The 144,179-nt window shown below is 39.5% G+C and overlaps 6 protein-coding genes across 7 annotated transcripts; 3 read left to right on the plus strand and 3 right to left on the minus strand.

The window, feature by feature from the left end:
- The first annotated feature begins 25,292 nt into the window (after nucleotides 1–25,292).
- Nucleotides 25,293–33,157, plus strand: LOC139742679 (small ribosomal subunit protein uS7). 2 transcript variants are annotated; one of them, XM_071653218.1, is made up of 6 exons: nucleotides 25,293–25,311; nucleotides 27,202–27,348; nucleotides 27,767–27,976; nucleotides 30,326–30,454; nucleotides 31,328–31,426; nucleotides 32,948–33,157. In XM_071653218.1, the coding sequence occupies exons 2-6, from the start codon at nucleotides 27,214–27,216 to the stop codon at nucleotides 33,014–33,016; spliced, it is 642 nt and encodes a 213-aa protein (XP_071509319.1). In that variant the 5' UTR covers nucleotides 25,293–25,311; nucleotides 27,202–27,213; the 3' UTR covers nucleotides 33,017–33,157. The 2 variants fall into 2 exon arrangements, with proteins under 2 accessions (XP_071509319.1, XP_071509313.1); XM_071653212.1 differs by having other exon boundaries at nucleotides 25,304–25,311; nucleotides 27,206–27,348.
- Nucleotides 33,158–38,310: 5,153 nt separating this feature from the next.
- On the minus strand, nucleotides 38,311–44,670 carry LOC139742695 (prefoldin subunit 6-like). Its single transcript, XM_071653227.1, has 4 exons — nucleotides 44,604–44,670; nucleotides 40,508–40,578; nucleotides 39,201–39,325; nucleotides 38,311–38,750 (listed from the first exon to the last, which is right to left on the minus strand). The coding sequence occupies exons 1-4, from the start codon at nucleotides 44,668–44,670 to the stop codon at nucleotides 38,630–38,632; spliced, it is 384 nt and encodes a 127-aa protein (XP_071509328.1). The 3' UTR covers nucleotides 38,311–38,629.
- Nucleotides 44,671–48,688: 4,018 nt separating this feature from the next.
- Nucleotides 48,689–57,602, plus strand: LOC139743059 (uncharacterized). The gene is made up of 6 exons (XM_071653570.1): nucleotides 48,689–48,803; nucleotides 50,157–50,245; nucleotides 51,159–51,472; nucleotides 55,658–55,759; nucleotides 56,398–56,538; nucleotides 56,999–57,602. Exons 1-6 carry the CDS (start codon nucleotides 48,722–48,724, stop codon nucleotides 57,600–57,602), a joined length of 1,332 nt encoding a protein of 443 aa, XP_071509671.1. The 5' UTR covers nucleotides 48,689–48,721.
- Nucleotides 57,603–62,982: 5,380 nt separating this feature from the next.
- Nucleotides 62,983–96,451, plus strand: LOC139743070 (general transcription factor 3C polypeptide 5-like). The gene is made up of 7 exons (XM_071653581.1): nucleotides 62,983–63,172; nucleotides 65,265–65,502; nucleotides 66,303–66,688; nucleotides 84,779–84,986; nucleotides 92,558–92,703; nucleotides 95,286–95,526; nucleotides 96,240–96,451. Exons 1-7 carry the CDS (start codon nucleotides 62,999–63,001, stop codon nucleotides 96,449–96,451), a joined length of 1,605 nt encoding a protein of 534 aa, XP_071509682.1. The 5' UTR covers nucleotides 62,983–62,998.
- LOC139743292 (aquaporin-12-like) lies at nucleotides 77,586–79,559 on the minus strand. The gene is made up of 2 exons (XM_071653789.1): nucleotides 78,740–79,559; nucleotides 77,586–77,839 (listed from the first exon to the last, which is right to left on the minus strand). The coding sequence occupies exons 1-2, from the start codon at nucleotides 79,347–79,349 to the stop codon at nucleotides 77,649–77,651; spliced, it is 801 nt and encodes a 266-aa protein (XP_071509890.1). The 5' UTR covers nucleotides 79,350–79,559; the 3' UTR covers nucleotides 77,586–77,648.
- A 25,288-nt stretch (nucleotides 96,452–121,739) lies between the features above and the next one.
- Nucleotides 121,740–139,418, minus strand: LOC139743081 (ATP-binding cassette sub-family C member 5-like). The gene is made up of 11 exons (XM_071653592.1): nucleotides 139,308–139,418; nucleotides 135,820–135,999; nucleotides 134,652–135,105; nucleotides 133,491–133,766; nucleotides 130,316–130,447; nucleotides 128,942–129,092; nucleotides 126,678–126,826; nucleotides 125,989–126,261; nucleotides 125,611–125,706; nucleotides 124,483–124,962; nucleotides 121,740–123,803 (listed from the first exon to the last, which is right to left on the minus strand). The coding sequence occupies exons 2-11, from the start codon at nucleotides 135,972–135,974 to the stop codon at nucleotides 121,740–121,742; spliced, it is 4,230 nt and encodes a 1,409-aa protein (XP_071509693.1). The 5' UTR covers nucleotides 135,975–135,999; nucleotides 139,308–139,418.
- Nucleotides 139,419–144,179: the final 4,761 nt, after the last annotated feature.

Consider the following 144,179-nt stretch of genomic DNA (forward strand, 5'->3'; position numbering starts at 1 on the left):
ACCCGGGGAGACATATCGGAATTCTGGAAACACCGCTAGAGTGGCTGAATAAGTGATGGGCGCTGGAATAATGCACCCTGCCTCATACCAATAAAAGAGTGATGATGCTTTTAATATGCCCACTGGTCGGTGGCACCATTAATTATACACACTTGGCCTCATTTTCCCCTTATATCTACCTCCTTTAAGTTTTTATTTGTTTTCGTCTGTCTTTCTTTCTTTTTTTATACTCTTTACTTCTTCCTTTTTTCCTCCATCGCACCACTTCCTTGAGGCGAGGTAATGATGAGGCTAGCGATACTCACCACCTCCGGCGAGGGGGATGACGGGGATAATGAATATGACCACCTAGGAGGATGGGTGCAGGGAATTGTCAGCACTGCATACCAAAATCATGAGCTTTCAATCATACGACTGAGAGCTATACATATGACCTATGTCTCTTTTGAGTGTTATTTTGTTGTTTTTTTTTGTTTTGTTTAATTGGACTAATACATCTCTTTTCCTTTTAAAAGCCAGTTCAGGGTTCCACTCTGCGCATGAGCCGAAAAGGTCATTTGTACCAAAAGGGCATGTTGGTTTTTAAATTAACTGAAATATTCAACATTTGTGATTTAATGATTATTCCAGTAATCTTTTACATTAATACTTCTTGCCAGCACATCCACCTGACAGCAAAAGTGGTATTTAGCAATATCAATATTAGGAAAAAGATTGCTAAAACATTCAATGCGAAATAATAAAACGGATGCTTTCCCAACTGTTCAAAATTACTGATCACTCTGGTAACCTGGTCTACACGTATGCAAGTTCATCTTTTGTTTGAACATGATTAATGAATTCCTTACATACTACTTCACACAAGCCTATGTTTCTTTGAAAATGAGTAGAGTGCCTAACCAACTGCACAAAATCAAAGATCATTTGTATCAATGTGCACATGTGCAAAAAGTCCAAACTGGCTTATTCAGGTATACTTTATTATTATTTTGTTGAATCAAGATTCAACTGTAGATCAAGCTCTTCAAAAAAACAACACAATGTTGGCTCAGGACAGCGCACAAGTGAGATTCAATGGTTTTCAATGGAAGACGTGGTTGGGCTATCCATCCTATCAGCCGACCCGGTGTTTTCTTAATATTTGGACAGTTATCTTCCAACACCAATTTCTCCCAACCATTGTACTAATTTGCATTGATGATTCTGTCACCATTGACACCTACCTCCTCTGCGCTCTCTTCCATACACATACTTATACACACACAACATACACAGAATCCCCAAAGCAGCTCTTTGGCATGTTTCCCTGCGTCTCTTGTGTTGACATAAGAATACAGTGTTGTCTTTTGATTCCAGATTTTATTTTTAGACACTGTTTATCCCTCTGAGTTCCCTCACAGTCAACTCAGTGTGATTTAAAATGTGCCACGCTGAACCCCTTCTTCATCACCAGCACTTCCGCCATCAATTTCATATCTGAAAAGAGATGGCTATAGAGGATCAATATATGTGGCTAAGTGCCAATTTGTGGAAGCTCAAAAGGGGGAATATGACACAAATGGCCCACTTCATGGAAGTATCTTACAATCCATTAAAACATCATTCTCCAGCAATGAAAGAGAACATAGCGATCTTTAACACCCCATGTTTGCCTCAGAAATCCAAACAGACACAGCATGAAGTAAAAAGCATGGGTCTGAAGTAGTAAAGTCTGAGGAAAATGGCATAACATTGTACTAGATGCTCCAGCACAAGTCTGGGATGACCTTTGGAGGTTGTACCGTGTTTACCCAACAAAAGGGAGCTCTGAACAGTCACAGGGTGAATACAAAACACACTTCCAGTGACCTTTGCATTTAACCCCTAAACTGCTATAAAAGGGTATTCAAAGCATTTCTGGTTTGGGGGCCACTCAAACTTTTGGAAATTACTCAAAAATATTTGTTTAAAAAAAGCCATTTCAAAACCAATTTTCATCAAATAAACTTTGAATTCCTCTAAAAATTGCATGCTCTTTTATATTTCATAAGTAGTTTCTGATAACTCATAAAAACTTAAAAACCTGTAGCCCCATCTCAACCAAAACTATAGCATCCCTTCAAAGTTGTATTTTTAAAGTCTTTAAAGGGAACTAAATCACATCTTTTGTCAGTTTGTCATGGAAAAAAATGGTAATGAGAGATGGTATGAGTAGAGTAGGTCAGTGTTAACCCTGACTTAAGCCTTCAGGATATGTGTCTGTCCAATACAAACCAGGTGCTTGCAACTTTTCAAAACTAATGAATTTTTGCATTGAGTTGTTTTTATTGTGACCCATCGACAAACTGCCCTTCATCGACATGAAATAGTAAATCACCGATTAAATAGTAAATCACCGATAATGATGGCTACTTTAGTAGCTATCATATTAAAAAAAAAATCATGGGCATACACTCGGGTAAGACTTGAGCCAGTTTAGTGGATACAACCCCGTCTAGTTATTAATGAGGAGATCATTGGTTCAAATCCAACCCAAGTTACGTGTAGTTTACGTTGATGAAGTGCTTGCAACCAGGCACGCCGGAAGCAGTTTTGGATTGGGGGGGCAAACATTGGAGGGGGCTCAAGATTAGACCATGCATATGTTACACAATATACACATACACACACACACACATCTATTATATATATATATATATATATATATGTGTGTGTGTGTGTGTGTAAAGTGGCGTACGGTGGGTCGAAACATGGGGGGAACCATAAAGTAATTTTGACGGTCTGTATGCTTGTGCGTGTGTGCGTGAGCAATAATGGGACTACAATACATTACGGAATGTGATACAGTGTACATTCAACAACGCAGTCTTTGAGGAACATTGTAAGTTTTCATTACATGGATTATGGAATGACGGTGTGAAACGATCGACAAATCATATACTGTCAGCAACATAAGGTGAATGGCATAACAATAAAATGCGAGCGAGCGAAGCGAGCAAGCTTGAAAATTTTGACGTTCTACAGTCCCCAAACTGGTGTTTGTAGCTTTATCTTTCACTTTGGAAATTAATGGGGCGGCGCATCGGGCGCAACTACTGGCAATTACTGGCAGCAACATTAGGAGAATGGCATAACGATTCAATGCAAGCGAGCAAACCGAGCGAGCTTGAGAATTTTGACATTTTACAGTCCAAAACTCCCGTTTGTAGCTATATCTTTCGCTTTGGAAATTAAGGGGGGCATCGGACGCAACTGCTGGCAATTACTGGCAGCAACATTAGGAGAGTGGCATAACGATTCAATGCGAGCGAGCGAAGCGAGCGAGCTTGAAAATTTTGACATTTTACAGTCCCAAAACTCCCGTTTGTAGCTATATTTATCTTTCGCTTTGGAAATTAAGGGGTGGGGGCATCGGGCCCAACTACTGGCAATTACTGTCAGCAACATTAGGAGAATGGCATAACGATTCAATGCGAGCGAGCGAGCTTGAAAATTTTGACATTCTAGCCGTCGTAGCTATGTTTTTCGCTTTAGAAATTAAGGGGGAGGCGCACCGGGCTCAACTGCTGAATGCGAGCGAGCGAAGCGAGTGAGCTTGAAAATTTTGACATTTTATAGTCCAAAAGCTGCCGTTTATAGCCATATTTTTTCCCTTATATACATATTTATTTTATTTTCTTTGTTTATTAATTTATTCTTATTATCATTATTTTTTTTTTTTTTGGGGGGGGGGCTTTTTTTGGGGGGGGGGCAAAAATGCGTTTTGCCCCCCCCCCCCCCACTTTTTGGATTGGGGGGGGGGGCGGCCGCCCCCCCTGCCCCCCCACTTCCGGCGCCTATGCTTGCAACTTTGTTGTATCAACCCTCTCATCAGTGTCTATCCACATCTAGAGGTAGAAAAAATGAAAACGATGAAGTGACTCGAGTACTGATTACATAACAAGAGTGGTCACAAATTTATTTCTTCCATGGTGTGTGCAAACTGTATGTATGCCTTCGCATGCAAGTGTATCAAAAGTTGTGATTACGATCGACAAGAGCATGATGCATTTGAGAATCTTACTTTTACAGATCCTTGTATATTGTATGGACTCTCGTCTGCAGTTTAAGGGGTCAGCATTGTTTTGTGATTCTAAACGTGTAGAAGTTTACACACATCAGATAGACGATTGCAAATACATGTATCCTAAACATTTATCACGTTTTGATTCTAAAATAAAAACACTTCCATAATTTGAAGACTAGAGAGATACTTTTATCTGGGCAAGGTGTAGCTACCCATGACATGCTGTTTTTACTCTACAGTGTAGACTCAATCCTCCCATTTGCTTTCTATTTTACAGAATAGATTTTGTGCTATTCATTATGCAATTCTGTATTCTGCAGCTGCTTTGTAAGCTATCTATCCTTCAGGCTGCAATGGTTTGCCTTCATCTGCTTAAATCCCATTTCCTATATGAAATGGGATTAAATTTAATCCCATTTCATCTGCCTCCCCCCATATATTCTAAATGTCCTCTTGTCCACCAACTTTGAACTAAAGCTCCATTTGACAATGGCTGAGCCTAATCCTCCTACATAGGTCAGCCCCCATAAACTCAATCCCCAGTCCCTAGTACAAACTATGATATTCTTGGCTGGATTGACTATTCCTAAAATAAGAACAAGAGGAGAATTATCTATTAACCAAATTGCAAAAAGGCCATACTATAAAATATGGGGATTTTAATACTGGATGGGGAAAGCTAGCTAAATGAAGCTGTGTATAGGAAATTCTCCTTCAGTACACTACTACAGGTAGCTATCCTGTATATTTGTGCATACAAGGCATGAGTTAGATATGACCCTGGTACAATATGTGTCCTTTTTAATAGAAATCACCAAAATGTAAAGACAAGCATGCAAAGATATGAGTCTGCGTGTATGATATTCAAGTTTTTCTTGATCTATTCTGTGGAGATTCTACGCCTTTTGATTTCCAAGGATTAAATGCATTCCTTCCCCAGCTTAACCATTGTGACTGTCTAATCTTGGATGTTTTTGATAGCATTTGCTTGATGCAACAATTATACTAATATTGACTGGCTTTGAGGGAGATACCAGAAAATATTGCCCAAACTGAAAGAATATTTGCCCGTGTCGAAGACGAGGGCAATATGGTTTGAGGTGTGGGCAATATTTTCTGGGATCTCCCAAAAGAAAGGGCAGTCAATATCATAATTATTACCTCTCCCCCTGGTAAATTAGGCAAATAGGCCAAGGCCTACTGTATGTGAACACACTACGGATCTAACTACATCTGACTTAGGCCTACCTGTAAATCATCACCAACATGTGACTACAAAGTGTGCCTCATCTTTCACCGAGTGCAAAATCTTGTTCCATTGCACGAGTATAAAAGACCATACACCATTTGTTTAAGTGGTCCACACAGATTCCTGAATTTAGCACAGAAATGGCAACCGTTTTCTGTGAAAGACGAATGAGAAGCCGCACAGTCACAGTCAGTCATCATGTGGATACTACATATATATGTAGCGAAACCGATCGGTTGAAGATGATGTTCACAAAAAAATTATTGACAAAAGTATGCGCTTGTAAGTGCGCTTGTAATGGTTCAGTGGGCGCGGCATATGAAGTGCGTACATGTATTTCCTCTTGCCGATTGACCGGAGTGTTTACATGCAAAAGGTAATGGCGAAACCTGGAAGAAGAAAAATTATAGTCACTAATATTGCCCGCTGGAAACTGGTGGTTTCCCGACGAATTAAAATACCACCTACAATTGCCCAGCAAAACTATTAGGTAATTATCTCTATTATGCCCCATATCATTTCCTCTTACTGCCGTCCCCCCTTCCTTCCCTACCCCTGCATCCCCCCCCCCCCCCCCCAATGTAATGATTTTTTTTTTTCAAATTTAACCCACTACCACAGAACAGTACAGCAATCCAAGGCGCTTCCACCTCAGGGTGCATTATCAACTCACTTCTGGGGCGGAATTAAGGTTTCCGCGCAATTTTCAGAGTTTTGGGCAGTTGATACATGCAAAGCTGTTTTAATTATGGGGCTAAAAATGAAAAAAAGTGTGATTGCAAACGCGTTTGAGCCAGAAATGCACTTCTGTAGAGTTGATAATCTTGCCAAGTTGTTTTGAAATACAGCTTGCACTTAAGCCCACGCCAACCACTACCAACTACACTTCTCTGCTCCTTGGGTCAAACTGCGCAGGGGGAGCTGCGCAGCGGCAGGGCCTCAATTGGATCCCAATCAACTCACGACAGATGTATCAGAAAGCAAAGAGACTTCCTAATAAAAGGCGGGACCCACCTATTATTAGGACCTCTTTGCTTTACTTATATCTCAGCCATTTCAAAACCGATTTTTATAAAATAAACTTTGAATTCCTCTTAGAATTGTACACTCTTTCATATTTCATACGTAGTTTCTAATTATCTCACAGAAAAGTTAAAGACTTCAAGCCCCATCTTAACCAAGACTAAACTTAATACAAGTCACCTACATCAGATCATTATGTGTGGTCAAAATAAATAATAAAACTTCACTTTGTTATGTTTTTATGTCACTTCAGGAGTTTGTCTCATCGGCAATGGACTGCTCTCATCAAAGCGCAATACTCAATTCATTATCATAATCTTTAACATTCCAAGCCAGTGTCCTGACTTGCACTTATCGGCGAAGGTCGTGGGGTTCACAATTTGAAATGTAATCCACGCAACTGACATGTACCATATGCCATGCAAATGCTGACTCCTTGGAATATCCTTGGCATAAGCACCTTCCCTGTGGCATTCCAAAAACATCCCTAGCATCTGGGTCCAAAGATTGCCCTTTCTGCCAGACTAATTGCACTTTGCACTGCTCATGCATACACACCGTTGTATCGTTTACTAGTCATAAACACAACACAAGGTGCCTTGCAGCTGGTTATCCCGTGCGTTCAATACACATCCACTCACTTTGAAATTCCTTGTTATTTCCACAGCTGACGGGACTTGACTGCACGGAGTTGAAATTGGAATGAAGAAAAAAAACAACCAGCCATTCAATTGAATTAATGCACATTAAAACATGCCTGGCTGCATCTTGTAACACTTCAAGTACATGACAATATAGCACTTTTACAAGGTTATCTCTTCAACATTTCGTGAACCGCATACTGAAAACGCATGTTTACCGTGATACCCCTTGTTAGAGCGAAATGGCAATTGTCAAAGCGAGGTACGCTGAATCGCTCTTGTACATATCCAACCCATGGTGGGACATGTTTCATTGCCCGTTTTTGTCTCTTTGGCATAAAGAGCAAATATCTAAAGCCAAAATGTACTTCATGATTACTTCAGAAGTTGCATATGGGATGGCTTTTGGGTGGAGGGAGTAATACTTCAGAGGAGTTGCAAGTACTATTTTTCCTATTCTACCAATTGAAGAGTAAAAAATATCACCCCAACTGTCAAGAATATTTAGGGAGGAATACTATGCAGAAATTTGAAGGACATTTTGGGAGGAATACTCCAGTCTACAAACTCTCACTGCATTCAAATTAATGAGTTATTTTATTTTGCAATCCTGATCACGACCCAAATTTTGAAATTTTACAGTATGAAATGAAATGGTGACTATCAAAAAGATGCATTGTAGATATGGTCTCCTATAAAGCTTGCCTGTGTAATGCTTCACTACACAATCCTGCTGCAGCCTCTACAAAGAGAGAAAAAGGATAAAGGGAAGAGAAACCTGACAACTGTTCACAAAGATTTAGGTGAGTCTAAAGCTGGTATACAAAGTCAGTGGCACGGGTGTCTGCCATGCAGCGGTCCCTCGTTTGAGACTCGGGGAGCACCAGCAGCCGACAAATTGTTGCACGCTATCGTGCCACCCCCACTCCAGGCGAGACCACCCCTCTCTCCCTCGGATAGAACATGACACAGAGGTCCCTAGTGAGAGCGAGTTACAATTAAAACGTGTCCACATGATAAATATAACTCATGTAACATACAGCTGTACATGCAGGGCTCAACATCATCAGTGGGCCGGTGGCCTGGGGCCACTAAAAATTGATGGCAGGACACCAAACTTAAAGAAGGTTGGTTATCTTTTGTTGGCCCAATCAGGCAACTAAGATTCAAAATGGATTCTCATGTTTCCTTTTATTTTCGAACTATACATTTCTGTGTTGGGGCAACCAAGATTTCTAATTCAAAGATTTTAGTGACCCCAAAAGGCCATCAGAGAAAAATGTCAGGGTTAATTTTAGATCCCTGTACATGTAGATATGATGTGCAAAAGACCCCACTGCACAGCGCATGAAGAAGAGCCACATGAAACCACGAGTGGAGTGGTTTGCTATTTCACACACTGACTAGGATGAAAGCATCGTGATTGATACCGACCCTTTTCCCTTCACCCCAGGTGACTACAAGTAGTCAGCGAACGAGAGTCACAGCGCTACGTCATGACAATGCAAAAGAACAGGAAAGGCAAGATGGGGATATCCATCAATAATCTGCATCATGTCCTGCCCTCAGGAATACTACCCCTTGCAATGGTTCCATACACAGCAATACTACTATTATGTGACCACTCAGCTCAAAACCCACAAAAAGTGTCGCAGATTAGGATCCTCTGGAAATTCATACCAAAATGTTGTTTGGGCTGAACAACTCAAATTTTTCAAGCTTCAAGTCTTACCTGGGAGAGTAATCTTCTATCAACCTACTGTCAAAATTTGGTGGCTTAAAGCAAAATCATAACTGACAAAATAAGCAGTTTTTCTGGACTATGTTTTCTTTTTTTTTCTGACAGGCGCTGCTGTCACTGAGAAAATATTTTCATTGAATAGATGCTTTGGCACAACATGGCTGAGTGACCCTAATCCTGAAGTCCTCTTTTCTCCCCTTTCTATAAAAACTGCACCTCAACTCTTTCTTACTTTAAAGGACAAGTTAACCTTCATAGACATGTGGGTTGAGTGAATGCAGCAATATTAGTAGAACACATCAGTGAGAGTTTGAGCAAAATCGGACAATCCATTAAAAAGTTATGAATTTTTGAAGTTTCTGCTCAGTCACGGCTGGATGAAAAGACTACTACAGCTTGTGATGTCACATGAGTACAACGATACAAAGAAAGAATAAAGAAAATTCAACATATTTCCATTTTTCTCGCATAACAAAAGAACACTTGACTTCTCTCTTTCAGGAGGCAGGGGGAATAATATTACCCTTAACATATGTCAGTAGCAAGTCGAAGAACTGTGCACTTTATTCAAAAAGTAAAGTTTTGGTAAATTCTCTTTTTATTTTCCTTATAGTTGTACTCATGTGACATCATACACTGTAGTAGTCTTCTCTTCCAGCAGTGACTGCACAGATACTTAAAATATTCGTAACTTTTGAATGGATTGTCCGATTTTCCCCAAATTTTCACTGATGTGTTCTACTAATATTGCTGCATATTCTCAATCCTTATGTATATGAAGGTGAACTTGTCCTTTAATTTTTGATTAATTTTCACCCAGTATAAAGATACCAGTTTAATGCAATTTCAAGAAAGAAATGGATTTGGGAAAGACATGATTCAAGTGTACATAATGTACATGCAGACTTGCAACAATACATTGTATGTCCTACAACTATGTATTATAAAGTGGCGTGAAACATGTTTCTAAAACATATACTTGCAAACAAATTTTTCTGCCAATCTGAAAGGGCTTCAAGTAAATAGCTTCCCCCCCCCCCCCCCCCCCACCATCCATCCAAGCATAATTGATTCTTTCCTACAGGCAAAGCCTCCAATAATTGTAATATGCAGTATCAGGTTCTTCTAAAAGCGATGCTCAGCTTATAGCAAGATATCAAATATCACAGACAGTAGTCTCACCACACATATCATCTGAATCATACAGTGCTTAATATAAGAGCAGGTTCAATGATTGAAAATACACTTTACTGTGGTTGCATTTATCAACATGTTTGGAATGAATTTCAATAACCACTATCAAAGCGCATATAAGCAAAATATGCCTTTTAGTTCTATTTCTTGAGCTACTTCATTCAACAAGGCCTTGCCACTGCACAGCTCCATTGCACAGTTTGACCACAGGACGGGAGATGTGTAGTTGGCAGTGGTTGGCGTGGGCAGGTCCCAGCTATAAATGAGTTTCAAAACAACATTGCATTTAACTCTCAGATACGGAAATACATTGTATGTTTCTGGCTCAAACGTGATCTCCCTCAATGCTGGCCTTCATTCTACACTAGAAGAGAGTTGATAAATGCAGGCTGTGTTGATCACATTATGAATGATTAGTACTAACTTGTACTGGCTTATTTATAAAAGGCAATACCATCTTACACAGTTGGCAATGTACAAATCAAAGAACTGTTGTCTATCAGTAATGGAGTTCAGAACATCACTACAAATACTACTCAAATAGACATTTATAACTACAAAACAATCTTCAATATGCATAATTTCTACCAATTATCTGAGCACATAGAGATTATACTCAATATTTTAACAACACAAATTTGTGCTTCTATGCGCAATCAAGCACATAGTTTGTGCCTCAAAGATAGGATGAGAATGAAGTGTGCCTCTTTGACCTTTCAAAGAAAAAAAAATCTTGCTATGAAAATGACATGGGTTTTTCATATCAGTCGATTATCATTAACACAGTATAAGGGCTATACAAGTAGATGGCATCTTTTTAGTTGCAAATACATGTTCTGTTCATTGTACTGTAGTGTAGTTGCAAAAACTCACTTTGGTACAACAATTTAGACTGTACATCAATCAATATGACATTGCATGCATATTTTTACAGGTGAGAAACCTACACAAGGATTTGTTTTTCTTTCATCTAAACTGTACAACAAAAAATCAATGCTGAGCAGGTTTTACTGATTGCGACAAATCAGTTTCTATGGCGCATGACAATTTTTGCAGCCTCGCCGCCGCACTACAAACTTGTCATGGCCATGTTGTGTGGTAACTAGTCATGCACACAATACAGATCACGAGCACAGGTTGCTCCAAAGTAATATAATGTCAGTATAAACATACGGAGGTACATGTATAATACACCTCCTTGGTTTAACACAAGTTGTGCAGAATGCCGTTTTGCCCTTTTCTCGATTCCATTCCAACTGTTTCCAACTCTCAGATGATCGCGACACTTTTGATACCGAGGTATACCTCCTTTTATAATACTTGCATGCTTCATTACCACTGGAAAGCTTGTTTATATGCTGCATCCACCGCATGTTTAGACTGGTGGTTTCTGGGAGGGGAAAGGTGCACTTCCATCATCCCTCAGGCCTCCAGTTATGGCTGGCTGTCAACCAAAGGAGAGGGCACCGTCCCCCCATTCAATCCAATCTGGCAAAGAAAAACACACTCCCTCCGACGCCTATCTATTTTCACTGAATAGAGAACCAGCCCCAGGCATGCTCAATCTTTTTCATCACACAGCATGCTGGCAATAATTATTTTTCCTTTTTTCTTTTTCAAAGCGTAAGAAAACAGCACGCAAGAAGAGGGCAAAACAATTCCAGTCCTTACAGAAAAAGATTCTCCATTGAGGCACGGAGCAGCACCTCATGCACAAATAGGTAAAAACAGAGCCAGAGCCAGTGGAGGAGAACAGAACGACTTGGTGATTGATGTTTTTGTCTATCACCTGTAATAAGTGGGCCTCTCTTTGGCCTGGGATATATCATGTCACCTCGCACAGCCAGAAGCACATAAATAATGCCATGCTACCTGTGTGATGATCACACACCCTTGCTGTACAGGTAACTACACTGTACAATACACACGATACCAATATGATCAAGGAGCTTCAAACACACTGAAGCTCCTTGATATGATCTGGTGTACATTGTATACTGTAGTAGTAATGTTGACTTTCATGTGACCCAGCAAACTGCCAATGATTGCTCGGGATCTTCTTTTCCCTTCCAGTATTCATGTACGTTTGTACAAGAATATGGCAATCAACAATTTTCTGCTCCGATGTTTAGTAAAACAAATTGCCCTTCGTCGACATACAATTTGTAAATGACCACATCAGTTTATTCAATGTTTGTGAGTAATATCATGGGCGGGTGACACTCAGTTGGGGGTTGAATCCACAACCTCCTGATTGCATGCTAGACGGGCGTGAAATCCACTCTGCCTAACATTCAGTGCTGGTTCTGATTCCAAAATAGCAACTCAACAGAAGGATAATTAATTTGAGCTAGGATGCATTTTATCTGCTGCTGAAAGGGATGAGAACTACACGGTTGTATCACTACCTATTGGGCAAAAGCTCAGTGGTCTAGTGGATAGGACGCCTGTCTAGCAATCACAGGGTCATCGGTTCAAATCCCATCGAAAACACTGATGTTATTTACACGAGGACGAAGGGCAATATGTCAATTTGTTGCAATAAAAACAAGGAAAAGTAGAAATTACGCGGTGCGTAATATATGTCCCCGCCGGAAGTAGCATTTTGTAGCAAAATGTACAATATAGGTATTTTGTAGGCAATGTACAATATAGGTCAAAAATCAAGGTCAAAGGTCAAAGAAGTCAAAGGTCAAAATTCTGTGTACAAGTTTTGAAACCCTCACCTAGTGCCCTCACATAAAGCAAACGGAATCGAAATCGGGTTAGAAATGGCGAAGGAGTAGCATTTGGTAGCAAAATGTACAAAACAGGTCAAAAATCAAGGTCAGAGGTCAAAGAAGTCAAAGGTCAAAATTCTGTGTAGAAGTTTTGAAGCCCTCACCTAGTGCCATCACTTAAAGCAAACGGAATTGAAATCGGGTTACAAATGGCGAAGGAGTAGCATTTTGTAGCAAAATGTACAATATAGGTAAACTAGAAATGTCGCTATGGCGACTGGTATGCCTCCGCCATAATGCATGATTCTCCTAATAGGTCTATAGTACATTGTGTGACAATGTGTGATTACATTTTCACAAAATTGGCAAAATATTAAAATGACATGTTTGTCACAAATGTATCAAATGTTCACCTTCCTTGACCTATGTTTAATTGGATGAATAGGAGAGCATGTATTTGGGGATTTAAGAACTTTAACTTCGACTTTGACCCTTTCATAAGTTTACGCACTTGAGTAATTGTCAAGGTATGGAGAAAAAGTGCAATTTCTGTATTGAACAGTAAATTGTAATCATTTTCATCTGGCCTTTGATTTATAAGAGAATCAATGTCAGGCAGAACATACATAAATATGAACTAAGTTTAAAGATAACTTGAGCCACTTCAGAGATATGGAGAAAGAAGTAAGTTCAGCACTTTCACTTAATCTTTGACCTTTTGACCTTTGACCTTCTTGGCAAAAAAAAAAAATCCCAGACAATCTCTAGTGGGTTATACATGCATACATCAAGTTTTAAAAAAATAATCCTGCTGGCATTGCATAAATACAAGGAAAATGGTAAAATTTTGAAGTATTGCCCTTGACCTTTGACCCCTGACCTTTGACCACATGAACCCCAAATTCCCTAGATAACCACTGCCAGTCAGTACATGCATATATACTTTGTTCCATAGATACCTTGAACAATTTCCAAGATACAGAGAAAAAAGTGAAATTTTAACATTTTACTTAACCTTTTGACCTTTGACCTTTGACCTCATGACCCCAAACTTTCACCAGAGAATCTTACTTGGTAATACATGTCTACACTTAGTTTCAAGAAAATATCTTCAGGTATTGCATAGATACGGGGGAAATAGTGAAATTTTAAGCATTTGACCTTGACCTTTTGACCTTTGACCTTGAGCATGTGCACCCAAAAGTTGATAGGCACAACTTCACCCCCTGATACACATACATGCCAAGTTTCATTAGGATACCTCAAAAGGTTTTGATAGTTACCCTGTCCACAAAATTCATTACGGACGGACGGAAGGACGGACGGACGGACGGACGGACGGACGGACAACCCGAAAACATAATGCCTCCGGCACCACTTCGTGGCGGAGGCATAAAAATCAAGGTCAAAGGTCAAAGAAGTCAAAGGTCATAATTCTGTGTAGAAGTTTTGAAGCCCTCACCTAGTGCCATCACATAAAGCAAACGGAATCGAAATCGGGTTAGAAATGGCGAAGGAGTAGCATTTTGTAGCCAATGTACAATATAGGTCAAAAATCAAGGTCAAAGGTCAAAGAAGTCAAAGGTCAAAATTCTGTGTAGAAGTTTTGAAGCCCTCACCTAGTGCCATCACATAAAGCAAACGGAATCGAAATCGGGTGAGAAATGGCGAAGGAGTAGCATTTTGAAGCAAAATGTACAATATAGGTCAAAGGTCAAGGTCAAAGGTCACAACTGAAATTCTGTGTAGAAGTTTCAAAGCTCCCATGTAGTGCTATCATATAAAGCAAACAGAATCAAAATCGGGTTAGAAATGGCGAAGGAGTAGCAAATTGAACATTTTGATCACACACGGACGCACGGACGGACAGAGACACACGGACACACGGACACACAGACACACACACGTACGGAGCCCGTTTCATAGTCCCCTGCTCGAACTCGTTCGGCAGGGACAACAACTCGTTGCAAATCATATCATCAATTGAAATAAAATTACACTCAATATCATCTGAGAAAGCGAAAAGATTACAAGTAGGGAACACCATAAATGTCCATGTGTAATGCAAGCAAAGAATACAGTGTGCTAGTGGCAGTACTGCATGTGCACACCATTATAAACTCTTCCTCTGTGTATACTGTATACGCTATATATTTCGCGGGGGTTTTATTTTCGCAAATTTCGCGAGTCGGGAGCTATTTGCGAAATTAACAACACGCGAAAATATTACCTTCCAAAATGAATCCCTTGCCTTGATGATACGAACATTTCAGTACTAGTATACCATGTCATGGCTTACCGAACAGACCATACTGGCTAAGCTTGTTTACATACAAATAGCACGTCCACGTCTACACTACTTACGAATACTGTAGAGAGCCAATCCATTATCGCAAGGGGACCACTCTTCAGAAATCTAGCGCAATGGACTTAACCACTTCAAAAATGTTGAATTCTAACTTACTAGTTCGCAGAGTTTGGTAAGTTTTTTTCATGCAGTGTATAACTAGTATCATTCTCATTTGCTAGTAAGTTCAAAAATTCACACTTTCTTCGCTACTTCATATTTTCTCTGGTCCCCCAATCGCGAATTTAACCACTCGCGAAAATGTGTGACAGCGGCAATTCGCGAAAATCTATGTACGCGAAAATTATAGCGTATACAGTATATCGTAACACATTTAAACACAAACTGAATTTCCTCAATTAAAGGTTTTTTAATACCCTGCAATGAGGTAAAGACGAAACTATGACATAAGTTCCACAACAGGAAGTACATTGTACATGAGTCTCCATCTAAGGCTTTGGAATGAACAGTAGCTCTAACTAATAATGGACAAAGAATCAAAACTAAAAGTACACTTTGTAAATCAAATTTAGCACCTTAGATGGTGATCTATTTCAATTGCTACCATCCATACAAACAAGAATAGTCTTTTAAACAGTGATCCCTGGCCTGGCCTGTTTTCTCAGAACATTGTTGTATTTTCTTCATGATGGTTTCGAAGACTGTCCTACTGTAGTTTTGAGACCCATATTTCATGTACATTGTAGTGACAAAGCAGCCAAGTACAGTACCTCTGCATGGTACGTCCTTTCAGCTCTTGAATGAATTCCATGAGCATACTTCCCATTCTAAAAATGCTCTCTAACAATGATATCAAAATGTTCAAACTTTTTAACACCAGCTACAGCATACCATTCTAAAGATCTTCAACAACCTGCAATGTATCATTCTAAAGGTCTAATATTATGGGTTTTATCTGTCATTATCTCATCATAGATTGGAACTGTGAACTGAGTTTACTTCAAGGATTTTTAGACACTAACAATTTCAAATATGAATGCCAGCTTCTTTTTTTATTGTGAGCCAAACCCTTAAAAATTTGACCGGTGAACAAACATGACCTTGCACTATAAAGCCTATTTAAAGGCATTATTTACCATTTGCAGCTGAAACAAAAACCCAGCTTTAGTGCTTCAAAATAGTTCTAAAATGTGAGTTAGGGATAGAAACAACCAGTGTAAAAAGGTTAATCAGTATAATCAATGTTATACAATAATGTGAACAATAGCTACAATAAAATTGTCTCTCGAGACTAAACAGTATACAGCTTTATAGTTTAGTGAGAAATATAGTGATATCTCCTTAAATATTAATGGCTTTATTGGAAAATGTTTATGGGAAGATGTTTTGTGATACAATCGACCAAATGTGATAACTCAAACATTTTTTAAATCCTTATTCTCAATGGTAAACAGTACCTTTAAAGTTGCTCAGGCTAATTTCCATCATGCCTGAATATTTTGGGTCAACAAGGCTGAGTTTGATTACAATGTGAAGTATTATGAGGAACTTATACAGCTTTGGTGACTGCAGAAACATCCAGAACACATACTGTAGAGAATCTGTGAAACTAGAGGAAACTTCCCCAATGGACAATCAGGTTTAAAAATTATGGATCATACATACTCTATTTAAAGTTTTGGCAAAACCCATGTGCAATCAATACTAGTTAAAGAAGGCTACCATTTGTGATGTCACAGCATTGGCATGAATGACACAAGGAAAGCAGAGCTTACAACATGTAGGAGAATTTACATTTAATTTCATTCCTCGAGCATATCAATGAAAGAGCACTTGACAAATACCTGCAAAAGGCATTGGATTGATATTGCCCTTTAAATACAGTGTATGTTGGCAACAAGCTGAGGTAATGTAAATTACTTTTCATTTTAAAAACAAAGGAAATTTTGGGCAATCCTCACAATCATACAAGTTCCCACTTTGGGAAATTGTTATTATATCCAGAATCTCTGTGTCTGTTGTACATTGTACAAAGAATAAAGTTATAACTTTTGTGCTATTATAGTTTTTCACTGCTAAAATAATTCTAGAGGCTCAGTTTTTTCACGATCACTACTTGGTTGATAAACTACACCTGTAATACTACTATGTACAGCATCGCGTCATCATGCAGGGATATACTGTAAGAGTTTACTTTCAAAGAAAGATATAAAAAAATGTTTCTTCTTAGGAATGACAAGATACAACAACAACAACAACAACAACAAGGAAATTTTGGGCAATCCTCACAATCATACAAGTTCCCACTTTGGGAAATTGTTATTATATCCAGAATCTCTGTGTCTGTTGTACAAAGAATAAAGTTATAACTTTTGTGCTATTATAGTTTTTCACTGCTAAAATAATTCTAGAGGCTCAGTTTTTTCACGATCACTACTTGGTTGATAAACTACACCTGTAATACTACTACGTACAGCATCGCGTCATCATGCAGGGATTGTAAGAGTTTACTTTCAAAGAAAGATATAAAAAAGAATGTTTCTTCTTAGGAATGACAAGATACAACAACAACAACAACAACACAACAGACGGAAACTCCCACTTTAGCATTTTTCTCAATTTTGGTTTAAAAATAATAACAGAAACAAAGTGATTAACATGCAAATAATGACAGTATATAATCCCTTAACATATCAAACAGATACCATGGTAAGATATTGCCATGGCAACAGGAATGAATGCAACGAGTTTCCTTAGAGGGACTTTTCAGCCACTACTGTTTAGTGTACGATAAACTGCCTCAAGTTGTGACTGTAATATGGTCATTGAACACGGTTGTTATATTAATTGATTACAATATTCCTCTCTTCCTAATTCATTCCAAAATTTTGATTTTTTTTCTGCAAATCTTTTCTTAAATTTTATGCTGTTTTTTCTTGACCTCTCCTTCTCTTTTTTTCTGACACATTTTAACCCATTGAGGACGGTTTGATTTTGCTGCAACACGTATTTCCCATAGACGCTTGCCCGAGTATACTCGGGACTCATCCTCAACGGGTTAATACAGTAAAGGTCGCATCAATTGTTTCTTCCTTTTCTTCTAACATTTCTCATACAATGACAATCATTTATAACCAATGAACTTTTCTAGATCTATTCCTTATTAACGACCAATAACCATTTTGTTTGTCTTGATAGACCATTTTTCATAGGTCTATTTTATTATCATTATTTTCATTATTGATATGATTTGCTCCTCTCTCACCCTCTAGTGGTGGGGTGAAATTTCAAATCTCTGCCACAAAGATAGCAAATGATTTCAAATCTCTGGCGGTAGCAATTTATGGTTATTAGACCTGTTGCATGAGGCAACATAAGGATATACAGAGTATGTTTATATTATGTTCGACCGTGCAGCGCAGTGTGCCTGGCTTAAAACCGGCAATTGTGCTATATGCAGGGCGATGATCAGGGCGCCGATGACCGGTGGGCCGGTGCGTGGCACGCACGCCGCGTGCGCGCGCCCACACACACACCTGGGGCGTGCGGAGCGTGCCGGCCCCCGCACGGGCCCCGCGCGGGCGGCCTGTCCCCCGTTGAGGGCGGCTGTCGGCGCGGGCTACTTCAACCTGTGCCTCCCTATATAAGGGAGACCAAGGTCTGAAGACGAGAGAGACAAGGAACAAGAAAAGGAACCAGAAACAGCGAACCAAGGAACCAGCGACCTAGCGACACAGCGTATACTAGCGACACAGCGACCAGCGACACAGCGTATACCAGCGTATGCCAGCCAGGGACTAGAACGACCTGGCATCCGCGCCTACCTGTCTCTCCGGTGATCCTGCGCTGTAACGCAGGATTACCAAGCAAGTAAGTTCCCTTACCTCACTTTCTAGAAGTGAATTAAACATTTATTTAATCACCATGTTGTGCGAGGCGTCGCGACCGAGTACTTTATACGAACCATCACAGCAGCGTTTTGGTTGCAGCGCGCCGCACAACAGACCTAATACTAGTAATGAATAGTAATACGTACACAAAGATAGTGAGGAAGTGAATATTAACTATTTTGTATCCCACAGCTCCAGTTTACAAGACAGTTCTTTACCTTAATCCTAGGGAATATGACAATGAGGACAGTCTAGGTAGTCACATGTCATCTTATTCGTGTGCATGCATTTACAAGCGCAAACTTCGACCTACGAGTATCGGACTCAATATCCAAATTCTCAGAAAAGTAAAAATAGGAAATTCAGAAAACGTCTCAACACCAAGTCTCTGCAGCTAGAGCGACAGCTGATATGTACATGTAGCTGTAGCCATGGATGTGATATATGAATAAATTTGCTAATTCAGATCCTGAGCCTTGAGGTGTGAGCAAAGATACAATCCAAGCCAAAAGTTTGCCAAGGTGGCCGAAACTCACTCCAGCATAAAATTACCCGCACTTGCTCCCATCCAATATCTTACAAGTGATTTTGGTGCAATAAGGTTGAGTTTCTGGAATTTGAGATATCTTCATGCATACAAAAGCACATTAGCCTAGACGTACGCCCTACTAATAATTAATGAAATCTAGCAATGTCGATAAGATCTGCCCTATCTACATTGTAGACCAAATGTCTGGTCAAGTAATAAATTTATATTTTAAAGGGTGTGTACAGTTCTGGTCGAGGTGAGGATTTAGCTTTTAACATTTTGTGAGATATTCAGAAACCACTCTATGAGATGTCAGAGAGCATGCAATTCTAAGGGGTATCAAAAGTTTATTTGATGAAAATCGGTTTTGAAATGGCTGAGATATCCAAAAAACAAGGTGAAACAAAGAATCCTGTATGGCTGTAAGGAGTGGCCTGTCACCTTTTATCATTATCACTTTCTTGGCTATCTCAGCCATTTGAAAACCAATTTTCATCAAATAAACATTGAATCCTTCTTTAAATTACATGCTCCTTCCTATTTCAGGGCTGCCAACTCTCACTCATTGTGAGTGACCAGTTTCACTTCATCATCCAACTTTGATATTTTGTGACCAAAATCGTGCAAGGACCCATGCCCAGGCGCAGGCCGAGACTGCAAGAGCAAGACTGCAAGAGCTTTTGAGGGAAACTTAGGAATAATAAGAAGTTGTTGACCATGAGTTATCTAACAGTTAAACTCTTCTGCCTAAGTTAATTACGATATTGCCCAACTAAAACCCAAAGGCAAAGCTAATTCGTGGCGTGGACACCCGCGGCCGGCCGGCATCCAGTGCAGTGGAATTGATTACGCCGACGGTCCCGGCTTTACTTACCGCGGGGATTCGAGCTGCCGCTGTTTAACCGTGTCAGTCAGATCAAGAACTGTGTCTGTTGATAATAACACTGATGCTGTGCTGCAGTTGATTTTTCGTAACCGTCGGATTTAATCCTACCTCTGTATGGATGGATTTAGGATCAGGGAGTGTCTTACCTGGTCAATCCGCCAAGTCAATGTGAAGTGATAGCCTATCTACAGTTGCAACAAATTGTTAGGAGTTTCCCTGGACTCTCGACTGAACATTGTTGGCAGTGCCAGTAGAGCAGTGTTGATATGAAATCTGCCTTTGATATGTGCATAGTCTTCACCAAGTACCATTCGTCAAAATACATGTACGTTCGAGCACAGTCTCACAAACTACCATACGAGGAAACCACTGGAAACATGGTGGTACATGGTACATGACACTACAACAGAATAAAGGCTGGAATAAGAGACTACTTTACTGCAATTTTTAATCATACACAATCTAGAGGAAATCGCTATGGTAAGCTTAGTGAGGGCCGTCGACTGCAATAGTGTCATCATTGTTGCATTAAATGTCATTATCAACACATTAGTAATAATGAGTAGTATACAGTCGGGATATGGAGGGTACAGACAAAACCATAATCATATACAGCAATACATGTAAAATAAAATGACATAAGACGCATGAATATTATATTTCGGCATAATCAGCATAAAAAAAACACACACACACAAATGCTAATAGAACATGATAGTACAAGTTGGAAATGTTGTTAATACGATTACAGTACAATCATGTTACAAACATACAGATAATGGTGTCATTAAAAGCTATAGAACATGTTTACGAATTCAAGCTACTACGAATAGAGCTAAAAGGTTATCTATTATGCACACAATTTATAATACGTAAATGATAGTAGGACTTATAATGATTTATTTACACGTTAAGTCGTAAAGGTGGCCTAACTGTTCTGCAGCTAAGTGACGCTGCTTCCTTGCATTGTGTGAAACACAACGTTTGAAACTATGCACTTGTGCAATTAGGTTTTCATTTTACAAGTTTTAAAACGAATTTCCCTCTGAGATATTTCATAGATGTTTTGGTCACTTTTGTTCTAGACCTACATTTTACAGGTTGGTCATTATAATTATGGTATATGAACGACTAATTTCAGTGAAAATTATATTCCTAATACCGTAAGTAGTCGTTATGAAATATTTCATTTCCACTTTCAACATCATTCAATAGATTGCGTTACAACCTATTTTATTGTGATTTCACGATATATTGACATTTTTAGAATATATAAATCATTGAAATTGAAGCGTCAAAGTTTGATGTTCTCAACCCTCCCCCCCCCCCCCCCCCCCGAAAAAAAAATTATGCGAGTCTCAATCAGGATGCAAGTCAGATAAAAGTGACCATGAAGTATACGTTCCTCGCTAGAATCCTTTGTTATTGTTGTTGTTGTTGTTTTTGCTACCGTTTGTTTGTTTCTTTGTTTGCACTTCCTATAGCAAGAAAAAGGAGAAAAAGCAATAACGTATAGACCTATACTGCATGCTCATCCAGCTATGGATACATCGTAAATTTTTAAGACATAATTTATACATCATCAAGATGTTTGAATTTGCGTTCAAAAGAAAATTGTAAAAGCTGATGCAATGACGTCATCGACAGTGGCGGATCCAGGGAGGACCGCAACCGGCGCACGCCCCCCCCCCCTTTATCTTTTTGTTGAAACAAAAGAAATAAAAAGAAAAAATGGGGCGAGGCCGTGCGTGCGCCCCCCCTTTAATTTTGTAAACGCGCCCCCTCTTTACGGAATTCCTGGATCCGCCCCTGATCGACTTGTCAAATCTGCACAAATGAATATTGACAAGTCATTGCGGCTTTGTGAAAGCACTTTAAAGTTCCCCAACTTCCTCTTTCTGTCTTTCTTTCTTCCTTTCTTTCTTTCTTTCTTTTTTCATTCTTTGTGAAGTTGTGATCAATCTCTCAAGTTATTGTGCATTATTTTTTGTTTCACTTTACTCATCATGTCACCCTGATTATTTAGAGTCGAGTTGCTCTCTGGGTAATTTTGCCACAGAATATATGAAGAGCTTGCTTCCAAAAGGCGCTAAATTCATTGAAAAATGATGGATTTAGCGCCTTTTGGAAGCAAGCTCTTCATATATTGTGATATCATGACATGGGTATCTCTGAATTTCACTGCATCTTTATTGGACAATTTTATTATTGAAATGTAACAAAAACTATATACACAGACTACAGTACAGCACACCGATCTCTTCATACTAACGAGATCACTGGAACACCATATCCAATTACATGTAATTGACAACGATCATAAACAAAAGCATAATTTCTTTTCACTTTAAATGAGTGTCAAACCTCATTTTGTTAGAGACCATAAGTGTCCTCTCTTGTATTTCAAACAAAATTAGTTGAAAGTGTATAAAAATACAGTAGATATATACACAGCACGTAAGGAACTGCACTACGAAAGAGTGCCGACTCTGAGAGAGAAACAGGAACATTAATTTTCTCAAATGTCTATTGCTAATGTGAGGATCGCTTATACGAATTTCGGCAATCAAGAGGCTTTTGAGAAAAAAAAAAACCTCCAAACAAAATCAGCAATCTATTACGGAAAAGATGATCAATCTATTAATGAAAGGACAGTTTTGACTCTACCATATATAGAGGATTTACAATGAAGTGTTTACATTACGAAATAAATGCAGTCAAATCTATCTATAGCGGCCACCCAAGGGAGACGAAATAAAATTGGCTGCTATAGACAGGTGGCAGGTAAGAAAGTTTTTTTTCTCTCTCTCTCGGGGAAGGGCAATTGTTTCCAGTGGCGGTGGCAGATGGCCGCTATAGCCACAAAAATTTGATTTCAAGTACATAATGGGTTTAACCAAAAAGACTATTAACTCACAAAATTCGAGAGGGAAGTATGAATGCCATAGCAATCAGCATTGATTCCAATTGTTTGCAGTTTTGTTTTTTTTTTTTACTTTTAAGTAATCTAAATTTTATGTGAACAAGTGTCTGGATGGATATTATACTTTATATACGTACAGACAGATTGACATAATAGATAAATGTATGCACTTGTAACTGATTGATTGGTTGATCGATTGAATGACTGATTGATTGATTGATAGATTGATTGAGATAGAACAATATATATGATTTTTAAGAGCTCTCACGATCTATTGTTTTTAATCTATTATGTTAATGACATCATTTAAATAGTTCTAATATTCTTAAATTCTCATAAGAATGCACAAACGATGATAATCATGGTTAAGTGAAAACTAACAGCTTAGTTTCAAAGTATTAAGTTGCTTCTTAATCAATTCAAAACAAACTACATTCTCCCAAGGAATATGAGGGTTCAAAAGATATCTATAGACCTATGTATCAATGAATCATTCCTCCAACGTGTTCGGTCATTATCATTTTCTTGGCGTTATAGAAATGATACTCTCAGTAGGAAAACCAACATCAACAGTGTGTCACTGAAAATAATACTATCAGAAGCATTGGGGTACTTTCAAAAATTAGACATGGTATTACTGACAATGTGTTATCAACGCTTCTATTCATACTGCCACACTTGTCCCTTGTCTTATTGCACTATTAATAAGAAAATTCATATTCAGGCCACCAAAATTCAATTAAATTGGTGCAAATTAGGGATATTCTTACCATCCCATATTCTAAATATAATTGTCCAAGTATAAAGGTCCTATAGATCGTTGTTCATTATGACAAAGATTCTACCAATCCATGCAGTAATTAATCAACCTGCTCTGAATATTCTAGTTTATTATGATTTCCATACAATGACCTCCTTAATACATCTAGTGTTTGTAAAAAACAAACAAACGAAGCAAAACAAAAACAAAAAATACTGTTCTATTTATTCTACGTATTACACATACTCTTTATTCATTACGAAGTGTCGGAATTATACAAAATGTAACAATTTAAGCATTAATGCAACGTCAATAGTATAACATTATCAAAATTCAAAAAAATCTTGCAAATAGGGGTCTAACTTTTAGTAGTTTTGCTATAAACCTGTGGGGATCTCATGAGAGGGAATTCCATTTTATAGAAATAATAAGATTTTTTTTTTATAACAGAAAGAGATGAAATAAATGAAAAGAGCTGGTGTCTACATTGCGTTATCTATTAAAACGTAATTTTCGTGTTGCGAGTCTTTTTCTTTAGTATTCTGCGTGTGAGTCATGAGTGCGACTAAATTGTTTTGTAATACTAGTAATATTATCATATATGTTAATGGACCCGTGCAATGATGGAGTAATCATGCTGTGCTTCTCAGGGTCCATGACCATCATTTACTATATTATTGTCATTAACATGCCTGAATTACAATTAATTATCACTTCAAATTATAATTCAGTATTGTTCGTGATTGTTATTTTGAATAAAAGCAGAGACTCCAACCCCAAGCACCTTCTGATCTGGAGATTCTCCCGCCTGAAACCTCTAGCAAACGGGAGACTCCAACTTGCGCATATCACGAGCGCAAAGTCCCTTGCGGTGCAGGGTTCTGGTAGACAGAAAGATCCGTCTGTCCGGAGGAGTCTTTTATATTTTTGACGTTATCGCTCTCCTGGGGATCCGTGAAGCCAGACGCAGTCTCCGCGGAACATTCCCCGACGACCAGACACAGACCGATCTTTCGGTCAAGGGTTCTGGGTATGCTCTCTCGTGCTATTTAAGGCTTATTTTTCAACATACAATGAAATTAAGAAATCATTTCAAACGGGAGAAATTACTGAGTACCGGTAGATCTCAAGCGGGAGAACGGGAGATTCCGCAAAAATGGGCTTTCGGCGGGAGATCTCCCGTTGAAAGCGGGAGAGTTGGAGTCTCTGCAAAAGATTGAAATTGAGATTGAATTAAACTGTAAACGTACCATTATGTTGCAATAATTTTTTCTTTACGCTAGTGGCTTGCCATAGTTTGCAGAAACGAATTCTGGTGTACTACGAAAACTTGCCACCCCTCGAGATTGCCCGATATCTACCGTACGATGGCGCTTTCTTTTCCACTCGCACGTTCCGAGAAGTAAGGCATGAGTTATCAACGTTAGATTATTTTAATGAAATCACAGTTTTATTTCGCATAAAAAACTATATTTTATTGGAAATTTATGAATGCGAATGTAGCGCTATATGAGTGCTATGTGAAGGAGATGTTTATGCATGATAACGTGGGTTATTCTTGAAGGATCGAGAGTGCCTGTGTGCGAGCTGTGATCGAGAAGCTGCAGTAGATCTAACGTGTTACACCACTGCGGCACTAAATTGCACGTAAAGAACCACAATAGGGCCTGCATGTGTTGTTGGACACCAAACTTGGCCAATGTGTTGACATGGTTGGTACACACACGTACAAATGCACACACGACATACAAATTACGATGTACAATGTATGTCTTTGGTACCACTGAGCCCGTCGCTGGTATGAAGAAAATAGATCTTGTTTGCATTTGATTTATGCAGTCGCGAAGGATAGTACAAGCATGACCACTGTTTGTGCAAAAACCCAAACTCGTCCTGAAAATTAAATTTACTTCTTGGTACTAATGTTAGTCGGGGCCCGCCGTTACGTCTTTTAAAATGAGGGGGCCCAGTTTATGGGAATGGGGACATCCATTCATTTTTTGAGCTGAGGGTGGTGCACAAAAAAAAATAAATAAAAAGATAAAAAAAATAAAAAAATAATAATAATATGGCTTAGTTCTGCCCTAACAGTTTCTAGTTCCACTTCTGGTTCTGGGGTTAATCAACTTGACAAGGAGAAAAAAAAAAAAAGGGGGGGGGGGGGGGACACTTGGATTGCATTTCCCTCCCAAAATCGGCTGACAAGCTTCATAGTTTTTTATGCCACTCCTCTAACAACATTCATGGCTGCTGACAAGCAAAGATAAATGACAAAAAGTCAAACCCTAGATCTCTATTTTCTCACCAGTATCTGTTTTTTTTTTGTTCTTTCTTTCTTTTTTGCACGCAGATATTGGCACAGTACTGTAAGTGCTATAGAAATCTGTGTGGTGCTGCTCTCTTGCTATCTGAAGAATTTAAACTTTTTTTTTACTTCATGCACACACTTGAAAATGACTTTAAAAGCATCTTGTACATTATTTCATGGTTGAGGGGCTTTAATTGATCAAAATTCCCAAGTCAAAATTCTTTTACACCTTATAGTACCACCTTTACTTTGATTAAGTCACTTAATTGCCAAAACACTAGCTTTGATTTATTTTGTGCCAAATAAATTGAATTGAATTGAATTGAATCGAATAGTACCACCTTTACTTTGATTAAGTCACTTAATTGCCAAAACACTAGTTCTGAATTATGTATGGCGCAAAGATGAAAGAGTTCTACCAATTTACTCGGCTGATCAAGAAGTTTGTCAAATAGTGACATGGAACATGGACAGCAATCAAGCTCATGCTAAAGTCTTATCATACAATTTGGGAGGGAGATTTGCCACATTCACCCAGCACATCCATTGGCAGTGATTGGCAGAATGGGCCATGATCTATTTGTAGACCCTATCTTAGACCCTTATCAGCTACAAATCTTGTGATAGGCTGTCTCATTCACAGCAAAACTTCATTTACCTCAGTTATGAGTAAACTCGGCCACTTGTAATGAGGGTGCTAGTGGCAGAGTTTACCCGTTAGGCCGAGTTTACCCATAGATATGGTAGTCTTTCCATTGAATTTTCTTCAAAGCAGTGGTATGTGTCTTTTCTTGCACATGTACATGTATCAAGGTGTGATATCAAAACTCGGTCAAACTCTTTGTGGGTTTGAGACAATAGTTAGTCCTCTATGCTTGTATGTTCTTGAGAAGATTAAAAGAAAGACTTACAAGTATATCTTTGTTACTTTTTCTAATAGATGATAATGCCTTGTCATATCTCTCTTCTCCCCCTCGCCCCAAGAAAGACGCCACAATGTCTGAAGATTGGGGAGCAGAGGCTGATGCTGCGACTGTGCCGGCACCAGCGCCGGTTGCCGAGATGCCGGAGGTCATGCTCTTTGGCCGATGGAGCTGTGACGAGGTCCAAGTCAGCGACATCAGCTTGACTGTGAGTACAGACCACTGGCACCATTTATTCTGGCAAGCACTTTTGCAAAACTGCATACAGATGGCCTTTTCTTTAATTTTGCCAGAGAGAGTCCTTTGTGAGGTCAACAGATAAATCAATGGAGGAGTGCATGAATGCAGAGATAGCGAGTTGAATTAATTGAAAAGGGAAATTATAAATTCATAAAAAGTGGTTCTTTGACTTTAAATTATTATGACGGGAACATGTTTCTGTTTCAGAAGTTCCACAAATGTACCTTATCCTGTAGTCTTCCATTTCCAAATAGAATTATTTGTAACTTGAGAAAATGTTTCACCGAAACTTGGGACTGCAAATTAAAAGAACCAAAAAACACCCTTCATCTGAACTCTCTCATGCTGTGACTAAAATCAAAATCACTTTTTGTTTCTTTTCTTAGGACTACATCCCTGTCAAGGAGAAGTACGCCAAGTACCTCCCCCACAGCTCCGGCCGCTACCAGGTGAAGCGCTTCCGCAAGGCCCAGTGCCCCATCGTCGAGCGCATCACCAACTCCATGATGATGCACGGCAGGAACAACGGCAAGAAGCTGCTGACGATGAGGATCATCAAGCACGCCTTCGAGATCATCCACCTCCTGACAGGAGAGGTGAGGGGGAAGGGGAGAGGGAAGGGGAAGGGGGAAGAGACAGTCTCCCCACCCCACCAGGGCAGGGGTGCAGCTTTTTAAAACTATTGCCCATCCAGGTGACTCCTGTCATGAAGTCCTTGCGACTGGCAGTTTTCTTTAATTTTATCAAACTTTTTCTAAACGTAAAGTCAATTTTGCACCATATACTTTACTGATGACAATTTTGGGACCTCAATTTCTACTTGATTGTATTGTCACGAAATTTTGTTATAACAGTGGGGGTTTTTTTAGCAGGAGCTCCTGGCATATATCTCTTACCCTTTTGTTAGGAGGTTTTTCAGTAACTTGCAGTGATTGCAGTTGACAATCATATAATGATAAAAGTAGCTCTTCTAACCTGTTCATGAGATTTAAACATGTCAAGACCTCAAATTGGTCATATTTTGATATAGATATTGTCAATCACTTCACGCAAGAAAGAACAATTAACCAATGAGAGATACAAAGAAAAAAAACAACAACCCCCACAGACATTTGGCTATAGCTGTACCATACACTCCGATCAAACTCATACCATTCATTTGTTATTTAATAGCCACTGGAAATAGTGAGTGATTTGTTTGATTAGCATTTTTATGCCTCCGCCACGAAGTGGTGCCGGAGGCATTATGTTTTCGGGTTGTCCGTCCGTCCGTCCGTCCGTCCGTCCGTCCGTCCTTCCGTCCGTCCGTAATGAATTTTGTGGACAGGGTAACTACCAAAACCTTTTGAGGTATCCTAATGAAACTTGGCATGTATGTGTATTAGGGGGTGAAGTTGTGCCTATCAACTTTTGGGTGCACATGCTCAAGGTCAAAGGTCAAAAGGTCAAGGTCAAATGCTTAAAATTTTACCATTGCCCCCATATCTATGCAATGCCTGAAGATATTTTCTTGAAACTTAGTGTATACATGTACTACCCAATTAAAATTCTCTGGTGAAAGTTTGGGGTCATGAGGTCAAAAGGTCAAAGGTCAAAAGGTCAAGTAAAATTTTAAATTTTCACCTTTTTCTCTGTATCTTGGAAATTGTTCAAGGTATCTTCATGGAACATAGTATATATATGCATCTACTGACTGGCAGTGGTTATCTAGGGAATTGAAGGTTCATGGGGTCAAAGGTCAGGGGTCAAAGGTCAAGGGCAATACTTCAAAATTTTACTATTTTCCTTATATTTATGCAATGCCAGCAGGACTTTTTTTTTTTTTTAAATTTGATGTATGCATGTATAACCCAATAGAGATTCTCTGGGATTTTTTTTTTGCCAAGAAGGTCAAAGGTCAAAAGGTCAAAGATCAAGTGAAAGTGCTGAACTTAATTCTTTCTCCATATCTCGGAAGTGGCTCAAGTTATCTTGAAACTTAGAACATGCTGAATTTATGTATGTTCTGCCTGACAGTGATTCTCTTATAAATCAAAGGCCAGATGAAAATGATTTAACAATTTACTGTTCAATACAGAAATTGCGCTTTTTCTCCATACCTTGAAAATTACTCCCTGCATAAACTTATGAAATGGTCAAAGTCAAGTTAAAGTTCTTAAATCCCCAAATACATGCTCTCCTATTCATCCAATTAAACATAGGTCAAGGAAGGTAAACATTCAGTACATTTGTGACAAACATGTCATTTTAATATTTTGCCAATTTTGTGAAAATGTAATCACACATTGTCCACATGTACTATAGACCTATTAGGAGAATCATGCATTATGGCGGAGGCATACCAGTCGCCATAGCGACATTTCTAGTTCTTAATAGTATGTGTCTGTTTCCCCAAGTATTACAGGGTTGTCTGTGTAGCTTGTGCATTATCCATAAAAATGGCTAGGGGTACTGCAGTGACGTTTGGTGGTGTGACCAACCAAAGAGTAATGTGTGAGATAGCAGGGTCAATATCACATTCTAGAAAATTTTAATTAAGAAGTATTCTTTCACTGACCTTCAATGATATGCCGCGTACAATAACACAGAACTTCACAATCATTTGAATAGGAACAGATTTAGGATGTCAGAAATCAAGATGAAATTTTGAAATGCCAGTGGACACCAAAACTCAAACAGTACAATTGGGTGTAACTCGTAGTCATCAAACCTAGCATGAGTGTCAGTGACCTTCTGTGTTTTAGGCAAACTTTTTTTATGGTTAGTGTGAGTGTGATGCACACACAGATACAGATTGGTGTTGGGGTCCATGTCCATTTGGTTATTTTGAATTCTTTTCTTAACAGCCTCAGATAAAGCATGTCAAAAGACAAAGACAGGAATGACCCAATGTCACGGGCCTTTACAAGTTATTTATTTTTTTCATTCATCTTTGCAATGCGCAGAACCCTCTCCAAGTCCTGGTCAACGCCATCATCAACAGTGGACCCCGAGAGGACTCCACCCGTATCGGTAGGGCCGGTACCGTCCGCCGACAGGCTGTGGATGTGTCACCCCTTCGCAGGGTGAACCAGGTACAAAGCTTGTCTTTCCTGTCAAGTAAACCTGCACTGTGGCAACCGTGTTAGATATTGTATGAAATGTCATGGTAATATCCTAATTATTGCATATTTTTAGTTTAACCTCTGTTATGGATGCATTGATGAATGGATTAGGCAAGGGGTAACCCTTTGTATTCTGTGTTATAATTTGTATTGCATCGTTTTCATCTCCTGTAGTGCAACTTATTCTTGTCCCCTGTACTCTGGAAGTTTTCACAGTTGACCGTGATAACACTGGACGTAGCAGTATGGTAGTCATTCTTAATTGTATTGCATGGTTCCTTGTTTAGTGACGTTTTGGAAAATTTGTGGAAATGGTGGGAAATCATAGAATTTTGAGAATGTAGATGTACGTTCACACTTTGAATGCCACAATCTTTGCTGTTCGATCTAGTACTCCACATCCAAGATGGTGTGCTTTCGGCCTATCCACTATATGACTCATTGACATCAAGCATTGCTGTGCTTTGTTCGCCAGTTTGCACACTCGCCAACTGGAGCTCTTTTTGTTTTGATACTGATTGGCACAGAAGTCTGGAAACCAATTGTCAATGAGTAAAGATTACTTAATCCTCTTAATCCCTATTGTATCACCATGACTTCCAGGTTGGACTGGGGCACATTGTTACACCCTAATGAGGTGGCTAACAAACTGTTAGGCGAAGGTTGGGAGAATAGATTGAATGATAAATAATAAAAAAAAAAATAGATAAAGAAATGACAAGTCATAGCTAAGTGCCAGGGCACATGAATGGTTAGCTTACATAAATATAGTAGAATCGGGAATGATTGCATCCTGTTGTCATGGTGATGAGCATCGTATCTCTCTGTGGTAATCCTCTCCAGGCCATCTGGCTGCTCTGCACTGGTGCCCGCGAGGCCGCCTTCAGGAACATCAAGACCATCGCAGAGTGCCTGGCTGACGAGCTCATCAACGCCGCCAAGGTGAGATGCTCTATTCTTAAGGAGAAATCCACCTTCATAGACATGTGGATTGAGTGAATGCAGCAATATTAGTAGGAAGCATCGAGAGTTTGAGGAAAATCGGACGTTCCGTTTCTGCTCAGTCTCTGCTGGATGATAAGGCTACTACAGTTTGTGATGTCACATGTGTACAACAACATAAAGAAAATATAAAGAAAATTCAACAAATTTTCACTTTTCTCGCATAATTTAAGAACACTTGATTTCTCTCTTTCACAAGGCAGGGTGAATAATATTGTCCGTGACATACATCAGTGACAAGTTGAGGAAATATGCACTTTTTTAAAAAAGGAAAATTTTTGTAAAATTCTCTTTGTATTTTCTTTGTATCGTTCTACGCGTGTGTGTGACATCATACACTGTAGTAGTCTTCTCATCCAGCCGTGACTGCGCAGATACTTTAAAAATTCATAACTTTTGAACGGATTGTCCGATTTTCCCCCAAACTTTCACTGATGTGGTTTACTAATATTGCTGCGTTCACTCAATCCTCATGTATATGAAGGTGGACTTGTCCTTTAAAGGAGACATCCAGATGATTTTCAGACCTTTGCATTTGAACACGGTATCTGTTATTTGGTTATACTGGGTACAGAGTTACAGAATTTATAGTGATGGGATGACGAGTAAGATTGTTTTCAAAATTCATAACAAATCACAGTGAAAAAGGATGATGACATAGCAGCTTCACGTAAGAATGCAGGATTGGGTGCTCACGGAAGCAGAACAAAACAAGAAAGCATGAGTAAATTCTACACAGGTGAATTTACTAAACGAGTGGTATTGTAATGGAATTGCTGCACTCCTGGAATATGTGAGCCACCTAAGTCATCATCCTTGTTCAGTGTAATATGTTTTGGGTTTTTCAGAGTATAGTTTGTCTGCTCAAGGACCACAATAAATTCCCAAAAATCTATACATAGCATCATCAATTTCTGTACTGCATATTGTGAAATTATATAAATTGCCTGGAATGTCCCTGTACGAGCTATCACTATCACCACCATGTCCACCATGGGGGTAACAAAATATGAAGATTTTTTTTTTTAAATCGTCGTCATCACCATTTTCACTAGGCAATGATTATCATCACCACCACCGTCTTCATAATGCAATGACTTTCATCATCGCCACCGTTTTCAAAATACAGAAACTAAACTTACCACCATGGTATCCATGATACAAAAATACAAGAGTAGGAATGTAAAACATGGTGACTCTGGTATTAAAAAAACACGCACACACACACCCAAAAATAGATGATTATAATAAGTCGGTCTCGTAAAATTGTACTTCCATTCAGTACTGGCTCGAAAGTTGAGTTCTTACACAGACTTGACTTACTAATGCCTCCATAGCATACTTTTTGAAGAAAATTCAATCTCTGAAGAGATTTGGATAAGTGCATAGATATACACTGTAGTTTCATGTCTCCAATAAATCTCTATTTCTCTCTTTCTTTCTCTCTCTTCCGCTGCTCAGGGCTCATCCAACTCGTACGCCATCAAGAAGAAGGATGAACTGGAACGTGTCGCGAAGTCCAACCGTTAAGGGAGGTTCACGCCTGCATGGCACCACGTGTCTTGTGGCCATGCCCAGTGCAGAGACAAGGCGATAGACCATCCGTCGTGCATCTTGAAGATTGTCTCTGTCAACAGTAGTGTAAATTAAAGAGATCACACATACAAAAGCAAACAAAGCTTCCTCTGTCCTGTTTGATATTTTTGTACGTGCTTCCACTCTGCTGTTGATAGTTCCGTCTTGCCTGGATGGTGTATTATGATGTCAATTTGTGTTCATTTGCACATTGGAAATTACCTCTGTAGTGCTGATACAACAAGAGGCTGACTTTTATCCATTCAAATAACATATCGGTCATTTTTGCCAGTACACTTGTTTAAACAAAATATCTTAACATGGGAGTACGCTGTATGCTGTAAGCGGACATAGTGTCGCCTCTTCATCTGAAGTCTTGTCAGTTGTGTTGTGGGGGTGTTGTTGCTAGTGGAAGTGGTTTTTGTTGGTGTTGTTTTTACATTATTATGAAACCAGAGGAAGTTGCAAGTACAGTATGAGTAACATTATGCTCCCTGATTCATGCAGCAAATAAGAGAGAGTGTGAGTGTGTATGCGAGTGTGAGTCCATATGTGAATGTTCGGTAAACGGGTTGTTTTATGTGTGTGTGTGTGTGTGTGTGTGTGAGTGTGTGTGTTTTCTAGATATAATGAGTTTATGTGTAATACTAGAAACAAGATATTTGCCATTAGATTTAACTGTGCGGATGGATCTGAGTTGTGGACTGTATGCAAGGACGCTTTGGAAAAATTGTACTGGTGAAGACTGCCAAGCCTCATGGGGATAGTGGAGCATTAAAAATTTGAGACTGTGGGAGTGTTTGTCTTGGAGAGAAGAAAGGAAGGAAATACTGTAGGCAGAGAAGATGGTATTGGCATAGTTAGTCCAAATGTAGAGATGGAGTATGGAGAAGAGCTTATGGACTAGAACATCAGGAAAACGGTCGTAAAGAGTCACACAAATTGTTTCAAATGATTGAGAGATATTTAGGAAAATATAAGACTGAATTACAAAATAAATGTTTTCATGTAATGCTACACCCTGTAGGAATCACATACCAGTCAGTTGTCATGACTACATGTAATGGAGGCAATAGACCAATTCTATGTTATTTACCAAGAATTCTTCATACTTTTGTCTTGAGGACATGGTAGCGATCCATTTGGTGAACCTGTTGATGTCTTTCAGATCTAAAACATTGAAACAAAAAGGTGTGCATGAGAGATGCACATGTTAAGAAATTGGTCTACGTAACACAGAATTTTAGGCCCAACTGGATAATCGTTTATGCTTGGTAACCAAGTTAAAAGGATCGATTCAATTTCCATTTTCTCGATAAAACTGGTCAAGGGTACATTATTTTAACATGACAACAGATGTTTGTGTTTCAGAAGTTTGAGCTTTGCTTCATAAAGAAGAATGTACCAATGAAACACACAGGCATGGCACAATTGTACTATCTCCAAGCCTGTTACAGGAGTAATACAGTTGCATTTTTTTTTTTTCAGCAAGCATGTTGTTAGCCGTATTTTTCTGAACTTACCCCATCACACACACACACACACACACACACACACACACACACACACACAGGTACATAAACACACAGAAACATCACAAGAGGGCTATAACAGGATGTCCTTAAAAGGGAAATTCCATCTTCATGTTACTTTGTACAAAAAGAGACAAATTAGGTAGTACTTGTAGATCAGTGAAAATTGGGGGGGGGGGGTGACAAACAAAAATTATATTAACTGTTTAAGTTTAGAGAGCAAGATGAATTGGCAACTATGTGACATGGATGTTAAAGCAGCTCTTCAATCTGCTTATACAGTCAAAACTTTCATTTTTCACATGAGGAAAAAAAAATTCTTCAGGTCTGTTCTTGGTACAGATAAGAGTAATATTGTTTTGCATGTCCTCAGTGGATAAGTTCTGTTTGCCAGAATATTAGAGAAAAATTACACTTTTTATGAAGTTTTGTCTACAAATCAAATGGAGAGCAGCCTCTCAACACCTTTGTCACTCATATTGTTGCCAATTTGTCTTTCTAAACTTGATCATGATTGTGTTTGTGTGTGTGTGTGTGTGTGTGTTGTGTGTGTGTAGGTGTGTGTATATGTTTGATTCCCCCCTCCCCCCCCCCAAAAAAAAAATAAAAATAAAAAATAATAAAATAACTGATCTACAGTATTTTTCTGATTCTTCTGTTTTTACACAAAGCAGCATCAGGGAGAAATTTCCCTTTAAAATGTGAAAAATAACTCTCCGTGTGAGGTGCCCTCAGCACTGCATGCTTCAAGAAAATATCCCTGGGGGGGAAATATAACTCCCGTACGGGGATATCAAGGGTTACCCTACACCTTAACAAAGGTAATATTTGTATGCTATTATCATGCTCTCAAAATGCCCAACAGCCCTTTAACCCATTGCAGACGAGTCCCGAGTTTACTCGGGCAGGCATGTCTGTCTCTACTTGGTCTCTGGCTTTGATCAAATAAAATTGTGCTTAGCTCATCTCACACTCTGTCAATCATGTAAACCAATACACTGTACTTGCAGTGAATTCAAGATCATGTACTATCTACCTGCACCACAGAACACTTTCACATTGCAACCAGCACTTCACAGAAGAACTATGTCGGGTATATCCACATCTGGTTTTACACACTTTTTAATTTCTTACCATGCTGTACAAAATCATGTCAACTGTACATGGGGAGAGTTTGCACATTGGGAAACTAAAAACAAAACTGCAAACCAAATGGAACACGCTATTAAAGTGTCTAGTACTACACATACATTGGGTACTTACACGATCGTGCTTGGTGCAAGCAGACAAGTGTACATACACAGAAAATTATGCACTCTAGCAACAACAAAAAAGATGTGATCAGAAGATACAATCACACATACCTCTAAAACAAGGAAACTACAGAGGTCTCAATAAAGGTCTCCACCAGGCCTTATCAACACTTTCTTTATACACAGGATTGTTTTCTGCACCTATCATATGGAAAGAAAGTCATTTTGAAGCCTTTTTTGTAAAGTACAAACGTTCTTTCAAATGTCAAGACTTCACTAATCCGTCATGCCAAACCACCCAAATGCTAACACAGTCACATGGGTGACGTCGAGGTCATATGTAATACTTGTATAACACTACTACTGTAAAAGTAGAAATTTTCGTTATTTCACGCTACCTGAAACTAGCGCAAAAAAAAAAAAAGCACGCAGATATTTTGCATGCCATATGCCTCTGTAGTTGATGTCTTGACTCCCTGGAATTAACATGTGAAATTTGTCTTACCTGGCAGAGAGCGAAAATTACTCGCACAAAAATATCCACTTTTACAGTATGTACTTTGTGATGATAACAAAGAAAGTTTCTCTCCCACAATGATCCACCGATTTGAGAGGTACCCTCAAATGTGGGATATACATATTAACAAGCTATAGACGTGTGATACAGACGGTAAGATGATGGCTGCACTAACCATTCTCCCTCCCTGCGTCGTATTGCAAAGTAGCTTGAGATTTTGCAAAGATGCAGCCTATAAAAGTAAAATAGTGCCCCAATCTATCGTTTGTCACAAATTGAATGGCATCACGTAGCTCTCTGCGTCATGAGTTTGAGCAAACACTACAATGGCCCAGAACCAACCAACCAAGTGGTCTTGCACATGCGCAAAACAAGTTTCTTCTCTCTCTCTAAGAGTCTGTGTTGCAGATCTGAAGCTCCCTATTCCACACAGCAAAACTCAAGGTCATCGCCATTGATTACCTTGCATCTTATCAATTTTTGTTGCTATCCTTGAATATTTCAGCTCCAGAAGAGCCGACCCTTTATAATGGGAAGCAATCCATTCATACTTACAAGTAAGAGCACAACAGCAATGACATTCGCTATAATAGATTCCTGTAAATGTATGGACCATCGATTAAAGAGTACTACTGCATGTAGAGAAAAACTTTCGTACAGATGTCAAGCAATTACATTGGCACAAACTTCCACCCATATTTGTTTATGGTTTCATGAATATTAATTGAGAATTTCTGAGGCTCATCCGTAAGAAGTTATCGAGATCAACTGGAATTGTATAATGATATCACAAACAGTTGAAAATGGGCCACTCAGCAGACAACATCAATCAAAGCTCCTTGTTATTGCATGTACACTGGAATATCTTTCCTGATATTACGCCAACACCAAACTCCTTCAATGTACAAGTACAACATACAAGACACAAACAAAGGCAAAACTTGAGAAAAAAAAAATTGACTTTCCAGGACAGCAAACACTATTAAATCAGGAGCTTCCATGTCCCTGGTGCAGCTTCTCTGTTCCAAATCAGACACACCAGAGAGCAGATCCTCATACTGTAAAACCATAAATTTTTTGTGCATGAAATTTTCGCAAATTTCGCGCGCCAAGATTCATGAAATAAAAATGCATGAAGAAGTTCTTGTCTACACTATCCATTGAATGCCGGTGGCAATTTGCAAAAATTTCATGCCACAAAGAGGCCATTGGCTCCAATCCACAAAGGTTTCATACCGTAAATATTCCTGGTTCTACAGTATTTAATGGATTAAAAGAAAAAAAAACGGACAACACGGATTCATTTTTGTTCACCATTACATGAACATTATTCCATAGGAGGATTAAATACATCAGACTCAAAAAAGTTGCTCACACAGAAGCAGGAAAGATGAAATACTATGAAATCCTATCACCCTCACTTATTAGCATCAAAATGGTCTTTTGCACGAGTCGTGCTTGAACACTGAGTGCATGTGTACAAAGAGTAGCTCTTTGGAGGAGAAAAAAAAGGATGCATGAATAAATAATACTGCTTTGTCGCTTTATCCATTGAAAATTTCTATCATCCACTAAACACGATAGGGATAAAGAGATGAAGATTTGGAATTTAGAATAGGGTCGGCCATCAGAGATAGAGTTCAGGAGAAGAATTTGGATCAGGTTAGGCTTACAGCTAGAGGAAGTGATTAAGTGTTCAAGCATCATTTCTTATAATTATGAACTTACTTTAAGTTTTAACAAACTTTCAGCATGTATGTGGTTTAGACAAGCTCACTGATGTCTCACTGCCAAACAAAGCAATAATGACATTCAACCAGCGAAAGGATGAACTGGAGATTAAAGAAAAAAAAAAAAGATGAATCGATAATGATACATGTGACACAGTAATTCTTCATATTGGGATGAGTGGACCTTGCTTTTTTTCCAATGTCTTTTTCTCTCCTTTTCACAATTACTGCTGCTCCCACCTTCTGGGTGGTGATTTGGTCAACCAAATTACTGATTAACCTTGAGGTCCCATTTCATAGAGGGGTGTGCAATAATTGTAAGTTTATACAATACTCAATTACGATAGTAAAAAGTAAATAATGACTCCGGCGACACTTCATGGCGGAGGCATAAAAAAACACACAGCTGATTGTTTTTTTGTACCACTGTTACCATGGAAACAGCAATCATTGTACGCTGCACGCGTTGCACAGTGCCTCATGAAAGGGGACAATGGGGACGGGGTAGGGTTGATGTGGGGAGGGGAGTGTTTCTGTTATGTCTTTGCCGCAAGCTTCATGTGTGCCTTGGAGAACTCTTGTTGCAACTTGCCCAACTTGTCTCTGTGAGCTTCTTGTTTCTTCTCCAAGTCCTTGATGAGCTTGTCATGCCTCTTCCTGATTGGTGACAAGAAAAACAAAACAAAAAGAAAGGAAATCAAAATGTTTAGGAAAAGAAAAAGGAATGGTTGCACTCATCCTAAAGCAGAATAGAATGATTGACCTGCCATTCATGCACTTGATAATTCAAAACTTTGCCATAACATTGGATTGCATAACCTATTGCAACGAAGGTCCAATAAAACTTGAAAACACTGATATTTCTGATTAAAGGTGTCATTGAATTCTCCAGCATCTACATTGTTACATATGACAAGCAAAATATGTGTGTGCTTTTATTTTCACACTACTTTGTACTTGTGCAAAATGTGTGAAAATTGCCACACCATGAAAATCAAACTTTTATTGTTAACTTCTACTGAAAATTTTTCTTGTTTCATGGTTCTAATACAAAGTACTTTGATAAAGTTAGAATTCCACCTTTCACTTGACAGGGACGGTACTCACACTTCCCCGCTGATGTATTCTATCCTTTTGCCAACAGTAGCCTTTGCCTCCTCAACATCTTGTCTGATCAGCACAGGACCCATCATCTTGAATACTTTGTCGTCTGACCCTAGCAGATCAAGCTCCTAGGAAGATTTGGGGGGGGGGGGGGGTGAAGACACCAACATCAAGACACACAGTACACAAAGTTAGGATGAGTAGATACTTGCGGCCTGCATCATATTTCGAAATTGTCATATCCACAAGGTTTGACCTTTTCCATTCACAATGCAACCAATACTCACTTTGCTGCTGCCCATGGCAAAATTGTTTGGCACTGTTCACCATGCACTAGAACCACTGATGGAACTACAGATAAACTGCTTTCAAACAATGGTCTGGCCAGCTAGCCACAATTTACACACTTCACTTGTGGCCATACAGATTGTTTCTGATTGTCAAATGAAAGTCATTTGACAAAGTTTTCTGCCATAAGAGCTGGGTGAGGGTTCTGCAGTGATGCAACTTCGGTAGAAAATTCATAATCTGGAGTGTGAATTATTTCTAGCCACGTTTCTGCTGACTCGTGACACAGTTACTCAGCAACTTTCCCCATAATGTTCTATGCATTTTCCAAAATCACAATTTTTTGCTGTCGGTGAGAAGAGGCTTTTAAATGGTGTTTATCCACTGACTGCATTGCTCCACCTGGACAAACATAAATAATTACTTGCATCCGAGTTGTCATTCTACTAGTTCATTTGCCACTAAATTTCATACACGTATGTGTCATTGCCTTTTGCTGACTCTGCGCACTTTGTGATACAGTCAAATCTGTTTTAACAAAACCTGTCAAAAGCGGTCACTGGTTTTATGTGGCCATTACACTTTGTTCATTTCTAGTTTGTACACAAGTCTCAAGGGAGACCAACTATTCACAGAATGACATATCTTGCTGCCAAATATATGCTTAATACATAAAATACCTACTGATCTACTCTGCATACGATATGGTACCTTTTTAATCAGTGTATAGAAAAGCATGCGCTTATTATGCGCTTTATAAATGTCGTATTATTAATCACAGGGATTTCTTTGTGATCATGTGGCATTTTGTATATTCCTCATCTTGCTCGGTGATATCAAACTACTACTTCTAGTTTACATGTACATTCAAGTGATTTTGAGTATTGATATCTAATTAAAATTGCACTTGCTGCCAAAGATATTTTTCTTACAGCTTTATGCATCTTTCAATGTATTTTACCGATTACTGAATCATTGTTCTTACAACTGCTCACATTGCAAGATGAGATGAACATACTCACTTCTTTGACCATGTTGTTTTCATTCAGTTGCCCATCAAGCTGCTTTCTTACAGTTATAGCCTTTTGGTAGTCTGAAAGAGAAATCATAATGGGTCAGAGCATGGTATGTAAACAAATCAAAGCAAAGCAACACTCACAAAGTTGAGTAATTTGCCTCTCTTACACTGATCATTAGGGGCAGTAAAACACTGGGGTAGCCTATTCATCTATTTAAAAACATTGACTTCAAAATATGGAAGTTATACTTTAAGGCACACAACCAATGTTTACATAAAATTGAAAGGGAATGAAGAGCTCTAGATCTACATAAGATTTTATTGAAGAACACTACAGGGTGTCTCTAAAAAAAGTAAACCCAACTTCAACCGCAAATTTTCAGAAACTATAAAATATTTAAACACATTATTTTTTCATGGTTAGATAGTCCAATAAGTCCTCTGTCCAATGATACCACGTAGGGTATGTAACTCTCATGCATGACTGAGCATGATTCAACTTAGTGAATGGGTGTGAAATCATCACTGTGGCAAATTAGAATTGCACTTTGATTGGAAGTTCATCAATCAAATGACAAATGACTGGTGCTTATGCGTGGATTGGCTTGGATGGCCTCTCTCATCACCACTCCCAGTTCGTCTGTAGCCAGAGTGTTTTTCTATTCCTGTTCAAACTGGTTCCGTGATCAGCATACTTTCTCACATTGTACCAGATGGCTCTTTTTGTTTGGAGGCTGCCTGTCGGGGAACTGCACCCGAAAAGCCTCTTGAACTTCCACAACACTTCTTGTTTCCTGACATCGAGTTACCAGGAATACTCTCTGCTCAATTGTCAACTGTACCATGTTTGGAAAGCAGGTGAAGTGCGCCTGTGTGAGGAACAACCTTTGCTGAAGTTGTTATGTAATCATAGGCCTAACATGTTACAAAAATTTAACTTCAAATATGCCCTAAATGCATGACAATAGCAAGAAATAACCTGCCACAGTGATGATTTCACACCCATTCACTAAGTTGAATCATGCTCAGTTATGCATGAGATTTACATACAGATGTAACCTACGTGGTATCATTGGATAGAGGACTTATTGGACTATCTTACCATGAAAAAATAATGTGCAAATCTTTTATAGTTTTCTGAAAATTTGCTGTTGAAGTTGGGTTTACTTTTTTTAGAGACACACTGTAGATCTACATGTTGATCAAGTACAAGTTTAACATACTACACTCAGGATAGAGAGGTACATGTAGATCTCTACAGTCATTAGTAACCCTTATTGTCTATAGCTATTGTGGGTTAGACTGCCATACATAGGTAGAATTTATGTTAGTATTAAAGGACAAGTCCACCTTCATATACATAAAGATTGAGAGAATGCAGCAATATTAGTAGAACACATCAGAGAAAGTTTGAGAAAAATTGGACAATCCGTTAAAAAGTTACGAATATCTTAAGTATCTGCACAGTCACTGCTGGAAGAGAAGACTACTAGTACTACAGTGTATGATGTCACATGCGTACAAGTACGTATATAAGGAAAATAAAAAGAGAATTTCACAAAACTTTACTTTTTGAATAAAGTGCACATTTCTTCGACTTGCTGCTGACGTATGTTAAGGGTAATTCCCCCTGCCTTCTGAAAGAGAGAAGTCGAGTGTTCTTTTGTTATGCGAGAAAAATGGAAATATGTTGAATTTTCTTTATTCTTTCTTTATATCGTTGTACTCATGTGACATCACAAGGTATAGTAGTCTTTTCATCCAGCCGTGACTAAGCAGAAACTTCAAAAATTCATAACTTTTTAACGGATTGTCCGATTTTGCTCAAACTCTCACTGATGCGTTCTACTAATATTGCTGCACACGTAAACAATTCCCCGTAGACGGTAATAGAATGACAGCCGGCCCGCTGATTGGCTGATCGCCCGATCGCCACGCCGTCCGCTTCACCGAACTGCATGGTGTGCAAGATCCACTACTCCCTGTGGATCAGTGTGGTGTACAATGCACAATGCGTGCTTGCCATCGTGTTATGTAGCGGCTATGGCGGCCAGCTCGACATCGGTACACAACGCTACACAAACTACACAATATGGCGACTAATTTGCATCGTGGTCTTGAGCTTCTTATGTGTCTCGCTCCATACCCGTACATGTCGCTACCATACAAATTGCATGTATTGATACACACACACCAACGAACACATCGAACTACTTCACAAATTCGTACCTAAAAATCATGTAAAAATATGACTTATCAAATTTCAAACGCAACGATAGCTTCACTGAATACATGTTTACACCAAAGGAGGAAAATATTTTGCCAAAAATCGAAGACTTGATGTAAAAATGCCGAGTTTGGTATCAAACTGTTCAGCCAATCGCGCTGGAAATCATCGCACACATATGTTATAGGGTAATTCCATGAAGTTGGGGCAGTGTCCATGTAGCATCGTGATATTTGAAAAATACATTTCAGCATAACTCAATATTAATTATGCTATACATTTATTGTTTGTAGGCTTCACATTTGCATTGAGGCCACACATTTTCCTGGAAATTTTGTGCCATTCAGACTCAATTTTGATGAAGTTATTAAACAATATGTAACAGTGACCTGTAGCATCGTGATATTTTAAGATTTGGTCCTAAGAGACAAATTATGGCAATTAGCTTGACCAAAATTTGATGCAATATGCATATTTACAAGATATGAATGAGATAGCTAAATATCTCAAATTTCCTGTACACAGTTTTAATTTTAAAAGAAAATTACAAAATGTATCACGATGCTATGTGGTGTCCTTTTTTGTGACATTTGGTGGACACCGCGTAGCATAGTGACACATTGTGTAATTTTCTTGTCAAAGTAAAACTGTGGAAAGGAGAGTTAAGATATTTAGCTTTCTGACTAATCTAGTAATTATGCATATTATATCAAATTTTGGTCAAGCTAATTGCATTAATTTGTCTTTTAGGACCAGATTTTAACTATCACGATGCTACATGGACACATCACGATGCTACAGGACACCGTTACATATTGTTTTCATAACTTCATCAAAATTGAGTCTGAATGGCACAAAATTTCCAGGAAAATGTATGGTCTCAATACAAATGTAAAGCCTATAAATATGTATATCATAATTTGTATTGAGTTATGCTAAAATGTCACACTTTGTGCCCCAACTTCACGGAATTACCCAATAACGTTGTGGAAAAATATGTAAATGACGGGGGTAAAGATCCAATGATGATGCAGCTTCCGTGTAGCTCCCGATTCATGAATGAAAAATGACGTCATGCTAACGCGAGCGAGGGCAGTAGCGAATCGCGCATGCGCGGCTTGCCTGTGCAATTGTTCTACGTGCTGCATTCATTCAACCCACATGTCTATGAAGGTGAACTTGTCCTTTAAGTTCAATCAAAATCTACAATGTAGATCCCAGACCCTCTTTCACTCAGTTTCAAACTCAATTAAATTACCTCAACAGTCTCAATGGCAATTCCCAGATTCTACAGTCTAACCGTTATATCTAAAGTATGTACAGTACAGAGACTATCCCAGCCAGAGTAAATTATGCGATTACAAGAGTTCAAATTCTCATGTCAACATTAAATTCAATTAAAATTTCAACTTGTAAATTTACTTTTATCAAACAATAACATTAAATCAACAAACAGTAGCCCATTGGTAGTCAGTACAAAGGCACTGGAAATAACGTAAAGTCAGCTGAAAATGTCAGGATCACGTCCAGTTGCACTCCTTAATTTACATTGGTCCCTGAAAAAACAATACGTTCAGTAGGCCTTATACTGTCGGCTTTTACGGTAAGGGTTCTAATTCAATCCTTATGAGCGGGAGCGCCCCACATGAGCTAAGCGGGTTTCCCGGACTGATTGTCACCACTGGCAATGCTGCACTGCCACACCACCTCAATAACAGAAGTCATATAAAAATTTTACTACACGCCATTCTCAATATATGGGACCGAACGAAGCGTGGTTGCTATAGCAGAGAAAGACACGATTTTGAAATACATTTTACACGTTTTGTTTTCGAAAGAAAATGTCATTTTGACTGCTTTAAATACAACTTACCCTTTTCTGACACTTTGAACTTCTCCAGCTCCTCTTGGAGCTGCTTTTGGAGTTCTTCGCTGGCCATTTTCCCCTCCCTTTTTCGGAGCTGCAAGGCGTGAACTGATCGATCAAAGAATGATTTGATCGATTATGCGCTATGCCAACTGTGGTGGCCACTAATCTCCCCTCGAGGGGAGATCAGTGACTGTGGCCGAGGGACCCGAGGGTCAGTTGCACTTGCAAGTTGGTAGTGTGCATGGGGTGCTTCATAAAAAGTTTTTGTGCTGAATTATTGAAATTCTGATAAGTATAGCACATCAGAACATGTTCCAGTCGGTCTTAAGTCATTCGTAACTTCAGTTTTATGAGACACCCTCAGGTCTATGTGATACAGTACTAGCATACTTTTTACTATACAGTGTACTGTATGGATATTATCATGTGTTTGTTTTGAGTTTGGCAAAGATACAAACTCTTTACTGTACATCGATAAAATGCACACGAGCAAATAGGTAATTGAATGTACACCTTGGAAAGTAGACCACATTTTTAATAGTCCTATTTTATTTCTCATTTATGAAAACAAATTGTGCATTTACAGAATTGCATACCGGTAATCATTAATGGGACCTACTTTATAGGCCTTCTCTGATATAATTCACAAACAAAGTATAGCTGGGCCTACTATAAAAATGATATACTCTAGTCTTGCAGCATTAACACAAATTATATACTCTACCTACTATGTTTTTTTTTGTTCTAACAATCATTTTTAATAAATATTCATTCAACATTCTACAAATTACACATGTAGACCTTTATTAACCGTATATCAATAACAAAAACCTTACACTCGCATGCATTCTACAAGGCCTATCCATCGGTTGAAGTTTATGTCAAAAACAGAGACTCCAACTCTACCGCTTTCGACGGGAGGATCTCCAGGCCGCCGAAAGCCCATTTTTGCAAAATCTCCCGTTCTCCCGCTTGAGAGGTAATTTCTCCCGCCCTGCGTGGCTCTGTGTCTCCCGCTTGAAATAATTTCTTACTTTGTGTCATCGTATGTTGAAAAAAGGCCTTATAGTTAATGTGAGAGAGCATCTAGAATAGAGCTAACAGTCGGGAGCCCTGGACCCGCCGGCCGAAAGGAACTTCGCGCTGTGTTGTGCGCTTCGCGCACATCGAGTTGGAGTCTCTTCTTCTTCTTCTTCTTCTGATTAAGTCTGCCTCCTTCAATAGACTGAAGATTCTTGCAGACTGGTGCTATTTACATTATAATACAATTTATTTACAGATATTTACAAGCACATAGAAAATTTGACGAAAATATATACTAGCCACTGTGATCAACCGTTAGACGGTTTCGAAATGATCCCACAGATGGCGCTGAAACAATTTCTGACGACAGGGAATTCCAGTTCCTTACAGTTCTTGGGAAGAACGAATGGCGATGCGATTCAGTTCTCGAATATGGTACCTGATAGGAGTGTGGTTGCGAGGCTCTCGTTAACTGAGTAGCCTGTTTGATGATATAGTCCTGTGCTGAAAGAGGAGTGAGATTATTGTGTATTTTGTACATCATAATTAGCCTGTCATTTTCTCTGCGCTGTTCCAGAGTGGTCCAATTAAGTTCTTGTAGCATTTTGGTGACACTCGAGGTGTTATGGTAGCGATTTAAAGTGAATCGCGCAGCTCTTCTCTGGACCATTTCCACTTGGTGGATTAGGTTCTTGGTAGACGGGTTTCAGGCGGGAGAATCTCCAGATCAGAAGGTACTTGGGTTGGAGTCTCTGCAAAAATGGGGAAAATGTAGGCATAGGCCTACCCCTCCCACCCCTAATCTATAGGCCTATAATCCTGATATATCACCCGCCAGTTCCCCATTTCAACCTTACTCCCCTACTGCGGGTGGCAGGCCTACCCATGCAGGGACTATGTACTTCGAGTGCCTCAAAAAGCCATTTCCTGGTGGACTCGATAGGGCCTATGTTTCACACTTCTGTGAAATGGCGAATGTTAATCGCGTGCACTTTAATTTCGTGAATTTTGCGAAAGCGGAGATTTGTGATAGAATGCCACGACGTACGTTCTTGTTTAAATACCCTTTAGGCCTATATATGCATTGAATGCCAGTGGCAATTAGCTAAAATTACATGCAGTGAATATCACGACCGGCGGAACGGAGGGGGGGGGGGGGCACTTTTTGCACCATACAAAGGGAGGTGTCACCACTTTTGGCCCCCACTTTTTTTTCAACCTGGAGTGCGTAAGTGGCACTAATAAGTATAGATAGAAACCTTGAAGTGTGAGCGCAGTATAGGGCTTTGTTTAGGCTTAATTTTTGCGCTGAAACTATTTTTTTTTTTTTTTTTTGCGTCCGGGGGCAGGTGAAGAATCCCGGAAGTGGAATGAGAAAGATGAGCTAAAGACTTGTTCGCCCATGAAACCCGGTAGTGTCCCCCCCTCCCCCCCCCCCCCCACCTCACTTTTGAAAACGTGGCGCTGGCGATGAATATCATGTTCAGTATAGGACCTACAAGTATTTTAAATAAAATTACAAAAAAAAAACCTGAAACAGAATTATCCCAATTAGTCTGTTCCCAGTTCCCAACAAAGTGAAAGTGAGAGTCAACCAACAAATGTAAGTTGCCCAACAGATCAAAGTATAATATGAAAATAAAAACGAATTGTGTATTTAATTAATTGTGACCCTGCATCAATAAACCAACAAGTCGCCGCGGACATGGATTTTTAGACTATGCATTTTCAAATGTGTCTGCATGGGCGTTTTGTACAGGCCTGGTGTGTTTCACAAAGAATTCAAGTCTAATTTAAAAGTTAAGATTGACTTAAAATTAGGGTAAGCCGTTGTTTTTTCAATTTTCAATTTTAGCTGATAGGCCCCTATATGTTTAAGAATCCACTGGATTGTTATGAAAATTTACAGAAAAAAAATCCGTCGTCCCTTACTTTATATTGTTGATGAATGCATGCATGAAAAAGTCTTCAAAATGTTCATTCTTATTTGAAAGTAAGAATATTATTGAAGTCACGCACAGCAGACGCACAGCAGCCTACCATGATTCTTCGTGAAACAGTTCCCCCCCCCCCCCCCCCCCCCCCCCCCCCCCGGCCCGCTCAGGTGAAAAGGGAAGGGTCTGGAAACCAGACTACAAGTGTTTACGTGGTACTAGTATGTTCTTGCTGTTGGTGAGTATCGGAAAGTGTTTGATTTCTTAATTTGTATCTAAATTCTTCAGGAGAAAAACGTCGGTAAGTGAGACATGTTCTTCTCTTTTTAAGAGTGTTCGAAAGTAACAAAATCAATGAAGTAAAATAAATGCACGTAGAAACTACCACACCCTGGCCCTCAGATTTTCAGTTGCAGTTCAGGTGTTATAATAGTCCCACGTATTATTAAAATTGAGGTTTCTATCCAGCCATGTCGCTGTCGCCTGTCTTCCCGCCCCCGGCACCGGCCCGGGATGCGTGTTTTTTTTAGACGGCACAGATTGGGGAAACTAAAAATTTATCGGGGACCCTATCCCTAAACCTAACCCTAATCCTAATCCTAACCATAACCATCAAACCCTAACCCTAACCCTAACCCTAATCCTAACCCCAACCCTAACCCTAACCCTAACCCTAACCATAACCAAAAACCCTAACCCAACGTTTTTCCCATAGGTTTAACACGCGCCATGCCCCAATCTGTGCCGTCTTTAAAAAAAAACGCGCCCGGGATGGGATCCCCATTCAGTGCCCGTAACCATGCCAGTCAGCGTGCATGCATGGCATGGGGCGCATGGTCTTAGCAGTACGTAGCATTAAAAAAAATGCTGATAATAATTAAAAAAGAAATAAAAAAACATAACAATTTTTTTTTACAAGTCGTCATACTTGAAATTCATGGAAAATTCACTGAGACATTGTCATTGCAATTTAAAATTACCACTAATTATATGATAATTTCATTGATAACTGCAGAAACTTGTTTTGTCCTATTTTCCTTCTTATTATAGATCTATACTCATAGAAAGAAAGACACATTCTCATGAATATCATTTGTTTCCATTTCTACAGCATCTCTATACGTGTATTGCCAATCTCGGGGTGTGTCCTGATCGAAGCATAGCATGGCATGGACAGGATTCACGGATGAGCAGCTCCGTTCTCTGAAGAGACAGAGTTCAGAGGATGAAGGCCAAGCAACACGAGGTCAGTGTGTTGATATAATGAATGATAAGTGTATAGTTTTATGATGGTTATAGAATCAGACTTTACCTAAGACTAACTCGGCACGGAGACAACTGGTTGTATATCACTGAGAGACAAGCCAAGATGAGCTGATTACTAAAATCTCCAAAAGTTATTTAAGTGTTACACAATATCCTCATCAGTACTCTTGTAATGCTCACCACAGCATGACTGTCCAAATGATCATTGCACAGTATTTTAGCAGGTATGCAAATCAAAATTTCCTAGGGAATTCTTGGAAAGGTGAGTACAAAAAGAACATTTGCTGCTGGTATTTTAAACAAACCTAAGTTGGCAGCTTGCCATTCTAGCCACCACCCATGATGAAACATGACTGATATAGTCTGTGAATAGACAACAAAACGTGTGATCACAAAATTTAGAAAAACAATAAACACTACATAATTATAAGTTCAAGCATGATTTTGATGACATAAGTAGTACCTTGCTCTAACTTCTGACTAGTAACAATAACACCGCAGTTTTTGTGTTATTGCTTTGTTTATCCTGAATTTCTGATGTAGTATCTGAACATGCCAAAAGTACAATCCCATTCTAAAACTCTTTGTACATCAACTTTTCTTCATTCTTTTTTCATATGCTAAGTTGTTGCTCGATCACAACTCACTACAGTATTTCAAGACAATATTTCATTTATCATTAAAGGACAAGTTCACCTTCATAAACATAAGGATTGAGAAAATGCAACAATATTAGTAGAGCACATCAGTGAAAGTTTGAGGAAAATTGGACAATCGATGCAAAAGTTATGAATTTTTTAAATTTTTGTGTTGGAACCGCTGGATGAGGAGACTACTACAGCTTGTGAGTCATATGTGTACAACAGTATAACGAAAATGTAAAAGAAAATTCAACATATTTTCACTTTTTTCGCATAATAAAAGAGCACTTGACTTGCCTCTTTCTAAAGGCAGGGGGAATAATATTACCCATAACATTTGTCGGTAACGAGGCAGGGGAATGTGTACTTTTTTCGAAAGATGGAATTTTGTGAAATTCTCTTTATATTTTCCTTATATTGTTGTACGCATGTGACATCTAAGTTATTCGTACACTGCAGTAGTCTTCTCATCCAGCGGGTACTGCACAAAAACTTCAAAAATTCATAACTTTTGAACGGATTGTCTGATTTTCCTCAAAATTTCAATGATGTGTTCTACTAATATTGCTACATTCTCTCAATCCTTATGCTTATGAAGGTGAACTTGTCCTTTAAGCATATGATTTCCTCAGACATTACTCTAGGAGAAGGTTGAAATGTGTCCGTCATAGCTTAAAGTCCACTCTCTGCAGGTAGTCACCATGGCCAGAATCCGAGACAAGGGAGGGGTAGACCTGGACCAACCAGAGGAAGAGGACGAGCTAACCCAACTCCATCAGAGGTCTGTATCCTTAGTAGTTCATGATGTATTGCATGCTAAGAGTTAATCAAACTTGATACATGGTAACAGTATGATAGGGCATCTGATGTGAGGGCTGCATCATGTTTCCAGTGGTCTTAGCTATGGAAATATTTGCCACGTTTGAATCAAATTCCATTGCTTGTAAATATTTTGAAAGTATAAACTTTGCAGTGATTGACTTTTTGTACTGAGGCAGTTTCAGTAAACTCTGTTGATATTAGAATGATAATAACATTGCGCAGAATATTTTTGTTAAAAAATACCCCCCCCAAAAAAAAAATAAATAAAATAAAAATAAAAATAACCTCTCCACAAACATGTATGTCTGGATATATACCTAACTATAATAGCTCCAGCTTTATTACCAACTGCACAGTTACTCCCAAAGTAGTTATGTTGAGCACTGGAACTGTTGTGTCAAACTCTGCGTAAATCAACAGAGTTCCTGTTGAATAAGAAAACAATTTTGCTTAGAACAGTGTACACTCTTTTGATTCTAGCTTTGACTCTCAAAAATCATTTGCAAGAGAAAGGTCAATGTGACAATAACCCAGTATCTTGTACTGTAGAGAAATACAAAAAAGAAAAAATGATGATTGATCAAAAAAAAATCAACTGCATGATTGTAGAAACAAGGATGAAAAAGAATGAATGAACAAATTAAAAATTAGGATGCTTTGCATTTAAACATGATGAGTTTTTTCTTTTCTAATTGGATTCATTTTAAGAGAAACCTTGTTGCGGTAGCCATTCATATGTATCATATTTACTCTTTCAGCAACTGGGAAAAAAGCAAACAACTGTTGGCAATTTGGCTTGAGTATGATTTTTAAAACCTTTGCAACGGACTTCTGAAGTAACCACTATTATTCACTTACTCCAGCAACGGGAGGAGCCGCTCACTCAGGCCCAGATGCTGTCCAGACCAAGGCCCCCTAGCCAGAGGGGAGGAAGGGCCTCATCGCAGGAAACCAGTGTGTGGCGGGAGCTGAAGGAGCCCACCCAGCGCAGGCCTCCTCCGCCCACCAAAAGGGTGCCCCCTACTGCCCAAGAGGAGAAGTCAGCAGGCAGTCGGTCGATGGAAGATAAGGAAGTGGATGGAAAGAAGGTATCGACAGGGCAGGATGGTGAGGAGAGATGGAAGAAAGAGGAAGAGATGGAGAAGAAATCAGAGGCCAGGTTACTTGAAGAGAGTGAAGGAAAAGTGTAAGTGTTGTAGGGCATTTTAGAGATCATTACAAACACATCTATTACAATCCCCTTTTAAAGGGTTTTCATGGGCATGTGCAGTAAAGACATCAGCTGCACTTTTCATTTCAGTGGTATCCAAATTTGAAATAGATTTATTACAGGCAGAATGACTTATTTTATCTCCCATTGAATGCATCTGTTTGTTTCCACGTAATTATTACCAATGTGTCAGTGACAAAAAAAAAAAAAACCTTTTCACCAGTTATATGATTATCAGCCCAATGAGAGTTTAGTCTAGCATGAACCAAGGAAAGCAGAATATACTTATTTGGAATACATGGAACAGTAATAGTTGATTGTGATCTGTTTGGATGCATTTTGTCATAATCTTGAGGGTTCAACTGCAGAACGAGTTACAAGTTGTAGCTCCATTCATGTTAATTTGAGATATTTTCTCTCTTTTTGCTCTCACCCTCTCTTATGTACATGTATGTTCTTAGTTCTTGAAGTTATTTTAATTGTGTGTAGTGAGTCTTGTTTTGTTGCTCAATGTATTTTTCTGATATAGTCAACCAATGCCAGTTTTCTCACGTGAACCCTGAACTTAAAAAACTACATGAATATATTTCTCCTGCTAGCGATAACGAATATGTCTCTGATCAGTATTACTATTCAACCAAAGATTTTAACAGCGTTTTACATTCTAAGATGATTGCAAAAGAAAATGAATCTCCCCTTTTTTGTATTCATTTTAACTGTAGGAGCATGTCTCGCAACTTTGATAACTTAAACTCATTTTTAACTTCAATTGATATTGCACCAACTATAATAGGAATTTCTGAAACATGGCTGAATGCTAACTCACCTCTTGATATGTACAGGCTTGATAATTATTCTTTCTTTGCAAATAGTCGTAGATTTAAGAGGGGTGGTGGAGTTGGTTTGTATATAAAAAATGATGTCAAATTTGAACGAAGGACTGACTTGGATGTAAACAATAATTATATTGAAAGTATATTTTCTGAAATTGAAATGAATCATCGAAGAATTTTATTTGGAGTTGTGTATAGACCACCTAATCAATGTGTTGAAGATTTTATGAAAGTTTTAAGTGAAGTATTACAAATTGTGCAAAATGAGAAAAAAGTGTTTTATTTGATGGGTGATTTCAATATTAACCTCTTAAGAATAGATAGAGAGCAATACGTAAATAAGTTTTTTGATATGTTGTTGGTTCATAATATGTTTCCTCTTATCAAATATCCTACAAGGATTACTCCAGACTCGGTTTCGTTAATTGACAATATATTTACAAATGAGGATAGTGTGAATGTATCTTCATCGGGGCTTTTTTTATGTGATGTAAGCGATCATTTTTCCATATATTGTATTTGTAATAAAATTTCTATTGCTTTTAAAGAAAAATGTTTTCATAAACGTGAAATCAGTGAGATGAATATAATTAGATTCGTGCAGTATCTGAATAGTTTCCAATGGAATATCACAATTCCTAATGCCAATGATTGTTATAATGAATTCATAAATGTATTTTTAGATTATTATGATGTATATTTTCCGTTAAAACGCATTGATTTAAAGGAAAGCAAAAGTAATAAAAGTGCACCTTGGTTTAATGATGAAATTCGAAAGATTATGAAAAAGAAAAACCGTTTGTATAAGTTATATTTAAAAAATCCAACTGATTATAGAAAAAGGGTGTATAAGAAAATTAGAAACAAAGTTGTTAATAAAATTAAGCAGGCAAAAAAACTGTATTATAAGATTCAATTTCAGGCTGCACATGGTGACAGTAGTAAAACGTGGAAAGTTATTAATAGGGCTTTGGGAAAACATAAAAAGAAATCCTGTGTTGATAAGATTATTGTTGATAATGAATTGATTTCAGATAAGAATATAATTCCTGATGTTTTTAGTGAGTATTTTGTTAATGTTGGTTATGATTTGAAACGTAAGTTCGATGATGATAAGAAGTCACCTAATGTAAAATATATTATCAAAAATGAGAAATCTGCATTTTTTAAACCAATATCTCCTGATGAAATTGTTGACATTGTGAAGAATTTTAAGAATGATACAAGCCCAGGTTCAGATGGAATTGCAATTTGTGTTTTGAAAAGAGTTATTGATTATTTATGTGAACCTCTGTGTGCAATATTCAATAAGTGTTTAGATGCTGGTGTCTTCCCAGATAAACTGAAAATAGCACGTGTAATACCTGTTTTTAAAAAAGGTTCTCAAGAGATTTTAAGTAACTACCGCCCGATATCTGTTTTATCTCTTTTTTCAAAGATTTTTGAGAAATGCATTTATGTTCGTTTATTATCCTTTATCAAAGAGTGCAATATATTCACTTCAAACCAATATGGTTTTAGGGAGAGGCACTCCACTTCTCATGCTTTAATCAATTTTATTCAAAATGTGATGTGTGCAATAGAAAATGAGGAAATTTTAATAGGCATATTTTTGGATTTGAGTAAGGCTTTTGATAGTCTTGATCATGATATTTTACTTAGTAAGATGTATTTGTATGGCATAAGAGGAGTTGTTTTAGATTTGTTCCACAGTTATTTATCCGACAGAGTGCAATATGTTGTTGTGGATGGTTTTCAATCTAAATCTAAAGAACTGAAGTGTGGAGTACCCCAAGGGTCAATCTTGGGACCTCTTTTGTTTCTTTTATATATGAATGACTTATGTAATACGTCTGAGGTTTTTAGATATATATTGTTTGCTGATGACACCAGTATTTTTATATCTCATAATGATCCCCAAATATTACAAATCATAGTCAATAATGAGCTAAGTATAATTTCTGAATGGTTATATATGAATAAATTATCAGTAAATACAAGTAAAACACATTTTATGATATTCACCAATAGAAATGTTGATGTCAAGGATATTAGTATATATTTAGCAGGATCTGAAATTAAGCATGAAGTGTCTTTGCAATTTTTAGGAATCACAATTGATAAATTGACTTGGAAAGATCACATAAATATTATATGCAACAAAATTTCAAAAAATATTGGGATACTTTTTCGACTTAACTTTTTACCCACTGTTGTTCTTAAAATGATATATAATGCAATTATTGCGCCTTTTTTTTGAATAGGTCTTTCTGTTTGGGGAAGTGCTGCAAATATATACATAGACAGACTTTTTAAACTACAAAAACGTGCAATAAGGGTTATAAACCATTCAACTTATTTAGCTCACACTTCACCAATTTTTAATTCCCAAAAGATTTTAAAGTTGTATGACAGATATAAATATATTTTAGGTAATCTTATGTTTCTATGGCATAGAAAGCTTTTACCCGATTCTCTGATGCATTATTTCACCTTAAATTGCAATATTCATTTATATTATACCAGAAACGCTAAGAATTTTCATATCCCAAAAGTAAGAACATCATTATTTCAGAAATCTGTGTTTTATCAAGGTCCGCTTATATGGAACTCAATACCAGATGATATTCGTAAAGTTACCTCTTTTAATGTATTCAAACGTAAACTTAAGGAGAATTTTATACAAAATTATAATGCCTAAGTTTTTGACATGCTTGACTGGCAATACATGTATTCTATCTAATGATCGTAACTCACTTTATTCGTATTGTCTTTGTAATGTAAATGTAGTGTATTGTATATCATGCTGTATTGCTTTATGTTTTGTCTTGCAACGGTATATCTGTTCATCTCATTTTTTTTTTTTTTTATAAATATGAAAAATTTACCACCAATGCATTTTTTTAAATGGATTTTCTGGGTCGGCCAGATTTTAAGGAAACTTAATTCCTCGTTGGCTGCTTCCCTTCAGCTTTATGTATTCCAAAGTTATGTTTTTTTCTCTGTGTCTGTCATGATTGCTCATCATTGTCTTTCTCTGTTGTTTTTATGCTGAATAAAAATAAATTCAATTCAATTCAATATTAGTTATTAAAGTTGCTCAAGAACTATAAGAAAATATTGCATTTCTCAATCATTCCTTCAAGAATATACCTTTACCATGTAATAAGTGAGCTATCACTTGAAAGGTTTTATTTTTCTCTATCTGAAGATTGAATCAGTGTAAAATGTGTAAAAAAATATAATGACTCTTAACATGTCGTGATCAACCAACTGTAAATTACATATGTGATGGTGTATGTGTGTGTATGTATGTATGTCATTACAGGCGTGAGCTGTCCAAGTTGGAGGAATTCCAGAGGAAACAGAAGGAGATGGAAGAAGAGAATGCAAAGAAGAAGAGGCTCCTGGCTAACGCTATCGCAGACAGGTATTGAAGTAGGACAAGGCTGTAGAACACTTTAACTCTTTTCTAGTCTAGTCATCAGAAACTTTATGTTTGACATTCTATGAGATGATCTGAGGTGATCTGTCTTTCGTCAGAGTGCGCTGAGCAAATAGGACTCAGGATGAACTTCCTGTGTTATTTTGTTCGCCTGATTGTCCATGCAATGGTTTGATCGCAAACCCAAACAAGCAAAGAAAAGAAAGCACAACTTGATGAGTTGATGGAAATGCGTTAACCATGCAAAATGATTTGCATGGGGGGGGGGGGGGGGGGGGGGGGAATGCTTGTGTTGATGCATGTGTAGGTTACAATGGGTAAGAAAGTGAGTATCCCTTGATCAGTTTGTTTCAACAAGTTTGCTGCAATTTACTTGACATCAACATTCATGTTAGCCCGTTGAGGACGAGTCCCGAGTATACTCGGGCAAGCGTCTATGGGAGATGGGTGTTGTAGCAAAATCAAACCGTCCTCAATGGGTTAATTTTGCATAAATGATGTGAAAATGAAAAATTGTATTTTCTCTCATGAAAATGAGTGATTTTGAGATATGAGGTCCTGTCACCCCAGTGTCAATATAGCATACTTTTATGTAATTCTGGCTGTTCATGTTGTCCGTATAGGAAGAAGAAAACCCAAGCTGAGGCAAAGAGACTGGTGTACATTCAGAAGGAGCTGGCAAAAATTGAGAATCTCCTTAGCAGCGACGTGAGCATTCTCCGCGACAAGATTGAGACGTCCAGCAGAGAATTCAACGAAGCCCAGTGAGTTGACATTTTTGGGACAATTTTGTTCTCATGTCATATGCACTTCAGAATTTAGGAGGTGCAATAGAGAAACGGTTAGTTTCGTTATGGAAGCATGTATAGACATTTTCTCTCCTGGTAGACTTATCTGTGGTAATGCAGCACTTGTCAATAGGTGAAAAAATATAACAGCAACCTCCCTTTAACCCGTTGAGGATGAGTCCTGAGCATACTCGGGCAAGGTCTATGGGAAATGCGTGTTGTAGCAAAATCAAACTGTCCTCAACAGGTTAAATGCTCTTCTGTTGTAAGGTGTCATCTTAGTACTTCTCCTCCTGTGAAATCAGCTGTGGACTAATAAATGATTGTCTCATCTCGTCTGTTACTGAATTCATTGACTTTAAATGATTATGTACATGTGCAATATTGTCATTAGTGTTTGCTTTTCTTCTCTGTATTACGAATGCTCATTCTTCAGGAGACGATATGAGAAGGCGGAGGCCGAGTTCGTCGCTGCCAAAATCAACCTCCACAAGAAGTCGGAGATGAAGGAGGCCCTCACAGAACACCTGTGTACCATTATCCACCAGAACGAGCTGCGCAAGGCCAAAAAGCTGGAGGAGCTTGTGAGCAAACTGGACGTCGATAGCCTTGAGGAGTTTGAAAACGAGCCGGAGGATGTCACCAGGCCGACGCCGCCAACATCGCCTGTTCAGGTTTCCTCAAACCCAGATGAGAAAGCTCCTCTTACTGGGAATGGTGTGGCTGGAGGGGAAACTGGGCAAGTGCATGGTGGATCTGATCAAAGTGGAAGTGGAGTCGACTCTACCAATGGGCCTGTTACGCAGGGGCAGAAGCCAGTGGATAATGCTGGTATGAAGGAGCAGAAACCAGTGGTTAACAGTAGGATTGTGGAAAGTGGGGAACAGGCAGAGATGACTAAATCTGACACAGCAGTGACTGCCGACCAGAAAGCACCAGAGACTGCAGATCAAGACTTAAAAAAGGATGCCGGTGATGTCATAACCAATGAGCAACCAGAGGCTGAGCAACACGCACAACTAAGCACCAACGAGACATGACCATTGATGTCACAAGTGAGGGAAATCTAGTGTCATTCTGGAGAAAGGGTTGTGATTGATCGCACATCTTAAAACATGCTAAAAATCATGAATCATGATCATTGTGCAATTGGATTGTAGATTCTGCTACTGGCATTAAAGTCATTCACCAGGGTTCTAGACTGCTTACTTCGTCATGTTTCTGTGATAGCTCTCAGGAAATTTGTAACATTTTCTACATATTGAATATGCTTACATACTCTGTGTAAGGGAGTCACATAGTCATTGTTTTTAAGCCATGCAGGTATACTATCGATATTTTTACACAAGAATGAAGTGAAAATAGTTATGTATTTGGATCTAAACTTAGATATGTATATCTGTTAATCTGATGGATTTGTTTCCCATGAATTGTAAGTAAATTGGATTCATTCTGCAAGGATAGTTTTGAAAGGAGCACTACCTCCAGAAAAGGAAGTTATTTGCAGTCGAATGACTGAAGTGATATGAATAGATCTGTGACCTTAGTAAGTATCTCGGCAAAATCAAACAAATCACAAATGGAAAGAAAGCTATTAAAATATCAATAATCATCTGATAACATGATCTTTAAATGCTGTTTTATAAAATATTTGTATTAGCTGTGTGGCTTTGACACCATTTTGCTCCTCTAGTCATGCTTTTGAGAGGAAATGATTTTTTTTTTTCATTTTCCACTGATTGTACGGAGGAATTAACCTCCTTTGTTGCATATATTTGATATGATTAGTGCATTTTTTTTTCTTTTTCTTTTTTTGAAGTACAGGGAAAACTCATTTAGATTTTTTTTTTAAACTATCCCATTTCGTGTTCAAGATGTATGAAGTACACACATACACACATACACACACACACACACACACACACACACTTGTGTAAGCCTCTAAATGTTTGCTTGTCCACCAAAAGGTATTTTCATCTGCAGAACATACCATTGCCTTGACTGATAGTTCTTCCATTTATACTGCATGTCAGACTTTCATATCCCTGTAAAATGTGTGAAATTTTGCACGTGTATGAGAAAGACCTTGAAATGTAAAGTGTGCTCATAGATATCACTGAAAGTTGCTAACCATTGGCCCTTGTAGCTTGTCTTTCAATTAAACGTAGTGTCTAAAAGTTTTCCAGAAATGTCACTTTTGTGGCAGACAATAAGTTATTATATATATATATTTTTAATGTACAATGTGCACAAAAAGTTTGTTGTTTAATGAGATCTTTATTATGGAAGGTATAATGCAATTAAGCAAATATACAGAAACGATTGTATGTATACTGAAATTATGAATTGTTAGAATGTCTTTTCCAAGCTCTATTGAAAATGCTAATAGCGTTGAAATTATTGAGAACTCACAAGATATCTGTGTGGTACTTTAGTATCTGTAAACTTGTTTATTGATGTGTTTCATACAAGGTTGCTAATCTGTTGGTTACTTCATTCAAATTAGCTGCATTGTGTGCTTACGTCATCACATTCCAGTGTGTTTCTATGATATCGGTATGTCACTGTTCCATTCCCACAGTAAGAATTTAGTTTTTTTTCCTATTTCAAGGGACACATTGATAGGCATGTGTATTCAAACCATCAATACCATACCAAATTGTATGAGAAAAATATCTATGCAAACTATTGCAATGACAAAGTATCATTGTTGTTAATGTAATGTAAATAAAAATCAAATATAACATTATTTGAAGGCTTGAAATTGTACCTAACAGCATGATCATAAACATACTGTAACTTGCTATTCATTGCACAGAATCTGACATGGAAATACATGTAGTCATTTGATAGCATTAAGTGCCAGGATGTGTCTGAATATAGATACACCCTAACATGTGAACCTCTTTCAGAATGTAATTTTATTCATTATCTTTTTTTTTCAATTCACAAATGGAATAGTAAATATTTCTAGTCTTCTTCATAATTGTTTGTAAATGACAGATGAATGGAATTATGAGATTGTTGTTCATTTTCTTTTGGCTTGCTACTACAATGTAGTTGTATCTGAAAATTATACAGGCTTATTAGTGTTGCCAGTTTTCTAGAGAGGCTATTCTACTTAAGGAATTACAGAGTGCTGCCCTGTTGAGCAATGACAATTGTTTAATTTCTGACATGTCAAAGTTCCCAGTATCGAAATGATTTGATTTAATATTTGCCAAGCTGTTAGTTTTCTTTAATGCATTAATTCAAGTGCTTTTTTTTTTAAAGATGGAAATTTTTGTGTGATGAGTTCAGTCTAAGATGCCTTACCTGTGTTTCCTTTTCTATTCATTCTCTCATGAATGAAAAGGTTTTCTTTTATTAAAAAAAAAGCCAACATTTCTTAGTTGTTTTATCAGTCTTGATACACTATACCTTCCATACAGGGTTGTAGCTTGTGTGATAGATTGTAGGCCAAAAAGAAAGTGAAAATGAAATAGAATAAAGAGAATAAAAAAGGAAGTTGACTAGAGTTCTATCTGTAATGGTAAAATAAATGAAAGAAAGAGAAGGGAGAACACATTCCACAAACGTCCAACTCAAAGCTGGACACTTCTGTACCACCTCTGTGATATGATACTTGAGTGATATTGACTTCATTCTTTGTGGCTGTGTGTAGTTGATACATGTATTTGAAACTGAGCATATTTCAAAACAATGCTGCCAAAATTTTGCGTAGGTTTGATGCATACAACTCCATGAAACTATTGATATAATGTTTCAGTTTGGTATTTATTTATTAGTTAAAATATGATTGTATGTATACCCATAGTAACATAGGCTGAAGAGTTTTAGACTTTTACAGAATGTTAACTCTTATACTTGATTCATCTTGATTATGTAATAAACTTGATGCTTCTGTACAGACAGATACATACAAAAATGAAGTTGTGTGATTAAAATGAAATTATGATAATATTCATTTATAGTGTGTGTATGTACATGAGTGATTATTTTGATTATCTTGGTTTGGAGACACTCTCTACAAATTGCTTCTGTGCTGATAGATATGCTACGATAGATTTTAATGACAATTGTCAATCTTTAATCCATTGTCTTTGGGTAAGATCAGCAGTTGTGATCTTACAAATACATTTACTGTAAAAGTGGTTTCTTTCGCGTACAGATACTTTTGCAGTTTCCATCGGTGCCGACTTTTTCGCGTATGTTTAAATTCGCGGTCGGCAAAATCTGTGAATTCACAGTCAGCAAAAACTTTTCTGTTTTGCACATGAATACCCAAGTTATAATCCAATTATTCTTTTATTTATTAAATAGAAATTAAAATTAAATGCAGGCTTACCTAAAATCCCATCTCTCGAGTACTCGAGTACCTACATTGCGCAGTATCGGTGTGTGTGTGTGTGTTGACCATCAATACACTCAATGCGTGGAATCTTCGTGACTTGTGTGCATGTGCGCAATAGCGTTGTAACAAGTGGCGAGTTCAAAACATTTTCACATGATGTTAAATTTGCGGTTCAACCTCAAAGTGCGCAAAGAGGGAAAATAAAACTCTTCGAAAGAAACCACTTTTACAGTATACAGAGGATGACAATTGATTTAAAAAAAAAATCTATGATAGCATAATAGGTGGGTACTTTAAAGTACAGCACACACACACACACACACACACATAGTTTGTTTATATATATATATATATATATATATATATATATAATATATATACAATGTATATATATTATATATATATATATATATATATAATATATATATACAATGTATATGTATATATATATATATATATATATATATATAATATATATATACAATGTATATATATATATATATATATATATATATATATACATATGTATAATAGCTACAGTGTATATACAATATATCGAGTGTGAGCAGTGTGTGTGTATGTATGTTATCTATTTATTTGGGGGGGTCCTTTTCTCTGGAATGTAAAAGGGGATGAAACCCAATACTGTACTTATAGACATATGGATTGCATGCATGCAGTAATTTTTAATAGAACACACCAACAGACTTGGAGGAATTTCGTACAATCTAAAATTGGAAAATTATGAATTTGTAAAGTTTCAATTCAACTATTGAACACTTGATAAGAAGATTATAAAAGTTTATGATGTTGGATGTGTATGATGATGTAAAGGAAAGAAAAAAAAATAATTCCAGGAAGTGCCTTTTTTGTTAATGAAAAGTACACATGTCCTTGACTTGTTACTGACAGAAGGGCAATTATTCCCACTGCTCTCTGAAAGAGGCAAGTAAAGTGTACTTTCATGATGCTAAGTGAAAATACATGTATGTTGAATTTTCCAAGTATTTTCCTTATTTTGTTGCCCATACATGATGTCACAAAGTGTTATAGACTTCTCATCCAGCAATGGCAGGAACAATAAAACTTGAAAAATTATATTTATTGAAAGGATTGTTAGGCCTCAAACTTCACTGAAGAGTTCTACTTATATTGTTTATGCAATCAATCCATCACATAAGCACATATATGTATATATTTGGATTTCATTCTTCTTCAGGCATAAGCATTTTGTTTTTGTATTGCCGACTGTACACCTCATGACTTCACTAAATGCCATTCTACCAAGCTTTGACCATTCAATCAGTAGGTCTATATGATGCCATTTTCACATTTCTTAGGCACACTATCAAACTTCATCACCTGAATAGTACACATCTCTTCTCTGGTCACCTCACTTCCTCCCCATCTGGCCTGCCTTCTTTCTGTCATTGTGAATGAAGAACTTGTTGCTGTGATCTTCTCTAAATTCCTTAAAGGACAAGTTCACCTTCATAAAATTCATTAGTTTTGAACTAATTGTCCAATTTCCTTCAAATATTCACTGATGTGTTCTATCAATATTGTGGCATTCTCTGAATTCACATGTATATGAACGTGAACAATTATCCTTTAAGCAGAAAAGATGGAGATCAGCATGAAAATGAGATTGAAACAAAGGTCAACCACCTGATAGAATTTAACATGTATTTATTTCATTTGTCAATTTGGACAGTTGCTCTCAAACTTGCCAATATACAATCCCCGACCAAATGATATGATTTCCAGTTCATCAGATACCCCACAGGTTGTATATAACAGTAAAAGGAACAATAATGAATATAACCTCAAAAAGAACATTTAATATCGTCATAAGCGTACTCCCGCCTATGTGGTGTCGCATATGTTTGAAACTTGTGATTTGTTGAAAGTTTGTTGGACACGCTATGTAGCTTTTAATCCAGTCTGAGAATGGAATACTAACTACGAGTATTGTGCATGGGATTCAGCGCAACCGCAGCGCAAACAATCTGTATAACACCCACAATCACCTGGATCAAAGGCTACACAAACGCGCGATGACCAAAATAAAGTGTTTTCAACATGGCTGGTAAGGCTGGAACCTCAGCGAAGACTGCTTCAGGTGACAACAGAGGAGGATCTGTCGTAAAAGCTCAACTAACTCGTAAGAATCTTATCGCTGTGGACTATCCAGGTATTGTGGAAAATACAACACGAATGCTCGATACTCTTGGTGGCGAGGAAACTCTTTCAAAGGTGCGTTTAATGGTCTAGCTCTGTCTATTGAGTATAGGTATTCGAGCTAGTTTAATCCCATGCGATAGGCAAAGTGTCCCAGATTTACAGCGTGCAACGCAGCACTTGTTTCACCCACTGCACACGCACGCTCTCGCTCCGAGCTCCGGCCAAGGAGGTTCTCTCATATACCTCCTTGACCTTGCTCCGGCTAACTACTGAGTATTTACACACAGCCCAGTCACTGTAAAAAGCGTCGGGCTAGCCCCGGTCGCTTTCTGAGGGAGAACTCTGGTCGCATTCGTCAGCAAAACGTCATCGGCAGACACGTCCACGCTACACAACTCAGTACAACATCCATGCTTAATTCGAGCAACCTGATCCTGCAGGGCCCTGCCCCTGGCCCTGTAGCGTTAATAAAGTGGTCAGGAGACCAGGGAGGCATTTCATGAAGCATTTTGTCAAATATTTTTTCTGACAAACTGTTGGCCTAGACTGTCGGCTAGCGCCAGCCGGGCCGTGTTGCCATCCGTTCATTGGTCCGTTAAGGAAGTGCGCGGCATGTGTGTGCGCGGTAGACTGAATGGTGATCATCAGCGTAGCCGTACACGTAGCTGATAGCAATCGTCATTTGGGTCAATTTGATATGAAAACGATTAGAAAATTCCAAATAACACGGTATGATTCCCAATGACCTGATTTTCATCAATCTCTTCACATATTTCATAATGTTAGAACGTGATAGAAGATAATTTTAAGAATCACCAGCTCAGCATACAACCAGCCATGTTCCTATCTCAACAACACTATTACTAGTATGCACTTTACTTCATCGACAGCCGTGTTGCCATCTATGTTTGACAGATACAAATGCACTTTATTCCATAGGAGACAGCCGTGTTGCCATCTCAATGACACATATAGAAATGCACTTTACTTCATTAAGAGACAGCCGTGTTGCCATCTCAATTACACGTCACATCAAGAAATACACTTTTTATTCAATAAAAGACAGACAGCTGTGTTGCCATCTGAAACTGTGTATGTGCGTAGGTGCGGGAGCGGTGTGTGTGGCGAATGGAAACTGTAATGGCAACACGGCTGGCGCTAGCCGACAGTTTAGCCTACAAGCTATTGAAATCCTTGCATCTGATTGGCTGATAGCAAATTTGTCAGAAAAAATATCAGACAAAATGCTTCATGATATGCCCCAAGAACTTCAGTTCTGTATAGGTCTAAAACTTTTTGGGGTGTTCTCTCAGTTTTTCTGACACACTGCAGTTATTCATTACAATTAGATTCATGTTACATGACTAGGGGAGGGCCCCTAATTGTAATATTTGTATGAGTGACTTATCATAGTTATGGGTAAACTTGGCCTAGCTGGTTAATTCGGCCACTTGTAGTGCGTGCACTGGGGGCCGAGTTTACCCATAACTACATTACCGAATTACTGGTACTGGCATCTATAGCCACAGGGGTGGTAGCTTCGTTAGTCGTAATAAAGAAAAATTCTCATGAAAGTAGCACAGGGGCTGAGTGTTGCAGAATAAAGCTTACAGTTGTCTTCTGATTTCCAGGTTAAAATGCTTCCTTAGAATGCTGGAGATCATTGCAATTTCTGTGTGTGTGCGCGCATGCTATTTAATACAAAGGCATCTGTTTACATGAAAGAAGCATGCTGTTTACAAGATTTACATAATGCAAGTAAAAATGATACCCCGACCTTTGTTTAATGTACAAATGTATTTCTCCCATCAGGTAAAGATGAAAGTCATCTTCAAGTGTTTGTGATAGACTATCGGTACAATGCACATAGCCTTTGCGATTAAAAAAAAAAAAAAAGTTCTGCTCCAATAATGTCTGATGTAGCACATCAAATATATTCTTGAAATCCCTTGTTATGACGTCGAAAAGGGTAAGAAAAAAAAAGCTAGTGCGTACAGCAAACTGGAATACAAGCTGGTACATCAATTGGAAGTTTTCTGTCGTACTGATAGATATTCTGTGATGTGTGATAGATGGAGTGTATAGAGATTATGACATGTTTTGTGTTGTATTACAGCAAATTTCCTTACATTTTGGTGTAACTTTTTCTTCCTTTTTATTTTAGGCCTTCAGCCATGAAATGTCCATTTCCCTTCGCTATCAAGCGGACAATCCATATTGCAAAGCAGTGCGAGGAGTTCCAAATCGATCAACGACTCTGCTCATGCGAGTGAAGAGGCGCTACAAGAGGCAGCAGCCCGACTCTGTGGCTGATGGCGAGACAGACGAAAATGATGTTGTGTCTCATTCAGAGTACAGTGCTGAGACTGTGGGTGTTGTAGGACAGACTTATGATTTCCCACGTAAGTTCCTATCACCATTCATTATTAAAGAGCAGTGAATAAATGCCATGCATCATCCGTACAGAGTCCGAGATCATAAGAGGAAGAAAAGTGTGTGTAAAGCCTACTTTGGCGATACTTTACAAGTTTTCTCCTTTGATTTTCTATTTTTATTTTGATAATTTTTTCTGTAGTATTAGTAGGGCAAATTACGAAGTACACAAGTGTCAATGTAGGTATCAGTTTTATGGCTTAGCATAGACTGCCAAAATCATATGATCTGCAAAAACCAACAAAATTATTTTCCTGACATTATATAGCTTTTGTGATGACGCATCATTTGTGTTTCTTGACACAATGATGACTAAAATAGAGAATTTGAATATATGCAAAGTTATACAATTGTTTTGCTGCTTCAGATCCACATTTTCTGTTCATACAGAATTACAAGCACTTAAGGAGTGCTCATGGAGTGATGTACACATAAATATCCTGTATAGGTGTTTCAGAAGATTTCTTGGACTTTTTACGAATTAATGCTTATGAAAATGCATATTAACAAGTTACCAGTTGCTTGTTTGAAAGAGTGGGGCTAACCAAAGTGTGATGACATTTCAACATGGTTCTTTGCATAAGACAGGAGCTGATGCAACAATTCATCATTGCCGGCTTTGATATGGAAGCTATTGTAAATTTGATAAAGTGTACTAGTATTTTAGTTTCTAGTATATTACTTTACCAAGTTGATAAATTGCTTGTGCAAGACAAGAACTGCTTTATTTTATGGGGAGACTCCGTTATGTTTATCCTTACATCCACAGATCTCTGTGATTTCCAGTACCTGCCTTACCACAAACCAGAGGGACAAGAGCCACAGGGACTAATAGAGAAAATACTGCCCTCTGCTGGCGAGGACCTCAGCTACATCGACCGTGAGGTGCCCAGGTTCATGCTTCCGGAGGCCTTCTCCCGCTTCGACTCCCCTGTTGCTTATGGCTACAAGGCCAACATTCAGCCACGGGAACCCCAGCAAGTGGAGCCAGAGTTCAAGTCCAAGCTGGTGCACCACGGCCGCCTGAAGCGCACCAATTATGCCGTTGTCATCTCCTGGACGAAGGACTTTAAGGTGCCCACAAGGCCCCACCCAGGGGCCGTAGAACACCTCCAGGCCCAGAAGCCAGGAGATGCCCTGGAGCAATTAAAAAAGGTATTTTGCTTTTCCTGTTTCATGCCTTTTCATCTCAAAGACTACACTGATGAATCATGACTGCTCTCTCGCAATGTCTTGAAGGAATTCAAACAGGAGTTCACTGTGAAGTAGAAGCAAGAAATTTTACCACTTGAATTTTTGTTCACATTGCATGAGACTGTGCATGGTGAAGTAGTCCTCAGTTCTTTTTTTTTTTTCTTCTTTTTCATGTTAGAACAGACTCCAAAGAAAGTTTCAATGTTATTTTGCCCAAAACTCATTCGAAACTCAAGTATCACTGAATAGACAGGACATGTTTTATTACCACAGATGTGTGAGGAACAGAAGAAAAAGAAAATAATGTCAAAATCTTCGCATGATTGTAAGAATATGTGCTGAAGTTTGCAAAGCCGATTAAAATTTTGCCACATTGATATTAAATTGATTGATATTTCTGCTAGGAATATATAAATGATCAGCCAAAAATAATGAATTTTGGTATACCAGCCTGAACATGCACAAAAAATTAAAACTGCGCAATTATGCAGACATTAAAAATGTGCACACCTGAGCTGTTTCACCGAGGAATGAAACTGCCCTTGCTGCAAATAGGCAAACAAGGATAATTACTCTAGGTCATACTATTTGTTGTGTGTATGTTTGCTTGTGAATGATACTAACTACTAACAAATTTATTTGGACTGTTTGTGTGCTGTTTATGGGCAAGTCCAAGATAACACGCGCGTTACGTATGGGACATTCAGAGACTTTTATGACCTGAAAAATAGTGTTAATTGCTTTTGATCATATTAAACTTTATCATGGTGATTGATATCTAGGAGAAGTATAATCATGCAAAAAATGGAGAAAAATGACCTTCACAATTATATTCTCGAAGAGAAAATATGTGCCGTTACGTATGGGACCAGAAAAATTTTGTTTTTTTGAACACTTTTTTCAACCTCAAAACTCTCTGAAAGTATTTCATTCTACAACTTGTAACTCACTGTGATGAAAGTCACAACACTCAAGATTATCACAAGTAAGTTTCGTGTCATTGGGCAAAAAGCTCTAATTACAGGTTCTAATTAAAGACAGACATGACGTGTTACGTATGGGACAGTTACGTATGGGACAGTTTGTCCCCCATTCATTTAGTGTGTGAAGAACCATGTTTATGGGTATTTTGCATAATTATTGAAGTAAAATCAGTTGAAACTACTCAAATACTGATCCAGATTGTCAAGGAAACAATATTCCCCAAATATTCACCATCCTAATCATATTCAATCATATTTTTATATTTTTATGACCAACCTGAGTATGCATGCCCTTTGTCCCCCATTCATTTAGTGTGTGAAGAACCATGTTTATGGGTATTTTGCATAATTATTGAAATTGAATCAGTTGAAACTACTCAAATACTGATCCAGATTGACAAGGGAACAATATTCCCCAAATATTTACCATCATAATCATATCTAATCATATTCTATATTTTTATGACCAACCTGAGTATGTATGCCCTATTTTTATCAGGATAGTTACTACTGAAAAATTGAATAGTTTAAAGTGTTTACTTCCATTGATGAAGGGCAGTTTGCCATTTTGTTTCAATAAAAAACAATGTGACACAAGAAATATTAATTTTTATAAATAAGCAATACCTGCTGCGTGGAACCCCAGTGATCGAGTAGATATATGATGTCTGTCTAGCAGTCAGGTCATTGATTCGAGTCACACCTCAGTATGTATCTACCCATGAATTTTGTCGTGGCTATTATTGAAACCTGAATAAGGACAATTTGTGTATCACCTGCAATAAAAACAAAATAATTTTACTTCATATTTTTTTTTAATATTTATATCACAACCATTTCAAATTGGATCTCCATCACTAAACTTTGAATTCCTCTAGTCTTAGGATTGTATGCTCTTTAGTAATTCATATAATTGGTTTCCAATCATCTCATTAAATGTTGAAAACTGAATCCCCATTTCTGCAAAAAACTATACCATCCCTTTAATGCTGATTTTTCATTGTGTATTTTGCCATTTTCCCCTCCCCCTTTCTGAAAATTGTTCAGTCAAGTACATGTATTGTTTAAAGTGTCTATAACTCAAAAAGTAGCTACAATGTTGGGATGCTTTCTTCAGGATGATTGACCATTTGTGTACTGAGAGACCTTCCCAGCTAGCTACATGCATTCACATGCATTATGTATGAGGATGTCCCATACGTAACGCATTTGTCCCATACGTAACATTATTTCAATGCCTAATAAAAAATATTTCTTTTACTGTTTTTTCTTTTTTCTATGGTATTTAATTTCTCTAAACAATAAATTAGAACTTTCCAAAAGGGCATTAATATAACCTTAGCAATTTCAGAAAAAACCTAAAAAAATGACCTCAATTTGTTACGTATGGGACATCTCATGATAGGACACGAGCTAATTTGCATAATCATTTGCATAATCCCTAAATTTTCATACCAAGTTAAACTATTTGATGAACTTCTTATGTCCACATATTACTCAAATATCATTTGCTTTCCTTTGAATTAATATGAATTTTTATAAATGTCCCATACGTAACACTGTGTTTCACATTTATGCAAATGAAGCCCTTGAAATTTGCATAAATTTACGTAATATAATTTTTTCCTCCATGGAAATCAAAACTTCAACTCATAAGCTTCAAAATGATACCAAACATGTCAATATTGAGCAAAGATGAAATTTTGCCTTCTGAGGGGACCTTATCTTGGACTTGCCCTTATGTATGTTTATGTACTTCTACTGAGTAGGGATATTGTGTCCAGGCCAATTTTCAACATATGTATGGGATAGCACAGCTGCAAGTTTTTTTTTTAGCAAGGTCATATAATTACTATTCCCATGGTTATCTTGTTTTTGTTTTTCTGATAGAAAAAATACAATTTGTAGCTATAAATGATGTGAAAATAACATCTGCATGGTTGTTATGAGGTCTATGTAGTACGAATGAATAAAACACTCGCTGCAAGTATCATACCAACATTTATAGGCTCAAAGTACAGTAGTAGTAAAGGAACTTTACAAATTGGAAAATCTATGGCAACCTTTTTTGCACTTTTGCAAAGTGGAGAACTTTACTTGAAGTATATCTGTATGAGTTGATGTGTGGAAATTACTGTACATCTATATCTTTGAAAAATTCAGAAGAAATCTGTTGTCAATGTAACTACTGACAGTTTCGCAAGAATCCGATTCTTGTGAGGTCAACTGAAAAATTCACTCCATGCCAAGCAGACTTTGAGAGAGTTTGATATCAGGCAAAGTGTAACAATGACAGTTTCAGTAAATATTGGACTAGAAGTACATGTAAGTAGGCAATGGATTTTTGTTCCAAATCTTTGTCATGAGACAGTAATAATGCATGCAGTCACTTCAATATATTTCACATCGAATTTGCATCTTGCTGTTCTGGAGTTTCATTTTAAAGCCCTTCATGTGCACGGGCACTAAGCTTTACTTGCCAAATTTTTTATCAGTATTCATTGATCATCCGAACTTGACCTAGTTGTACAGAGAATAATAAACTAAACTCAGCTTGAATGTAGCAGTGTGCTTCGGTCTGACAAGCAGGCTATGATGACACGGTACGGATTGGGGTATTACACGTACATTTGTAGGTAATCAATCTGTTTCAAAACATCTTTGCCAGTCAACGCAGAAATCACTCTGGTGTGCATGTCAATCAACAAACATAACACAGTAAGGGTTTATATAGCAGTGATAGCTCTGACAGAGAAAAAAAAATTATGAAAAATATGACTGTATAGAGGCATGATTGCTAACTTATTGAAAAGAAAAAGAAACAAAAACTGGAAAAGCATTCATATGGTGCAAACCTCCACCAAACAGCTCATCATCCATTATACACGAATGCTGAAAATTGCCCAGTGTCCCAATTAAAGCACAGAAGCCTTTGTGTACATCATCAGCTTCCAGGTACGCGCTCTGGAACTGAGCAGAGGACATGCTTTTAATAGAGCACGTACATGTATCACATGCAAACCTCAAATACACCCAGCTTGAATTCCCAAGTTCATTGACCCTATCTGCCAAAAGATAAAGAGTGCTTCCATAAAAATTCGTGCATCACTATTGAAATTTCATCGTCTCTTCCTTGTGTCATTATCAACGTTTCCTGGAAGTTTCATTCAGATCCATTCACAACTTTATGAATTATTTTGCAAACAGTAAACAAACCACCGACAAGGAAAACAATCATTAACCTCCCCTTTCTTGGTGGAGGAAAAACAAACAAACAAACAAACAACTCTAGTGTATCAACCTTGGCAGTTATCTGAAAAACATTGCACTATCACGGGCTGTTGTTGTTGTTGTTTTTGTTGTTGTTGTTGTTGTTGTTTTTGTTGTTGTTTTGTTGTTAATGAGGATACATCTCCACATTGAAAATGAATCATGACAGTAATTAATTGACCAATTAGCTTTATTTCAGTGTGTACAGTTGGACAAATGTACATTAAAATGGAAGTGTTTTTTTTAATATAAATGTTATTTATCTGCCAACATGTACACCTCTAAATACATTGTAGCTGCAAGATAAGGTTTTTTAAAATTTTATTGCCACATTTCATGCAAAATGCAAACCGAACTGCCTCATTATACAATGTAGTTCACATAAAACCCAAGTGTGCCTTAAGTATTTATGCGTATTCTAAAACTTGCTGCTAGGCATTGCACAGAAGGCATTGTGTGTCAGAATTCATGCATTGATTGATTTTTGGAATAACTTTTCTGTCAACAAAGGAAAATTTGAAGGGATGCTTACAGAAAAACACACACTATCAGCACTACAGTTCATATTGAGAATGTGTATCTCAGCTATCTAATTTAAAAAAAAAACAGAATGATGCTTTTTTTTTCTTTTTTTTTTAGTAACCAGAGAAAGTGACAAGTTTTCAAAATGCAGAATTCAACTTGTCTGCCAATATGTGGTGGGCAATACACTGTTTGCAATACACTGTATGCATTTGCTTTTTACAATGCGGAATACTGTGCCACACATATTCAGCAACATACGTTGTCCCACATACTACAGTAGTTTATGATACAGATGTCGACAGTGTACTTTAAGATATACGTGTAATTTGTATATTAAGGTCTGTGTCCAAACTGTACATGATATGTCATTAAAGGTCATGATCACACTGTATGTACATTGTAAGCCATATAAAATGTACCATGGGTTTTATTTTCATAAATTTGGGGAGTTAGGTGCTATTTAGGAATTTTAAAACACACAAAAATATTAACTCTGATCTCAACATGAAGGAGACATGCATCACACACTTCTTTGTCCAATACTGTACATACTCCACGATTCCATGATTGGGAATTAATTGTTGGGAGTCCTGATGCACAAAAATCAGACTTGCTCAATATGTCGTGTATATATAGTGGTAACACATTTTATGCTGGCACTTCAGCAAATACCATTTATGCACACTTTCCACAAAATGAAAGGATGAACATATGGGCAATTCCATGGGAATGTGGACATGGCACTAAAATTTCAACTTTATCATATTGCAAAATAATTACTCATTCTGTATTACCCATATATTGAAGTTAAAGAAACTCAAAGAATTATATCAATCGGTCAAATATTCCCCGAGAAACAGCTACAAATGTTGAAGACAATTTTTCAGTCATCCAAATTGCTAAAATGCATGCTTAACTTGATATAATTTTTTTAAATAAAAAAATTCTGCTAGCACTTCAATTAATTTATTTTAAAGAAGCAAATTGGTTCTACTTCAGTCTCCCATGAGGAAATTTTTATGCCACCTTCAAAAAATTCTAATCACCACATGAAAGTTCAGCCCTTGAGCCATGTAACGCGAGTTACCGAAACAAGAAATATTTTTCATTCTGAAGGAAGCAGTGGAGGTAATTTGTTGGGAATCATAATTTTCTAAATTCATCACACACTGATACTGTACACAGGATGTTGACTTGAATAAACACTGTTATCACATTAAAAAATGTCAATGAAAAGTGTAACGCGAGTTACCATGTAACGCGAGTTACCAGCATGTAACGCGAGTTACCAACTATAAACACAAGTTTCCCCCAACATAAGCAAATTTTAGCACTTAATTGAGCTAGATTGTGGCGAAAACAATCAAATGCAGTGCTATACACACTATGCTGGACTGAAACAAAGGAGGGCAGCCTAATAAACTGTGATTAGCATCAAGGCCACTGATCACATGCCACATTGAAGAGTCTAGCCTGGCTTTCACTGCATATTGTACATGTATCCAGCAGTGAATGAGACCATTAGATTTATCTTTTGAATTTCCTGCATCAGTATTACAGAATTTTTATTACAGAATGCTATAAAGCACAGCAAGTGTTGGTTCTAATCCTTGTTCGGTGGTCTACTGAAGATGACACTTGTCCGGAGATCAGGAGGTTGTGGGTTCGAATCCTGCTCAAGTATGTATGCCCATGATTTTTTATCATGGCTACCGCGGTACTAATAAAACACTGATCAATTCAGTGAGCTTATTAACGTTGATGTAGGGCAATTTGTCAATCAGTTGCATTGAAAACATCTCAACGGAAGAATTTCATGAATTTGAATAATTACACAGTACCCACTGCATGTTATAAGGATTAGAACCAGCACTTGCTGTCGGGCGAAAGCACGGTGGTCTAGTGGAGATGACACCTGTCCGGTGATCAGGAGGTCGTAAGTTTGAATACTGCTTGAGTATGTACGCCCATGACTTTTTTATCATGGCTACTACTAAAACACTGATCAATTCAGTGCTTATTTACGTCGATGTAGGGTAATAAGCCAGTTCGTATACACTGTAGCTCATGTACACATTGGTACAAATGACCTTTCTTTTTTCTCAGTTGGTTCGGCACTTCACTTGTTTTCAAAGCAGCATAATGCATAAGCTTGCATGACATAACAATTTATGAAACTTCTGTTCAAAAAAAGAATGAACTAGCATTTAGATCAGGGGATCAGAATACTCCCATCAGTTTATAATTTAGCAGGCATCCACTTCATTGTTTTGTATTGAATGCAGTAACAGCTTATTTCCGTTTATATTGCAAAATACCATTCTTGCTGTCAGGTGGATGTGCTGGCAAGCATCATTTAGATAAGGATCGCATGAATAATCATCGCATCACAGATGCTTATGTCAGTGAATTTACAAACCAAAATGCCTGTTCGTACAAATGATCTTTTTTTGTTCATGCACAAAGTGGAATTACGAACTGGTCTTTTTGTCAATCAGTTGCAAAGAAATGTACTAGTTTTCACTCCTCACAAAGATAGGATTTGAATTTTTGAAAGATTGTAAGCTGTTTCGTAAACTTATCAAGGGTTTGATACTTTTATGTTTTGTTTTAAAAAGACTTTCAACATTTTTCATCTTTACACTCTGAAACTTACAATGTAAGAATACACCTATATCATCTAGTATATATTCAAACATATTCAAGGTCTCTATGAGGAGTGAAGCTCTTATTAGTCTTAAACACACTCTTCTATTGGGTTTATTAGTAAAATATTTAACATTAATTCGTTTTACTATCTACACAAATAAGCATCTCTCAGATTATTCAACACAAGATTCAGTGCCATCAGAACAATTGTATGTCATCAATTTGTGTCACCCTGTGTTAGTGGACATAATGTAACGCGAGTTACCGTAACGCGAGTTACCGACATAAAGGCTCCCTACATTTTTCCAGGTCATTGTTACTCAACTTTGATATTGTTAATTTATGAGTCCTAACCCACTACCAATTCAAGGTAGGAAAACTTTTATCAAGACTGTCTAGTATGAGGAGACTTTCCAAAAAGAGGTCTTCATAGAATTGACCATGTCCTTTTTGTGTAACGCGAGTTACCGAAATTAAATGATTCAAGAATCCCAACATGTTTGTCCTTTATTTTTCTTTTTGGATTCATTTAGTTGGTGTATGTCTACTTAACCCATGATGAAAAAAGTAACTTGTAGATCCTACCAATTACAAAGATATTGGCACATTATCCCAAAAATGTACCCATTATTTGTAACGCGAGTTACCGTGGAATTGCCCATATTCATTTCTCCCACCAGGGGGGTGTTTCATCAAGTTAGTCAGCGCTGACAAGTTGTCAGTCTCTGACAATCACCATGGTAACAGTCAGTGACCAGAACATCTCAGCCCATCAAAAGCAAGGATTTTGCTGAAATTGTTAGAGACTGACAACTTGTCAGCGCTGACTATTAAAATTGATGAAACACCCCCCAGAGCTCAGTAAAGCAACCATAAAAATGCATTCATCAGGATTCAGATGTAATGAAAAGGTAATATGAATGAGATTAACGTGATCATGAGGAAGCATTTTACTGACAGGGATCGATCTCTTTCAACATCATAAACACTGGATGGAGCGTTGTACTCTGGACTTTGATGCATTGTTTTCTTTTTTGTTGAGCACTTTGTTTCTCATGAATACAACCAGATTTGCTTTTAGGCCTTGTATTATAATGTACAACAAAGGCAGTTATAATTAGTAAAAGCAAATTTGACTGGAAAGACTAATTCAGAAGGAAAGAGGATGCTAGTACTACACTCTGCCCTCCTACGGTACAAGCTTGCCTAGAGCAAGTTAAGCTCATTGTTCAGCAAGTTGTGTATAATGGGTCTGAGGGACTTCTCTGTTGTAAAGCCAAGGGATTCATGAAATGTCTTCTGCAACCAATAGCCAAAAGTTCACACAGTGGTGATATTTGCCCCAACTCTTATGTATGACCTGCCCAGTGATACATTCTTGAAAATTGCCCTAATGATTCATATAATATCCGCTTAAGACCATGTACACCATAGTCATTACCCACGTGCAATACCTGGTTTAACTGCCTGCTGTTCATCTTTTGCTAAATATTGACATACTTGCAGTATTTACCACTTGGCATAGTGCATTTAGGGCATACATGTATATGTAGTGTACATTGTACAGTTGGACTTTTAATAGTGAAGACATGTGTAATGGAGCAGTCATTATATGCCATGTTCAGTCATGATGTCCACATGGTGTGCAGACACAGCTGGGATTTGAGATTCAGTCTAGATAATCACGTGATGAGCTAGCATGTCACTCAGTGAGTCTCAGAGTGGCACATGGGTAGTCAAATGCCTACAAGAGTGACCAAGACTTTTATGGTATTACCAGCTTTCAGTGCTTCAGTTAATGCCACACAGTGCCTGCGTGTTAAAACCCTATTCATGTTGCCTCCATTTTTCTTGTTTTTTTGTTTTTCAAAATTTGCTTTTAATTGAAGATCTGCTCTGATCAAGCTTTCTGAAAGAAAAGTAAAAGAAATTGCATACCAATCTTATTGAACTAAGGCAAGAACAGGACAATGCAAACTGTACCATTTACAATGGTTGTAGCACTTACAGGGAAATGAATGAAAGACTGGAGAATACACAAGTTTGTGTTCCTCAGACCAGGAAATGAAACTCTTTTATAGAGGATTAACCAATTATGCGGTATTGCCAATGATAAAGAGAATGTATACAAAGCCTATTGCGTGTGAGTGGCAATTTGGATACATGCAGTTGCAGATTGAACTGTAGAGTGGCAAGAGTCATTGAATCAGGGATAACATGTAGAACTCCTCTTTTGGTAGAAGCCCGAGTTTGTGTTCCACAGGTCAGGGCTTTACTTGCTCTCATACCATGATTTACTGTATGTTTATGTTTCTTTGAATTGTCTCCCCTTCTTTAGTTTTTGTTTGAGACTCATGCACATTCACCTCATGATCCTTACAGCTCAGGAATTTTCGAAAATGCATTCACATCGATCAGGTGGTGAGACATTGTCGGTTAACACTCATTGTTTGATCACTGTGTTGGCACGAATTGATTATTTTATGGCAAGAAATTTCAGTGTTTGCTGCACAGAAATCATAATTTTATTTTGGCAAGCAGAAGTAACTGTTTGCTTGAATTTTCTCTCCATTCATTGTTTATCATTGTTAATTCATGATAGGGTAGTCAACCCTCTGATGAAAGATGAATTCAAAGGAATACTACAAATGTACAATGCTGCTAGCATTTCATATCTATCAAAACCCTATTTCACTCTTAACAAACAACCCAAAGGAAATAAAAACCCAACAAATATTTTTATTTTTTCCCAAAGACAAAGCAAGACATCACTTAGTTTCTTTAACTGTGCTGGTACAGTACCATATGGCCTCTGTTGTGAGTGTTGTACAGTTGATAACACAGCACTACACTCTGTTTGTGACACAAAAATGAAATCAAGAACTTTTCAAGACACATTTGATCAAAAGCTCCTACGAGTGCCATTGCAGCTTCTTGCAAATCTAGGCTCTTTCAGTCTCCTTAAGTTTTTTTTTTCTTCCATTTCACCTCAACTGTCAGAGTTCAAAGTAGGATATTCTGCTGTACATTGTAAAACTTGTTCTCTATTTTGGCAGTGTGTACCCATTGGCAACAGTCTACCTGTTTTGGGTATCCATAGATCTCTCAATTGGATGATGTTGTGAAAAATCCTGTATAATTTGACCACTGTTAAAGTGAAACTTTATGGGTGAGTTATTTTTTTTCACTCGGCCAAGATAAATCTTGTGTGCTTTTGATTCCACAGATTCAAAATATGATGTACCCCAGTATTGCATGAAATAAACAAGCAAAAAGAATTGTATGCTTATACTTTCGTGCAAGTTTCATGTCGCGCAAAATGCGCAAAAAATTTCCACACTGTGAAAATGTCCCCCATTGCAGTACCTCTTCAAAGAGGTCCTCTTTGGAAATTAATGATGTAGACCGGCTTGACAGCCAGTGTTTTTTAAAAGGAGATACTCCAAACTACATCGTGCATGAAGCGGCATTTACAGTCATTGTGCAAGCTCTGCTCATTCTTGTTTGGGATGGTCATGACTCGTCGAGCCCGAGAGGGATCCCGTTATGGCCCTGGCGAGGGGGACGGTGGCCAGTGGGGCAGCCCAGTAGACCAGGAAATGCTCTAGAAGGGTGTGGCTCTGGCAGTTAAGGGTGAGGGCAGAAGCTAGCGCCGGATTGAACATCATACCTGTCCACTCCAGACCTGGTTGAGGAAGAGGAAAAATACAAGTTGCCGTCGCTCAATACACGATCTATTAAAGTTTTTTGGTAGTAGAGAAAATCAATGCAGGGTAATAGAGGGGTATCATTTTTCACTGGACTTTTCCATTTCTTGTTGCTTTGTATTTGTCTTACAGAGCATTATGGCACCTTTAAATGTTTCTACAGATAAATGGCGCTATATAAATGCTGTTTCCTCGTCATTGTCATTTGCTAATGATATTAAAGATTGAAAATGAAAACACTCACCATGCATTGTTAGTGTACAGGCTATGGGAATAATGGAGCTGTGGATTTCAGGAAGAAGGTGCTTTTGTCTTGATACTTGTAGCAACACAAGAGCTGCCAGAACCATAAACAAGTGGTGCAGAGTTCTCTAACGCTCATCTGTACTGTCTCATTTGTTATTCCTTTGTTGCAATTTTCCCATGTACAGCTGTACAATGTAATATTCATTTCAATGAAGAATTTTTTAAACTTTCCCCTTCCACTCTTGTTTTTTTTTTCTTTTCTTTTGGCAATGAGAATTTTTTTTTAGCAAAATTTGCTCAGACCAAATTTTAGTCATTGAAAATTTTAAAACATCCCTCCTCAAAAAAAAACCAAAACAACCACACACACTGTCATGCCTCCAAAAGTCAATACGACATGATAGCCATTTTACATGTTAGAGTTTAGGTGTCTTCAAAAAGTTTTTTTTTTTTTTGAAGATTAATCTTATTGATCATTTGTGTATGGGGATTTTTAGTGTAAATAAATCAACCAGCAGGAGTATACATAGGTCGTTAAATACCTGTAAAGTACGTTTTGTGGACAAAGCTATTGGCATTCTGGGCCTTTCAGTCTATCCGCTGGAAGATATCTTAGCGGTAAACAGACTCACCTGTAATGATAATGAAGACCTGGACTCCGGCATCAGTGATCATCCTGCTGTAGTGGCCCTTGGGCTGGAAGTTGAGCGAGAGGAAGTAGGTAAAGGTTGCCAGGGCCTCCGCCATGCAGCCCTGCAGCAGCGAGACGTTGAGTGCCGAGGTGCAGTAGACCTTCAGCAGGTGCGACACCTTGAGGCGGTGTCGGTTGGTGGGCACCACCTTCCACATGAGGCGCACGTAGGGGAAGGCAAGCTGCCCACCCACCACCTGCAGGCAGATCTTGGAGAGGGCCACCAGTGGCCCACAGTCGCGGCACAGCATGGACTGCCATATCATGCAGGTGTTGGCGGTGGAGTCACCGTCGAAGGTCAGGCTCTGGGAGACGAAGAGCATCCAGAGGTAGAGGCCGTACCAGTAGAGTCCATACTCCTCCAGGATGATGTCGCTCTCCATGACGCCGGCCACCAGCTGGAACGTCGAGATGAACTCGGCGGCGTACCCATACCAGATGGGGTCATCGCGCAGCAGGCGCCTGGTCAACGACCTCACAAAGCCACAGCCGGCTGTTGTGATAAAGACCAGGATGAATGTGGCCAGGGCGGCGGGATACTCCTGTGTCATCTTTTAGATCTGAAGATTCCTTGCTCTTTAGAAATTGTTATCAGCAATTGTTCGCTGCTCTCATTTGGTAGTGGCTAAGGCCAAGTCTTCAGTCATACAAATGCGTGCAGTTTCACAAACACTTGTGAATCAGCTGCACTGTATGGTATACGCTTCAGTAATTTACAGACTTGAAAATTCAAGAAAGTTGCCCTTTTCTGTGCTGCTGAAGTTAAGTTCTTTTCTGCTCCAAGTTTATTACCAGCTGTGGAAAAAATAATGTCATTGCTGTTATCTCTTTTCATTGGCTTCTGCCTGCCTTATCGGTGTGACTTCCTGCAAAGAGAAAGATAAAGACCATGATGACCATCAAATGTACATTATACTGAGCAGACACATTAATCAATGTCATGAAAACAAAACTGTCATATCTTTCATGTAGATGCTTCAGTTGGAAAAAATGATGGAAGTTGACCAAAGTCTATGCCCTATCTCCTTTCCCTGATATATTCTCCTCCTATAAACACATTGACTTCCTGCAGAAAGGGATAAGTTGAGATCATACTAGATTTCACCACAAAGATAAATCTTGGGCCACCAATACCATGTCCTTTGATGCCCTTAACATTCCTACTGTATTCAAACATAATGGCCATTAGAAAAAAAAAGGCGCTGCCCTTTGTACTTGCTTCATTCAAGCCATCAGATTTTTGTGTGAAATCCCCCCCCCCCCAAAAAAAAAAAAAATAAATAAATAAATAAATTTAAAAAAATGAACTGGTGCACAACAGCTTGCATGGCAACATTAAATCAGCTTCTGTGTTGTCATGTGCAGTTAGTAGCTGTCAGAATGGCTGTGATCCATTCATTTAAAATGAATTTTTGACACAAAACTTCCTCGTGTTTGATGACTGGAAAAAATAGAACAAACTTTGATTATTTGCTACTACATGTACTTCTGTTTAATATGTTTGGGGAAAAAAGAGGAAGAGGAAAACCTTTGTCCCGATAGTTTCTTTGAAAGGGATGAAATGAACCAAGCAGGGGAGATTATCTTCTCCCCCCCCCCCCCTTGTGTGTGTGTGTGTGTGTGTGTGTGTGTAATTGCATGCTTTCACCCTTTGTGTATCACTGTCTCAAAATTTATGGCCATGGTATATGATAGTCTTGCCTTTTGTGGTCATGGACTTTAAGGGAAATGAAACACAAATATACGATGTGGATTGAGTGAATGCAGCATTATTAGAGCACATCAGCAAAATTTGAGAGAAATTCGGCACTCTGTTAAAAAGTTATGCATCTTTCTAAAGTTTTGGTGTAGCCATCACTGCATGAGAAGATCGATACAGTTTGTGATGTCATGTATGTGCGACAATATTTGAAAGGAAATATGAAGAAAATTCCGGAAAAATTTGATTTTTATGAAAAGTATGTGCATTCTCTCAAACTTTTAGTGACAAATATGTTAAGGGTAAAATGATTCCCCTTGCTTTCTGAAAGAGGTAAATCAGGTGCTCTTTCATTATGCTAGAAAAGTGAAAATACTGTATCTAGATTGAATTTTCTTTATATTTTCTTTGTATCATTTTCCATATATGATGTCACAAAGTTTTACAGACTTCTCATCCAGCAATGGCCTTGCCGAAACTTTAAAAATTCATACTTTTTATTAAACAGATTGTCTGATTTGCCTCAAACTTCGCTGATGTGTTCAAATATTATAATTGCATTCCCTCAATTCATATGTGTATTTGGGTTTCATTCTTCAAGTCTGTATAGCTGGAAGGCAAACAAGTCAACACCAATATAATACATACAATAATTCTGTCGCACAGGCAACTAGCCCTGTAGCATATCAAGTTGCTAAATTGCGAAAACTGATTGCTTTATGAGTGACTGATATGATAACAGAGCTACCAAGTCTCACGCATTCTGCTTGAGACTCAAGCATTTAGGGGTCATCTCACGATCTCACGCAAGACACCCATTTTTCTCACGCATCGGGCCAAGTCTGCAACTTGGGCCGATAATAATGAGCATAGCTCAAAAGATAAAAGTGATAGTTGCAAATGAAGGTATATTTCCCTTTTGTCTTTCAAAATAAGTAAAAAATAGTCACTTAAGTATGCACCTGATTCCACCATTAAGAGCTAAAAAGTGAAAAAGCTCCCTACCGTGGGAGGCCACAGGGGAAACCCCCCCCCCCCCCCCCACACACCCTCGCTCGCATGCACATTCGCATGCCGAGATGCCGAGTCATGAAAATCTCACTCATAAAACTTTTTTGAACTTGGCATCCCTGTGATAAATTATAGTTTCATAGGCGTTGTGAAAGACACAAACCAGGCAAATATGATCCGGTGTTTAATGTGAAAGTGGGAGTTATATTATACTCACCAAGCCATTCAGGCTGTGACATACCTTCCCAGTGCGAAGAGTTTATTCAGCTTTGTTGTTGTCGTAGCCTCTGTGTAGAATTACTATATTTTCAGTGTGCGGTTTGTAGAGCTGGATATATTTACAAATATTATATGCTCCTTCATGAAGTGAGACTCAAGTCTATCTAGAGTGCCAGATAGTCCATGGTCCATGAAGATTGGAGATTGTTTTTATTGAGTAGTTTACAATGTATGAACTTCTGTCCCTATCGCCGTCTCTGCGACTTGCACACCAGTGCTGGATCCCGCAGTAAAACAAGCCTGGAGTCTGTTGAGTAGGTTACTTCTGTGGAGACTTGTGTGCGTGCGTGAGACTGGGCCCTGTTCTAGGCAGACATCTGTGGCATCCAAACTATGTACCAGCTCTTTTGTCACAGAGCGGTCTAGACAGTTAGTTGCTCCTCTGCTCAAGAAATCTTGTGGTCATGCCTCACTGCACATTATTGATTTATGTATGTCGAACAATCCAATCTATTCTGTTGAGGCAATTAATAGTCTCCTTTAATCAAAGAAACTAGAATGAAATGAAAAGTAAGACTAAACCCTTGACTACAAGCATTGGCTGTTTGTCCATGAGGTGACACTGTAGGTTAAAGAGGCCCCCACGAAAGACATGCTCATCCAAAGTCTGATCTCTTCCTCTTATCACGTGTAGTCACTCATTAACTCTTTGAAATCAAACAAATCATGCAGCAAATGTGCGCTGACCTGGCTGCTCCGTTGCGTTCACCTCCACCACGGATCAGTGGGTGTGTGTTGGCCTTTAAGGGGCTTTACTCAGGCATTTAACGATTCTTCAAAGGCAAGTGTTGAGTAGGTGGGGAGATATTTTTGAGTCTTGATATCTGTCAATAGCACTTGTGCGTCAATACACAGCTGGATCAAATTGCAAGCTGAAAGCAAAGCGAAAGAGACATTTTTCTGCACAGAATCATTCTTAGACACACTGAAAAAAATATTCCACGTCATTGTGCATCCATACTGGCAAAACAAGTTTGCTCCGGCTTGACAGAATTTGTATGACAGCGTTGTGGCTTCAGTGAATGAAAGGCGGATCCGGGAATACATACATTTTATCATAAATGCGAGGATAATATCATTGCAAAATACACTTGAAATTCTCACTACATTTTTAATGCTTCTTTTGTAGTGTAACAACATGACAATAACAGTAAATAACAGATAGAATTTACCTTTGATATGATTCTTCGTAGCGGGGAAAGCACAGTAGAGATTCCAGATGCTCAAAAGAAAGAAGCTGAAAAAAAAAGAGAAAAAGAAAAGGTTCTCTTGATGAACACAGTATATTTCATGTGTAATGAAAGCCAGAAAGTCCATTTATGTGTGTCTCTGTCTGTGACGTCAATGAACTCATAAATTGAAATTTAAAATGAAATCACTGTATGGCCATTTGACCTTTACAATGCCATTGCTGCGGCTGCTTTTGGTAGCTAGCATTTATTTGTCTTTGAGGGTTTACCTGGGAAAGATGATTGTTAAGCTCGTATTTTAATTTCTGAGTAAATGGCCATAGAGAGTTTTTCCCCAGGTAGCCAGATTAGCTTCAATATCATTTTGCAGTAGGGCTCTACACCTGTGCACATTATCCAAGCATGCGACTCCAGTTTGTTTTGGAGGGACTAATGTAATGTATTAGACCCTTGCAGACTAAATGGAATATCAGAAAATATTGGCCCTATACTCCCACTGCTACCCCCCCCCCCCCCCCCCCCGATAAAGAAAAAAAAATGATAATGCATCCACAGTTCATTTCATCACTGGGTTATTGCTTCTTCTTCTTCTTCTTCTTTTTTTCTTGTTCATTTTATGAAGTCACAGTAGATGTTTTTCAAAGGGATCAATACAAACAACTTTCATTCTGAACTAAATGTTGTATGTGTGGGACCAGAGCAACAGATACAAAAAGAAGGGGGAAAAGTGATGGCATTGTAAGCTTTGTGGTATACAAATCAGGTATTTACAGAATGTGCATGATGTCAGTTTGCATTGTTATTTGCTAACTTGGTTGTGCAGATATCGCTTAAATTCTGATCTTCTTGTTGTCATAAATATGCAAATGAATATTTTGAGCCCAACAATATATTTCAATATGATGGATCAGTATGCAAAAAGCAAAGATAGAATGGTATGCAATTATACAGTTTAAAGTATATGAATGTGTATGTACAGTGATGATACAGAAACCAATAAATCAAATCAAATCAAATCAAATCAAAGTCAACAGAAATTTTTGTGTGTGTGTTTTTTTTTTTGGCATTGAAAGTTTTTCCTATAGATTGAAATCCATGCAGTAGGTTTTCAATAAAGTTACTATCCATATATCAAAAGCCATATATATTTGATTAATGGAATTAGGCATATGTTCATTGTTTTCATTAATATTATATTATTTGATACCATGAATATGGAGTATGAAAAAAAAAGAAAAAATCCAATTCAATAGTGGGTCATTTCATGGTACACCATGTTTTCTTTCTTGGATATGAGTGTGGTCCTCAAAAGGACCTACCGTGTACAAGTACTAGATTTGGGTAAGCATGTTCTTACTGGAGAAAGGAGAATCAGTTAAAAGGAGAGTCATTCTCAGGGAGGACAGTAAAAACATGCTTTATACTAAAATGTCAAGATTGATTAGGTGCTTTTCAGGACCACACTCATACAAGAAAGATATGGCAAACCTTGTAAAAATCAACCACCGCTTAACATTCTACTACCATTCTGCACTTACAGTAGATGCACTTTGACATTTTGGGAAAACCCCACATCACAATCATGCGCAGGTCAAACCGTGGTGAAATTGAGAAATAAAGAGAGAAATAATTGCCCATGGAAAAATAGCAGCTGCCATGATATTGTTTGCACATGAATAGTATCTCTCATCACGTGATATAATGTTGTGCAGAAGACTGGTCAAAATTTGCTTCAAGCATCAATTATACTTGTTGCTCTTATCCAGTTGTGGTGTACATGTTTTATGTTTGTCGATTACAGCTCTTTGAGGAGCGCCCTCTGTGGTCCAAGAATGCCATCCAGGGCACCATCTCCGTGGCGCCCGCGTTAGTCAAGAGCATCCTGTGTGCGATAGCGTATTACTTCCAGTCGGGACCCTGGAGGGGTCTCTGGTGTCGCTTCGGCTACGACCCACGACTTCACCCAGAGGCCAAGATGTACCAGCTGTTAGACTTCCGGATACGCAAAGGTTGGTGTTGGTGTCGGTGTGTGTCTGTGTTTGTGTTTGTGTCTGTGCATGTGTGTGTTTGTTTTGTATACACAGTATGTTCATTTCCTCCCCCAATATTTTCCTTACTGGTGGTTTGTTTGTTTGTGTGTTTGTCCATGTGCAAAATAGCTCAAAAAGTAGTGAATGGATTTGGATGAAACTTTACAGGAATGGTTGAGAATGACACAAGGAACATGTGATTAAATTTTGGTAGTGATCCGAGAATTTTTGGGGAATTTATGAAGGAATTTCTATATTTTGGCATGTGGGGTCAATGAACTTGGGAGTTCAAGCTGCACATTTTTTAGGTTTGAATCTATATTGCGCACTAAAGTGTGTGCTCTAGTTGCTGCTAGGGTGAGGCGCGTCAGGCAGCTGGAGGTTGATGACGCAACAAAAGGCTTCTGTATTGGGGAATTGGGCGATTTTCGCGCGATTTTCAGCATGCATATACGTATGGGTGGAAATCACTGATCTCTATGGAAGAACAAGATCAGTGGTGGAAATGAACTGCTTGCTGGAGGTCTGTGCTCTCAGAGTGCCTCTCTAGTTTTAGCGTGTGAGAGTGTCCTTGTCTGTCACAGCTAGGCTGGTGCAATATCCATTCCTTCCACTCCTCCTTTCTCTTTATTTTGTATTTGAGATTGAAGCAGATAAAACTGAGCAGCATCAATAGCACTCTATATGAGGCCTTTCCACTAGTGGGAGATAAGTGCAGTGTACAGTATATACCAAAAGAAACTTTGCGTTAAATTTACGTGTAACGCAAGCGCCGATCGGTACTGCGTTAATCTTTCTGCGTTACAAAATTAACGATCACCGTGCGTGAATGATCGTTACAGATCGTTACTGTGCGTGAATGATCGTTACTGTGCGTTAATTTTTAGATCTTGCGTTAGCGGACTTGTCATGTGGACTGGGAAGAAATCTCGGAAATTGCGAGACTCGGAGATGCCTGTCGTTCTTTGTATTTACTACGGACAATTTCCTGCCGGCGGAGGGCATTAAAATAGCGATACAAATACCGAAAAGATTTTGTAGTTGAGCAGAACTCCCCCTGGCAATGTCGTATTGTCATGGTCGTCAAATTTGTACTCATGGGCGCAGTCAATGGAATCGGGCAAGCAAAAATTTCGAAGCCACCTTTTTCCCCTGAGCCAACATTTTCCATCGAACATTGAACCCATGAAATCACGCATACGCAAGCCTAAAACTAATGCCGACTGTCTAACGTTAGCGATGTCACGATTTTTAACTGTCAGACACTTACTCAATTCAGGAAGGTGCATAAGTCCATTTATATTCCAATACACAACGTGTGTCTCGCTGAATAACTGGTGGTAGTGTGTGGTGACAAAGCCGAGTATTCGGCAGTAAAAGTAGCGGGCAGCAGAAGAAAATGTCTGCCACTTTCTGCTCGCATTATTACACTGCCAGCAGGTGAGTCAAGTGGTGACTTGATAGGCACGCTTCACATGAAAGTTTACCCAGAAACATGAAAAATCCCACGATGCCACGGTGCCAGAGTGGGGAATGGGGAGGGGTGGAGAGAGAGAGAGACCAATCAACAGAAGAAACCGCGTGTACTGGCGCATTCTCGGAGGTCATGAACAGTCTGGGGTCTTGGAGATGAACAGAGAAGGAATAATTTATTAAAGATAGCTCAAGTCGAAGACCCAGGATTACAAACGTTGATTCTTTTTTTTTTCTCCTTTCATTTAACATGCCTTCACGTTTAGAAATGGTTGCACTCCTTAAAAAACTCTCCTGCGATCGTTGTTAACTTAATGTAGCTGTTTAAAATGTCAAACTTACCATGAAAGTGTTACTACGTGTAATACAATAGTTAATACTATACCTACTGCTTTATTCATATGATCTGTAAAACACAAATTTGACTACCAATGACAATTTTTAAAAAAATACTTGTATTTGTTTTGTGCGGAGATTTTTTGTCTTTATCCTGACTAGTTCATATGAAATTTCTAATGTTTTTACGGCAGCATCAACAGCCTAAAATAAATTACTGAGAGATTTATAAACTATGAAATTTTTGGCAACCATCCATTTGAACTTCAGGCATGAAAAGCTCCTGATATTCAGCAAAAACAACTCAACAGATCAGACACAAAGTTCCTTCAAATTTTGAGAAGTAGCACGCAGATTTGCTGGGCGTGGTAAGGTCCATGCTTTGAGATCGTCACAATCGTGTTGTCACCAGGGAGGTGGAGTGTCTCTCTTCTACCTCCCTGTTGTCACGGAGTATCGGGAAGTTGTCACAAACTCCAGGATCACCCCTCCCTGCCAACTCCATGTTGCTCCCAGGGAGGCGGGAAGAGTCTCTTCCCACCTCTCTGTTGCTCCCCAACGTGCATCGTGAATGCGTGGCGTTTCTTGTCACCGTCCGTACCCGAGGCTGCTTTGTATTTGTCTCGGAATATTGATTCATTTCTTGTCATGACATGAGTGTAGTAATCGTTTTGCATGGCTATGTAAAAAATTGTGATACAACGTGTACTCAACTCGTCTTTGTGATTTTTTTTTCTTTCAGTCCAAAAGGAAGACAAAATAGTATCATGACGTTTGCAATTGTTCGAAAGGTCTGCTTTTGATAACTTACAGACTATCAAATCACCCTTGTTTTTCCCGCTCCCAGGCCCTCCAATTGAGCAATCCACACGCGCGCGCAAATTCCTTTGCCATGTGGTTTTGCCAGCCAGCTGTCGGAATGTGCTTTGAAGTTACATTTCAGCCTGGCCTGGCTGGCATGAATGGGTGTCGAGTTTCAATCAATACCTACTGCTGTTTTATTCTTGTATTTGAACATGTCGTTTCACCTGACAACACACGGAGATCGGGGAGGCTGGGAAGAGGTTTTTGTTGTGTGTTGCAACCTAATCCGGGCAATTAACCCCAGAGGGCAATCACCTCCCCCCCCCCCCCCCCCCCCCCCCCCCCCCCCCCCCCCCCCCGCTAAATACTGGTTAATGGTATAAGGTTAGAGTAAAGATTAGGGTTAGGTTTAGGGTGAGGAGTTTGGGTTATGGTTAGGATTAGGGCCAGGGGAAGGGTCCGGGGTAATTGCCCAGGAAGAAAAGAGGGACACGCTTTTGTTCTTGGTCAAATCGATTTTCCTAGGTGATGCTATGGAGCTAGAAAGGAACAAAAAAAAAAAGCAATTATGACGTCTGGCGTACTTCCGGGACGTGTTATTTTTCTTGCACTCTGAAATTTCCTATTGTTTGGCGTTATCAATGTCGTTAATTGTTATATAGTTACCCTCTTTCGCATTATAAACTTAAAGTCCATAGAACATTCATACACATTAAGATCACACTCGAAAAGCTATACTGGTGTATAGTTTGAACACAGCAAAATGAAATAACGAATATCCCGCAGATTTACCAAAATTATGCGTCATGTGGGTCCATTCATTTTCTTTCTTTTTTTTCATTTGTCTTCTTGTCGATGTGTGGGGTATAGATTCAGGATATACTTTTCCTTTTCCCCATTCGGCCCGGTGCGATTATTCCTGGTGCTGACATTCTTTCTGCTCGTCTTCCGATTATACTGTTGTTGTAAATAAATGCGCATGGAGCCCCAGCTGTATCGCAAAAAAAAAAAAAAAAAGTCTATCTAAAGTTGACCTTCAAATTTACATGTACTTAAGTAAAATCTGAATCAATTAGCCATGGTACGGGTTTGCGGTTTCAATCCCCTCGAAGCCCGATATTTGCCTTTCAGCAAGACACTTTATCCACAAAAGGCCAGGGCTCCACACTAACTTTTATTTCGGTGGCCCGATCGGGCCACCAAAATGATTGATTTTTATTTTTTGGTGGCCCGAAAAGAAAAACAAACAAGCAAAACTATCGGTCCTACTAAACATTATATAGAAAAATAAATATCAAGTATTACTGAAGTGATACAGGTACCCACGTCTAAAATAAATGAATAGAAAATTTAATCATCTTATACCATTATTCTGAGTTCTAAGATTTCGCAAATAGGCTTATAGATTATTATAAAAGTTGATGCCTATTAAATTGGTCAAAATTTACGTTTGAAATGAGAAAGTGGGAGCATTTGCAGACATTGTAACCATCCGACATTTGTTTTAGCATCGTAAAGAGCCAAAAAATTACCGTTATTTATTTCTGGTGGAAATTCATTCAACATTTACAAGTATTTTAACATCTTCCGGAGCCGAATGTTACCGTTAATCATTTTCAAATGTAAAACCAAGCAACCGACATTCATTCTATCATCTTACGGACCTGATCATCCTTATTCATTTCCGAACGTGAAAGCAAACATCCGCTCTTTATTTTATCATCTATAAACTGAGCCGATTGATACCGTTTATAATTTCCAAATGTACAAGCAACAATCTGTTACTTATTTTAGCATCGTACGGAGCAGAATATTACCGTTATTCATCTCCAAATTCAAAAGCAAACACCCGACATTTACTTTATGATCGAAGGAGCCGAATGTTACTGCTGTCCACTTCCGAAAGTGAAATGAATTATCTGACATATTTCAGCATCATATACGGAGCCGAATGTTATACTGTTTTTCACATTCAAACGTCAGCCGACATTAAATTTACCATCAAACGCAACTGAATGTTACTGTTATTCATTTCGAAATGTTAAATTTATAGCAAATGTCTGACATTTATTTTAGCATCTTATTATGGAGCAGAATGTTACTGCTTGTCACTTCCGAACGTTCAAGCAATCATCTGACATTTATTTTGGCATCTTCCGAAGCCGAATGTTATTGAGCACTATTTACTTTCGAACGTAAAAGCGAACATTCGGCATTTCATCGTCGTACGGAGCTGAATATCATTGTTATTCATTTCCGAACGTCAAAGGGATCATTCGACATATATTTTAGTATCTTCCGGAGCTGAATGTTATTGCCATTTACTTTTGAACGTAAAAGCGAACATCCAGCAATTATTTCATCATCGTACTGAGTTGAATACTATTGTTATTCATTTCCGAATGCCAAAGCAAACATTCAACATTTATTTTAGCATCTTCCGGAGCTGATTGTTATTGCTATTTACTTTCGAACATAAAAGTATCAAACACCAGACATTTATTTATCATCGGATGGAGTTGAATACTATTGTTATTCATTTCCGAACATCAAAGCAAACATTAACTTCACCATCAAACGCAGTTAAATGTTACTGTTATTCATTTCGAAATTTAAAAGCAAACATCCGACAGTTGTTTAGCATCGTATGGAGAAGAATATAACTGCTACATGTATTCACTTCCGAACGTAAAAACAATCATCTGACATTTATTTTAGCATCTTCTGGAGCCGAATGTTATTGCTATTTACTTTCGAAAGTAAAAGCAAACATCCAACATTTATCTCGTCGTTGTACGAAGTTTATTATTATTGTTATTCATTTCCGAACGCCAAAGGGATACTTCGACATTTACTTTAGCATCTTCCAGAGCTAAATATTATTATTATTTACTTTCGAACGTAAAAGTACAAACTTCCGGCATTTATTTTATCATCGTATACGGAGTTGAAATTCATTATCATTTATATCCGACCGTCAAAGCAAACATTCAACATTTATTTCAGCATCTTCCGGAGCCGTATTTTATCCCTATTCATTTCCGAACGCAAAATCAAATATCTGACATTAATTGCAGCACCGTACGGAGCTGAATCTTACCATTATTCATTTCCAAAAGTATGAGCAAACATCCGACATTTATTTTTGTATAATACGGAGTCGCATATTACCGTTATTCATTTCCAAAATTAAGAGCAAACATCTGACATTTATTCTAGCAGCTTACGGAGCCGATAGTTACCGCTGTTCATTTTCAAAACTGAAGGCAAACATCCGGCTTTTTTGGTAGCCCGGAGTGCATTTTTGGTGACGCCGGTCGCAAATTAACCATTCGCGAAATCGTGATTCGATTCGCGAAAAGACTCCGCTAAATCGCTACACTCGGCAGGGGCTACGTCGTCCTTTCACCAGGTCTCGTTACAAAACCAAAATCTCGTGTGAGTTCTTGCGTTACCTATCGTTAATTTTAACGAAACATCGTTAATTTGCGTAAGGGATCGTTACTCATCGTTACTTATCATTACTCATCGTTACTACAAACGTTAATTTTCCCGATCGTTACTTTGCGTTACTAATGATTCAGGTGAAACCACTTGCGTTAATGAAACGTTAATGTTGATTAACGCAAAGTTTCTTTTGGTATATACTGTAGGTAGTGTGCATATTATCAGTCTGATAGGCAAAATATTGAGGCAGATTTATTGGAGAGTTGCATTTTCATAGGAGTAACTAATTCCGACGAGTAAGGATATGTGATGAAAAGCAGTACAATATGTAGAAATGGTTATAAATAACTTAAATTTGGTGTATATTTAGAGAAAAGTTTTGTTTTGAGAGAGTTATGATAATTTCAGTGTTATTATACCACTGAGTGTTGCGTCCTATGTGTTATGATTTGTTTAAATAGGTCTGTTTTGCAGATTTTTTTTTTTTCTTAAGTAAGTTTTCATATACCGGTAATGTATGGCATTTCGTTTTTAATCAATTGTGAAGCTGCGAACTATTGTCTTTATCACCTTCTTTAGTAAGAAATTGAATTCAAAATAGAATTTTTCTTTCATTGAATTTTACTAGGCATGTGAATATTTTTGGCCCTTCGAAGTATATGATGTGTTTTGACTACTCTTTGACAAAGCAGAGCTCTGCACATACCAAATGAAGTATTGATCTGCTCAAGACATGCTTGAATACTGTATCTTGCTGTGAGAAATTATAGTACAAAGTATACCAGTCTGGTACTGAGACTAGGCTTGTCACTGTTCAAAAGGTCAGATTCAAAAGTCCATTGATCAAGACTCGTCATAAAATGACTAAAAGGCAAAAGGGCATGGCAGTGGCACATGCCAGTCTAGTTGTAAAGGTACCTGTAGAATCCTCATGTTATGAGTATTCAATGAAGGTATCAAAATAATTTGGTTGTAGATGATAAACATTGAAACATTTCTTATCATATCAGCCTGTACAATTAACTCAACAAATAGCATACAGAAAACCTGCAAAAATGCCCAATGTTTGTAAGAATTTGACAGAAAAAATCATGTAGAGAGTCTCTGATCATATGTATTATATGGAAAACATGTTGATTTGACCTGAAATTACTGCATGCTGTGCTAATGTAGAAGCATAGATGAAAACAAATTTATGTGTTCAATGTCAATAAAGAACTTTGATATGATGGAATTCCCTGTAGCTTAGCTTAGCTTTTGTTGTGAGTGACAATTAAGAGCTGAAATAGCAGAACATTAGAATTTGTCTTTTACATCAGTATGTGTACCTTTGAGCATACTACTGCTATCCTCTTTATGTGATTTTTTTAATATAAAAAGACAAAAAGAAATTATTTAGATATCATAGTTTTTCAGTGCTCTTTAAATAACACAAGCCTTGATTGAAAAAAAATTAAACGAAGTCTCCTTTACTTCCATGCTCATGTCAGAGCTGACAGACAAGCGTCTGAAGAACTTGTTCAAAAAGAAGCGGCGGATCTTACTCCCTCACGAACTCAGCCGGCCAAAGAAGGAAGTCCCCACCCCAATGATCACCACCTCCGACAGTCTGGGAGTGGATGAGAAGACCACCAAGGTATGTTGTCATGATTTGAATGTGGCGTGCGCCCGTAATCCAGCTACTTTGGAGGCAAGGGCAGGGATATGTCTCAGTTGGTAGTGCATCTACCTTCACATCCAAGAGTATCAGATTCGAATCCTGAGTCTCTCTGAGCAATGTTGTATGTAAGCATTCCGTCCCGTCTACCAAGAGGCAAAAACACTGATGTCCCTCAGATAGGACATTAAATGGTTTGTACAGTTCTGAATGAGGTGAGGATTTAGCTTTTAACACTTTGCAAGGTATTCAGAAAACACTCTATGAGATGTCAAAGAGCATGCAATTCTAACGGGGATCAAAAGTTTATTTGATAAAAATCGGTGTTGAAATGGTGGAGATATCCAAAAACAATGTGAAACAAAGAGATTCTGATAAAAGGCGTGGCCTGTAATCTTTTATTATCATCACTTTTTAGCTCACTAAGTGAGCTATTGCGATCGCTCTTCATCCGGCGTCGTGCGTCGTGCATCATCCGATTTGTTGATTTGTGCGTAAACTTTTTACATTTTCATCTTCTTCTTGAGAACACCATGACCGATTTTCACCAAACTTGGCAGGTAGCATCCTTAGGGGGATAGGATCTCAATTTGTTCAAATGGGCACCATGGCCCACCTGGGGGGCCCCAGGGGGGCCCAAACACCCTAAAATTAAGGAATCTTTAAAAATCTTCTTCTCTAGAGCCAGAAGTGATAGAGCTTAGTTAATACTATGAGTTAGTACATTGATGACTGTAGTTTCAAGTTTGTTCATGGGGGAATCAGGGGTGCCCCCCTTGGGACCAGGGGAGGGGGATGGGGAGGGGTCCTAATGGGGCCTAAATCGTACATTTTCATATTCACTTTGATATCCCCATGTCTGATTTTCACCAAACTTGCTAGGTAGCATCCCTAGGGGGATAGGATCTCAATTTGTTCAAATGGGCACCATGGCCCACCTGGAGGGCCCCCAGGGGGACCCAAACCCCCTAAAATTAAGGAATCTTTAAAAATCTTCTAGAACCAGAAGTGATAGGGCTTAGATAACACTATGAGTTATTACATTGATGACTGTAGTTTCAAGTTTGTTCATGGGATTGGCAGAATCAGGGGTACCCCCCCCCCCCCCCCCCCCCCTTGGGACCCAGGAGAGGGGATGGAGAGAAGTCCTACACTACAGTTGTAATGGGGCCTGAATTGTACACATTCATCTTCTTCTTGAAAACTTCATGATGAATTTTGACCAAACTTAGCAGGTAGCATCCCTAGGGGGATAGAATCTCAATTCCTTCAAACGGGCACCATGTCCCTCTTGGGGGGCCCCTATGGGGTCCACCTCCCACCCCCCCCCCCCTCCCACATTAAGGAATATTTAAAATCTGCTACTCTAGAACCAGAAATGATAAAGCATAGTTAATACCATGAGTTTGTTCATGGATGACTTTACGTGTAGTTCCAAGTTTGTTCATTGCAGATCCAGGGCTGCTTGCCCTTCCCCCCCCCCCCCCCCACCCTGGAGTTGAGGGGGGAGGGGGATCCATATGCAGACCTAAGTTTCCAATGTTCTCAGGTAAGAGTGTGCAAGAATGCATGGAAGGTGAAATTGCGATACTCAGGTGAGCGCTCGACCCGCGGGTCTCTTGTTGGGATATCTCAGCCATTTGAAAACTGATTTTCATCAAATAAACATTGAATCCTTCTTAAAATTACATGCTCTTTCGTATTTCATAAGGGGTTTCTCATTATCTCACTTAGGAATGTTATAAACCTGAATCTGCTCCTCAACCAGTACTGTACAGTCCCTTTAAATGGAGGTCCCTTGTGTGTGTGTTAGCCATGACACACGCACATAAAAGAACCCACTTCATTCATTCATCGCAAAGAGCGAGGTGCCAACCAGGTGAAGTAGTCCCCATACCCACCCTCACAAGAAAACGTGATTCATCCTAGGTGACTAACAATAGTCAGCAAATGGTATTAACCAGGCACACTCTCTGCAATATGCTTGAATGAAGGAATGATTTTAATTGTGTAATGCATCTACAAAACAGTGGTATTGTAATCTGCTAGGAGCCATTTTATACAGACCATGTGTGACATGTCTGCTTTCAGCCGAGTTCATGGTGACTGAGCATGTCAAAATTTTAGCTTTAATTAGGTATCAAGCAGTGTTACAAAAGTAATATCTTTATTGATTATGAAAATATTGAACTTTAATCACAATCCACAAATTGTAGGAAAGGTTTCGTTCTCAAAAGCGGTTGGATTCCTCTGGGTTTTGAAGTATGAGGAGTCCACAAGTTAACTCTTTTGCACTTGATTGATTTTTGTGTAGAGAATGTTGGTAACCCTGAGGTGAGTATCGACCACACTCAGCGGTAGAAGGGATTTTGATGAATGTGATAAGGATTACTAATGAGTGGACGAATTCGGGGATAGTGTGAATGCAAAACTGTTTTCATTGTAATCATCAAAACAGTGAAACCACTTTTAAATAGCCTACTTTGAATTTGATCGTAGTGAGCTGTTAGTGATAAGATCTCTTTAACTACCCCACTCCCACCCCTTCCTTTTCCATCAAGGATTCCTATTTCATCATGAGGAGGGGCCTACTCCCGGCCTACCACCAGATGTTCTACCAGCTATGTGACCTACACGACCCTGAGCTCCAAGCAGTGATCAACAACCCCAGCTGGCACCGGGAGATGCCCAACCTCAGGACGGGCTACTTCGAGCCCGAGATGTTCACCAAGCTGCGCAACGTCCTCACCAGCATGATCCGGGAGACAGTGCTTGAGCTGGAAGCCAACAAGCAGCAAGCAGGTACCACATTGTTGATAGCTTGTGCCTGTGATACCTTGTCTTGATAAGGCTCTACCCAGACGTTCTCCATAGAAGAAACATTGGGTAACAGTATATTCTTTAAACAGGCAGACAAACAATCACACCAACACCATCAGAAATATAGCCTTCACAGCGAAGGCAGTAAGGGGGAAGAATATTATGATTTGTGTTTGTAACTTTTGATGAAAGGAGATGTACAGAATGTCAAAAAAAATAATTACAAGCAGATTTTCGCATTGATACCACCCATCATGATTTAAATGTCTAAATGCTACTTCAGGGTCTTAAAATACAAAATCTCAGCTCTATTTTGCAGAAAACCCTATTCAATTTAGTAAAGCAGTCACAGAGAAGTGTGGATTGTTGTAAAGCATGTCATAAGTCTGATTCTTCCAAGTTTAGCACTTGGATGCTCTTGTGTGTGAACACAATAGACAAAACTTGGAGGGAAGAGATTCCTGACATGCTCTACTACATTCCTCATTTCTCTTTGACCACTGAAACAAATCGGATTGGGTTTTCTGTAAGATGTGGGCAATGAGTTATAGTTTTTCATATCCTGAAATTGTATTTGGATTGATTCACTATTTTTAAAGTTATCATTGTGGAGGGTCCCGTTGTAATTTTTTGGGGGACATACACTTGTACAGTATGTTTCTATTCATGCTGTTCATATCTGCTCTTGTCCTCAGAATTGGATGGCAGCATGGAGGTTGGGGCTGGGCCATCAACTGCAGCAGAGACAGTGATGAGACGGGGTGTATTTGGCGATGATGATGATGAGGATGAGGAAGAGGAGGAGGAGGAGGAGCCAGAGCAGCTGAAAGATGCGGAGAGCGAGAGCGAGAACGAGATGGCCATGGAACTCCTGGAATTCATGGAGCAGGATTCACTTCCCGTATGACAGCTGAGGTCAGAGGTGTCCAGTGTCAAAAGGTCACAGGTTATTATCTCATCGAAGGCATTCCTTCCCTCTGTGATGTGATTATTCGTGTGATAACCCGTCATAATGGGCTGAAATTAGCAGACACCAGCAGCACATCTTTGCTGGAATCTTTTCACCTGCAAAATTGTAGGTGCTGAATGAGAGAGGGATGTATGTTATCCAGCCGTAGCGGGCTTGGTCTGTTTCAGTGGGCCCATTGTTTGTGCCTTATGACACAGTGTACAGTATCCAGCTCTGATTTGGTCTTGTGCAACTATTTGCAACAAACATAAACCAAGACAGACAAAAGCTTTGCTTAAATGCAGTAAGCGTATCTTTGCAATGTCGGAGTTTAGCGAAAGCAACAGTTCCGTAAATGCTACCTTTGGTGCAAGCATTGCTTGTTTTGTTCTTAATAACCCTCCTCATATTTCACGTCAGTGTCTTGAATGAAATTTTGATAAAGCTTTTGCAAGAAGTTGAGAGGAATGTCATTAGATAGCACTAAAGCTTGTGGATGCTCTGATAGCCCCATGTATTCAATAATGGATGCCCTGAAGGTGACTGCATACAAGATAAATTATTTATTCATTCTAGATTTGTAATACAGTCAATTTAAATATGGTGCTCTATATTCGTTGCATCCAACACTCACCTGGGGGGCATTTCATCAACGAGTTCGTCGGAGGTTTTCACCGACAAATTTGCTATCAGCCAATCAGACGCAAGGATTTACACTGGAAACTGTTAAAAGCTAATGAAATCCTTGCGTCTGATTGGCTGATAGCAAATTTGTCGGTGAAAACCTCCGACCAACTCGTTGATGAAACGCCCCCCAGATGTCATGTCGGTTGGCTGACTGGGTATTGCATTTCGATTTGGCATTAGGATTTAAGGAGAAAATAATCCCCCAAATGTAAACTGAGTCATGATTTACTTTATCAGAATGTAAACTGAAAAAAAAAAAAATACTGTTCTTAAGTGAGCCCTTTAGGTCCATTACCATTGATGGTGCATATGAGTGATACTTGATCAAGTCAAGTTTTTACATAGGTTGAGTCTTCCTTTTTTGCTCTATTTAAACACAGTTTCAGGAGCTTTTGACATGCGTACTTTCATTGTCAAACTAATCTCAGATGCACCTACCATCCATACTGGTAAATGCCACAAATTATAATGCAGTTGCAGAACCATTTGACAAACATGATTTATTCACTCAATATACATATCGCTATTTAGGTCAAGGTTTTGATTCTTTTGTAGCTTATGCCTGCACTTTTCAAACTTTTTCAGCGGGAGTCCCACTGTGGTCCCTATAAGTTTTTAAAATCAAATGTTTATCCTTTTTTTTTTGGGGGGGGGGGGTTATTTCATTTTTGACTGACATTGCGGCCAAATTGTGAGAACTTTGCGGCCCACCGGTTGAGAAGCTTCTAGGCTTACACTTGTGAGGGAAGGAAACCAGTTGAAGGAGTCAATCACACAAATGTGTGCGAGGTCCAATTTCATTTCCTTTATCAGCCATTGACAAGTACAGTTGTTGTTGTTGTTTTTTTTTTCCAAGTAAGGCAGGTTTCCCTCCTACTTTCTTTTAATCAACTAAAGCGTCAACCTGGCATGCTGTAAGAATAAATCCCCCCCCCCCATTCCGTGAATAGTGCCATTTTAGAAAATTGTCAAGATATCATTAAAACAATAGTACAGGCGTGCGCAAGTCTCTGTCCAAAAAATAGATCAATTTTATTCACCAGAAAGCCAGTTTCTGATTGGGCAATATATTGTGTTATTGACGATATTTAGGTGACAATAATCGTCTTAATGTTTAAATCAAATATCGACTAGCACTAGCTGATAGTTCCTGAGGACCCCCTCCCCTCCTCATTTTATTGATTAATTCCAAGGACCCTAAAATCCATGACGAACCATTTTATAAGCCCCTACTTTTCACTTGAGAGTGGCGCATTGCGTCATCAAGTGAAACCTCCCCTCCCCCTACCCCCACATCAGTAGGTTTGACTTAGCAATAGCAATACGTAATGGGAAACATGAGAACACGTATATCAACTTTTCTTTGGTAAACAAAAATCCCTACTCATTCTAGAAAGACTTACATTAATTCCTAACCAAATTAAATGAAAAGCCTTACATCTAGTTGCTACTTTCATAAGTGCACTTCGTTCACTAGCTGAGGTTGGAAAAAGTTGGATGAAATGAATAACAACTGCCTCTTGATGTTTGCAACTCACCTCTGTCACGCCTTGATGACATGAACAAGTGCCTACATCCACGTCTACTCTTTGTGGATCTTTGCCAAGGCATGGAAGTAGGACCACTCCACATTGTTCAAGTTTGAAGGGAGTAACTCTAGCTCTGCATTTAATGGTCCTCTACATCCAAGGATGACATGTGTGATGTACTCATACATGCGATCAGGCACAGACACATTGGTTCCTTGACATCTTGTCGACCTCTCAAAATGTCCCGTCATTCCACAATTTTGACATTTTGCTTTTGCTGCTGCTGGGCAATAGTTTGGCCAACAGTGAACATATGTGCAGTTCACACATGCTTTTTCTGCGTCTGTGTATTGGGGCTTGGATGGACGGTCGTTTTGGGTCTTTTCTGGTCTAGATCAGGGTCGTGATCGTTCCTTCACATAGTGAATCTCGGTGTCTGTGTTTTTTCGAAGCTGTTCCATTTGTTGCGCACTGCTTTCCGTTATACTGCAGGTGTCGACACATTTCTGCAGGCTAAGGCTTTCAATTTGTAGCAGTTTTTCTTGCAATCCGTGATCATGGATTCCACAGACTATCCTGTCATGGAGCATGTCGTCTTCGAGATCTTTAAAATCGCAGTCGTCAACCAGTGCTTTTAAGTCTCTGTAGTATGCGCTAAAGCTTTCATTGCCCCGTTGAATGCGAGAGTTGAACAAGTACCTGAGGACTGACAGGTTCTTTCTCGGCTGACAGTAATTTGCAAATTTCTTCTTCAGTGGTTCAACTTTTCCAAGTTCTTCTGTCTTGAACTCAAAAGTCCTCACTATTCTCTGTGCCGTGGCTCCCGCCACATGTAGAAATGCAGCATAGCGCACTTCATCTCCTTTTTTGCTCAGCTCGGTTGCAGTTTTATATAGCTTATACGATGATAACCAGTCCTAATTCGTTGCAACATTTCCTTGGAAACTAAGGGGACCTGGAGGCTTTAATCCTGCCATTTTTCCTTAATAGCAGAACTTAACTTTTGACTCCTGACACCATGTGATGTACTCATACATTCGATCAGGCACAGACACATTCACATGGAGAGCAAGCAAGGAAGACGTTTGACTCCAACTGTGCATGGGATAGGAGTGAGGCTTTATTAAACTTGCCACGTTGGGCTTTCTGGTATCAGTTAGGGTGAGGGTGCAGTGTTACATTATCAAAGTGGGGGGTACATTCCTGAGCGGGGTGACTCATATTAGTGTGCGTGAGATGCAAGTAATACATCACAATATGTTTGAGATAAAGGGTGCCGGAAATATTCTACAAGTGACGCTCTAAGGTGTTAGTGTTGAATCATACATGAGATCAGCGTTACCCGCTATGGTGGTATGTTAGCAATGGCTTACATGCTACCCAAGTAATGGCGTAGTAGTGTCTCTGTCTCCAGCCCCGCTGAATTCAGGCCAAACGCCACACTCTCCTCATTGGAGGAGATGGGGGTGGGGGGGGGGGGGGGGGGTGGAATCTTAAGAGGTCCAGAAAGGAAGGAAGGAGGAACCAGAAGGGACTGGGGTGTAGGGAGGGCAGCCTGTTGCACTTGAGCAGCCCACAGGGGATGCAGAAGTAGCTGAAAAAGGAGGAGCAGAGGAGTGATCACGATGCTTTGCAAGATGCCTCTAGAAGCAAACCCATCATAGGACAACTAGAAGGGGAAATTTGAATCAAATGAAATTATGTTCATTTACACACAAAAAAAAAATTAAGTTGTTAAGCGTAATTGAAATTGCAAAATAGTCAAGACTAAGAGAATGAGACTGTTAGTCCAAAAGAACTGGCAATTGAAAACAGGCCAGTGGAGGCCAGTCTTTACACAAAGCAATTATAATACAGGTCTCATTTTTTACAATTTTGAAGCCTGATTGCAGGATTTTAAGTTCAGGGTGAGCTGAGCAGTTGTCGACGAGCAGGCAGATGTGGCTATCTTGAACCCAAAGTTCCACTTTCCAATCTTCAAGCCATCATTAATAGACCTTCCCCATCATCCATGCACTTTTGGAAGACACATACTTTACAAGCAATGTGTTCAAATCGTTTGATAAAGAGTGGGGCTTCTTCGCCTTCCTGATGATAAGGAGAGGCCTCTTATTTATTTTATTTTTTTTTCTAAGTTCCGCTCATGTTCACGCACATGACTGTTATGCGTCCCTTTGCTTTTTTTCCCCTCTCTGAGCAACTCTCTCCTCTTTACACAATATCCTCTGTCTTGGAAGCCACAGAAATACAACCCTGTTTCATGGGTGCTGAAAATGTTTTTGGGTGTATACTTCCCGGACACTTCTTTCATGCCTTCTTTTTTCCATTCATTTGCAGCTTTCAGATCAGCATACTGCTTCTCCCCAAGCGCCTTATACATGAGGTTATTTCTTGCCTTCCAGCAGGACAGCCAACCTTCCATTGGCTCAAACACCGTTCCAGGTGCTGCCACAAGCTCCTTTGCTTTTTCTCTCATGATTGGTCCTGACAATCTTGCGCCCTGCGCAAACTAATGTTCAAACCGCACATACAGAGCATGGCCAACATCTTCCTTTCTGTTACATTTCGGGTTTCTCTGCCCTTTCCCCGTTTTCACACTCTGCCATGATCGAATTCTTTGCTTGCCAAATCCTTGAAACCTGTGATTGAGACACTCCATATTTCTCTGTTACTGATCCCTGGCTTGCTCGGTTAACATGAAGACTACTCAACATTTCTTTCTTTTGAGTCAGAGTCAGGTCTACTCGTCTTTTTCTTCTGAGACAGGAATATGTCTTGGTACATGTATGTGAAAAATACATGCACTAAAACAATCTCAATGAATAGTGAAGTTCTAATAAGGCAAGTGTTAATATAAGTTTGTGTAAAAGCTTTCAGTAAAGGCTATCTTACTGGAACGCTGTCATGGCCTGCCTTGCCAAACAGGGCAGACTTGTGTCTTCCAACAAATTGGCACAAAGCCATTACTTCAGCATCTCTCCAGTTACTTCTCCTTCTTCTTGACAGATCTTCCTGAAATTTAATAGGGAAAATTGCAGATTTCACTAAATGCATAGTTTAATGTATGTTTACCATTGTTTCTCTTCATAGCAATTAGAAAGTATGTTTATAGTGCTACTTCTAATAGCAATAGCAATCTATGCAAACAGATTACTGGGGAAAAAAAAACAGTTACAACCTATGAAAAATGCAGTCTGGTAAAAACTGCTGTTACTAGCTTTATCTGACATGGAAAAATGCTTAGAGGTAACATCCTGAAAGAGTGTTTTTTTTTTGTGCAAATGATGCTAAAAGGTAATGTAACTTGTAACTGACATAATTTTTAGGGTAATATCAGTCACCCTACTTTCTGAAAAAGGTTAAGTGTATGCTTGATTATTATTGTTAAAGTGAAAACATTCTAAATATTCTTCATAAATTCTTAATATTGTTCAAGACATCATGAAATGTATAGAATTTATATCCAGAGATGATGCCACCAATACTTAAAGATTTGCAACCTTTTCATTAATTGACAAAGTTATGTGAAGCTGTCATGGATGTGCATTATTATTACTATTGCTGTCACTCAGACACCCGGCGAGATCGCGATTTCATTAATTATTTCGGCTGTAATCATACACTTATATTTGCTAACCAGCAAAAGAACTGAAAAGTTTTCTTGACAACTTACCTTTGTCAATTTCTTTCCTAGATTTTTCCCACCATGCCAGACATCGTGGGAATGCTTGATGGTAGGGTGCTAGGTTCCTAATGAAAGACAAATATAATAATCGTTAAAAAATCTCCTTTTCACTCTGTAACAAGGCTGATAAAACTGATCAAATTAATTCATATTCACTGTGCCAACTTGCAATTGACTTGACTGTTAGAAGATAACTTGACGTTGTCAGCATTCCTTAAACTGCATTTTCACTAAAATGTCCAAATATCTTGTCTGGTATTCCCCATTTCTGACTTGATTTGCTTTATTTGAGGATCAAATAAAAAAAAAAACTAATGACTCAAAGTTAAAAAATAATTCTAATACAAAAATCTTACTCATTGTAGCTGTGATTTCAGGATGGGCATCGGTGATGATCTCTTTCACCTTGAATCCCTTCTCCTCCAGACGAGCCATACTCTCGAAGAAAGCCACAGGCTCCATTTTGTTGCTGGACCCTCCATTCTGGCGCTTGTCCTTGAAGGACGCATGCATCATATCTCCGCTGGATGCCTCCATCACCAGATAGGTCAGGTATTGCGCTGTGTGTCCCGGGCTATCATTACGCCCATCACCTAAAGAGAACATATGTTTTGGAATAGAAGGACACTGTCAGGGCACACTGGAAATTCTATAAATTTCCATTTTTTGGATCTGTGCTATAAATAAATAATCATTTAGGGAAATGTGCATATTCTCATTTATCAAAGAAAACAGGAAGACTTCTAAATATTGCAGATGAAATGTAATAGACAAAATATATATATATTGGAATATTTACCCATCAGCGCAACACCATCTGGTGTAGCTGCATGCTTAGCTACTTTTGCAGCCATCAATCCTTCTGCGTGCTGCTGCACGGTTTGGCACACGTATTTATTCTCTATGCGTTGGAAAGTTGACTTGTTGACCATGGCCAACCCAGCATGTCTTGCCAGCAGCTGCACTTTGGCAAAGTTATTGCCAGAGAGCACGATAGATGAAGCAACCTTCATGTCTCCGGAGTGAACCCGGTTCACTGTCTTGTGTGGCCATCTGTGGCTTGTGTGGCCATCTGGGCAGGTCTACGAAAATGGAAAGACAAAAAGAAACTTAATAAATTGGCACTTCATATATTGTTATGCTTCCCTGGTTCAGCAGCTACTGTACAAATGTATTTTAATATCTAATTCTTCTTGTTGAGGAGAATACTTCATCTTGCATGAATTGTAAAGTAAAAATACAACAGGCAAACAAGACAGACTTAGCACTGTTCAGAAAAATTTACAAACAGCAGTATGTTTCATCAGTTTTGCACTCAAACGTACAGACACTGTAAATTTTTTTTAGTGATTGCCTGCCTTTATGCAATAACAAAATCTCCCAGACAAAACTATAGTCTCACTTTTTGCAACCTTGATATCTAAGAATGCAAAAGACTTGAAAAAAAAATCAAAACTTGTGAATAGTACCTTTATGTTATAATTTGGGTGAAATTAATACCGTGTGAAGGTCATGAGATCCCCATCTCCTTTCCAAATGATAAATTAAACAACTACTTCTACCAATTGTTCAAACACAAACGAGAACCCAGTTTTAAATGCATTTACCCAGTAAAAGTGTGCTGCAGTGCCCGAGGGTTTTATTTCTATGGTTAGAGGCTCTTTCCCACATACAGTGCACACTTTCTTGCTTCTCCTCGCAAGATCAGAGAGCACACTTTCCTCGATGAGGAAAAAACGTGCCGAGGCCGCAACATCTGCCTTCTCAACCCGTTCATGTAGGCCAGATCTTGTGAAACTTCTCTCTGCATCCGGCTCATCCTGCTCCTCACTGATGGTGTGCACTTCGTCTCTGACACAAAGGACAGGAAGTCCTGTGCACTCTCGAGAGTTGCTCGATGTCTGGCAAGTCCTGGAAATGGGCAAGAGCGAGCACAACAACATCAGTATCAACAGTTCGTATCATTGCTCTCTTCAACCCGCAGTTCATAGCATCTTTGACATGCAGAATGATCCGCGTATCTGCTTCTTCATGCGAGCATTGTTGAAGTCCATCTGTGGTGTAATCCTCTCTAGAGGTGACAACAGAGTCCAGTAGGGTGGAAATGATGACCTTGTCACCCGTGTCCTTGGAAACACATTGCTGTCCTAAGAATTGGAAGAGTTCATCCTTGTTGTCATCATTCTGCAAGAAGTTTTTCCAGTTCCCTGGAAGCTTCACATTACCAGACACCCTCTTCCTTGTCCCTGTACCTCTGTTTGCTCTTGTTGAAAGCTTTAAACTGTTCTTGAGATACACGTCCCAAGCGAGATCAACGCGCTTGACCTTTCCAAGTTCGAACAAGATGTGCGGGATGAATGCTTCCTGTGCATATTCAGCGAAGGTTTTTGATTCCTTAACTGGAATCAGATGCACAAGCGCCGCACCATCAAGGATTGTCACATCTGTAGATGGAGTGTTTGTGACAGCTGACGGAGTATTGATGAGAGTCTCAAGCAATCTAACCAGATCTGATGTGGTTCCTTGTTTAAGTGTTCCAGACGAAGAAAGTGATGGGGGATATTTTTGGTTTGCATGCTTGAAGAACTCTTTGATGTCACCCTCTCTTGTCTGACTGGCAATGTAAAGTCGTGAGAACAATGCGCAGTCGCTCTTCAGATCCATTGTTGTCTGCTTTTCCTTGGATGGACCCACTTGCTTTCGATTGCGGAAAAGCGGAAGTGAATTTCGTTTGATGAATTTCGCACTGATGGGTGTTTCGTTTTTCAAGAGGCGTTCCTCGATGAAGGTTTGATACTTCCTCTCTCCCAGGGCGTGAACTTGCTCCATACCCTCCACAACTTTCTGCGGCATGACTTCTTGTGAATCTATTGTTACCAATTCCTTTGTACGATCCATGAACGGATTCCCCAACTCATCCATCACAGCAATGAGGGAGCGCACATCATCAGCAAAGGATTTTTGCACCGATGGACTCTGTTCATGATGCTTTGGATTAGTATCCGCAGGTGACTTGTCAGCACTGCTCTCATACTCATCAATGGCCATGGCTAGATGCGGCCCTGCCACCATCCATCGTCGTAGGGCACCTGGATCTTCTGTCAGACCGATGGCTCCACCGTTACCCTTGACTTGAGCATTCACCTGCTCATGCGCGTGATCCAAACCAATTGCAGAGTATGGATTCCCAGTTTTGTTTGATGTGAATGCACCACGCATGAAGTGTTCATGTACATCTGGGCACTGCTCGGCAAGTCTTGTCATGTCCTTTATGTGTACAGGGATCCAACGGGCATAGTGGATATGGTCTAGCGCAAAGAACCATGGAGCTAGTTGAGACAATGTCTGCACATACAGCTCAAAATTTGATGTCCGAATCGATCGCACAAATGCCAACAAAGTCAATTCCAGATCAAGCACTGTGCTCCAAAATCGAAACATAGGGTGGAACTTGCTTCGCTGCTCACACCATTCTGTGATTCTCTCCTCGGAGACAGGATCCTCATGGATGGCTGATTCTTTTTCCTTCCTGAAAGCTTGCCTTTGGAGAATGTACAGTGAAGAAGCAGTAATTTGATGGGCTCTCTTTGTCCTTGCTACATGTGATGCATGAATGAAACTATCCGCTGTCCCTTGTGTAGCAACTCCTGCTTGGGCGATAGCATTACTCCAACCAGTCCCATCAAGCAAATCACCAAGCATTTTCAAGACAGCCATTTCGATATGAAGAGGGCCTAACATCATCACATACTTGTCTTCACCATAGCGCTCTGGGAATCGCCACTGGATCTGTTTCTCAAGGGCATACAAAGGTTGGTCCATCGTCAATACTGGTGTTTGTCCTGGGTTTAACAAGTGTGTTGCTTGTTGGTTGGTATACATGCAATGCATTATTGTTGCAAATGAGTGTGATACTTCACGAAATAATGGCATCAGTGCAATTGTAGTCTGCAGCTTACAGGTATGTTGCATCTGCATATTTGCATGGTATGCAGCCCAAGACACAAAATCACCAACCGAAATTTTGGCAGCCATATTTTCTCATTACAGCAGTCTTCATCAAACTTGTCTCTATCTGGTGGCATTGGTCCGTAGGTCACTGGTGCTTTGTATTCCTTTGGCATGGATGGTGCAGGCAAGATGTTTGTGTATGCCAGAGGAAGAGGATGGATTCGCTTGTCTAGGAGGTGAGTCACGCTGATCTCCTTCCCCCATACCTCAGCTACCAGGGCAGCTGCCTCCCCGATGTAGGCTGGGGTCATGTAGGGCAGATCCCTACTAGGATGAAGGTGTGGAGCATCAGTCTCCAACAGCAGACGGGCAAGTGGTCCCCTCCGCAATGCCTCCTTTTGGCTTGTGCCAAAAAACCTTACTCGGGAGGTAAACCCGAAGGAGGCATTGCGGAACCCACGTTGCCAGGCTTCAATCTCACCAATTCCCAGCGAACAACAATGAATATGTATCCGCTGAAAGCGGTGAACGTGAGCCTCGACCAACTCCCGGCACACCCGGGATGGTTCATCTGCGTCATGTGCATCCTTCTGCCCCAGGAGATGGAGCACAAGGACTTTACCTCCTGCTCCCAGCTTGAGGAGAGCCTCCAGCAGGGCTCTTTGCCCCTGCCACCTGCTGGGATCGGCAGTGTAGTCCAGCCCCACCTCACCCATTGCACGGATGCGTGGATTACACAACAATCCTCCCAGGGCATCAACCTCCCACTCCCCAGCAGCCCTTGCATGCTTGGGGTGAATCCCCACAGACACGACCCAATATCGGTATGCTAGAACTTTAACCTGATTGAATCGATGATTGAATCGAGCGGGGTCGCAATAATTGATAACCCCGCCCGTCAGGCGAACGGGTACCCTGGGAGGACGGCCCACCTCTGCAAAGGCTAACTCCCACCTTCGCTTGTGAGTAGCCTCCTCCAGCCAATCCAAATGGAAATAGCTGTCGAAGGCCAGGGACACGTAGGGTGTTTTTGCAGCCCCTGCGTATGACCCTGCACTCAACGAGGGAGGAGCCCCTAATGCAGACGACGGTCCGGCACGGGGTGTGGGCCGAATTTCTGGAGGTGCAACCCCTCCAGAGGTTCCCTAGGAGACTGCTCCTTGGCTACTAGGTGTAGCCACCCTTTCACCTCCACTTGAACTTTTAGTTCAAAATCCCTCTCACATTTGTGAACTTTCTACAAAGCTGTATCCAAAGCAAGAGCTTTGTTAAAACATGTCTTTCTCTTTTAGGCTCAGTATCAGGGACTCTCTTCCTGTCCCTTTCTTTACTCGACACAACCCAGCGCTGTCTCCCTCATATCTTTCCACTCTCCGGCTTGCCACGTCGACAAATCTACATATCTTCTTCTTTTCTACATTCCAAAACTATGACTTATGACTACACAGAATGGCACACATTCAGGCCTTTCGACCCCAACACAAGAGTTGAACACTTACTATCCCATGTCTGCCTACAAACCACAGCCAGGTCGGCTAAAGACCGCAGTGACCATGAGGGCGGGGATGCGAAGTCCCCATGCCCAGTGAGGGGATTAACCCGATCACCTCATGGATAGACATAGCACAGCAGGAAGAGAGAGAGAGAGAGGAGGAAAAAGAGGAAAGGGAAAGGAGAATAAGAAGCACTAAAACAACTAATATGAAAAAAAAAATAACTGACAAAGTAATGCCTACCTGAAAAGTTCATAACTTACACATACATAGCACCTAACAGCGTTCATTAAGGTGCGATTGTATCTCTCCACTTGGCCATTGGCAGAGGAGTGGTAAGGCGTGGTCTTCGCTTTGTGAATGGTCAACACCTTACACAACTCTTTAAAGAATTGACTTTCAAAATTCATTCCTTGATCAGTAAAGACCTTACACAACTCTTTAAAGAATTGACTTTCAAAATTCATTCCTTGATCAGTAAAGACCTCAAGGGGATAGCCAAATCTACTAAAGAACTCCCCCACTGCTGCGCGAGCAGTCTGCTCTGCTGTCTGGGAGGGGAGTGGAATGCACTCCACCCATTTGGTGAATTGATCCACCATCATCAAAATGTACTCAGTGTCCCTCGAAGATTGTGGTAATGGACCCCAAAAATCGAGGTGTACTCTCTCCATTGGAGAGCCTGCATGGTACATTTTCATGGGACTATGTCCGTACCTGCTAGATTTTTTACTCTGATTGCAGGTTTTACAGGAAGCCACGTACTCCGCGACATCATGTCCCAAACTGTACCAAAAGTAACGCTCCTTTACTAAGGCTTTGGTACGGTCCCTCCCTGCATGGCCTACTGATGGGAGGTCGTGAGTAGACTGCAGGACATCCTGCACTAACGAGCGTGGCACTTCCAGCCGATCCCTTCCATCTCTACGAAAGTACAAGAGTCCATCGATCTTCCAGAAGACATCCCTGTCGATCCACAGGTATTTCTCCGCTGGACTCCACAGCATGGTAGTGGCCTCATTAGGGGTTGTCCCCTCCTGCAGCCATTCTAGCAAATGCGCTATATGAGGGTCACCTTCTTGCTCTGCCCTAATGCGCTCCATCACCTACCCTAGCCACAGCTATCTCCTCTAAGTGACCTTGGGAACACCGCAAACTTCTCCCAAAGTCGTCTACGACAGCGTGCACTACATTTACATGTATGCTGTCTTCTGTTGCTGCCTTCACTAGCTGTGCCTTTGGCTTCACAGTGAGAGGGACTACATAGTCTACCTCATCCTTGAATTGTGCCCAATTACTATGGGCTTTGGTGCAGTATTAGCACCCCTTGCACGGTAAGTCTTCCAAATCGACTTTTTGGCCATTGTTTTTACACCTTAAGAATCTTCCTCTACCAGGGATAAATTAAAATTTGAAGCGATTTCATTTGCCCCTCTATGAGTCTGCCCTTTGTGAGGTATAAGATTCTTATCGGTATATATCTTCTTTAACACCTAATAAACCTAATAGGCCTAATTATTTGATTGTAATTATGAATGAAATTTACTTCGTCCAAGATGTTGTACAGGGCGACTGACACTCTTCTAGTAGCTCTTGATGCTATTGATTTGTGGATGCTATAGATAAAACTTTGTTGCATCCATGACAGAGCCACCCGCATAGAACCTGAGAGCAACAAATACTTGCAGACTCGGTGGTAGAGCGTGGTTTCTCCCTGTTTATGTTGTTAGAGGGTTGCTGATATGCAATCTATTATGGTCAAGCATCCGTGTCTGCTTAACCTGTACACCTTGAGCATTTGCTCGTCGGTGTACAGGTCCAGAGGAAGCCATCTGTCTTGAAATATTCTCTCTCTTCTGAGGGCTCGCCTATTTTGTGGGGCATGCAAAATGGCTGCCATGGTGGAATGACATAGATATAACTTGCACGGAGCTGTGATATGCGAATTACATCAACAAATATCAAATTTCAGGGAAGTGTGCACATATTTTTCGAAAACAGTGACTAATCATAAATGATTATTCCATTTGCTGTATGTTTGTACCAATATAATGATATGAATTTGTGGTTTAGCAGATTTAGGGAATTCAACCATACTAGTTGTTGGTGATATAGCTTGTATTATTATCTATTTAATTTTTTTTAAGGCAACAAGTCCTTCTTACTTAAATACAAACATGTATTGAATGAACAGCAAAGCGACAGTTTTAAAAAGGTACCTACAGTTCTACATTTAGGCCTGCCGCTAATTCAGTAGAGTGACACAATCTCTAACAAGTTCATATCTCACTAAGATTCACAAACAGTTTTACCTTTACACCACAACGGGCCTATGTGCAAAAACAAATAGGTGATGAAGTGACCAATGTATGTTGCATGATAGAGAATAAGGGCTTGCCATATTTTCTTTATAAACACGATTTATTGACATGAATCGGGATAAAACTATGAAAATAAAGAATTACCCACTACACATCTTGTCAATCTTGTACGCAAATTACACATTGGAAAGTCGATGGGGGAATTTTCGTGATAAACCAAAGTAGTTCCTCCCTGAGGCTTTCTGAAATCCTGTCGATGATGTTCATGCATCCTTGTCGACTGGATCTGTATACCTTGAGCATTTGCCGGGCTATATGATTTCAAAGTAGCCCAGGGCTATTTTTAAACCAAGTAATTCATTGTGCATTTTCATTCATGCTTTTCATTTATTATCCAGAAGCATAGCACTAAAATACTAACTGTAAAAGTGAAGTGATGACGATGCTTCTTTGCTAATGTCTCTGATAACAACATGCCAAACTTTAGTAAGACTTAATTCTAACTGAAAAAAAAATTCTAACTGAAAACACTTTGAAAGAAAGGAAATGATTTTTATATAGCTGATATAACACATGCATTTCCATTTCATAATTTACTACCCAATGAAACTATTAGCATTTGCATTGAAGGTAATGAGCAATGATATATATTGTAATATCTCAAGGGATGTATCAAGTAGCAATCTTATTCAGTCCTGTCAGACTGCAAGTAGATTGCTCTGTATTTTTTTGGTTATTATTCTGCATCTACAAGTATCGTATTCTGTTTGAAAGGTTCATTGTACCTGTATTGTTTTGTTTCATTTTTCTTTTCAAGTACAACTTAAATTCTTCAGTTGGACTATAATTTCAAAACTTGCTTTACAAAACACCATTTATTTCCTTATGTTTGATTCATATGATAAGTTTTGGGACAAATAAAATCAGAAGAAAAAATCATTGACATACAACTGGCAGGTCTGGTTCAAAGCCAGTCTCGGCTTCCTGGCCTGCAAAGCCCTCCACAGCTTGAACACACTGTGCCTCTAGCACGGCCTCGTACTTCACATTGACTTTAGGTGCAGGACCACCACCTGAAGTGGAACAAATTTTGAATGAAAAATGAAATTCAGTTGAGTTGCACATACCAATGGGTTTGACATCGATGCATAAAATGCTGCTATGAGGTAAAGCAGTGTATACTAGTATGTTCATTTATGTAGTGTTATGAAAGCATCTAGGTGATCCTTGATTGCATGTGGTTAGACATTGCACTACTAATAAATTTTAATTCTTATCTCCTTTCCCCTTTCAAATTTAGTAAGACTTAATTGAAAAATCTATCAAGTATATCTTCATCTTAAATGGGAAAGTAGTTCATAGTGCATGCTCATTTGCACTGGGCTTATGATTGGAAGCAAAACACTAAAATACCAGCAGCATAAAATCGTAGATCTGTTGTCATGTAGAGAAATACAGGGAGTGGGTTACTTCTCCCAGTATTCCTTGCCACATCTTCACCCAACATGTCAATGAGGTAGATGGTGCTCTCTTTGGAGAAGAGATACCGAACTCGTGAGTGCCTCATCATCATACAGCTACAGTGGATTCCACATGGTCCCTCTGTGGTCTGCCTAGCAGCTCTCTGTTCTCATGCACCTGCCTGATGTTTTGCATTTTGACTCTTTCACATTGAAGAGATAGAGAGGTAAAATATGATCACTTAAGGCGCGTTTACACCGGATCCGGCACGGCACCACGGCACGGCATCACGGCAACCCGAAAAATCGTTCCCCAGTAAATCCTATGAAGCTGTTTACACTGCAATGGTACCGTTCCATTTGTCGGATAGGGCATTTTTGCCGGATTTGTGAATCGATCCGAGAGCCATTTTTGGAGCACGGCACCTGGCATTTATCACTTTTGGCCAATCAGAGTCCAGAGATATAACGTCACTCTACAAGACTTCTCGAGAGAGCTGCTAAAAATCAAACGGTGATCGAGCGCTGATTGTCTATGGGAATTTACATGTTATTGAAGCCCCCCTTTTTTGCACATACATGTATATACTCTCCGTGTGTTTCTCTTTCTATCAAGAGCGTGCACCCATTGTCGTTTCGCCTTTTTTAGGAGAATGTATGAGAATGTAATAAAAATTGCCTCATCGACATCTTCTATGACGGCCGTCATTTTGTCTGGACTAGGGGTTGTCATGACAACATCGGGTGATGGATGTCTGCCGGACGGCGTCCGAGCATGGTATTTTTTGCCGTGCTGTATGCAGTGGAAACAGGAAAACGGCGTGCCGCGCAGTGTGACGTACCGGAATGCTGTGCAGTGCTGCCGTGCCGGATGCGGTGTTAACGCGCCTTCACTCTTCCTGTGTAATCTAAGTCTTGGTTTCCTTACTGCAAAAACGTAGACACCTTGTCAGCATCTTCCCTGACGCCTCTGTATGTTACTTTAGGTCACCTTGATATAGAAAAAGAGGAATTATTTACATGTCACATCTTCCTCCATGAATCAGTTGCACATTGGGGAGATCTTACCTCATCCGTTTTGGCACATGGGTGGCTGCTGTCACCCTTGTCAACACTCCGGATGACGTTGCTGTGCTGCAAGCCATGCCGAGTTTCAGGGTTGTTGAGCATATATCCCATGACATTCTAATAATTTGAAATAAAAGTATACTTTAACAAAATTATCACACATCGAGAAAACCACCTGAAATTTGATCAAATGTGTAAATACTGATATTGCTTGTAAAATAATACACGCATGGGCATTCGAAAATCATTTTATGACCATAGAAGCTAGGGATGTTTTGCTAAATTACTGGATATAAGTCATCAGCTGATATCTGCCAATGTCAGCCATATCAGTTATCAGTCAAATTTAGAATGATATAACAATTAAAAAAATAATATTATTCTTAGCAGTTAAAGTATTTTTATAATTTGGGGCTTGCGCAAAATCATCACTGATTTTTGTTTTCTTTATATCAGTATCGATATCGGTTATTAGCCAATGTGAATGTGTTCATATCGTTATTGGCCGATAAACCTTTTATCCATTTCAAAACATCCCTAATAAAAAGCACAAGTTAAAACTGATTCTTGTCTATCAAATTTATGCATCAACAAAACTGTGGCAAGTAAAATGGACACAGTGTATCTTGTTCTTTAGAAATAAATCTCTTGAATTCTCTTCTAATGCAGTTTTGTGTTTGTGAAGGTGTCATTCTGTCATCCTTCCAGATCAGAATATACTCACAACAAATCTAAAACTTCTACCAACATTCTGACTCAAGTTTGTAAAAATTCTTTCAATGTTAAGTTTATGAATTTGAAGCATATTTGATTACATACCCTTGGCAATGTGCCACACGTCAAACATGTGTAGAACAGTTGGACACATCTCTCGCACATGTTTTGCAATTTGCCGTTGTCGGTCTGTTATCAGTTTGGCAATTTCCATGCCACGATTGCCAAGGTATGCTTGAAATCTCTTGAACCCTTCAAGTTCCATGTGGAAGCTGGACTTGACTTCATTGCTCTGATACAAAAGAAAACAAAAAGAATCATGTAGATATGCATAGGGAAATAATCTTAGTACAACTAAAAGAAATGGTAACAGTGATGCATGTGTACCGTTGTTGGGAGTATGCAATATCTATCAATATTGTGCAAAATCAGATGCATTATTGAATGTTAGTAAAGTATATTACAAAAGTGTTATTGTTCCTTTTAAAAAAAACTTCTTTTTTTTTTGGGGGGGGGGTTATTTAATGTCCTGCATGAATGAAACATCCATCAAGACTCTTCCATCGATGATAAGCTGTAACAACAAATTGTTCTCACAAGGGTTCAAAAGTAAACAAATTCAATACCTGTACTAGCTCCATGTCAGCGATCTTGTTATTGGTCACTTCCAGCCCAGTATAGACTCCAAATTTAGCAGAGTGCCCCGGGCTGTCAGCTCGTCCATCTCCAGCAATGACTAATGGAGTTCCTCTTGCCGACAACTTTTTTTTCTATGCCTCTGCCACAAAGTGTCGCCAGAGACATTTTTTTTTTTTTTAAATTCCAGTTAGACTTGGCGAGGGTACCATTCTTCTGTCGCAGATCTTTCGTGCCTTGTTTCATAGTGTTCACTGCCCTATTAATCAAGTCGTATGATCCGCTGCATTTTCTGCATCCCTGCTCCCAACTGAATTTTTCTCCTCTTCATCCTTTGTACCAGGCCAGTGAGGCATGATGTTGAAGACAGGATCTTCTCAGCTATTATGACCTTTGAATGAAAGAGTATACAAGAGTAGGAAATAATAATTTTTTATAGTCCTACACTCACAGTGATTTTTTTTTTGACAAAATTTCTATTAGCAGGCATGATGCATTTGTCAGATAAAAGTGCTTTTGTTGCTGGGTGAAAGGTCACCAGTAGATTCTGTCTTGATATTAGTTGATTGAATTTAGGAGATCTGTCAGTCTTTTCATCTCAGCTGAGAAAGTTTTGTTAAATGGAATTTGGTCAAATGATAATACTTTTGTCGGATAAGACAGATATTATTGGTATAGAATATCTTACAAGACCTTTCATACCTCCCCCCACCCCCTGAATTGATGACCACCTTGGCTTTTGATGAAGGTGTAAGTTCATCTATCACACCCAGTTCTCCAGGAAACCTGCCTTTCTATTAGAAGAAAACCAAACAAACAAACTCATGCTGAGTTGTCTCCACTTCTCTTGTTCTCATCGCTGGATGTTAAAGTGCCAGCGAGGAAGCGCAGACAACCCACCTGCTGCAGACAGTACCTCCCAGAAATGGTCTCGCCGCCATCCTCGAAACAGAAGCATGACGGCATGTTGGAGTACAGATGCCATTTTATTTTACCCAGGGTAACCCCTGGGCAGCCTGGGTACGGACATTGCTGTCTCCTCACCTTATCCCTAGGCTGGGCTGGGGTGAATTCTGCTCCTCGCTTATACAAGCGAGGATACCCCTTCTTCCCAGCCTTGGACTGATCTTTCCACTGCACCTTCTTAGGTGGATGGGAGAGCTCCCGCATTTTAGGAGGTTCCCTCGCCTTCCGCTCACGAGGTGCATGCTGTGGGAGGGGGGATAAGGGACGTGGAGGTGTGGGTGGTGGTATCTCCACTGCAATGGGAGGCTCCCCATGGTCTTAGGTGGTTGTCTCCCCAACAGAAGGTGCCTGCCCCTCTGCTCGGGAGTCCTCCTCCATTGGGAGTTCCCTCTCCTCAACGGAAACGTCCGATAGGTCCCCTAACCCATCAGCTGCATCATCCCCCTCAGGAGGAGTAGGAACCTCCTCCTTAACCCTCACTTCGGGTTGCCCCTCGGTTTTACTATTTATAGTATCATTTCCTTCCTCATCATCTTTTCCATATTTGTCATATGATTCAGCATTCTCTAAACAAGCAAGCGTGAAATTTTACAGAACTGTTTCACCAAGGGCTATCTTGCTGTCCTGATAAAAGCACACTTTGCTGGGTAGCACCTTCATCTTCAGAGTCAGTCTCGGGAATTAGTGCATAGAGGCTCAAGTGTGAACTTTGGAGCTTTCCTTCAACCTTACTTCCTTTCAGTTATTTGATCTGGTCCCGCAGAGTCTAATTCTCTTTTCCATGCCTCTGCCACAAAGTGTCGCCAGAGACATTTTTTTTTTTTTTTTTGAATTCCAGTTAGCCTTGGCAAGGGTACCATTCTTCTGTTGCACGTCTTTTGTGCCTTGTTTCATAGTGTTCACTGCCCTATCAATCAAGTTGTATGATCTGCTGCATTTTCTGCATGCCTGCTCCCAACTGAATTGTCCTCCTCTTTATCCTTTGTACCAGGCCAATGAGGCATGATGTTGAAGACAGGATCCCCTCAGCTATTTTGACCTTTAAATCAAAGAATGTACAATAGTAGGAAATAATATTTCTTATTGTCGTACACTCACAGTGATTTTTTTTGACAGAATTTCTATTAGCAGGCATGATACATTTGTCAGTTAAAAGTACATTTGTTGGTGAGTGAAAGGTCACCAGTAGATTCTGTCTTGAAATTAGTTGATTCAATTTAGGAGATTTGTCAGTCTTTTCCTCTCAGCTGAGAAAGTTTTGTTAAATGGAATTTGGTCAAATGATAAGATGTTCTCGGATAAGGCAAATATTATTGGATAGAATATCAAGACCTGTCATTTCCCCGTCCAACTTGATGACCTCCTTGGCTTCTGATGATGGTGTAAGTTCATCTATCACACCCAGTTCTCCAGGAACTTTCTATTAAAAGAAAAACCAAACAAACAAACTCATGCTGAGTTGTCTCCACTTCTTTTGTTGTATGGATTTTTACAGCTCTGCACACAGATGACTAAGTACGATGAGTGCCTTGTCAGCATGCATTTGCTGGAAAGATCCTCCACTGAAGGGGGGGGGGGATCAATCATTAGCAACATATAAGAACCGTTCACCAACTTCTCAGTTCTTCAGGGCCAATTGCTTCTTCTTTCTTTGATGATGCTTCTTTGTGAATGTCTGGTCACAATACTTGATCCTTGTACTCCTCTGATGATGTCATGCAAAAATTTAGTAAGACTTAATTGAAAAATCTATCAAGAATATCTTCATCTTAAATGAGAAAGTAGTGCATAGTGCATGCTGTGTTCATGATTGGAAGCAAAACACTAAAATACCAGCAGCACAAAATCGCACAGCTGTTGTCACGTAGAGAAATACAGGGAGTGGGTTACTTCTCCCAGTATTCCTTGCCAGATCTTCACCCAACATGTCAATGAGGTAGATGGTGCTCTCTTTAGAGAAGCAATACCGAACTCCGAGTGCCTCATCATCATACAGCTCCAGTGGATTCCACCGATCCACAAGGTCCTTCTTTGATCTGCCTAGCAGCTCTCTATTCCTCTGCATCCACTCAAAATTTGCGCTGTGTTTATAATTGGAAACAAAGCACTAAATACCGGCAGCATAAACTTGCAGAGCTGTCATTACGTGCAGGAATAGAGAAAGTTTATTTCCTAATCTCCTAGTATTCCTTGCCAGATCTTCACCCAACATGTCAATGAGGTAGATGGTGCTCTCTTTGGAGAAGAGATACCGAACTCTGAGTGCCTCATCATCATACAGCTCCAGAGGATTCCTCTGATCCACAAGGTCCCCCTTTGGTATGCCTAGCAGCTCTCTATTCCTCTGCATCTCCTCAAGATACTGCAATGCTGTTTTCAAGGTTCGAGTCCCTGGAAATTTGAGGAAGGTGGATGGGGCACCTCCTGCCCTGTATTAATGCAATGTTCAATCACAGTGAACTGCCCCAGGTCAAGCACATAACCCGCAAAGACCTTGTGGAACTCTGGATATCACCAGTACTGTGAATTAGCCCTGTTTTCTATTTACTTTAATGGGGTCAACCAATCCCACAGATCTAACTGGTGTTCAGGGACATCCTGCTCTAACTTCACTTGTACTTGCTGAACTATAGGACTCTGATGTGTAGCCATCTGTACTTTGTTAATTAAATTATCAAAATATTCATACAATTCTTCAGAAAATATTTGCTTTATACATCTAGAATGATTGTTTACACTCTTTTCTGACTATTATGGCAACTTGATCTGAAGTATTTTCAATCAAGTGAATCAAGTGATTTTTTTTTTCTGAGCTATGGTCTGTCTGGCTCCTCTGTCCAAGGAGGTACTAGGCGAGCTCGCCTAGTACCTCCTTGCTCTGTCTATATTGCACAGCTAGAGAACCTTACTCGCTCTGGCAGAGTTATTATTCAATATCTTCTCACATATTTCATTCAACGTAAATAGGAGGCAAAAATTCCTGAACTCTACGTGCATACACAGTGTATGTTGTCACGAAACTGTTTGCTTTGTCCTGAAACACAATATAATATTCCTGTATCTTTTTTGAATCACCATTGGATGGTAGAGACACAGTGCTCATTATAAAGTGTTCCAATAAAGAGACATATTTAAGCAAAAATACTTCTGCTCAGTACAGTTTTTGCAGTACCATGAACAAGTTGTGTGATGTTTAAGCGAGATGTATTAGATTGAATACTTTGATGGAATACAATATATTGAAGCTCTTGCCCATTTGCAAAAAAAAAAAATTAAAAAATTAAAATTAAGAAAAATTGATGAATGTTGAAATGACTTTCATTTTGTTGATATGGTGCAAAACAACAGAAGAGTAAAATGTGCAATGGATATCGTCGAAATTCTCCGTGTCTGTTTCACTTTTTTTTCAAAATGTGTGGAGTATGTAGTGACAAAATGTGATTTGAGTCGCAAAACCTACATGAGTGACTGTGACTGTGAGTATGATAATAATGAGATAACCTGTTCTTTATAACGGGAGTGCACTTTTTAACCCGTTGAGGACGAGTCCCGAGTATACTCGGGCAGGTGTCTATGGGAAATGCGTGTTGTAGCAAAATCAGTCCGTCCTCAATGGGTTAAGGGATCCTCAACCTGGTTGATATGGATTTCAGTGATTAAATGAAGATGGTCAGGTACCTGTTTATTTCATTTTCATACTCTTCAAAAGTTAGTGTTGTGTTCACATTAGGAACAAATTTTGAATAACTTTCTATTAACTTTGTACACATACTGTTAGTATAGTCATATTATTTTCCCTTCCACCTGATTTCATGGTCCAACTTTACATGCATTTTCCCAAGAATTCGAGGGAAGGATTTCTATGAAGAAGAATTGTATTTCAACCACAAGAATGAAAATGGGGGGGGGTGAGCAATTCATTCGCAAAACATTGAAAAGGGATGTCCACAACTTATCCAATATGTAACTTTTGTCTTGAACAGACATAACTTTCCTATTCCACGCCATATTTGTTCAAGTTTCTACTCATTTCTCTCTCTCTCTCTCTCTCCAAACAATCAAAATATCATGACATACTAGTGTTCATGATTTTCTGACATTTAGTGACATCGGAAAGAATGTGCTTGCATCAGTTTTATATGCAGGTCATTGAAAATTATTTGAACAGTGAAGTGTCATACTTTAGAAACTGTTGATGTATATTCCTTTGAAAAGGGAGCCATTTCTTTGAATCCACACACACACAAACACATTTTCATTCAATATTCTTTATTTGTCCACAATATTATTATCATCATCATCATTATTATTTATTCAGCCAAATTGAAATGACAGTAGCATTAACATAACATAGCATACATTCACATGGAAATCACCCAATTACCTTCAAACTTGAAAAATAAAACATTCCATCGACTTGTTTCTGACAATGTATTGTTTTGAGTAATGTTACATACAAATATGTTATTATTCATTAGAAACAAAAAATTAGAACTGGATATTTGACATTTGCCATTCCAGTCATCAAAAAAAAAAAAAAAAAAATAGTGATTGATATTATTACATGTGTGTACAGCAAAATAGGATGTGATCATATTATATTGACCAAGGACCCCCCCCCCCAGCTCTCCACGGCTGATATCACCCTGTTATTAAAGTCAAAATAAGCATGCAATGGATGGAGTATCCCCTAAGAGCATTTTAACACAGTGTATATACAATTACAGGTCTAAACAGTGTCGCTGTTGTCTCGCATGCATATTAATGCGCGGTTTTCAGCCATAAGCCTGATACGTCGCCACAAGTGTTGGACTATAATAATAAAAGATATGAAAATTACACATCACAATCCCTGTATTTGCTGGTTACCTCAGTGGTTAATTTTGATGCCCCCCCACATTCATTATGAAACTGGACAGTAAATCGGCGATGGTCGTCATTTTCATTCTTCACACAAATACATGTATTTCCATCTGTCTTTTGACAAAATACAGTGAGGAAAGTGAAATTCGCTCTCTGCTTGGCAGAGAGGATATCCAGATGTCTTATAACCTTTCCCTCTTGTGAAGTCAACTTTAAGCTCTAGACATCGCTTTAAGGATAATTATTATCCATCTATGGGAGTTGCTAGTTCGGTATACATGAAGCATATTAGGATGTGAAGCCAAGTTTTGGAGGGAATAGAGCCATCAGCTACACTATATGCAATCTAACAGTTTGGGTCACGTAATCCAGATTACACTCCCTCTATGCAAGTCACAGTAATTGTGATAATAGAATAAGGACAGAATATCACTTCCATACTAAAAACAAGTATTTAAGCACTCTATCGAGGAATGGCAACCGTTTTTATGTGATATGCCATTAATATTCAGCCAAAAATTTTATATCTTGCACAAAAATTTGATCTCAATGTCGTGTAATAACACATTTTCCCGCATATTTAATATTTTCTAAACGCAGTGGTATGGCGGTAACAAGCCACTTTCCACTGTCCCAGCTCGTAGGCTAGAATCATAAATATTATTTTCTTATATATAAACGTCTTTTTGATCATATATGTCATGCAAACATGTTGACAAGATTTCGTGAACAAGTGTACGAGTGTGAGTGTGACATTTCGTAGGGTAATACAGGTATTGATATTGGTATGGCCACCATAAAGGCCGGCGTGAACCTTGGAAGAGTCTTCCCTGGGTGAGAGAGTAATACCATATTACTTCACATGTCATTATTTCTTAATTACTCGCCGTGACTTAATGACTCAAAAGTCCCATTTCCCTCACTTTTCACACTGCCAAGACGAGCAGTTGACTCAGGCCTGGACATTCGGAGCAGACGAGCGCAAGAATTTCACACACATGATAATAAAGTTATAGTACACTGTGCATATTCACATGGAAAACTAAATGTGTGTGTGGGGGGGGGGGGGGGGGTAAACAATCTGATTGCTTTATATTGTACCATTTTGTATTGCTGGCAAAACGGATCGTTCTGTGCAATGTCAATTTACAGTACAACCGATCGATAATAGATTATTAGTAGTCCTGCCTAAGCTTCTTAGCAGATAAGACAAAAATTTGGGTTTTATTGCACCTTCATGTCACACCGATGAAACTCCGGTGGCGTCATACTGTCCAGAAAGATGACCATACGAATATGGAATTTTCAATTTCGCACCAAGTTTACCCCAAACTTGGTCAAAAGCCAATCAAGAGACGAAGCAAATACGATGCCTAGAGAAGGTCACACGATAACATCCGAACTACACGAGAAGATTACACGAAGATGTGAATCTCTGTCATGGAATGAGCGTTGCAAGTTCTGCGGGCTGTTTATTATTATTATTATTATTATATATATATATATATATATATATTTTTTTTTTTTTTTTGGGGGGGGGATAGCTTGCAGAAGATTTTCCGCCGCTCACGAAGTTGCCAGACAAACTCCATTGACGGTCATACGATGGTGTAAGGTGCCCTCAGGAATGACAGGAAGTTTACAGGATCAGAGCCAAATTGGATTATTTCCTTATATTTCGTGTTCATCTTTGCTCAATTTCGGACAGTGTGATTCCTTCATAAATTCATTACATCGCCCAAAAAAACTTAGTTTTCATATCCGAAATTCATCTTCAACGAGTTGCTCGCTCACCACCGTTTTTATGTATTACGTGAGTATCCGTGGAACAGCATACAATGTACTACTCTAGGAAGACGTCTGTTTGCTCATGCTATTCATCACACGCGGATATCTCGCCCACGCTCATCATGGCACTGAACACTGACTGCTTGTCAGCGAGAAGTCTATCGGGTGTGTCCATCTCGACGATGTGACCCGAATCGAGCACCATGATGCGATCCGAGTCGAGCACGGTGTGAAGGCGATGGGCGATGGTCAGCACTGTGCGGTCAGCGAATTCTCCGCGAATTGTGGCCTGGATGAGGCTGTCCGTCTCGTTATCGATGGTAGCAGTGGCCTCGTCCAGGAAAATAATCTTGGAGCCACGCAGGAGAGTCCTCGCGAGGCACAGGAGTTGTCTCTCCCCGGCTGAGAAGTTTGAGCCTTTTTCCATAACGGGCCCCTCGAGCTGCATTTCGGCATTCGCCACCTTCTCCTTCATGGAGGTCTTCTCCAAGGCGTCCCAGATGTCATCATCTGAAAACTTGTTGTAAGGGTCGAGGTTGTAACGGACGGTGCCGATGAAGAGGACAGGATCCTGGGGTATGATGGAGATCCTTGAGCGGAGGTCTCGGAGACTGATTCCAGCAATGTCCAGACCATCTATAGATATTCGTCCCGTTTCTGCTTTCACTAGCCGGAAGAGCGCGGCGGCGATGGACGATTTGCCCGAACCGGTTCTGCCTACAATGCCCACTTTTTCTCCGGCGTGGATCTGGAAGGAAAGATCTTTGAGCACTAGAGGAAGATACGGCCTGTACCTCATGTGAATTGAGCTGAAAATGATGCCCCCTTGTTTCGGCCAGTTTTCCGGAATGATATGGCAGGAATGATCGGCCTCTTCACGTTCTAATGTGTTGATGTAATCAGTAATGCGTTCTACAGACGTAAAACGGGCAATGGTTTCCATTGCCTGTCTTGTACCAAACTGAAGCATGCCAAGTATCTGCACCGAGTAGGACAGCGCTAATCCGGCGTAGGCAGCCGCGATACTTCCGTGGGTACAAACTACAGATATTCCTACGAAGAGCTCAGCAAGTGCTACGATAAAGTCTAGCCTGAAGGCGAGCCATCGCTGACCGACGGTGAACAACATTCGCGGACTTGAGTTGTCGTCAATGAGGTTAGTACACTGATCGAGGAACATCTGCTCTCTTGCAAACGCACGGATTGTCACCTGAGCCTCGACGCAGGTTTTGAAGTGGCTCAGCAGAGGGGAGCGTGTCACGTTCTCGATTCGCTTTATATCGCGAATTCCCGGTAGAAAATGGAGGGACACCCAGATGAAGAACAGAGAGAAGATCACGACGCCAATAATGAACCACGGAAAGACAGCGATGATGACACACACCGAGGCAACAACGGTTAGACTATTCCAGAGGAATGTCTCCAGAAGATTTGGCAGCGCCGTGTCCGTCTCGTCGATGTCTCGCGAGAAGCGATTGAGAACCCGACCGGACGGCGTGGTGTCGAAGAAGCTCATTGGGGAAGAGAAGACTCGCTGTAAGAGAGACCGGTGAAGATTGGAGGCGGCCGAGACGGTGATGTACACGTAGAATAATACATTCACAATGCAAGCAACAAACACAGCAATCAAACTGAAAGAGTAGATGTCCCGATAATAGGTGAAGTCGGGATGTACGAGGATGTCAGCTTGAGGGGCATCACACGTGTTCGAACTAGAAGTGTTGCTAGGTAACGAGTCTTCCATGGCGCTCATCCACTTGCTCAGCCATGCACTGCTAAAAGCCGCACTAGCTGGACAGGTGCAGAACAATAACAGAGCAATAATGCATTTAATATAGCCTCCAGCGTGGTGACAGTATTGGGCGAAAGTCTTCAGACTGACTGACCCAGACTCTCTATTCTCTGCCACAACTAGAGTCCCGTTGTGTTCACCCTCTCTCCTTTTCCCATCATGCGTCTTTGTGGGAAATGACTTTTCAACATCTTCATTGCCATTGCTGTTGTCATCAGCTGTTTTCCCATGAGTAACATCGAACGACCGTATGAGGGCAGCATACCCGGAGTCGTTATCCATGAGCTGGGCGTGAGTTCCTTCTTCCGTTATACGTCCGTTACCGATGACAATCACTCTGTCGCATCTTTTTAAAAACTGTGAAGAAAGATCGAGATTAATACTGTAAGAAATAATGAAATATAAATCTCATGATACATGTCATTGTGTCATCTGAGCTGACGCGATTGAACGAAAGGCCCTCGACAAGCGAAGACCTCGATAACTATAAGCTTTAATTGATTTATCAAAATCAAATTATAGCTGCTAATGCTCCTTTTTAAATAAATTGAATAGGTGACGGTATTTTTTCCTTACTAAGCATGAATAAACGGATATGGTATTTCGTAACGATGTGATTGCCGGCAAATCAAGACATATACACGTTCTCCCTTAATCCATAACACATTTGTCGATCTCCGGATCGTACAAGACCTCACAGGATACCTTCATTTGATGGCAATCGCGCCGCAAAATTTTCACCATCGAAAGTGGTATCATGTAGTACAAAACACACATCGACACGTTATGAACATTCATCTTAGAATAAACTGTCCAACAAAAGCATATACTTCTAAGAAAGTTGCATTTGCGATTTGAATGCCGCAATACAATGTATGTGCATATAAATACAAAGGGCTTATCTTGTTCTGAAGTGTCACCAACTCGATTCGCAGATGCGCGTACAAGGAAGTATTAAAATACATGAATAATATGATAGGTAAAAATAAAGTCTGCGTCAAGTTTTTTGCTGTTTGTTGACTATCGCTGTGCCTACCTGCAGTTGGTTCGTCACGAGAATAACGGTTTTATCTCGCAGCGCCCCCACTATACACTCCTCGAAGATGTGCGCACCGACTGTCGTGTCAACAGCATTTAGCGGATCGTCCAGAAGGTAGACATCCCTGTTAGCATACACGGCCCTGGCCAGGCTCACTCGGTGCCTCTGCCCGCCGCTCAGGTTGATTCCCCGCTCACCGATCTCCGTCGAGTCTCCGCTCGGCAGCTCCTCGATGTCGTCGGCGAGGCAGGCCACCCGGATGGCCTCGCGATAGCGAGACTCGTCGAAGTCGCCGTCTCCGAAGAGGAGGATGTTTTCCCGCAGGGTGGCGTTGACGATGACGGGATCTTCGGCGGTGTAAGCTATCGAGCCCCTCACAGCAACGGTTCCCGTGGTAACACAGGTTTCTCCAAGAATGGTGTGCAGCAGCGAAGTCTTTCCGCTGGCAACGCTGCCACAAACACCGACAAGAGAACCCTGCCATCGAAATACATTTAGTCATCCATACATCATGTACATTCTCTGACACTTAAAAAGAGTTTACTGTATCTAATTCAAATACCATTATAATGCACTATCATCATTATCATCATCATATTGATATAAATATAATGCTATTCCCTTTGCCTCCTGAAAAAAAAGAAATGTGCTATTTTATTATGCTAGAAAATTTTTAACATGTCAAATTTTCTGAATGTCTTCTTTACATCCATGTGCAACTCTGACATCACGAATTGCTGTATAACAGCCTTCTTATCAAGGTATAGCGGTACGGAAACTTTGAAAATTCAACGTTTTGAACGGATTGTCCGAATTTCCTCAAACGCCACTAATATGTACTACTGCTATTTCTGTATTCTCTGAATCTACATGTAGTCCTATATTTGAGGTTAATTCCACAACTTCCATTTCCACGATGACCAAGAAAGTGACAGGGGTGACATTCCCATGAGCGAAGTGAGCAGGAGAGTCAGGATCCACACGTGAGTTAGATCACAAGAGGGGTTTCTATGTTCATTGTGAAATGGTGCGATTATAAAAGTAGGCCCTACATTATTTTGATGTGCATTAATTTTGCACATAAGCTAGGACTCAATGCCTTTGAATTGGGATTCTATTTCTCACCTTTTCCACTCGAAGTGACACGTTGTCGAGAATTTCTGTCTGAGGTTGCTCTCTCGGGCTGTCTCCGCTTCCATCACTCACGGGTGAGTCTTTGTCCTTTTTTTCGAGAGGAAATAGAAATGGGGAAATAATTATTATTCCTGCAGTCTACATCTGTATCATTTTTAGGATCATGTCAATAGTTGAAGTGTTTGTCTTTGTTTTAGATCCAATTACAGTCAGTCTTTATTTTTCCCGGATGTAGTATTTCAAATTGTGAAATAAGATAAAGAATATAGTATATATTGATAAAATAAGAACTTTCTTATCGCCGATTCCAGCAAGCAAACACGATGCAGCAAGATCAAAGACGCAAGTTTGGAGATAGACAGGACATACGTGGTCAAGCAGGACATCTTCTTCTGCATGATGGTTTGTAGCTGCTGTGGACTTTCCCAGGTCATTTTTCTGCCAGACAGCCGACACCGATTCCATCCGCACGACCACGATATCGTCCTCTATCTTGTCACAGACGGGCGCGACTTCGTCCGCGAGCAAGAGTTCCTTGAGTCGCGGTATAGACACCAGCATCTCACTAAAGTGCATGTAGCCGAACTGAGACATGGTGAGCATCGACCGCATGCTGAAGATAACCGCCAGTGAGGTGAAGGCCTGTGAGTGTAACAGGTGCATGGCTTGAGATTCTATCGTATTCTATTGTATTGTATTTATTATCCGCATAAAATCAACGTGAAAGATACATACACACACACACACACACACACACACACACACACAAATAATGATCAAACATGTTAACTGGGATACGGCTGGACTGCCCTGCTCAGCTGTGCCTAAAAGACATTGCTGTTCTGATACCGAGGGGTCCAGAAAATCATATAAATAGCAATAGTATACATAAAAAGATAAATGGATTTCAGAATTAGAATTCAGAATATATACTGTACAGATGACACCGATTGACGTTGATTGATATGTGACACATTTTTCCTATCGAACGTAAAACAACAACAAAAAAAGTACAAGGTACAGTACAAAGACGGGACGAAATAAACGAAGCAACTCACCATGGATGGAGTCAGACAGTTGCCGAGAGCTAAGTGAACCATGATCGTCGATTCGATAGCAGTGATCGGCGTCAAGACGACCAGCGCCTTTTCGAATCCGCGCATTATACCAATACACGCCAGGTACAGTTGCTCTTTACGTCTGATAGCTGTGAATACGAACAAAGAGACATCAGCATGCTGGGTGATGTTCATTATTCCGAAAATGAACTTGGGCCTACATACATTATTCCGATAGCGCGTTGATTCGAAAATGAAGTAAGATTCGTTATTCCGAAGATTCCTTGATCTAAAAATTGAAATAAGGTTTGTCAATCTAAAAAAGTAAAAAAAAAAAAGAAGAAGAAGAAGAAGAAAAGAATAGTGCGTACTAACGAATCTTCGGAATTAGGAACCTTATTTCGTTTTCGGAATAACGAACCTTTGGAATAACGAACGCTATTTCTTTTTCGGAATAACGAATCTTCGCACTAACGAACCTTCGGACTAACGAACTGTCATGCCATAGGTGATCATCATAGGAACCCTGCGTTTATTCGTTGTTTCAATTTTTAAAACTCATATCAAACAAAGTCCAGTGCCAATACCAGCTTGGATAATGGATTCCTATTTAGCATTTTCAACACATCGACAGTTTGGTGTGTGGAGACATGAGCATACATAGTACCAGAGAATCCGGTCATAACTAGATCATCGGTTCCGGGTGATTTATTTCCTCATTTCCATACTCTAGTTTTATCCGAACATGTGAAAAAAAACAACACAAACCTATAAATGTACAATCCATAAACATGCTCTGGTAAACTGGGTTACATGCAATGTACAACAACGCCATATTGAAATGCAATTGTACAGTATGCCCCACCCCCACCCCCACCCCCCCCCCCCCCAAAAAAAAACAACACACAAACAAACAAAACAAAACAAAACAAAAACAATACGATAATATTTGATTTTCTTCAGTGGTAACCAGAGACTCCAACTCTCCCGTTTTCGACGGGAGATCTCCCGCCGAAAACCTATTTTTGCAAAATCTCCCGTTCTCCCGCTTGAGATTTAATTTCTCCCGCCCTGGCTCTGTGTCTCCCGTTGGAAAGGATTTCTTACTTATTGCTATTGTATGTTGAAAAAAAAATAAGCCTTAGATAGCACCAGAGAGCATCTAGAACCCTAGGAATTTCGCGCTTCGCACACATCAACTTGGAGTCTCCAGTGCTACCAAGTCTCGCGCATTCTGCGTGAGACTCAAGCATTTAGGATTTTAGGGGCAATCTCACGATCTCACGCATGGCACCCATTTTTTCACGCATCGGGCCAAGTCTGCAACTTGGGCCTATATTAAAGAGTATAGCTCAAAAGATTAAAGTGATAGTTGCAAATGATGGTATATTTCCCTTTTGTCTTTGAAAATAAATAAAAAAATAGTCACTTAAATATGCACCTAGCTGATGAAATTGAAAAAGCTCCCTACCGTGGGACTCGGGCCACAGGGGGGGGGGGGGGGGGGGGACACCTCCCACACCCTTGCTCGCGTGCTTATTCGCAAGCCGAGATGCCGAGTCATGAATATCTCACTCATAATTTTTTTTAACTTGGCATCCCTGAGTCTCCCGTTTGAAGGGGTTTCAGGCGGGAGAATCTCCAGATCAGAAGGTGCTTTGGGTTGGAGTCTCTGGGTAACATAGAAATTGGATTCAGTTCTACAAAATGATGCTTCATTTTGCATCAACACGGTACCATCAGCACCAGTAGTAGCGTAAGGTATATACATCCCAAAATTTGCTGGAGATTTGTCCGTCTTTCTAACGGCGGACCGTGTGCATTGCGCCTGTAAATGTCTTTGATGCTTTTGACTGTTTTTACACCGTATTGATGTGTGAGTATACAAATTATGCACAGGATAAAGTGAATCGAAGAGAAATGGATACGCGAGTTTAACTTTGGAGCTGTTTAAACCCAAGTACGAGCGCAACGAGTGGGTTTAAGACTGTTTCCAAATTTAAACGAGAGCATCCAATTCTCACTGATCCACGAAATAAGCCTTTTTATACAAATCGGCCCGTTGATTCATGAAATTCAACCTTTTTCCCATCATGCGCCTATGGTACACCTACAAAACTGTACAAGGCTTGAGCCATGCGTTCAGTGAAAATCAATGCATGATAATTGACAAATCAGATTGCAGAGATTCGAAAGCCCATTTTATAATAATTATGATTAATATAATTCATTAAAAAAATCTCTATAAGTGGAATCCACATCACCTTTGATTGTCTTTTCAAAGAAGTCTTCCCAGGCGTACATCTTGATGAACTTGATACAGGTCAGCATTTCGTTGATGATTTCCACCCGTCTGTCCGTCTGCCTCACCATGCGTTTCCGGCACTTCACCTTGGCGTAGAATGTCAGGTAGAACTGCATACACATTTTGATACACATCAGATAGATCAAATTGCTGATTATGAAAGTGATAGAGTTGTTATCAGATCAAAGAGTATGAAAAGATCATTAGTGCCTGGTAAGTGAAAGAAGAAAACGTACGTGCGTTTTTTTCTCCTAATGTTTCCCGGTTTTTGTTCACGATCTTTTTTTTCTGTGCGTTTGTAAAGAAAGGTAATGTTTTATTTTCTTGTTTCAAAAGAATTCAATTGAAGTATTCAAAAATTTGAATGAGGATGCTCTATGGGCAATTGGCAAGCTTTAATAATGTTCGTTGCCCCCCAAAAAAGTAGTAACAGAATTATTTTGCAGTATCTTTTTTTTCAGTGTGGTAGGAATGCCGGAGGCGGGGAGGGGGTGGGGGGGGGGGGGGCAACACAATCAACGGAACAACTAACATTATTATAAGGAGACAATCGGCTGCTAATGACGTTGCCAAAAAGAGTATGGACATCATGAAGATGCTCCGCAAATATGAATTGTACAAGAATTACCACTAACCGACCACAAAGTCTCATGATTGTCCTTGACATTGCCTTTACTGGTTATCATCGGCATTATCATCAACAACAACGACGTCATAATAATCATCGTTAGCTTCGTCATCACCAGCATTTTCGTTTGAATCCTAAAAGAAATGTACGTACTATTATCATAAGTATTGTTTGAAAACCTCAAAGTCTGCATATTTTTATTGCAACTGAAGATGGCAACAAGGGGTAAGTGAAACATTGCGGTTCAAACAACTTTGCAGCTGGAAATTGATATGTTCGAGTTGTATGGCTGATTTCCTTCACGTGCACTCGCCTCTCGTGCACGCGGAAATACCAATGATCATTCATTATTGTGAATGTAGCTCACATACATACACCACACACACATACACATAATGCACGCATGTATATATGATTATATGATATATGATATATATATATATATATATATATATATATATATATATATATATAGTGAGAACTTTGAAAACCCATTTTCTTTGCTCAAACACTATTTATTATTTGTTTCTGGTCAGTTTTCCCTTTCTTGTTTCAATATAATACAGTTGTATATACATACATACATACATAAATACATACATACACATGTGACATGTGCTTTGGTAGTTGCTATAACTTAAGTTCCACTCAAGATATCGAAACAAGGAAAATAGCAGCAACAACCACGAACTAAGCACGTCCTACCTGAAGTATGTAAGTTCCTGCATAGATTGCCATTCCTACGAAGGCCGACGGACCCATGATGCTGACCAGATACGCGCATGCGCAGATGAATACTGCAGGTCCTCCTCCAATTAAAGGTGTAAATACGACGCCCTTTCCAAGGGAAAAAGAATAAAGATCAGATATAAAACAGGTCTCCTTTATGCTCAAATCGACAAAGTCGGGCGGGAAAGAACATCAAGGGGGAGTCAGGTTGTCAATCATCTCTGTATAGATTAGTGGTTGTGCAAGAATGGAGATTCTCGTATTCTTTATACAGTGCTGTAGAGTGTTTTTAACTGTCGCCAAATACGGTGGGCGCGAGACACGACAACGAAGTGTAAGTCGATATTGCAAGCTTTATATCACTGAAAAGAATGACGAAAAGACACGTTGAAAGTTCAACTTCAACTTCAAATTCGTTTGCTAATGATGACATAAGTTAACTCACTCTTGACAATTACCATGTCAACGACTTGCACACAACAAATTCAGTTGAGTAATGTACTAGGAACGTCTTTGTGTGGGGTTTTGCCACATGAAGTACTTACAATTATTACATCGTACGAATGATTATCTTTGTTGAGCGGGGTCCACACTAGCAAGCTTTAGATCTGCGACGCGAACGCTAAGACAAAGTTAATTAGGCCAAAAAAAATGTTCTGCACACGCATGAGACGGCTGCGTCGTCTTAGCGTTAGATTTGCGACGCAGACGTTAAGAGGGAAAAAAAGTTCTATGCTTGCACACGATATGGCTTATCAAAACCGATCTCGCTATGTCTGAGTTTTCACGGATATTCTGGGGCATATTAAAAGCCCGGTCACAATCACGGTCAAAACACGTCAAAAAGTGGTCTCCCGTGAAGCAGACGATGTTGTTCGCGTTGATGTCGAGTTCAAGACGAGATACGGTCGATTTATAGACGTGGCAGGACGCGGGGAAAAATCGGAACGGCGTCGGACGCGGTAAAAAGTTTTGAACTGCTCAAAATTTTATTCCGCGGACAACCACGGGCGGCACACGTGGTAAAGACGTGCAAACACGTGAAACACACGTGATAATCCGTGTTCCGGCGGTGATTAAAACTTGGGGAGACGCGGTAAGACGCGAAAGTTTAGCGGTCTGTCACGGGCAGAGCACGGTCATCTGACGCGTGTTACGCGTTGGTATCACCGGAAATAGCGTGTGTTTAGCGGCTTACCACTAACAAATGGATTTTTCCGCGTACATACACGTGGCTGGACGTGGTTAGCCGTGCTTAGGCAGTGCTTCAGCAGTGGAACAGCCGCCAACGGCCATACCCCGTACAAAGCACGGCCAAACCAAAATTGACCAAAAAATTACCACTTACGACCACGTCCACCAGATTTTCATAACTTTTTGTACGTGATTTAGACGTGGAGTGCTGTGTGACCGGGGCTTCACGTCCGTTCAAATTCACGACGCAGAGAGCTACTTGACGCAATGATGACGAACGACATAATGGGGGCGCCATTTTACTTTTTCTAAAGCTACTTTACAACACGATGAGAGAGCAGAATGGTCAACGCAATCGTCGTTACGTCCGCGTCTCAAATCTAAAGCTCCCTGTTGTTAAAGCAGGAAGAGGAAGTGTTATACAGTCCCCTCTCCCCTGTGACATTATGCAGACTTTGTACCATTCCAACTGTAGGTGGCCCCTTTAAAATGGTTGGTAGATTCTTGGGAGTGCTAGGCTATCTCTGTCTTACTTTGTAAATCCTGACTGGCTGTCGACTCAATCAAAAGCGAAACGGAAGATTGTCAAGATGCGGTGTGTCAATTAATTACCATGGGTTAATATACAATTAGGATTAAGAAGTGCAGTATGACACAATTTAAGTGTAATAATATTGAGAGCGCACAAGAGCTAAAGTATCACGCAATTCATTGCACACACACAAAAAAAATCGAAACCAATTCAAATGTGTATTCGAAACTGAACAGTTGATGACAAAATAAAATCTACGGATCAAAGAGCAGAAATGCACTGCTGGGGGCGTAATTGCTTTTATGGTGGCAAATGATCGGATCTTATGGAGGATATCGTATTTATATCGGCAATGAAGGATCGTTTGACTTACACTTTATTTGAATCATCTCACTTCCCAATGTGATCCAAAAACAATAACATGAAATTGCATAACAAGAAAAAATGCGTCTGGGAAGAGTCTACGACAATTGTGAAACAATGTATTCGTTCTTGTAGAAGTTGCAAGGTATGACAAGAGTATCCCACACTACATTCTGCACCGTGGCATCAATACAGGGTGAAATAAATGGGACAGTCATAGAAAGCGGATTTCGACTTTGGTCACTGGCGTCATACCAGGAAGTGGATCAACTGAAAGTATATTTTGTCAATCAGTAACCATGCATAGACACGACTATTACGTGTACTTCAGAAAGACAATGGAAAAGAATAAGTTTCAAAAGAATAATTCCAACCCATGCGCTTGCGCAGGATGACGACTGCGTCCATGAACTGGTGTGAAGGTTTTATTTTGGGATTTAAACGATAAATTGAACAGTTTGCCTGTGCGATATCTGTAGCTCCTCAGAGCTTGTACCCGATGAAATTATCCCGCTCCATTAAGCAATGGCTTCAGATGTGCTCACCGCAGCTATACAGATATCATAGCGCGGGCGATGCCGTCTGTATGGTCCCATTCTTCATCATACTAAGTACTCTGCGTGTTGTGATATATGTCTTTTGCTCGCAATCCATGCTCTTTCAAACAAAAGTAGGACGAGCAATTTGACAAGAAAATCAACATAACACAATTTAGATACTCGTATGCACGCCCTCGAAATGTTCCTGCCTAGTGTGACAGGTATTAATTTTCCCGCCGTTCATTGTGGGAGGGGAGCTGAAAGGATGGTGAACAAGACATTCAATGTGAGCACGAAAATAAAAATGATTAAACTGATTGATGTCAGAGTAACAAATTCGATTTGTAGGTGTGAGGAAGCCTTTCAAGCCTGAACTACAGTATAACAAATAACACTTGAGATGTGATTTGATACGACCGCTTCTTTTTATGAATTGTTGACGGGAAGTAAAAGGCAGATCGCTAAGAGGATACAGACAAGATTTGGCTAATAGTTGCGTCGCCGACGCCGACGTCACACTCACTTCGTAAAGACGGTTTCCGTCGTTGATGCACACGTTGACGACCTCACCCACCGACTTATTTCGTAATCCGCGCTGACGTAGAACCCTCTCAAACAGGCAGGCCACGACGGCACCGCGCAGGCGCGCACCGTTCTGGACGCCGTAAAAATAGTGGAGACCCATGCACGTGTTCGCGGTCAACATGAAGACCGCAGCCGAAACGGCGTAAAGAACGCCGCGGTAAGCCGGTGGGTCGTCCTCCTCAGCATACCGTAGAAGTCCGTTTATGGAAATCGTCTTTGTCAGGGGGAGAGGGGAAAAAGAGAGAGAAAAGGGGAAAAACGGGAAATAATCAGGATTAATGTTTCGGATTGAAGGCTACACTCTGACGTTTCAAGATCAAATAAGGATCGAAGACACGAGATTCATATGAATGGATAGAGAGAACTACGGACTCTCAGTCTGCGCTGGATTCGCGGGTGCCGTCATCGGCATTCTGTGGAATCCAGCTATGACGGCACCAAAACTTTAAATATTCACAATTTTTCATTCCATAGTCCAATTTTCTCAAGCTTTCATTGATGTGTTCTTTTGATATTGCTGCTTTTATTCAATCCACATTTTGTATCTGTATTTTGGTTTCCTTAAAACCTTCGTTTTTTGTTTTTATTGTTGTTGTTTGTTTACATGCATCTTATCATGATTCCCTAGCGGTCACGTAGACTGAATCTAAACTTAAATTTTAATGAAATTACGACATGAACAGTAGATACACTATATAGTTTGATGGATAGATATACCGTATATAGCAAGTGTAAATGTTTCTGTGTATATGTGATTGTTTTGAGTAACCATCATTCTCTCGACAATAGAAGCTAAGGACACAAACGAAAGATAGTTGTCATAATTCTTCAGGAAGGAGCCACGGAAGAAAGTGCTGATAGGCAGATGAGGTGAGATATCTGAATTTATTGAACGTCATCATATTCCCCTGAGGATCTATCAGCGTTTCATTTCATCCGACTGTTCATACTCATACTCAGTGCATATCAGTACGTAAAATCAAGTTTGCTTGTAACCTAGTTGCTGTTGTCATGTCGGGAAACCTCGGGCAGACTTTCTTATTGTCAAGAACAACGTCTTAGAAAGGTATGCAGAAAATCTCAAATACTTGAGTCATACTCTTTTAATCTGATTCAACCTCAATGTGCTTACCGTGCAGGCCAGAATACTCAAAGAGCTAACTGTAACGAGCATTGCGCACGCCAGGGCGCGACGCCACACGAAACGCAGCGCGACGCGCCCCAGCGACGCGCGCTCTCCGTCTGCGCCACATCTCGCCAGCTCGGCCTCCCACATCACCGAAAATTCCTCGGCACTCCGCTTCGCGCAGTTGTTCTCAGAAATCCGATAGAGATCCGCCTCGTCCAGACGTCGCTTGTACGCGAGTTTGAACAGCGGCGAGAGCCACTGCAGAGTCAGTATTTTCAAGAGACTGGAATGAGTCCATGGATTGTGTTTCGGAGTGCCATTGTCACCTGAACTCTGTTCCGTGTCTTCTTTGGTAGCAGCCGGCTGCGTAGTCTTGGTCTCATTTGTTTCCTCGTCACATTTTGGTGAGTTTTTGGCATGTGTCCTGTCCAACGGGAATAGAATAAAAATAATTATGCAAGACAGTTTAAGTGCATAATGCCAACCCAGTAGGGGTTAGCTTTTTGACAAGGCCCTCTCGCTGTATGATGGCTATAACGGGCGAGCGAAGCGAGCCCAGCCGAGAGCAACACGCCCGCTTTCGCACTGTTATGGGCTCGCTTCGTTTACCCTCTCTCGCTCACCACCATACAGTGAGAGGGCCTTGGCAAAAGGCAAGGAGGGGATGTGATCGAACTGATCTACATCTACAATTTGTACTCTACACTGGCACTGTTGGTATCGCAATACTTGGCACTGTTTTGGTAAATATCATAGGGGGTAGTTGTCCCGGTAGTCCGTCTTAGGGGTCTGTCTTATTGGTCGTTGTCCTAAGGAAGTAGTTACCTGTCTGTAATTACCCGGAGGAAGATGTCGGGGTAGTTGTACAGGGGGTACTTGTCCGGATACAGAATAAGTAATATGACGTGTCAATCAGTTCCTTCGTCGATGTCATTTTCCGTAACTATCTTACCCATGGTGGGTGGTCATTTAATGATTACAAAAACAATTCACGCTCTGAATTTTACCGTCATCTTAAGAGCAGATATTGCATGTCTATGTTATGCCGTCTCTGTATATGCAGGTTGGGGGGGGGGGGTGGGGTCGAATCAGTGCTTTCATTTGTCACAAACATTCAGCTACCTATGCCAGGGCGTACCTCGCGTCGTCTTCCGAGATCGTGTCCGTCTCCGAATCCTCTTGTAAAGGCAGCTCAGTCGAAGTCAAGGTTTCGGGAAAATCTGTTCCCTGGGACCCGTCAGCGCTCTCGGGATGAGGGTCGATTGCGTTCTCGTCCACAGATTCGATCGTCATCGTCAATTGATCATCCAAATGATATCTGCAGATAAGGGGGAGAATGTTTTACAGAATTCTTAATTTGGACGTATTCTCTCATGACTCACTTGGCTCTGCTGCGGTAAGGATCAGTAAATGCATCGGTTTGGTTGTTAATCGGATATTATGTATAGAAATTCTTCGAGCATGTGGTTACTGGTTACTACAGCGTTGGTTTGAATGAACAATCTGACAAAGAGCCTTTTACCAAACATGCCTGATATAAATGCGATGAACACTGGGCCATTTCTTTTCTCTCCCAAACCTACAAAGAGGATATTTTAGTACATATTATGTCATCACATATCATGGACAATTTTAACTGCTAATAGCTACTATATTGATATGATAATGACATTAATATTGTTGAAAGTAACAAAATACGAGACCATACGAAAAAAACAATTCAAAAAAGTTTGAATTGAATTGAACTGAAAGAAATTTTTGTAGAGACAAAGGCTGTCTCTGTGCCAAGTGTGTCCCATTTTCTCTATATTACATTCTTTATTCGGCGTGTTCAGGGTAAACCTTTTTCTGTAATCATTTGCGGTAACATTTTATTGCATGTCAATTATGCATTGAATGGTACTTCTCCCCCCCCCCCCCCAAAAAAAAAAAAAAAAGAAGAAGAGACATATTCTGAAAATCTCTAGTGAGTAACTACCCGTACTATGTGCGTCCCTGAACACAGATAATAGGAGTGATGACTGCTTCTTGTGTATGGGTAAACTTTCCATGGATGTCACACACTGGTCTTGATCAACATTACAACATATATCCGCGAAGGCAGAAATCAGGCCAAACGAAGAGCCGCTTGCTGTAGGCTTGCAGCCGTGCTTAATCCCCTACACTGTCTAATGGGTGAAATGTAGACCACTGCATTGTTAATTAATACTTCACGGAAGTGTGCATGGTTCTTACGTTTCAACAGACGGTAAAGCTCAAACTTAGCGGTACCTCTTCTTTTTCCTGTGCCACGCATTCATGAATACCAGCACATGGCATCAGGTAAAGAAAACCACATCAGACATCGCCTGCCATTTTATTTGATAAAGTAACTAAATGCACTTTTCATTTTTGGAGAGGTGATGAAATTGACGGGTTGTATGTGACTTCCTGACGATATATTCAGTCACTGACTTTTTATTTTGCAACGAATATCAACGTTGGTTGTTTTTTTTTTTTTGTTATTGTTTTTTTTTTGGGGGGGGTATTAGAATGTATTCTAAAAAGTGACAATTTCTGAAGCTGTCATGTTTATGCCACATGATAGCAATTACAAGCTTGTAAAATTCACGAAATGTGATTTATTCCGGCATCGAGAAGCTGAAAAGCTAAACATGCACTAACACACAAAAGGGTTAAAAGCTAAAGAAATATAGACACTCTTAACTGTGGTACAGAAATGAGTGAGATGAATGACGAATAAACTCTAAAAGTATAGATACGAAGACTAATTTTACCATACTAACCTAATCATGCTAATATGGGAAAATGCTCTAAAACTGAATAATCGTCTCTCAACATTCACACACACAAACACCACAGTCAAATGTAAGAAAAATGTCCTTTTTTGATATACTTGAAATGAGGGTTTCCTGCTTTTCCGAGAGAAATATATTAAAGTTTTCTCCATTCTTTCGCTATCTACGCACGATTCAGTATGAAATACATTTTCTTCTACAGATCAACATATCGTAATACACCACAACTCACATCTCACAGCACACCATAGTCGTCACACATACAGACATTACATACAAACACACTCTTCGCACGCAACATAGGTACCCCTATACATCGCGTGAAGAAAAATCGAAAGTCCTATTTATCGTCCTCTAAACCATTATGCACCACGAACCCATTTATGTCAACACAAAGACTAGTGAAGAATATTGTATCGGCACTTAATTCACTCATAATCAAAACCAAAACTTGTCTAGAAACCAAAAGCCTCGGTGGCAATACGCGCTGGTGAGTGAAAAATCGTTAGCTTTCCAAGCACTTGTTTTTCAGAGTAAATTGATTACAAAAGAAGGGATGGAGATTCATATAAATTTGCATAACATTATCTGCTCAACAGCATAACGCATTTAGGTTAAACCGAACGGGACATGAAAGCAACCACAGTAAAATGGTAACATGTGCATGCATAGACCTGCACATTAAAACATACACACACTCTCTCTCCCTCCCTCTCTCTCTCTCTCTCTCTCTCTCTCTTATATATATATATATATATATATATATATATAATATATATAATGCAATCTTTGTTAGTAATTGCCATTCAATTCATCTGACAGGGATCAGCCTTTGAAAGGTCTTTAGGCCTACTGTTGATTCCTCCAATATTGATATATTTATTGTATTTTGCATGCTGTAAGTTGCAAATTTTGTGATGGTTGTATGTTTTTTCCTTTACTTACTATATGTGGATAATAAATATATAAGTAAATGAAAATAAATGAATATGTATATGCATACTATACACATGATTAGTAGTTGCATAGATACATTCATATTATGATAGCAATGTTCATCAGCATTACATGTACAAACTTGACAGGTACATCCCATCAAAAAAAAAAATTATTTCATTCGCTTTTTGTTCTATTAATATGACTTTTAGATATCGTATTTGATTTGTTATCAACATCTCAGTGTACGACCATTTCACTGGTGTATACCCCGAACTTGGTTACTAATACATAAACTGACAATCATGCATGTGATTCGCACTAGCCAGAGCTGAGAATGGATGGAACAAAAAATGTCAATTTACGTCGCATTTACGGGTTCTATAATTACCTTTACGACAATTAAAAAGCTGATCATTAAGCAAAATTCGACCTACACAGTTACGACGATAGCTGTTTCCCTTTGATCACGTAAGCAGTGTGATCGGTATCATCTGGCGCCAAAATAATGCCGATACGACTTGGCGCTTTAAATTTTCATTGTAACAATAACTGAATACGACTTTTTGTGTCACATTAGCAACCGTTGAATAGAGGACTGGTCACTCTGAGAAATATCATGGGGTTTAAAAAAAGAATATATATATATATATATATATATATATATATAGGCCTATAACTCGAACCTTTGTGGTATCACGTAGAATAGATGTGGTAACACGTATATAGACTATTATCCTGCTGTTTTAAGAAACGTTTTAATCTATCATTTTACAATTTCTAAATCAAGTCATCATAATAGCTAGAGTAGGCCTATTATAATTATGTTTCGAATATGGCGCAAGTTATGTAACTCTCATACAGGCATGCACTGTAAAACCGTGATACTTACACGTCGGGGAAAGCGGTGGTTCTATTCTTTCACTCCACGTGAGCTTGAACGAATTCAGCAGTTGGCCTACACACGCATAGTCTGTTCAGTTCATAGATGCGCATCCTTTTCCTAAGCAGACAATCGGAAGAAGCACAACACAGTCAGGAAAGACAAAGAAGTATACTGACGAGTTCCCGAATGAAGCGAAACTTATGAAGTCCACTCGGGTAGAAAAACAAAACACGAGATACACTTGTCCTCTAGACCTGCGTTATGAAGACCATGTGAAAGTTCGTAATGCGTGTTACACGTCCTGCAGATCAACAACTGCCCACCACCCACTCTCAGTTCGTTGGGATCCACGTCGATATAACGTTAGATGTGGAGGTTATTATTTCTGAGTATATTGTAATTCTATTCTCCGTACAAGGGAGAGAGAGGTCGATCGACCAACGCTCACTTACAGAGTAAGTCCATGAAAATCCACAGGTATACCAGCATAATGAATCGCCCATTTCACAATCCATGTGAGATCTTATACTTTCACATTAATACGTCAATCACCCGTCACGTATAACGTTCAACTTACGTCGTGCGTTATTATCTCACTTTCGAGCATTCCTTCACGTTTGGATTGCAGTAATGACTCTGTACAATAAATATTGTCCGTTCGGAAGACAAAAATGGAAGATCAATGCAGCTGTGGACGCGCGACATGAAAAAAAAAAAACTCCTAGTGTTTTAATTGTTATTTTGTCGGACTGGACCTGGTGTCATTTGATTTGTAAAGATCTTTCAAGTCCTGTAACTCTCTTTCACCCACAGCCCCCCCCCCCCCCTACACACACACACATACACACACACGCACACACACACACAAACAAACAAAACACATATATATTTTAAAATGATACATAGACGTGCACAATCATTTCATTTCATAGAATTTGACATTAAAAACTAACCGTTAACAAAAACAAAGGAATACAATATTTAACAATACTCAACCATACAAGGAAATTATTCAAATTACGGTACTTTAGAATTGAATTATAGAAATTAAGTCAATATTACATGCAAGAACAAAACAAAAAAAAAATCACCAGGAAAGAATGACACAGCACAATAACGACACCACAAACCATGTTACAAAAAACAAAGAATAGAAAACGAAAATAATATATTCGTGTCTGCATCCGTGGAAGAAATGGGCTATTTGCCAAGGGACATGAGAGCTTTTCCAACATTTAATCGCCTACGAATCACTATACGCTACTGTATAGTCCATCACATGATTACGTGTGTTGTTCAACAGTTTATTCTATAGACTGAACAGGCCATGATATAGTCGTGCTGGCGTATATAGGCAGCATCCCGAGTTTATTGCTTCTTATCTGTGAAAATAAGTGCGGAGAATACGGTATACATAATCATGTATGTCAAGAGGTCATAACATTACACTACAATGTCAATGGGGATACATTAGGACTGATACGGGATGCTCATCCTGTTCGTTCGTTTGTTTGTTTGTTTGTTTGTTTGTTTGTTTGTTTGTTTGTTTTTTAATAGGAAATAACACTCCTGTGATTTGCTTCATTTTTGCAGTTCTTCAAAGACGCATTATGAGGTTACCCTTTTGCAATTCTACCGACATCTTGTCTGCATGTCAAAGGGCGAATCTTGTTTTACCGTCCGCACAATGTCTTGTAGAGTATTTTTGAGTCCTATTTCGAGGGTGCTGGATCCGAATCTGGAAGATGTCACTCTTGCAACCTTCATGGTTTTGAAAATGTAGTGCCTCACTGTTTCACTAGGGCTTTTTACACTTGTGTTTCTTAACCCCGGACTTTCTCTGACCCAGGACTATCGTTAGTCCCGTACCAATTTTTTCAGCTTTTTACACTCGCCAATTAGTCCCGTACTATCTCTTGTCCGGGGCTAAGGAGAAAACTGACCTTTTTACACTCGTATTTCTTAGCCCCGGACTTTCCAAACCACATGAATATTCATAATTACGCTGTGTACTGTACACGTACACGCACGCACCGGCAGCACTTGATTACCTCGTTTCTGATTGGTCAGTGAGGGTCGGACTTCGTCTCCGTCGCTTAGCCCAGGATTATTTTTTCGTTCTGTTTACACTCACTTGCTTGGCACCGCAATTGCGGTGCTAACCCCTGCTATTTTGCAGGGCCAGATAGTACCGTACTATCGGTGGGGCTAGCCCACTTTGGCAAAAACGAGTGTAAACAGAAAGTGGGCTAAGGATAGTCCCGTACCAACGGTGGGGCTAAGGCCCCCCCCCCCCCCCCCCTTAGCCCCACCGTTGGTCCGGGGCTAAGCAAAAATTTACAAGTGTAAAAAGCCCTACTGTTTACTAATCAGTCTAAGGACCGAAAGGGTATGGTGTGGAAGTGGGTATGTGCCTCTGCCGCACAAGGGAACTTGTACACTTTTAGAATAGAAATTCAACTTTTAGTGGAATGTTTGGAAAATCCTCAATCAATTTTTTTTCCACCACACTTTCATTTTGAAATGACAAATAGAAAAATTGACCATCATGGAGGCCATTTTGAAAAATAGAGTTAGGCTTGCAAGTACAAAATCCATCATAAATACTGACAAATAGAAAAAATTGACGATCTTGGAGGCCATTTTGAAAAATACAGTTAGGCCAACAATTTGGCTTTGGCATCTTTTGCTGAAATCCATGTTGTAATTATGTTGATTTTTTTGGTCAACATGTCTTGCGTCCATGTGATTATATTGATTTCTGATAGTAAAACGCATGACTGTTATGAATCGTGGTCGAGATGGATAGGGTCCCTCAGTGAGTTTGTCTGCTGCTCTACTTGTTGGGGTTACACTGATGATTTTCGTTATCTTTTGGATGTTGGTTTTGTTCAAGATAGTGACTGTTATGAATCGTGGTACTGGTGATGATATAAAATTATGTAGGGTCTACATTTATGTTTCAGGGGTGTGTGGTTGCTGGGCGTGGTGATGCCTGCGCGTTTCTGCGGTTTCGATATCGTGATTGTGGTGGGGTGGTGTGTGGTTGTTGGGCGTGGTTGGTGGTGGGATGTGCGTTTGGTTCCTGGGATGGATGGGTGGCCCATTGCGTGGAGAGATTTGATGCGCGTCCTTTCATGATGGCCGCCAGGGAGAATTCCGCCCGACCATCGGGGGGGGGGGGGGGGGGGTGCATCTCTTTTATTGACTCCCAAGGTTCTGCATGAATGATTCTCAAGTGGCCTAGTCTTTTCTTGCCAGCCGCTTTCATCTAAAACTAAAGAGGACAATCGGAAAAGCTCGAGTAACCTAGTCTTTTCTTGCCAGCCGTTTCTCTAAAATCTAGAGAGGACAGTGTCCAACAGCACAATCACTTTATCTAGAGTGCATGAAAAAGACTAATGACCAAAAGGCAACCCTTATTATCCGAATCAAGTGTCCATGATGTAGCTTCAAAAGATCCAGTGATTCTGTATAAAACAGGTTGTGAATAGTGAGGGCAGTTTCAATACACCTGTTGGTAGAGATTTACCCGTCTTTGAAAAGGAACTTTTACACCAAGTATTCTTCCAGCACGGTCGAGGATTGAAGTTCAAAAGACTGGAATGGACAATGGATAGTGTAAGCCGGGTTTTCTATGCGGATTAAGAACACCACGATTTAGTGTCGAGGCTTCGATCTGCACGTACTGTAGGCCTATGCATTCGCTCCACATATTAGGCAGGGCAGGCATATGCGCAATATGGAAGAATACAAGAGTCACACATCATCCATATATACAGTACTCTAAACACATCAAAGCAAGGTTCAAATTGCGATGTATAACGGGATGTCCTTGATTTGTGACTTTGTGTAATATAATGAATTAGCTGTTGTACTTTGTTATTCTTTTGCACTGCCCCCATGAATTACAGTGTATAAACCATCGATGGAGCTACTCTGGATAAAAAGTACTGGATAGATAGATAGATAGATAGATAAATAAATAAATAAATAAATAAATAAATCCAGTGCTTGAAGTTTAAGATCTAATGCACACCTCAAAATAAAAGCTGTTGACGAGATGAGCTCACCTTGTTCATTAGAACGCTTTCCATGCCTGATTATCTGCTTTAAGGTATAAATTTCATTTCCTATGCACTGGTCATTCTCCATTGAACTCTGTGGGATATCATTTTCACCCCCAAATCACATTTCGAATAGAGGAATACTACAGATCCAATAGAATGTAACTGGCCTTTCACATCCATTCATGCATGTTTTACAGTTACTATGGAAAATGCCAATTTTTACCGGTAATGTCGTGAAAAGAGTTTTTGTTGTTGTTTTTTTAAGTGGTTGTGGCATTTACAGTAAGCATGTTTTGCCATTGTCACAGGTGGACGTCCACGAGAATGTGTAGTGATATGATCATGACGTACACATTTCGTTGTCGGCCTGTTGTTTTTGTTGAGGAAAACGGAATTGGTGATCGCGAGTGGTGGCATTGTATATAACAGGCAAACAGGTATCTTTTACCATCACAGTTGGCTCTGCAGAATGGGCCAATTAAAGTTAACACTGAGCAGACTGTTTTGTGATCCTTGCGTGTTCTGCTAAAAGTTGTCTTTAAATGCTATCAGTTGACAAGAATGTGATTATAAATGAGCATTTTATGGGGTACATAATTGCTTTGTTGTCTGCCTGTGGTTTTATATGGGTTAATGGAGGTAGTGGTTGTGGAAGTGATAGACAATAACTATAGTGAGCTTTATTAAGTGTGTTGAGTGAAAGTAGATCATGGAAGCCTATGCTGGGTGACCTAAGCCCTTTTTACACTTGTGTTTCTTAACCCCGGACTTTCTCTGACCAAGGACTATCGTTAGTCCCGTACCAATT

The sequence above is a fragment of the Diadema antillarum genome, unplaced genomic scaffold (assembly GCF_040938485.1).
Source record: "Diadema antillarum isolate AM-2024a unplaced genomic scaffold, OU_Dant_1.0 scf00000033, whole genome shotgun sequence".
Taxonomy (NCBI): domain Eukaryota; kingdom Metazoa; phylum Echinodermata; class Echinoidea; order Diadematoida; family Diadematidae; genus Diadema; species Diadema antillarum.

Coding starts and splice junctions, on each gene's coding strand:
- LOC139742679 (XM_071653218.1), top strand. CDS start 27,214: ATGTCTGAAGATTGGGGAGCAGAGGCTGATGCTGCGACTGTGCCGGCA. Junction 27,349..27,766: donor TCAGCGACATCAGCTTGACT/GTGAGTACAGAC, acceptor TTCTTTTCTTAG/GACTACATCCCTGTCAAGGA. Junction 30,455..31,327: donor CCCTTCGCAGGGTGAACCAG/GTACAAAGCTTG, acceptor AATCCTCTCCAG/GCCATCTGGCTGCTCTGCAC.
- LOC139742695 (XM_071653227.1), bottom strand. CDS start 44,670: ATGGCCAGCGAAGAACTCCAAAAGCAGCTCCAAGAGGAGCTGGAGAAG. Junction 40,579..44,603: donor GTTCAAAGTGTCAGAAAAGG/GTAAGTTGTATT, acceptor TTTCTCTTTCAG/ACTACCAAAAGGCTATAACT. Junction 38,751..39,200: donor GAATACATCAGCGGGGAAGT/GTGAGTACCGTC, acceptor GTCACCAATCAG/GAAGAGGCATGACAAGCTCA.
- LOC139743059 (XM_071653570.1), top strand. CDS start 48,722: ATGGCATGGACAGGATTCACGGATGAGCAGCTCCGTTCTCTGAAGAGA. Junction 51,473..55,657: donor GAAGAGAGTGAAGGAAAAGT/GTAAGTGTTGTA, acceptor ATGTCATTACAG/GCGTGAGCTGTCCAAGTTGG. Junction 56,539..56,998: donor AGAGAATTCAACGAAGCCCA/GTGAGTTGACAT, acceptor CTCATTCTTCAG/GAGACGATATGAGAAGGCGG.
- LOC139743070 (XM_071653581.1), top strand. CDS start 62,999: ATGGCTGGTAAGGCTGGAACCTCAGCGAAGACTGCTTCAGGTGACAAC. Junction 65,503..66,302: donor ACAGACTTATGATTTCCCAC/GTAAGTTCCTAT, acceptor TTACATCCACAG/ATCTCTGTGATTTCCAGTAC. Junction 84,987..92,557: donor AGACTTCCGGATACGCAAAG/GTTGGTGTTGGT, acceptor TGCTCATGTCAG/AGCTGACAGACAAGCGTCTG.
- LOC139743292 (XM_071653789.1), bottom strand. CDS start 79,349: ATGACACAGGAGTATCCCGCCGCCCTGGCCACATTCATCCTGGTCTTT. Junction 77,840..78,739: donor GGTCTTCATTATCATTACAG/GTGAGTCTGTTT, acceptor TTCCTCAACCAG/GTCTGGAGTGGACAGGTATG.
- LOC139743081 (XM_071653592.1), bottom strand. CDS start 135,974: ATGACGATCGAATCTGTGGACGAGAACGCAATCGACCCTCATCCCGAG. Junction 133,767..134,651: donor GGTTGAATCAGATTAAAAGA/GTATGACTCAAG, acceptor CCCCTGACAAAG/ACGATTTCCATAAACGGACT. Junction 124,963..125,610: donor TGTCACTTCGAGTGGAAAAG/GTGAGAAATAGA, acceptor TTTCGATGGCAG/GGTTCTCTTGTCGGTGTTTG.